Source organism: Artemia sp. Qi Xiang Cuo, chromosome 12, assembly GCF_049724085.1.
Source record: "Artemia sp. Qi Xiang Cuo chromosome 12, ASM4972408v1, whole genome shotgun sequence".
Classification (NCBI taxonomy): Eukaryota; Metazoa; Arthropoda; class Branchiopoda; order Anostraca; family Artemiidae; genus Artemia; species Artemia sp. Qi Xiang Cuo.
Window position 1 is genome coordinate 49,167,141 of NC_142805.1, and position 144,179 is coordinate 49,311,319.

General features: G+C 35.8%; 1 protein-coding gene across 5 annotated transcripts; it reads left to right on the forward strand.

Annotated features, from left to right (window-relative positions):
* The first annotated feature begins 23,648 nt into the window (after positions 1 to 23,648).
* Positions 23,649 to 110,960, forward strand: Ypel (Yippee-like). Of its 5 annotated transcripts, none has more exons than XM_089098300.1 (6): positions 23,649 to 23,732; positions 55,738 to 55,917; positions 76,265 to 76,472; positions 87,937 to 87,980; positions 95,768 to 95,876; positions 104,651 to 110,960. In XM_089098300.1, exons 3-6 carry the CDS (start codon positions 76,299 to 76,301, stop codon positions 104,738 to 104,740), a joined length of 417 nt encoding a protein of 138 aa, XP_088954426.1. In that variant the 5' UTR covers positions 23,649 to 23,732; positions 55,738 to 55,917; positions 76,265 to 76,298; the 3' UTR covers positions 104,741 to 110,960. The 5 variants fall into 5 exon arrangements, with proteins under 5 accessions (XP_088954426.1, XP_088954427.1, XP_088954429.1 ...); XM_089098301.1 differs by lacking the exon at positions 23,649 to 23,732 and adding an exon at positions 42,348 to 42,415; XM_089098303.1 differs by lacking the exon at positions 23,649 to 23,732 and adding an exon at positions 42,379 to 42,422 and having other exon boundaries at positions 76,262 to 76,472.
* The last annotated feature ends 33,219 nt before the right edge of the window (positions 110,961 to 144,179 follow it).

Genomic DNA, 144,179 nt, shown 5'->3' on the forward strand with positions numbered 1-144,179 from the left:
AAATGGGACGGTTATCTTTTGTTGAATGCAAACGGGTTTAGAAACTACCACACATCAACATCGGTAAATAAATGAAACCCAAAACAAACTGAAATTACAATAAATAACTGAGTCGAGCTCAAAACGAGCAGAAATTAAAACAAGTTAGGCTGAAAACCCTTATGTGTTCCCAAGGCCAGAACATAATTTGCACTTTACTGAAAAAATTACAAATGAATGTGCATTGTCAGTTTAATATACATATACTGATATTTAGTAATCAAAATGTTAATACTATTTTATTTATTAAATTTATAAAAGTAAAAACTTTTTTTTTCATTGAAGTGCAAATTATGTTCTGGCCTTGGGAAGGCCTAGGGGTTTTTAGCCCAACTTATATCAATTTCTGCTCTTTTTCAGTTTGACTCGGTTATTTATTGTAATTTCTATTCGTTTTGGGTTTCATTTATTTCTCGATGCTGACTTGTGGTAGTTTCACGTTTGGTAGATTATTTCATTTTATTTTTGCTCATTTTTTTCAATGGAGTTCTTTACTATTCTTTGAAAATTTTTTATAATTAATTTCCAAACAAAGCTGTTAAGTCGATTAAATAAAAGAACGTAATGAATTAGACATTCTGTTTAGCAAAACATAGTAAAATTTTTCATGTAGACCTTGTTCACAAATAATATTGTTTTTTAGCCTAAACCTAACACAAGTCCAAAGTCTTGCTCAAACAATTTAATCAAAGATAAGGATTCCAATTTCAGATTCTTGACTGTATCTTAGTTCTGAAACTAATGAACAAACAAAACAAGAAAGCCGTATCATGTAAAGCTTTACCGAAAACTAGGTTAAGTTCCAAAATCAGGTCACTAATTGATAGTAACTTTCCTTCTATCTAGATATATCAGGTCAATTAGATCTTATCTAAATTCATTCTGGTATTTATAATGAACAAAATAATAATATTAGGAACAAAGGATCAATCAGTGGAATAGAACTTTGTTATTAGCTTTTAAAGTTGCTACGTTATTTAGAGTAAGTGGGAGATGAGCACTAGATCAATTCAGAAACCTCAATTTCTGTGCGCTATGTCGTATAATGTTTTAACGTTACAAACATTCTGCATGTTTGGTTCCAGAAACATCCTTATTATTTTTAGAATCGTAAAGTTTCATTAGTCACATAAAGCGGATGCACATTGCCCTAAGTAGCCTAAGTTAAATATCATAAGTTAGGGGATTTTATGTAAAGGGCTGGGCCCACGTAGCTGATTTCGGGTACTGATTTTCAAATGAGCGCCGATTTTAAAAGAAATTGGTGTCGATTTGAGCTTGAAAATTCTCTTGTTTTTGGCGCCGATTTACAAAATCAGCGCCGATTTTCATCATGATGAACACAAAAAAATAGGAATACAAATAAATGTTCAGCCAGAGCTGTCTGTGGCGAAAGACCCCACTACTGAGCTGAGAACTAAGCTGAGACTAATGAAGCAACTATTAATAAACTCCAGGTGACTATTTGTGTCCATGATTTTTGTTTTTGAGAATCTTGCGCAAGAAATTTTTCTTACCGCTATCGTTTGTCCGCTAATGCTGAAATTGGTTCCCGAAATCAGCTACCTGTGCCAACCCCTTAGGTTAAGGGAACAGCGATTGTCTTCCGCATTAAGTTGCCGCTCAGCAGATCAGAAGCCAAAAATCTAAAAGGAATATTTTAACTTATTTTACATCACTATCATCATTTTAGGATATCATAAAAGAATAAGGTGAGGGCAATAACATAGAAAAGTGTTCTAGAAACATCCATATTCTGTAAAAAAAATAATCTATTGGAAGAGTTTTATCCTCATATTGATACGTATTTTTTCTTTAACGTTTCCAACTTGCTCAATCCAATTCCTTCGGTGCTAGATTGCCTTCCGCTAAATCCGAAACTCTAAACAGAAAACGTGGCCTAAGAGAAATCGCTTTTTTTTTTAAACTTGCTTAGTAGAAGGGAACTTTTTTTGACGCTGCTTTCTTTATTGGAATTGGTCTCTTTCTTTATTGGAATTAGTCAATTCCCATAATAAATACTGATTTCTCAAAGTGGAATAAAGATTTAACCCCCATTGCTTTTGTCCAGAAAAAATTTGCTGAACTTAATACAATTACTTATAAAAACCACTTCCAAATATTTGTTGATGGGTCAACAATGAATGAGAAGGTTGCAAGTGGTGCTTTCCTTCCGCATCTGAAAATTGCAATGGGCGAGAGATTATATAATAATGTATCTATAATGTCTGCTGAGTTAAAGGTCATAATCATGGCATTAGAACACCTTAAGGAAAACCAATGTGACAAGCTGAATTTGCGCTTCCACAGGTATGTTATTTTTATAAGATGCTTCTTTCTGATATTATTTTAGATGTAGATTTTAAGGGGAATTTTCACCAGGTTGGAATTGTCTAGAGTATCTTTCCGTTGAGGGGGGGGGGTCCAAGGGAGAAATTGTCTCGGGAAAATTTTCTCTGGGACCAACTTTATACTAGGAATGGGGTATTTGCGGGAAAACTTCCACAAAGAAGGGGATTTTCTGCATGATTTAAAAATAAACAGAAATTCTTTCATATGGAAGTGCGCTACAAAAAAAATTCATCCGAAATTGACCGCAAGAATTTTTCTTGGTGGAGGGGGGGGGGCTATTTTACATGAGAAGAACTTTCCATGGAGGGGGAGCCAGATTTCCCGCCATTATTTCGTCACAATAAGAAATCTTATAAAAAAAAACATTTTTTTTCAGCTGAAAGTAAGGAGGAACATCAAAACTTGAAACGAACAGAAATTATTACGCATATGAGGGGGGTTGGCGCCCTCCTCAATGCCTCGCTGTTTACGATGAAGTTTGCCTTTTTCCCCAGTTCTTTAAAACTACTCATAAAACACATGGACCGTTTAATTGGAATAATAAACTTCTTAAAATATTCTAGAGAAGTCAAAATGTAAAGAAAGAGGTATTGAGACAGGAGCAACCCCCCTCATGTAAGCAATTATTTCTGTTTGCTTTAAATTTTGATGTTACTTCTTACTCATTAGGTGAAAAAACTTTTTTTTAGTTTAATTATATACCAAAGATACATAATCATAAAAGAAATACATTAAATAAATTGGTTAAAGGTTGTTCTGCGTACCCAGCTGACTGACCGTATTTCAAACAATAGGGCTATAATGAAAGAAAGGTTGAGGTGCCTAGGGCACGTTGTGCGGATGAAGGATGACAGATTGTCGAAGATTGTTCTTTTCGGCTAACTGTCTAAGACTAAGCAGAAAGCAGGTCGTCCTGGTCTGGTGTGGGAGGACGTCATAAAGAAAATATTTAAAGGAAATGGGAACTTCGTGGGCGGGTGTAAAAAAGGAGACTTTGAATAGATTGGGATGGAGGAGGAGTGTGCGTAACTGTGTTGGCCTGAGGTGGCTTGATGCTGCGGTGAGTTGTTAGTAGTAGTAGCAGTAGTTTTTAGCAGAAAAAAAAAATATGCAGACTACCCCCTTCCCTCTTTTGTGAATGAAGGTTATTCATTCTTCTAAAATATTTTTGTCAAAGTTCGTGTATTCTCTTAGTCTGTTAAAATTACTACTATCGCCAATTCGTTTTTCAAAGAAGATTATCACCACAGCCCCTGCTGTCTATGTGCCCGGTTGTTTTTGCCACCAAAAATTGTTTCTGAGGGGCTCATATTTAGCAAGCTGTTTCATACGAGACCTGGTATTTATTTTGAATTATGAATCTATGTTGGGTCCTGACAAATTAAAACGTTTGTGTCACATACATGCAGACTTTGGCCTCGCTTGTGCCTATTATGCCACATACAATGTTTTTATTAAGTGAAAACAATGTCCCGAAGATTTACCATAAAATGCAGTATGTGCCCCATTGTTACAGGACTTTGTGACTTTTTATTTAACAAAACCAGTTTTTTTTAGTGCCCAAGTAATGACATTAAAACAAAGTCCATCAAAGTAATCCATATAAAGGGGGATAGAACACAGCCCTGCTTAACTCCTGATTTAATACAAAACCAGCTGCTAACTTTATTTCCTACCTTAACCGCAGCAGTGTTATTCTCGTACATAGCACTAATCACTTTAATGTATTTGTCTGGTATACCATACAAGGATAAAACCTTTACTAAAGCTCTTCCATCAACAGAACCGAACGCTTGCTCGTAATCTATAAAACTGAAGACCAAAGGTGTTTGAAAACTCAGGCACTTCTCAATTATTAACCTAAGAGTGAAAATTTGATTGACGCATCCTCTACCTTTTCTAAAACTACACTGTTCTTCTCTAGAAACTTTGTCAGCGGGATCTCTCTGTCTAAAATTTATCACATTACTAAGTAATTTGTTACCTAAAGAGACCAGACTAATACCTCAATAATTAACACACTCACTTTTAACTAATTGTAAAATTTGAACTAAATCAAAGGACGCTATGTGCATGCAAATTGTCAAAATAACGTATCTCAAGAATTCATTTGGGTATTAAGTTGGAACTTTCAGAGAATGCTTAAAGGGGAAGATTATCTTACCCAAAGCAATATGTGCACACTACTTCTAAAAGTGCTAATACTACTGTTACCATCGGCTTCGTTTGGGGGGGACAGGGGGCAACCCCCTCCAAATAATGTGGAGAAAAAAAATATTATATAGCCCATGACACCTCTGGTCCCCCAATAAAAATGTTGGAGATGCGCCTCTGACTGTTACTGCTACATTTACTACTACTACTACTACTTTTATTGCAACTACGTGTAAGGCTAAGAGCATTAAGATGAAACTTTCAAGAAGTTAATGAGCATACAGGTTATCAAAAGGACATATCAGCAATGTCAGCAATGGCAAATTCTATTAAGTTGAAACTTCCAAGAATGGATGAGAGGGATGTTGTACTGACCAAAAATCAATATTTTAATATTCCTGCTGCTAGTAGTCCTACCGCTATTCAATACTATTGCTATTAATATCAGTACTACTATTACAACTACGCCTAAGGATATGAAGGTAAATTTATTAAGGGATTTGAGGGAAGAAGGTAAGATGAATCACAACTTCCCGTCTGTATGCATGTTGCCAAAAGGATGTAACAGAGATATTTCTGGAACACTTTGGTGAGTATAGTTGAAAATAACAGGGCTTATTGCGAGGGATGTTGAACTAACCAAAAGAAAATATTTGCATCCTGTGGCTACAGCTTCTACTCATACTGCAACTACTGTTACTATTATTGCTACTTCTATTACTGCTACTGCCACTAAAGCTTAAGCTACTACAATTAATTCTACTGCCACTACTCGTACTACTGCTATTAAAACTAAGGATATCAAAGAGAAAAATTTGGGATATATAGAAACTGTATGGAATTGTTTCGAAGCACACAACGCCCACACAGGTTGCCAAGCGGACGAATCAGAAGTGCTTTAGGAACGGTTGATGGTATTAAGTTAAAACTTTCAGCGTGTGTTGAAGGGGATGTTGAAGAAAACAAAGGTGCTATGTGCATACTGCTACTAATGCTGCTACAACTATTGTTACTGTACAAGCTAAAAGTATTAAGGTGAAGCTTTCAAGGGATATTTAGGAGGATGTTGAAAGCAAAGGCTATTTTAAACTTAAGCTCAGCAGATACAAATACCTGTTAAAATTCAAAGTCAAAACGACCAGAAATTGCTATTAAAGAATAAATGAAACCCGAAACAAACAGAAATTAAATAAACAACCATAGCAAAAACATACAACAAGTAATAATATAAATGAATAAATAGGTCTTAAAGCGAGTAATGCTTTGATTGAATATGAAAATGAAGCTTAAAATGAAAAAAAAGATTTTGCTGTTGATGCATAAAGTGAAACTTAAAACGAACAGAAATTAAATAAACAATCAATGCAAACAAACATACAGTAGATATTAATGTAAATGAATAAATAAACCTTAATACGATTGAAACTTAAATTGAATATGCAAATCAAGGTTAAAAAGAACAAAAATCACTATAAACAAGAGTTTGGGTATCGCCTCCTTCTCTCACTACAAAAGTCTAAAACCTACTGTGTCATTGGCGCTTTACTGAAAACTATATGCGTCTATATGTTAAGTTTAGTGCATTAAGGGGGATATCTAGGCATGTAGAAGGTTGTAATTTAAGGGGTAATAGGCTAATAAATATGCTTTTGAGAAGTAATTTAAATCAGCTAGCTGACATGACGATACAGAAAAGAGTATTCCAGACAAAAGTAGCTTCTAGTCTACATTGGGGCTCTGAGGTTTGGGGTTTTGCTAAAACAGCTAAGCTAAAAGTAGTTCAGCTAAGATATTTTAAGAGAATTTTAGGTTTGAATGATTCATTTAGTTCAGTGGTACTGAAAGAGATTTGGGGCTTTTTTCTTTAAGGAGTGTTAGATTGGTTAGAATGGTAAAATTCTGGGAGAAGATAATTAGGCTACCTAGAGTTCGGCTTCTTAACTCAGCTTACTTGGAGAGCTAAAAAGGACGGTAGACGTGAATCATTGCCAAACAAGGTCAAGAAAATACTGGACCTTTGTGGACTTTTGGAGATGTGGAATGAAGGAAAACGCCCTATGGGTGAAACCGTATCAGTATGCATGGAAGTCCAGTGAACCCTAAATGACCAAGAGTGGCAAGCTCATAAGGACCAATCTATGTCTTTGAGGTTTTACTCCCAAGCCAAAGACGGTTGGGGGTGAGGAGGTTAATTTTAAATTTGAGTTGAATCAAAAGGATTTGAACAATTTGTTGTTGGTAGGAGGGGATAGTTTGGATTTAGGTGAGAGAAGGAATCTTTTGGGGAAAGTTTAGGCTGGCGGCCGGCCCTTATTTTTACCCAATGTGTGGATGTGTGAATGAGAACTTATTTCATTTTGTATCCAAGTGTGAAGAGCTGTCTGAGTTGCGGAATGAATGTTTTTGACGAGTATTTGGGAGTGAATGCTGGTTAATTGAGCGTATGGCTGAGAATAACACATGTGCTATTAAACAGTTGCGTAAGTTTCTTTGTTTAGGGATTAGACATAGGGAATCATGATTGAGGGGATAGTCTGTTACTGTTTTTAGTATTTGAATGTTATTATGATTAGTGTTTGTTGCTTAAAATGTTGAACCTTGGTGATTTTATTTTTTGTCACTTTGTTGTTCTTTTTTCTTTTTTGATTTTTATTATCTAAAGTTGTATTTTGTTCCTGAGCACACAAGTTTTGCAGTAAATCTTATCTTACCTTATCTTATCTATCAAGAACGGCTTACATTATTAAGTTGGACCTTTAAGGGAAAGTTGGGGCGGATTTTGAACTAGCCAGAAGGCACTATGTGCATATTATTAATGCTACCGCTATAGTTATTGTAGCAATGACGCTAAGGGTATTAAGGTGAAACTTTTAGGGGACGTTTAGGGGGAGTTTCAATTAAACAAAATAACTGTATCAGCACCACCCTATAATAGCAAGAAATATCATTAAAACTTTTAAAGGAGCTAATTCGATTCAAAATTTAAAGTTATAGTGCCCTTTTCAAGAGTAAAAACAGATCGAAGAGCAATCAGCCCTTCTCTCAAGCCCATTCATTTTCCACACACTTCTAGTTGAAATTTTGACACAGCCATTTTATTCAGCATAGTAGAACGGTCCAGCAACTGTGTATCTAGTGATATATTATGTCAACCCCCCACAATTATACAATTGGCCCAATATGCTTTAAAACTAAATGTTGTTTTATAACTAAATCAAAAGACAATTTCTTTATGGTTGCCAATAAAACACCTCAACAATACATGGACACAATCCCCCAGATTCCATGGGCAAGGGTTGTAAGTTATGCCCCAGGGCATAATAGGTTTTATCGAACGGGTGGTCCTACAAACTTTGGATTGGATGTAGCTCATTTGATTGGAAGTTGGAAGTTTTAGTGCCCTTTTTAAGAGTAAAAAATGAACGTCAGATATGACCTTTAAATAAACCATCATAGCAAAAAAACATACAACAAGTAACTATTGCTACTACGCATGCTAAGGGTAATTAAGTAAAGCTTTTAAGGAAATATTTCTGTTTGAATTTTCTACGACAACTTCTTAGATACGAAGTGCCTTGGTTTAAAAGAAACAAACAAACCAAATGATAATAATAATAACAATACTAATAATACTAATAATAAATAAATTAATAAATAACACATTATGCCCACATCGCTCTTTACTTAGGCAGAACTATTGAACTGCCTTTGATACTATCATGGGCAGCGCTGCCAAGGTGAAGAGCGTCCCGTGCATAATGTTTTTTTTTCTTCTTCAGCCGTGAACTTTGTATCAAAGAATTTTTCATTGAAACTTCGAAAAGGGCTCATTCCATAGTAAACTGAGAGTGGCTCGCCTTCTTTCTAATAGTTAAAAGTCATTGGAGGGTAACTATCCCCCCCCCCGTTCTCATAATTCCCCCAAACACATCCAATCAAAATTTGGAGATAGCCGTTTTGTTCAGCGTAGTTTATTTCCAGATAGAAAATATGTTTTTGAGAAGGACATTCCCCCACAACCCTCGGGGTAAGGGTTTTAAGTTTTACCCTGAGGGCATATAAGAACGATGTTGGCACAATGTACTGTAAGGAGGCCTTAATTTTGTGTAATTTGGTAACTCAGTTTTAGTAAAGCTTGGAATTCCCTCTTGATTCAATAGATCAGGAATAAAGCGACAATTTCAAATTAGCTTGAATTTGAAAATAGCTTCACTTTGCGTAACTAGTCATAAATCTAGTAGTGACACTTCTTTGTCCAAGAATCGAACGATCTTTGAACCCGTGATAAATATTTGAAGACCTAATTTAGACCAGTTTGGCTATAAAACAAAAAGGAATGCAAGGCCTTGAAAGACTGGAAAAGAAACTACTTTTTAACAAAAAGTGGTTGATTGGCTAAGAGAGAGGGAAGGTCGCTGAACGGATCAAGTAGCAAAAGGAATATAACTTCGGATGAGAGACAAATCAGGGTAGTTTTGCCTCAGAAACAAGGAAGTCTTTTTGGTACTAACAACGAGTAAGTGTTTTACTTTGTAATTAAGGTAGGCTACCACTGTCTGTCTGAATTTCTCTTTGAAGATAAAATTAAAATAAGAAGAAAACCTCTAAAGGATTTCTTTCACATGGAGATAACTTTAATACGTATATAGGAGACCAGAATAACAACTAGTGCTGAAGTCTAACATTTTACTATAAGTTGGTAATTTGGGTTTATAATTTGGTAGTATTTTCACTTAGCCAAGGCTTGAGCCATTTGGACAAAAACAGCATTTTTAAAGTTAGAATAAGCTAAAATAAATTTCTTCCCAGAAATTTAAAACTTGCAGAAGAAACTTTGAATAACCATGGGTTCAAAGAGAGGAAGGAACCTTAACCAAGCAGTCAACGGTAGGAGAGCCTTTTGTGCTTCCCTTTTTCAGCCTAGAGTTCCTAGGAACTTAGCTTGACTTTATAAGGACCTTATATCCAGAAAATTGGAATTATCGGACAACAATATCACTTTCCCCCTTGTGCAGTCTTCAGACGTTTATACGAAGGAGAACCCTGTTCCCTTTTTAATCATTCTTTCAGTTCGTTAAACCCGCACCGACTGTTTATACAATGGTGGCCTCAATGTTTATACAGATAGGTTAGGGAAAAAAGGGGAATAATATTGTCAATTTAAGAATTTCCAGACTTTTATGTCCAGATATATTCAATTGAGAGTTTTCCCTGCTATAGTTAAAGCTTACTAAAGGTCCAAGGAACACAAACCCCTTTTTCAAGAAATAATAAGAGGATCTCTTGGTTTGGGTTAATGTAAATTGGAATAAAATCAAGTACGGTTATTCCAAGCTTGGCTCAGCAATAGTTTGAACTAAAGGATTTTAATACCCCAGAAATCAAGCCTTGACTAGCTATTCAAGTGTAACTCTTTTAATTAGAAACATTCGATAGCCTAGAATTAACTTAATGCTTTTCTTTTCGGTAAACATTTGTGGATTGAACAAGTACACCATAGACATCAGACCTAGAAGAGGTTTAGAAGTATTAAAATAATTAAAATTAGAATATTTTCCCTTTTATCTTCTTTTATAATAAATATCAGTTGCCACTAAATTCTGAGTACCGATTTTTAGCCAAAGCCTCATTTTATAACACGCTACCAAATTTTAGCCCTGATAGTAGGGGCAAGCTTACAGTTCTATGAATTATTTTTTTTTCCTTTACAGCAGGGCACTTCATATGGAAGGGGTCGCCGTAGAAACTCCAAAAGGGGCTCATTCGATTGGAAGTTGAGAGTTCTAGTGCCCTTTTTAATAGCCGAAAGTGATTGGAGGGCAACTAGCCCCCCCCCCGTGCCCATCATTCCCTCAAACACCTCCAATCAAAATTTTGAGATAGGCATTTTGTTCAGCGTAGTTGATTTCCGAATAGAAAATATGTTTTTGAGGAGGACACTCCCCAACAACCCTCAAGGCAAGGGTTTTAAGTTATGCCCTGGGGGCATATAAGGCTTTCATAGAAGGCGTTGTCGTAGAAACTTCAAAACAGGCTCATTCGTTTGGAAATTCGAAGGGCTAGTACCCTTTTTATTAGTCGAAAGTAATTGGAGGGAAAATTGCCCCCCCCTCCACGCCCATCATTCCCCCAAACACATCCAATCAAAATTTTGAGATAGCCATTTTGTTCAGCGTAGTCTATCTCCAGATATAAAATATGTTTTTGAGGAGGACACTCCCCCACAACCTTCGGGGCAAGGGTTTTGAGTTATGCCATGAGGGCATATATGAACGATGTTGGCTCAATTTACTATCTATTATTTTTTTCCTTTAGAGCTGGGCACTTCACATGGAAGGGGTCGTCGTAGAAACTTCAAAAGGGGATCATTCGATTGGAAATTGAGAGTTCTAGTTTCCTTTTCAATAATCGAACGTGATTGGAGCGAAACTAGCCCCCCCCCCTCCCATGACCATCATTCCCCCAAACACATCCAATCAAAATTTTGAGATAGCCATTTTGTTCAACGTAGTTGATTTCCAGATAGAAAGGGTTTTAAGTTATGCCCTGGGGGCATATAAGGTTTTTATAGACGGCATTGCCGTAGAAACTTCAAAAAAGGCTCATTAGATTGGACATTCGAAGGGCTATTGCCCTTTTAGATGGTCGAAAGTGATTTGAGGGCAACCAGCCCCCCCGCCCCACGTCCACCTTTCCCCCACACACACCCAATCAATAGTTTTGGATAGCCATTTGGTGCATCGTAGTTGATTTCCACAGATAAATTATGTTTTTGAGGAGGATACTCCCCCACAACCCTCAGGGAAAGGGTTTTAAGTTATGCCCTGGGGGGATATAAGGATATAAGGTTTTGATAGAAGGTGTTCTCGTAGAAACTTCAAAAAAGGCTCATTCGATTGGGAATTAAAGGGCTAGTCCCCTTTTCAATAGTCGAAAGTGATTGGAGGGCAACTAGCCCTTCCACCCCCCCCCCCCCCCATCATTTCCCCAAACACATCCAATCAAAATTTTGAGATAGCCATTTTGTTCAACGTAGTTGATTTTCTATTAGAAAATATGTTTTTGAGTGGGAGACTCCCCCACAGCCCTCAGGGCAAGGGTTTTAAGTTATGGCCTGGGGGATATAAGGTTTTTAAAGAAGGCGTTGTCGTAGAAACTTCAAAAAAAGCTCATTCGATTGGAAATTCAAAGGGCTAGGCCCTTTTTAATAGTCGAAAGTGATTGTAGGGCAACTACCCCCTCACGCCTATCATTCCCCCAAACACATCCAACAAAAATTTTTAGATAGCCATTTTGTTCAGCGTTGTTGATTTCCAGATAGAAAATATATTTTTAAGGAGGACACTCCTCCACAACCCTTTGGGCAAGGATTATAAGTTATGCCCTGGGGGTATATAAGGTTTTTATTGAAATCTTTGTCGTAGAAACTTTAAAAAGGGCTCTTTCGATTTGAAATTCAAAGGGATAGTACCCTTTTTAATAGTCGACAGTGAATTGAGGGCAACTAACCCCTCTCTCACGCCCATCACTTTCCAAAACACATCCAATCCAAATTTTTAGATAGCCATTTTATTCAACGTAGTTGAAAGTTTTGGAAATTAGGTCTTTAAGGATGACAACCCCTCCCCCCACAGCCCTCAGGGCAAGGGTTGTAAGATATGCCCTGGGGCATATAAAGTTTTTATTGAAACCGTTGTCGTAGAAACTTCAAAAGGGCTCATTCAATTGGAAATTGAAAAGGATAGTGCATTTTTTAATAATTGAAAGTGATTGAATAGCGACTAGCGCCCCTCTCACGCCCATCATTATCCAAATCACATCCAATCAAAATTTTGAGATATCCATTTTGTTCAACATAGTTGAACGTACTGGAAATTAGGTATTTTAGGATGATAACCCCCCTCAGAGCCCTCAGTGCAAGGGTTATAAGTTACTCCCTGGGGGCATATAAGGTTTATATTGAAAGTTGTTGCATAAATCATATGCAGCACGATCGCGCTGCCTAAGTAAAGAACGGGGACACTCGAGAACGAGACAAGAAACGGGGACTAAGTAAAGAGGAGGATACTCTCACACAACCCTCGGGGCAAGGGTTTTAAATTATGCTCTGGGGGCATATAAGAACGATGTTGGCACAATGTATTATTTATTAATTGTTTCCTTTAGAGCATGGCAGTTCGTATCTAAGAAGTTGTCGTAGAAACTTAGTAAATCGCCCATTCAATTGGAAATTGGAGTGGCTTGTACCCTTTTTATTCGAAAGTGATTAGAAGGCGACTAACACCCCTCTCAGGCCCACCGTTTCCCCAAACACATCCAATCAAAATTTTGAGATAGCCATGTTGTTTAACGTAGTTGAAAGTTCTGGAAATTTGGTCTTTGAGGATGACAACCACCCTAATAGACCTTAGGGTAAGGGTTATAATTTATGCCCTGGGAGCATATAAGGTGTTTATAGAAAGCGTTGTCGTTTCCAAAAGGCCTCATTCGATTGGAAATCGAAAGGCTTAGTGCTTTTTAATAGTCGAAAGTGATTGGAAGGTTTGACATTTTTATAGTAAAGATCGAAGTGGGTATAATGTATTATTTTTGGTTATTGTTGTTGTTTAGACCAGGGCACTTCGTATCGAAGGAGCTGTCGTGGGAGCTTCGAAAGGGGCTAATTCGATTGAAAATAGAAAGGGCTGATGCACTTTTTAATAGTCAAAAATGATTTGAGGGCAACTAATCCCACTTCCATTCCCACCCTCCCACGCCAACCCACCCATTTCTGCTCTTAAAATTTAACCAAAACGAAATAGCGTAAGTGTATACAAGCTATCAAATAAAGTAAAAAGATTTTTTTGCGAATAGTATCAAGTTTTCCATTTCAGGTCAACTAGAGGAGGTATGAAACTAAATTAAACAGTACTCTTTGTGTCCAGATTTTTAAAAGGGTGTATGTTGTTAAAAATTGGTGAAAATTTTTCTCCAGCATACAAATAGCAGGCCAAACTATAAAGTCTTGAAAAAACGAAAAGATTTAAACTATTATTTTCTTTTTCCCTGCAAAGAATATATCAATATAAAACGAGCAGAAATTAATTTAAAAAACTTTTTCCACGAAATAATTTTTTCAAAGAAAAGTAAAGAACTCCATTAAACAAAAAATTAGCAAAAATAAAATCAAATAATCTACCAAGCGTGAAACTACTATAAATCAGCATCGATAAATAAATGAAACCCAAAACGAACAGAAATTAAAATAAATAACCGAGTAAAACTCAAGAGGAGCAGAAATTAAAATAAGTTTGGCACAAAACCCCTGTGCCTTCCCAAGACTAGAGCAAAATTTGCACTTTACTGAATAAAATATAAATGACTTTACTTTTTTAGATTTAAAGAATCAAATAATTTTAACATTTTCATTACTAAATATCAGTATATACATATATTAAACTGACAATGCACATTCATTTGTATTTTTTCAGTAAAGTGCAAATTTTGTTCTGGCCTTGGGAAGGCATAGGGGTTTTGCACCCAAATTATGCTAATTTCTGCTCGTTTTGAGTTTGACTCGGTTATTTTATTTTTGCTCATTTTTTGTTTAATGGAGCTCTTTACTTTTCTTTGAAAAACTTATTTTGTGGAAAAAGTTTTTTAAATTAATTACTAGTAATACCAATGCTACTACTATGACTACTATTACAACTATGCCTACGGGTATTAAAAGTAAAGCTTTTAAGGGTATTAAAAAAAGGGTATTAAAGCTTTTAAGACGGATGTTAAACGAAATCGAAACAAACTAAGAGTATGTGGATTTTCAAAAAAGTGACAAAGCAGTATATCATGGAATGGTCTTGGAGGTTAAAGAAGAATTTGTTTATTTGGGTGTTAAGTTTAGTGCATTAAGGGGGATGTCTAGGCATGTAGAAGATTGTAGTTTAAGGGGTAATAGGCTAATAAATATGCTTTTGGGCAGCGATTTAAATCAGCTAGCTGACATGAGGATCCAGAAAAGAATTTTTCGGACAAAAGTAGTTTCTAGTCTACATTGCGGTTCTGAGGCTTGGAGTTTTGCTAAAGCAGCTAAGCTAGAAGTAGTTTAGCTAAGATATTTTAAAAGAATTTTAGGTTTGAATGATTCATTTAGTTCAGTGGTACTGAAAGAGATTTGAGGCTTTTCTCTTTAAGGAGTTTTAGATTGGTTAGAATGGTAACATTCTAGGAGAAGATAATTAGGCTACCTAGAGTTCGGCTTCTTAAGTCATCTTATTTGGAGAGCTTGAAAGACGGTAGACGTGATTCATGGCCAAATCAGGTCAAGAAAATACTGGACCTTTGTGGACTTTCGGAGATGTGGAATGAAGGAAAAGGTCCTATGGGTGAAACCGTGTCAGTATGGAAGGAAGTCCAGCAAACACTGAATGACCAAGAAATCCAAGAGGGGCAAGCACATAAGGACCAATGAATGCCTTTGAGGGTTTACTCTCAAGCCAAAGACTGTTGGGGGTGAGGAGGTTAATTTTAAATTTGAGTTGAATAAAAAGGATTTGAAGAATTTTTTGTTGGTAAGAGGGGATAGTTTGGATTTAGGTGAGAGAAAGAATTTTTTTGGGAAAGTTTACGCTGGCGGCTGGCCCTTACTCTTACCCAATGTGTGGATTTGTTAATGATAGCTTATTTCATTTTGTATCCAAGTGTGAAGAGCTGTCTAAGTTGCGGAATGAATGTTTTGGATGAGTGTTAGGGAGTGAATGCTGGTTAATTGAGCGGATGGCTGAGAGAAACACATGTGCTATTAAACAGTTGCGTAAGTTTCTTTGTTTAGGGATTAGACATAGGGAATTATGATTGAGGCGATAGCCTGTTACTGTTTTTAGGATTTGAATGTTATTATGATTTGTGTGTGTTGGTTAAAATGCCAAACCTTGGTGTATTTCTTTTTTGTCGCTTTGTTGTTCTTATTTCTTTTTTAATTTTTATTATCTAAAGTTGTATTTTGTTCCTGAGCTTTGTTTGTAGACTGTATTATATGTTGCTATGGCACACAAGTTTTTGCAATAAATCTTATCTTACCTTATCTTATCAATCAAGAACGGCTTATATTATTAAGTTGGACCTTTAAGGGAAAGTTGGGGCGGATTTTGAACTAGCCAGAAGGCACTATGTGCATACTATTAATGCTACTGCTATAGTTATTGTAGCAAATGACGCTAAGGGTATTAAGGTGAAACTTTTAGGGGACGTTTAGCGGGAGTTTCAATTAAACGAAATAACTGTATCAGCACCACCCTAAATTCAAAATTAAAAGTTATAGTGCCCTTTTCAAGAGTAAAACAGATCGAAGAGCAATCAGCCCTTCTCTCAAGCCCATTCATTTTCCACAAACTTCTAGTCAAAATTTTGACACAGCCATTTTATTCAGCATAGCATAACGGTCCAGCAACTGTGTATCTAGGAATATTGTATGTCAACCCCCTACAATTATACAATTGGCCCAATATGCTTTAAAACTAAATGTTGTTTTATAACTAAAACAAAAGACCATTTCTTTATGGTTGCCAATAAAACACCTCAACAATACATGGACACAATCCCCCAGATTCCATGGGCAAGGGTTGTAAGTTATGCCCCAGGGCATAAAAGGTTTTTATGGAACGGGTGGTCCTACAAACTTTGGATCGGATGAAGCTCATTTGATTGGAAGCTGGAAGCTTTAGTGCCCTTTTTAAGAATAAAAATGAACGTCAGATATGACCTTTAAATAAACCATCATTGCAAAAAAAACATACAACAAGTAGGCCTAATAATATAAATGAATAAATAAATCTTAAAAGCGAATAATGCATAAACTGAATATGCCAATGAAGCTTAAAACGAAAAAAATATTTTGCTATTGAAGTATAAATGAAACCCAAAACGAACAGAAATTAAATAAACAATCAATATAAGCAAACATACAATAGATACAAATATAACTGAATAAATAAATCTTAAAAAGAGTGAAACTTAAATTGAATATGCAAATCAAGCTTGAAACGAACAAAAATCTCAACAAGCAAGAGTTTCGGTTCCAGCTCCTTCTCTCACTGTAAAAGTCTAAAACCTACTGCGTCATTGGCGCTTTACTGAAAACCAATTTTATGACAAATATTTTCTTTTGTTTTTTATAATAAACATTAAAAATAAACAAAAACATTAAAAATAAACATTAAATATTGAAAATAAACATTAAAATTATAGTAAAATTTTGAACTGATGAGCTTTCAGCAATTAATATCATTATACATTAAATGTTCAGTTTAATTTATTAGCTCTTTCTAAAGTTGATGAAGACGAATATAGTTTCACTGCAAACAAGAGATTGGATACTGCCCCCTTTCTTAACTGTAAATAAAAAACAAAAGCCTACTGCGTCATTGGCGCTTAACTGAAAACGAATTATGTTGCAAATATTTTCTTTTCCAGTTCTTACAGATTGGAAAGAAAAATAAAATTACAGTGAAATAAATTCTTGAACTGATGGATCTTTCAACGATTAATATCATTATACATCAAATATTCAGTTTGATGTTGTTTATACTTTCCAAGACTGTTCAAGACGCATATATTTTTCAGTAAAGTGCCAATGACGCAGTAGGTTTTAGACTTTTACAGTGAGAGAAGGACGCAATACCAAAACTTTTGTTTGTAGTGATTTTTTTTCGTTGCAAGCTTGATTTGCATATTGATTTTAAGTCTCATTTGTTTTAAAATTTATTTATTCATTTACATTAATATCTACTGTATGTTTGTTTGCATTGATTGTTTATTTAATTTCTGTTCGTTTTAAGTTTCATTTTATACATCTATAGCAAAATATTTTTTTCATTTAAAGCTTGATTTTCATATTCAATCAAAGCATTACTCGCTTTAAGACCTACTTATTCATTTATATTATTACTTGTTGTATGTTTTTTGCTATGATTGTTTATTTAATTTCTGTTCGTTTTGGGTTTCATTTATTCTTTAATAGTAATTTCTGGTCGTTTTGACTTTGAATTTTAAAAGGTATTTGTATCTCATGAGCTTAAGTTTAAAATAGCCTTTACTTTTCTTTGAAAAACTTATTTTACAAGCCCTGTTATTTTCAACTTCACTCACCAGACTGTTCCTAAGATACTGCTGTTACACCCTTTTGGCAACCTGCATACATACGGCTTGTTGTGATTCAGTTCACCTTCCCCACTCAAAATTCCTTGAAAAGTTGACCTTCATAGCCTTAGGTATAGTTGAAATAGTAGCCACAATAGTAGTACTGATATTAATAGCAATAGTGTTGAATAGTGGTAGGACTACTAGCAGCAGGAATATTAAAATATTGATTTTTGGTCAGTACACCATCCCTCTCATCCATTCTTGGAAGTTTCAACTTAATAGAATTTGCCATTGCTATGGCATTGCTGACATGTCCTTTTGATAACCTGTTGCAATAGAAGTAGTAGTAGTAGTAGTAGTAAATATAGCAGTAACAGTCAGAGGCGCATCTCCAACATTTTTATTGAGGGACCAGAGGTGTCATGGGCTATATAATAATTTTTTTCTCCACATTAATTGGAGGGGGTTGCCCCCTACCCCCCCCCCCCCAAACGACGCCCCTGGTAACAGTAGTATTAGCACTTTTAGAAGTAGTGTGCACATATTGCTTTGGTAAGATGATCTTCCCCTTTAAGCATTCTCTGAAAGTTCCAACTTAATACCCAAATGAATTCTTGAGATAGGTTATTTTGACAATTTGCATGCACATAGCGTCTTTTGATTTAGTTCAAATTTTCCCTCCGTACCGTAAATGGAGTAGTCTAGTAGTAGTAGTGGTGGTAGTTGTAGTAGTATTGGTAGCACGCAAATATTGCCTTTTTGATCATATCCCTTGTCATTTCCTGAATTTTCCAAATAATATACTCACTTATTCCTGTGTTACACCCTTTTGACAATCTTATACACATAACGTGTTTTGATTTAGTTCAAAACTCACCTCAACATTCTCTGAAAGGCTAACCTGAATGCCTTTTGTCTTCTTGGAAGTAAAGCTCAAACATGCATACCTTTCTCAATAACATATACAATGTATAAATAATGATCAAATTACCTAACTTACAGCCCTTGTCCTGAGGACTTTGGGGGTTTGACATCCCCAAAGACATAATTATTGGACCTTTCAACAAGGCCGAACAAAATAGCTCTGTTAAAATTTCAATCAGATATGTTTTGGGGATTGATAGGCTTTGGGGGGGGCTGATTACCCTCCGTTTATTTTTTTACTCTTAAAAAGGACACTAAAACCTCCAGCTTCCAATCAAATGAGCTCCATCCGATCCAATGTTTGTAGTGTAGGACCACCCGTTCCATAAAAACCTTTTATGCCCAGGGCCATAACTTACAACCGTTTCCCATGGGATCTAGGGGATTGTGTCCACCCTAATAACATTGTTATATGATTTTTGGATTATGGGTAACAAAATGGCTATATCACAGTTTCAATTAAATGCGTTTCAAGAAAAGAGAATGTCGGGAGGAGGAGGGATAGTTGCTCTCTATCATATTTGACTCTTCAAAGAGAACTAGAACTATACATTTCCAATCCAATAAGCCTCTTCTATAGTTCACACGACCGCCCTTTCCATAAAAACCTTATATGCCCCTAGGGCATAACTTACAACCCTTACCCCCAGACTCCGGGGGATTCTGTCAACCCCAAAGGCCTTATTATATGATCTTTGGACTACTTTTGACCAAATACTATCTAAAAATTTCTATTGGACTCATTTGTGAAAAATACAACTTGTGGGATGGCTGCCCTTCGATACTTTGACTCATAAAAAGAGCACTAGAACATCTGATTTCCAATCAAATAAGCCCATTCTGTAGATCTTACGACCACCGTTTCCTTAAAAACTGTATTTACCCCCAGGGCATAACTTACAACCCTTTCCATGAGGGCTGTGGGGGGTTGCCATCCTCACAGACACACTTTCCGGACCTTTCCACTGCGTTAACAAAATGGCTATCTCAAAATTTTGATTGGATGTGTTTGAGGAAATGGTGGGCGTGGGATGGAGGTTAGTTGCCTTCCAATCCCTTTTGACTATTAAAAAGGGCACTAGCCCTTTCAATTTCCATATAATGAGTCCTTTTCGACGTTTCTACGACAAACTCCTTCAATACGAAGTGCCCTGATCTAAAATAAACAAATATATATATATATATATATATATATATGTGTGTGTGTGTGTATACAGAAAATGATCCAGTCAAGATCAGAAATAATTCCAAATTTATATCAAAGTCCGAATTTTCGCTCTTTACTTTACCACATCGCTCTTTACTTAGGCAGCGCTATTGCCCTGCCTATGACGTGAACGGGACGAAAAATCATTGTGCACTCGGCACTAATATGAAAAAAACAAATAGAATAGAATAAAATATGATTTATTGGCTAAAATAGCACAAAAGCTAGCATAAGCACGTCAAAATTATCATAACAAAACAAATGTTATGGGATAAACATAAAAAAAAAAAAAAATCAATAATTAAACAGATGTTAGGGGATAAACAAAAAGCAAAAGTCATATCAATTATTAAAATGGGAAACAAAATAGGGGATAAAAGAGCTTCTGCGTCTAGCGGTCGTCATTTTGAGATTCAAGTCCAGTTGGGTATTCGGAGCTCTACAAGCTTCGAGTCTTGCATTAGGAAGGGTGGGGGGGTTTTCTTTAAAAGGAGGAAAAAAATGTCGATGATAGTCACAACTAAAGCACTTCTGACCGAAGTTCAGGGTAAGGAAATGACGTCGTGATTCCAATGTAATAAATTCAAGTCTAGCCAAACCTTCATCGTATGTAGTATAGGCCGTCCCCAGAATAATTTTTATTGCCCTTTTTTGAATACTTTCAATTTTAGAACATTGGTCTTTGGTCAACCCAGGGTGCCAGACAGGACAAGCATATTCCACACAGGGCCTTATATAAGACAAATAAATTATTTTAAGGTTTTGGATTGATATGGAGAACCGTTTGAGAAGAGAGAAAGATTTAGGGAGAAAACTACCTGATTTAATTAAATAGCAAATGCGAAAGCTCCGTTTGGGGTCGTTGCACAACTGCGCACCGAGCAGTTTAACCGTATGTCTATTCGGTAAGCAAAGGATTTTACTCATCTGGGGCATATTTAAAAATAAAAAAATAACATGAAACTGCTTCTGGGCATGCTTGAGTTGAGTTTAACATTGTCAAGATCATTCTTCAAATTGTTAATTAGTGAATCGAGTGTAACATTCAAAGTATTAGATGTTTGACAAAGGTTCAGTAATGTCAAATCATCCGCAAATTTAAAAGAGTTGTCAAAACTTGGTAAAACATTATTAAAAACTATTAAAAATGCTAAAGGACCTAACTTAGTCCCTTGAGGTGCTCCACAGGAAATTGAGGAAAAACCTGATGAATCCCCGTTAGGAAGGACTACACATTGCTCACGGTCAGACAAAAATGTAGCTAACTTACATAAAACCGAGTCTCTTACTCCTAAGGCCCTTGCATTATCTAAAAATGTCCGATGATCCAAATTGTTGTAGGCTTTGCTAATATCAGCAAAAACAGCCTCAACGTAGGAACTATTCAACTCAAGATGTTTGAAAATAGTATCAAGTATATAATATGTGGTGCTATGATTCGGCCTAAAGCCAAACTGATTTAGGTTGATTTTATCATGAATATCGTCAAAAAGGAAATGGTAAATAAAACTTTCAAAGATTTTAGGCAAAATGGGGGTTTTTGATATTGGTCTTAAGTCAGAGGGAACTTTCGGGGCCTTAGTTTTTTGTATAGGAGATATAATGGCTCGTTTAAAGCACACTGGAAAAATACCATCTACAAAACATTGGTTAAAAATAGCAGTTAGAGGTACACTCTAATACTGGGCCCATTCCACAATCAGTTTGGTAGGGCTATCACCTGGGTATACTGACTTATTTGTGTCAAGAGTTTCGAGTTTAAGTTGAGTCTGATGAATTTCAATCACAGGAATGTCACTCACTGCACTGTTGACCGGCATATGCTGCAGTGGCGGGTGAATTTTACAAATGGAAGCAAAATGATCATTTATGACATCCGCACCCACTGGGTCACCATTACTGTCCAGTATGAAAAATTTTGAAGAGACCTTTCCCATCAGATCTTGGACACTTTTGTGGAATTTCTTAGGGTCTGAATACAATAACTTATTGAGCACGTGCGCACCATGCTCCTTTCTTGGTTTACGGATTTCGCTAACAACGATGTTTCTAAGCTTTCGAATTTCTTGGAAAAATCCTTCCTTAAAGAAATCCTTCCTTCCTTAATGTGACAATTTAATTCCCATTTGACGGAGGTTTATATAGTCTTTGGAAGTAGTTAATTTCTAAGACTAAAATAAAGACTAAAGTCTTTTGAATAGTATGTAAAAAACAAAAAACGGAACTTCTTTGAAATTAACATAATATAGTCTTTTGTGCGATATGACTTGGTGTAGGAATACACGTAAAGCTGAAAAACTAAGTTATGAGTGTTTAAGAAGTGTACGAAAATTAAAAAACAAAGTTAATGAGCAATACAAGAAAAAATAAATCGTTCGAAATTAATTAAATAGAATCTTTAGACTAATAAGGCTTGGTGTAGGATTCCGCGTAAAGCTAGAAAACTAAGTTAGTACTGTTAAAAGAGTGTACGGAAATGTAAGAAACAAGGTTAATGAGCAGAATCTAAAAGATATCATCGTACTAAGCAATTTTTTTCCTACAGAAACCCCAGCGAATGTCTCTATAATTACCATACTCATTCTTATCATATTTCTTACAGAAGGGTTTAATTAGAGTTTTCTTTAAACATAGAGGCTTAAAGACGCATTGCTCTCCCTTTACAAGGCCACCAGTAATTTGTTGACCTTGATTCTGTGGAAGCTGAGCCCCTTCTAAGCATACCTGGTAATTTCCACTGTTTTCAAGTTATTTTTCTGTTAGATGTCATGCAACTATTAATTAGTCCCTATGTATTTCGCGGTGTTCGTAACTATAGGCTGCGATAGAGATGCTTTGATGAAGATCCATGTATATTGCTGAAGCTCTTTTGATGCCTGGCCCACAGATACCAAACTGAATATCTTCCGTTCTGTTTCAACATATTATGTAGAGTACGGTCCATCAGACTCATAATGGAAGTTGAGAGCGTACAAGACTTAAGATGTTTTAGTTACTTCTTTTGAAGTATTTTCTGCTATTAAGTTAGAGTATTACATTGAAATAAGCCATGTTAATGGCTCTATTTGTTAAATCTAATTGAAAGTCAAAATTTCGTATTTTTTCTGGAATGTCACCTTCAAATTTAATTAAATACATTCTAAGACTAGACTGGCTATACATGACGTGTGAAGCAAAGAAAAAAATAAATGAAAAGTAAAATCAAATAGGCGATAAAAACGAGGGTAGTGTTAGCCGGTGGAAAAATATGAAACGAAAGTAAGCAGATAATTCGACAAGGACATCCGCCAAGTCATATTCAGTGCTTAGAAAAAAATAAAACAAACAAAAATCTAACCTTTTGAAGTAAACCTCACAAGAGCAGAATTAACACTAAATCAAACAGGGCAGAAAAAATGAAAGACGATTCACCAATCGTACTGTAGAAAAATTCATTTATTGCTATAATCTATATAGATATATATGTAATAGATTTATAGATTAATGAATTTATTGCTAAGCAAAGAATTTTAGTGTTAATTCTGCTCTTGTGAGGTTCACTTCAAAAGGTTAGATTTTTTCTGAGCACTGAAGACGACTTGGTGGAGGTCCTTGTCAAAATATCTGCTTATTTTCGTTTCATTTTTTTCACTGGCTGAAACTACCCTCATTTTTCTCACCTATTTGATTTTATTTTTCATTCATTATTTTTTTTCTTCCTTGCTTCATACGTCAAATTCAATTACAAATTCCAGATGGAAAAGGAATAGGTTTTAATTGTTTACGATGGTTATTAGTATGCCTTGGCGACATCTTGATTATTTTATAAAGCTAAATATTTGAACAAAACTAATGCGGCTTCATTGAATTAATTTAGTGATCCTAAGTGGATTATTCCTTTACTGCTTGATTTTGACGATAAGATATTACATTTGATCCATGCTTAGCCTGCTATAAAGTAAGCATTTTATTCTGTTAGTGTTTTCTTTTATTTTTATAGAAATAGGCTAACATGGAGTTATAGCGGCATCAGGAGCTATAGGCTAGCGACAATATCCTGGGGTATCAGTGGGGGGGGGGGGGTGTGTGCACTGTCAGAAAAGCAACCATGTTATATGGAAAGAGTATAGGCTAATTTAAGGATCCTATCTAAAGGTAGCCTAGCTTACTACTCTTCATGTTTTAATTCATTTCCTTCAAAAGAGAACTGCTTCTAGATTGTTACAAGCTCCATTCAGGTAGAAAAGGTAAACTACAGCTTTTCAGACACTAGCCTACTTTCTTATATGTTTAGAGTAAACTGGCTAGGCCTGGTCACAGTGGCACCAACTGACTTCCTCTATATTCTAGAAATACCTTTTTTTTTGGTATATTCAATGAAAAATAGCCTAATTTTTGGTAAATTTGCAGGTGGCACAATAATTTAGCTATAATACATAATACAATAATAGCTTCTGTTGCAAATTGCATCTTGAGCATCTAAAGGTATTTCATTTTGTAACCACACAAAGAAGTTATCAACACTAGTTAACTTAGGCGTATAAGTTGTTCAGGAGTAATATAGGTAAAATTCTAGTTTAGCTACTTTTGGCTATTTTGGAAAGGGGTTAGGTTATAAAAATGAAACTCAGTGATGGATCCACAGACTAAAGTATGTCCTGGGAAGGTATTTTGAAATACCTACCTCCACTCCTTCTTCCTCTAGAAGGTCCTGAAATATGCCTACATGACAGGTCTATAGGTTACCTATTGAAATTTTGACAAAACAACACTTACCTTAATTCTCAGTTATCAGGCTCTTCTTTTGTAGCTTTAACTTTGGTGTCGCAATTCCTACTTTATAAGCAGAATTTTCAGTAATAGTAATGTTTTTTTTTTAATTTAGGAAATGCATTCATATCTTCAAAATTAGTATAGATGGGATTAATCAAAGTTGTGCAGCAGATAATAATATTGTTGTATATTATTCAAGAGAAACATCTATTTTGCAAGGTTTCAGTTTTATAACACACATATTTTTAAAGGTCATCAAAGGCCAGGACCCTCTAGAGAGAGAAGGAGTGGGGATAGTACTTTGGTGTGCATGTAACTGAACCCCCAAGCAACTGAACCCCCCTGTAACTAAACCCCTCTATAACCAAACCACTGTGCAACTGAACCTCCATATAACCCCGAGTCAAACTTCCGAAACCCCCAAACCTATGACTTCTGAAAATCCAAACCTATATGGTGTGCATCCCCTCCAGTTTGGTATATGGGTGCAAAACCTGGCTGCTAAAGGCAGAAGAAGAATGATGGCTTGTCATATTTGATCAAAAATTCCTAAGAGCCATTTGCTCCTGGAAACTTACCCAAAGGATGAGCAACAACCATTTAATGCAAATGTACAATTTGAAGCCTTCATTATTTCCTATTGTAAAGAGTAGAATGCTCTAGTGGTTTGGGCACATTATTGTGGTGCCCAAACAAGTACCTGAACCACCAGTCCATTGAATTTATACCCCCCCCCCATCCCAGTGGAAGAAACAACAATGATACCATCTAAATCATGGTATGCCACAGTCAAGAAAAACCTGGAGTCTCTAGGAGGATGCTAGAAATGCAAACATAAATGGGACAAATCCTGGCTGGAAATTGCTCATCCTTGATAAGAAGATCAAAGAGAGTGACAGAATGGGGTCCAACACATCCATCATGCTGAGCTGGGCTGAACAGCCTGTGTTTTCAACTCAAGCAAGGATAGGGGGTTTGAACCCCCTCCCAAAATATTTTTTTGACTCGTAAAAGCATAACAGAAATGGATATAAACAAATTTTGTATGCGTTTTTTGGTGTTTTTTTTGTGTACCCCCCCCCCCCCAAAAAAAAAAATATTTGAGTAAAACCCCATCCAAAAAAAAACCTTTCATATCCCATCAAAGCAATTCCATTGCTGCATTTGGTATTTCATCTTGAGCAATGCATGACTATTCTGGGACTAAAAGCTGATTCAGGAGTTCAAAGTTGAAAAGCCATGAAAGTTGTGAAAATGAGCTATTTTTAGATTAATCTTATATTCCGACAATATTGGATACACAGTTAGAGAGTCTGGAATTTGAGAATATAGAAGATGGATCAAATGATTTTAGCAAAACAGTTGGCAAAGTAGCATCAGTTTTCTTAGGAAGGAAAGTTTGAAAAACAGCCAGAGAAGTGTTAGAAAAAAAGCTTTGAGCTTGGTTGAGGGTTTTGTGTAAGACATTCTGAAGTGATTGGTCTTATGAGAACCAGAGAAAAGTAAGGGGAGATGGCATAGACTATTTATTAAGGAGATACAAAATGGAATATATGCACTAGTTTATGGATAATTCCATCCTTGCTGCAAATTTCCCCCAGGAAATTTCTTGCAGATGATTCTGCCTGAAAAGTTCATGATAAATAATTCATGGCCCCCCTCCAATGGAAAACTTCCCCAGAGACAATTTCTTGTGGTGATAATTCCCTTTTGAGAATTTCTCCTGCGGAAGTCCCCTTTCATGGAAAAATCCACAAGAAAATTCCAACCCCACTGAAAATTTCTCTCTGACAGTTCCCCCAAAAAATCTCCACATGTAAAATTAAATTGCTAAAGAGAAAGTAAGATAAATAAAATGAACTTTGGATGGGAATCCTGGGGAATTCCCCCCTTCCCCCCATGTACAATTTTTCCTTGTATGCTCACACCAAGAAACTTGCCTCCCAACAGAAAATTCTCCCAGCAGACCCCCCCCCCAAAAAAAAAATGTCTGTATACTTCCCAGTAACAAATACTATATGTGAACAATGGGGAAATTTAATAACTTACAGCCCTTTCCCTGGGGGCTGTGGAGGGAGGGTTGCATCATGCCCAAAGACATTGATATTGGACCTTTCAATTATGCTTAACAAAATGGCTATCTAAAAATTTTGATCAACAAACTTTGAAGGAAAAGGGCATTTGAGGGGGACTAGCTTCCCTCCAATCTTTTTGGTCATTTGAAAGGGCACTAGAACTTTTAATTGAGCCCTCTCCCAATCTTTCTTAACCATTAGTTCAATACAATCACCTCTGGAAAGAATAAAAAGCAAACACAGAAATAAACATGCATTCATGATCTTTCTTCTGGCAAAAAATACAACATTCAACTTTTGCAGATGGGAGCTTGAAACATGTACAGTAGGATTCTCTGATATGTTGAATCTGAAGGTGTGATTTTTAGTAAAATTCCATGGATTTTTTGGAGTACCCCCCCCCCTCCCCCTTTTCAAAACTAAGGCAAACTTTCTCAGTCTATTAGATTTTGACGGGTAACATCAAATTTAATGAATCTTACATATTTGGAATCAGCATGAAAAGCTAATTGTTTTGATGTATCTATTGTTATCAAAATTCCTTTTTTTAGAGGTTTGGTTATTTTTGGGCCGAGTTGCTTCTTACTTACAGTTTGTTACCACGAACTGTTTGAATTAACGAAAGCATAAGAACCTTGATAACATTAAATCAAAGAATCAGCTTTTTATGATGATTAGAAATATGTTTTTGTTTTGAGTTTGATGTTAAATATCCCAAGTTATTAGTTCATAAGAAAGTTTGCATAGTTATAGAAAAAGAAGGAAAATACATTAAAAAGGGGACAGTCCCGATAAAAATACGCTGTCGAATTTAGCATGCATGGCTACCAGGGTCGTTACTAGCCAAAATGTGTTTTTTTTGGGCAGGGGGAGAGGAATTTTACCGACTGGCTAGTAATTTCTGCTGACTGTTTTTTTTTATCAATAATCAGCATGGTAAAACCGCTGCAATTACCGACCAAGATTGAGATTTTGAAAAATGTCATGTCACTATTTTCATGCTTTTTATTTTACCAAATGGAAAATTGTGGCACCATCTGTAAAATCATGGCAAAAGTCAGTAAAGCTGCTGCATTTACCAACCAAGTTCAAAATTTCGGTAGGTGACGTGTCAGTATTTTCTTGATCTTTATTTACACGATTTGCTATACGAATTTATTTACAAATCATTACACGATTTCACCAACTCATATTTTTTACCAAGTGCTGAAAAACATTGGGAGGGGGCGTCCACTTCCCCTCCCCCATATGTGACGGCCCTGATGAGTACACACAAACTGATATCTGAGGCCACTATAATCATAAATGTTTGATTTTGTATTTTCCCCCAGAACGGATATGTGTTTTTTGTGTTTTATTATTATTTGTTTATTTTTTTTTTTTACAAGGAGTAATTTTATTGGTCTAGATGTTCAGTTTGGAAAAAGCTCTAACACTTTATACTTATATAGTATAGAGCCATCAAATATATCGGTTTTTAGTATTTAAAATTGAATTGAAAATAATAAAATATCAATATTACTCTGTAACATTCAACACCTTCAGCCTTTCTCAAAGAGGCTCAGTACTAGAAATCCTTATTTGAGTTTTTAAATCTTAATTTCAGTGCTTTACTTTGAACAAAATACTTTGAAAATGCTTTCTTTTTATAAATGCAGAGTCTGAAGGCGTTAAATATATCAGTGTTTCATAACCAAGTTAAAAAAATGTTTGTCTCTAAGCTTTGCTACCCATCAAAAACCAAACAGAGAGCATTTAATTATTGACCGTTTTTCTGCATTAGCAAAAGCATTGTGCTCATAAAACTTTATTGTTTTATGAAATGTAATTAAATAATGAAAAATATTGTTAAGCTAAAAGTAAGGAGCATCTTTAAAACTTCAAACGAAGCGAAATTGTTCTATATTTAAGGGGGACTGCCCCTTCCTCAACTGCTCGCTCATTAAGCTAAAATTTTTAGTGCTTTAAGAAACCTTCTTTTTCCCATTCAATTGGTCGTGTGCTTCGGTAAATGTTCTTAAAGAATTAGGTCAAAAGGTCAAACTTCAGAGTAAAGATCAAGGAGTTAAGGAAGACAGAGCCCCCCTTATATACAGGATAATTTCTGTTCAAATAGGTTTAAAAGCTGCTCCTTACTTTGAGTTGATAAAATTAGTTTTAAATTTAATTTCTGATTATTTTCCAAATCGTGCTCAGGCCTAACCAAGATATAATGTGGGGTACTTGCCCCTTAAACGCCTGGTGTATTCCGGTTAAAAAATATATCCATAATTAAAAATTCATTAGTACCGCCCTACTTTTTCATTTTTTTCTCTCCTTAAGAATTAAAATTTTAGGTTGCAATTTAAAGTTTTGACACAATTCGAATATGCTTTGAAAATTTGCGACGAATAATATTTTTGTTCAATAAGTCCTTTTTAATATTTCTGCTGCAGAATTTTGGCTCGACGAGGGGGGGGTTTATTGTTCATTAATTAAAAAAAAAACATTCCAAAAAAGAAGTTTTTCAAAGAAAAGTAAATAAAGGCCATTTTAAACTTGAGATCAGCAGATAGAAATACGTGTTAAAACTCAAAACCAACCAGAAGTTACTATGAAAGAATAGACAAAACCCAAAATGAACAGAAATTAAATAAACAATCATAGCAAAAAAACATACAACAGGTACTAATATAAATGAATAAATAAATCTTAAAACGTGTAAGGCTTAAATTGAATACGCAAATCAAGCTTAAAACGAAAAAAATATTTTGCTATTGAAGAATAAATGAAACCCAAAACGAACAGAAATTAATTAAACAATCAATGCGAACAAACATACAATAGATACTAATATGAATTATTTGAAAAAAAACTATTTTTTCTAAAGAGTTAAAGAGGCTGAGTCACAAGTTTGAACCTTAAAACGTACAGGGATTAGAAGGTGAAGTTGGGGGGCTGCCGCCCCCCAAACCCCCGCTTCCGTATATGAAAGGGGCTGTGCCCTCCTCAACGCCTCGCTCTTTACGCTAAAGTTTTTATTGTTTAAAAAAAAGAGTTTTGAGAAAGTCAAACTTTAGCGTAATGAGCGAGGCGTTGAGGGAGCACAGCCCCTTTCATATACGGAAGCGGGGGTTGGGGGGGCGGCAGCCCCCCAACAGCACCTTCTAATCCCTGTACGTTTTAAGGTTCGAACTTGTGACTCAGCCTCTTTAACTCTTTAGAAAACGTAGTTTTTTTCAAATAATTTTTGCACGTTTTTTTACATTTTATTACTTATTATTGCTTGACTAACTGTTAGCTGATCTTTTCAGGTGTTAATGAGGGGGGGCTGCTACCTCCCGTACCCTCCGCTTTTGAAGATTCTTGTATTAATACTTTTAATTCCTGAATACTCAAATCAAATGCACAGTCAGATTTTCTTTTTTCAACTTTTCTTCGAGCATGCGGGTATACGGCATGTTATCAAAGCAGTGGAGACTTACCTGTAACCTGAAGGCCGACTGTAATATTCTTCTGGAGACGCCTGTTGAGCCGAAGGATTTAATAGATTGGATTTAAAAAAGAAACTTAGTTTCTTTTTTAGACTTTAAATTCAGTATATAAAAAATTTCCTATGACAGGGAATCGAACCCGGATCTTCCGCCTGACAGTCAGGAACAGCGACCATTGTACCACAGAGACACTTGTTATATTATTTTAGTCTCTCGTATGTATTTTTGACGCAAGCAAATACCCACAAAACTTGATATTTGGTTTTTGGAAAATAGAGAAGGAAGGATCAGACTGAGCTGAAATTTTGTGGATAAGCTCCCAGGCCCCAGGAAAGCTTATCCTCTAGATTTCAGCCCGATCGGACAACGTTAAAGGGGGGCTGTGGTGGGAAAAATTAACATGGGCTCTTATAGGAAAACGAGGTTTTTCGTAAATGTAAATTCGGGGGATAATTTTGTTGGTCGGAAAATATCAAAAAGCCCTAACAGGTCGAATTCCACTTCGAATGAGTCCTCATTCACCCGGATCCGTTGCCAACTGTGGCCTGTAGGCGTGGCTGATGAAAAAAAGAAGAGAAATGAACTTTAAGTGGCTATATTTGTTTTTTTGGAAAACAGGGAAGGAGTAATTGGATTGAGCTGAAATTTCGAAGATAAGCTCCCGGGCCCTAGGAAAGCTCAACCTCTAAATTTCAGCCCAATCGGACAACGTTAAAGGGGGGCTGTGGTCGGAGGGTCGAAACTTCCGGCCCACTTTTACCCATGAAGATAAAGTCGGAAGGGGTGAAATTTTGCACGTTTCTTAGTTGGAGCTTGGGCTACAAAATGCGATCACCGCTGTCTCTCTGCGACCGCTAGGACCGGAAATCGCTTAACATTGTGGTGGGTCGCCTCTTTAAAGAGGCACAAGTGTGCCTCCTTGATGAATTAATAAATCTTAAAACGAGTGAAACTTAAATTGAATATGCAAATCAAGCTTGAAATGAACAAAAATCACTACAAACAAGAGTTTTGGTATTGCCTTCTTCTCTCACTGTAAAAGTCTAAAACTTACTGCGTCACTGGCGCTTTACTGGAAACGAATTGTATTACAAATATTTTTTTTGTACTTAATATTGAAAATAAACATTAAATAACAGTAAAATTTTGAACTGATGAGCTTTCAGCAATTAATATCATTATACATCAAACATTCAGTTTAATTTATTTGTTCTTTCTAAAATTGTTCAAGATGAATATAGTTTCACTACAAACAAGAGTTTGGATAGTGCCCTCTTCCTTAACTGTGAAAACCTAAGGCCTACTGAATCATTGGAGCTTCACTGAAAACGAGTTATATTACAAATATTTACTTTTCCAGTTCTTAAAGCATTGAAAATGAAAATAAAATAGCAGTGAAATAAAATCTTGAACTGATTGAACTTAAAATTTTGAATCAGGGAACAGGGTCTCTTTAATTCATGAGTATCTTTCAACAATTAATATCATTATATATCAAATATTCTATTTGATTTTGTTTATACTTTCCAAGACTGTTCAAGACACATATATAATACAACAACAGTAAAGCGCCAATGACGCAGTAGGTTTTAGACTTTTACAGTGAGAGAAGGAGGCAATACCCAAACTCTTGTTTGTAGTGATTTTTGTTCGTTTCAAGCTTGATTTGCATATTCAATTTAAGTTTCACTCGTTTTAAAATGTATTTATTCAGTTATATTATTATCTATTGTATGTTTGTTTATATTGATTGTTCATTTGATTTCTGTTCGTTTTATGTTTCATTTATACTTCAATAGCAAATTTTTTTTTCGTTTTAAACTTGATTTGCATGTTCAATTTAAGCATTATTCGCTTTTAAAATTTATTTATTCATTTATATTATTAGTTGTTGTATGTTTTTTTTGCAATGATTGTTTATTTAATTTCTGTTCGTTTAGGGTTTCATTTATTCTTTAATAGTAACTTCTGGTCGTTTTGAGTTTGAATTTTAACAGGTATTTGTATCTGCTGATCTTAAGATTAAAATGGCCTCTACTTTTCTTCGAAAGACTTCTTTTTCCGAATTTTTTTTTTATTAATTTTTGTTCGTTTTTTATTGCAAAAAGTTTCAAGTTTTTAAAAATTCCTTATTTAAAAATCAAATTTTTTTTTCAATATCAAATGTTCACCAAAGTATCAAAAATATTATCAAAGTAACAATATCAAAGTAGAAAAAGGGTTTGTGTCAACCTCGGAGTTTTTATTATCTGATGTTTGAACTATTTTTAACTACATGGCTATGTCAAAATTTTTATCGGATGGGTTTGGGGAAAAAAGAGCGTGGGGGGGGGGGGTAATTGCCCAACGATCTCTTTTGACAATTTAAAAGTGAACCAAAACTTTCCATTTTCAATCACATTTGCCCTCTCTGAAGTTTATATGAGCATCCCTTCTACAAGAACCATATATACCCCTAGGGCATAACTTACAACGCCTGTCCCTGGGTCCTGGGGGGTTGTGTCGACATCGAGTTTTAATATCTAATGTTTGAACTATTTTTAACAAAATAGTCACTTCAAAATTTTTATCAGATGGGTTTGGGGAGAAAGGCTTGGAGGGGGAAGGGTTAGTTGCCCTCCGATCTCTTTTGACTCTGAGAGAGTGAACTAAAACTTTCAATTTCCAATCAAATGAGCCCTCTGAAGTTTATATGAGCATCGCTTTAATAAGAACCATATACGCCCCCAGGGCATAACTTACCACGCCTATCCCCCAGGCCATGGGGGTTGTGTTGATACTGCAGTTTTGTTATTTGACTTTTGAACTATTTAAAAAAATGGCTATCTGAAAATTTTTATCGGATGAGCTTGGGGAAAAGGGTGTGTGGGGTCTAGCTGCCTTCCGATCACTTTTGACTCTTAAAAAGGGCACTAGAACTCTCGATTTCCAATCGGATGAACCCGCTCCGAAGTTTCTGTGACGACTCCTTCCATATGAAGTTCCTACCTTTGAACTATTTTTAACAAAATGGCTATCTCAAATTTTTCATCGGATGGGTCGGGGGAAAAAAGGGCGTGGGGGGGGCTAGTTGCCCTCGGATCTCTTTGACTTTTAAAAAGTGAACTCGAACTTCAATTTCCAATCAAATGAGTCCTCTCTGAAGTTTATCCGAGCATCCCTTTGATAAAAACCATATATACCCCAAGGGCATAACTTACAGCGCCTGCCCCGGGTCCTGGGGGGGGGGGCTGTGGCGACACCTGAGTTTTTTTATCTGGATTTTCAACTATTTTTAATAGAATGGCTATCTCAAAATTTTTATCGGATGCATTTGGGGAAAAGGGGCGTGGGGTGGGAGCTAGTTCCCCTCCAATCCCTTTTGACTCTCAAGAACTGAACTAGAACTTTCAATTTCCAATCAAATGAGCCGTCTCTGAAGTTTTTTCGAATTTTCCATCCATAAGAACCATATAGGCCCCTAGGGCATAACTTACAAGGCCTGCTCTCGGGCCCTGGGGGTTTATGTTGACCCCGGAGTTTTCGTTATGTGATCTTTGAACTTTAAAAACATGGTTATCTCAAATTCTTATCGTATGTATTTGGGGAAAAAAGGACGTGGGGGGACTAGTTGCCCTCCGATCTCTTTTGACTCCCTTCCATAAGAACCATGTATGCCCCCATGGCATAACTTACGACGCCTGCCCCCGGGCCCTGGGGGGTTGTGTTGACACCGGAGTTTTGTTATATGATCTTTTAACTATTTTTAATAAGTCTGCGATCTTAAAATTTTTATCGGATGCATTTTGGAAAAAAGGGCATGGGGGGTGGTTACTCTCCGATCTCTTTTGAATCTTAAAAACTGAACTAGAACTTTCAATGTCCAATCAAATGAGCCCTCTCTGAAGTTTAAACGAGCATTCCTTTCACAAGAACCATATATGACCTCAGGGCATAACTTACAACGCCTGCAACCGGGCCTTGGGAGGCTGTGTCAACACCGTAGTTTTTGTTATACGATCTTTGAATTATTTTAAAAAAATGGCTATCTCAAAATTTTTATCGGATGTATTTGGGAAAAAAGTGTTGTAGGGGGGGGTGGCTAGTTGCCCTCCGATCACTTTTGACTCTTAAAAAGGGCACTAGAACTCTCGATTTCCAATTGGATGAACCCGTTCCGAAGTTTCTGCGACGACTCCTTCCATATGAAGTGCCTATGGGGAAAAAATAACAAATAAATAAATAATAAAACATTGAAGGCGTATGACCTTTACTGTAGGCAACGCTTATAGCTTTGCCTCTGATATGAATAGAAGTTCTGCGTGACTTTTGATCTTCTATGTGGCTGAACCCATCATAGCTTCTAGAATAGGATTTTCTGATCAATAAATACATTATATACGTATATTTAAATAAATTGAAATATTTGATCTAAATAGAAAAAGAGAAATATTACCATTTAAAGTTGATGAAAACAAAATTACTAGTAGCATTTGCCACCCTTAAAGAAGTTTCCTGTCAGGCCTCATGATAGACCGCCTCGCCTTTTCCACCTCTGTGCTGGTAGGCCTAGGCATGGAAATGTAATATTTTATGCTACAGAGAGAAATATCTTAATTAATTTCTATTCCCCCCTTCCTCTTTCTACATTTACCTGAAGACTCATGGAGAGCTAGCAGTTTGGGCATTAAAATGTGCTATTTTAGGCATCAGCCCCTCCCACGCGTACACAATGACTCACCCTCTCCCCTTCACGATAGCTGATACGCAATTACACATTACCGAATGTAATTTCATAAAAAATAAAGTTAATTAACTTCGTTAAATCCAGTACTGCTATAATGTGAAATTACTTCCTCTGCAACTGGGAAGCATAAAACATAGTTTTTGTTAGCGCTTTACTGAAAAGTTGTGACATTAGTAACTTTCATTATACAATTAAAATTATCTTAAAAACATAAGCGTAAAACTACATATTTTTTAATAACCGTGAAGTAATTGAACAACATACAGAAATATTGGATTGATTTATCAAGCAGGATTTCGCTCTCACCAGCTATAGTACCAATAGTGGGTAATATACAGTCTTAAATTGTAAAAAATATGCTTTAGTATCACTTAAAATGAAGATCAAATATGACATAATATGAACTCCGGAAATCTGATTATTTGTCTCTATACAAGAGTGAATTTCAAGCTATGACGCAAAATCTAAAGCTAGTCTATAGTCCCAATACTATCAAGATGGCCTTAATTTGAACTTGTGTACAAACTAATCATGACATGTCCTTTTAAGAACCAAAACGAGATACCAAATTAAACATAAAAAAAATAAAGAAAATCCTAAAATGGATTATTGTTTTATCTTAAAAGGGATTGATCCTAAAAGGGATTGATAATATTTTGATTCTATAAAAGGTGTCCATGATTGGTTTGCTTTTACTGTACCAAAACTCTTATATTATTTTGTGTTTCTAGTAAAGCGCTAGTTTTGTATAATCCTAAAAGCATAGGGAAATATAATTAGTTGGTTTATTTGTACTAGTTTTATTTATATGTATTAAATTGGCTGTGATGTAATAATTTTTGTCCGTTATAAGTTTCAACTTCGCTCTTTACCTCCCTCGGAAAAGCTTTGTTTTTTTAAATTAATCTTTGTTGGTTTTTGATTAAAATTTAATGCAGATAAAACGCTGCCATGATCTTTTTTATTTATTCGGAATAATGTATGTTCGTTTTAAGTTTTAATGTCACTTCTTTGTTTCAGTTGAAAACTTATTTTTAATATAATTTCTAATCATCACCGATCTAGGGGAGATAAGAGAGCTCTAAAAAAATACTGCAAACAACCGTGACCGCTAAGGAAAATTTTAGCCTATAACATAAAGTTCATTATCCATACTTTACAAAACAATACATGTTTTTCAGGAACGTTTTAATTTCGAAAAGCATAATGTTGTTTTACTTAGCTGAATTTGCTTCAAAAAGCTATTATGAAGACCTTATTAATCACCTATTTACGACCAGACACTAGAAGGGTATTTTAACAAAAGAAAGCTGTTTAAGACTTCATTTAAAAGCTTACATTTATACTTAATTACTCTTTATAATTTGACTTGATAACACATTCTCACAAAGTGCGCTTTCGGTTGTTTCCCCAACTTTTTTAAATGAAACAAGTGCCTTTTCCAATGAAATGACCAAAAACAAGGTGATTTCAAAACCTAGGGAAGAGCAAAAACTAAGAGGACAAGGACGTCTTCCCCTCAATTACCGCCGTTAGAGCTAGCACACAGGCTTCATCGCAGAGTGAAGTTTAAAGGTTCAATTCAAAAATGTTTATCAATCAAGCTTAAATTTTGGTAGATGTTTAATTGAAAAGTTTTTAGTTTTAGTTAATTTGCTTTCACTATAATCTTTTACTTTTAATATGACTAGCTGATCTATGCAATTTACTAAAAGGGTTTGGAGGGGGAGTATATGCGAGGTGAACTTATAAGCCTCCAATAAACTGTTTTGAACATAATTATTGCAATGGTACAGTTTTATGCTTCCAAACTCTTCTACTTAAGAAGTGGTCCAAAAGTGCCGTTTTTAGTGCTACATGGCACTTTTGGATGGTAAAATTGATAAAAAGCACGTAGATATGAGTAATAGGTTTAAAATCTGCCCTCCCGGGATATGCTTTAAGAATGAATGCCATTAAACATCACTTTTTAAAGTTCCGCTAGCCCAATAGCCCCACACTAAAAAAAAATCGTTTGAGATTGAACAAAAACTGTTTGTAATTCTTATCAACACCAAAATAGGAATATTAACAACTGGAATGGAATATTGGACACCATTTTGAAATTTCTTGATCTTTTCTAAATTTCCGAATTGTTCAGTAACAAAAATATTAAAATCTCGTACCCGAATTGAATTTTCAGTTTGTTGACAAAACAACATGTTGGATTTTAAGATCCTTATTGGATTTCCCGTTCTTTTATTGGATTTCCATCACTAGCGTTGTTCAGTTTACTATGTCTACAGTCTAATACCTAGTTCTCAGGATTCAGTTTCCCTTTCTTCTTTCTGTAGCATCAATAAATACAAAAAAATAATCTCATTTATTTTACAAGAACAGAAAAATACAACAAAAAATTTCTCCCAGGTAATATGACACCTCTTAACGGCTGCAATTTTTCATGGTGGAAATCAGTATATCAATGGCGTAGTAGCAGGCCGACAGAAGAGACTTGAGTAAGAAATATCTTCCAATTAGGAAAACAGTGACACTCGGACCTGAAGTGAAGATGAAATCAAATCAAGGCACAAATAAAAGACTTCTCTCCTTTTTTCTACCTCCAGAGGTGAAGGGTTGCAATAATAATGCCACGAATCCTGTCTTTTCTGAAAAGTACAACAAAATTGTGTTCAGCTTCACAACTTTGCTCAATCCCAATTTATAAGGTTTTAAAGATATGCAAATACATTTCCTAAATTTTGAAGAAAAATAAAAACATTGATATGGCTTAAATTTCTACTCAAATAACAGGAATTGCTTTTTTGGAACTAAGCCTTGAGAAAAAGAAACTGATAACTGAAAATTAAGATAAAATGTTGTTTTGTCAAAATTTCAATAAGTATAGACCTCTCATGTAGGCAAATTTAAGGACCCTCTAGAGGGAGAAGGAGTGGAGGTAGGTACTTCAAAATACTTCCCCGGGACATACTTTGAATATGTACTATCTGGAACACATGCGCTATATTATATAGGAAAGATGCGGGTTTCTTTCAATAGAGAAATGTATTGTAAAGCGTGGTTTGTTATTGGGTTTACAATATTTAAACTATTGTTTTATGGAGTTTAGGGGAAAAAAAGGTACCTAGGTTTGGTTAGCTCAGATATTTAATATATGCTATGCTTTACCCCCCATTCTCCCCCCTAATGTGCAAATATATAGCCGAAATTTGTTTCTGGACTATTATATTTTTATCCTATTTTGTTTTACTTCATTAGCATAAACCAAACTTCATTTTTCGTGTGTGTTCCAAATAGTACATAAATACCCATACTTTAGCCTGCAGACTCATCCCTGAAAGTTTCATTTTCCTAACCTAACCCCTTTCCAAGATAGCCAAAAGTAGCTAAAGTAGAAGTGGTACTGTTCTATTAGCTGTAAGCCACGCAAGATAGATGCTAAAAGAAGCCAGTCAAACAGGTTCTCTTAACGAAGAATTGGATTGCAAACAGAGGTTTATAACTGCGTTTACAATATTTAAACTTTACTTTTTTGGGGTTTAGGGGGAAAGAAGGTACCTAGGTTAGGTTACATATTTAATATATGCTATGCTTTACCCCCCCCCCCCCCGCCCCCTAATGTGCAAATATATAACCGGTACCGAATTCGGTTTCTATACTATTACTTGTTTATCCTATTTTGCTTTATTTCATTAGCATAAACCAAACTTCACTTCCTGCATGGTTTACAGCTAATCGGATAGTACCGTCGAATTTTACCAAACTTTTTTTTATTTATAAAAATGTACTGTCTTAAACATTTTGGGAAACATAAGACACAAGTTATCAATATTAATAAACTAAACTGAAAACTTGCAATCACAATCAAGATGTCGTCTCTCTCTGATTTGAATGCCCCCTAAGTAAAATCGTCGCTTCGTCGTTTGAAGATCTTAACATTAAATCTACTTCTGTGTTATACGTTTGTAGGCAGGGTTGCCACCGGTGACACTTTAGTGTCGCTTTTGACACTTTTTTTTTTACAATGGCACTTTTTGGAACACCTGGCGCTATTAGGATATGTTTTAGCAAAAGTGGCACTTTTTTTGCTAAGTAGCACTATTTTACAAAACAAGAATTTTTTCAGACAAAAATCCAGAAGGAAAACTGTCAATGTAGAAATACATTGATATGCCTTTTTTGTCAGTTAAGATACTTATCTTAACTCCGCGTGCGGCAATTATTGAATGCAAGAATCTCTCTGTGTGGTGAAAAACGTAAACGTGTTTGTCTCTATCTGTGTGTGAGAAATTTTTATATTCTTATTCTTATCACTGATAAGCGAAGATCACCTAGTGATCTTCGGTACGAAATACTTGGCAATGAAGAGGACTGAGACAGACATTTAACTGCAATGTGGTGGAGAAGCCTTCAATTGTTTAGTTCAACTATTTTGTGTTGTTGCAATAGTTTGTAGGCTCATAGACGATAAGTCAGTCAAGGAGTTTGCAATTTTTTAGTGGGTCCGAATTCAATTTTTATGTTTTATTAGTTGAGGGTTGACTACAATTCATAGAAGAAAAGAGCAAGAAAAGCTAAGAGTGTATTTTTGCGCCACTATGTTAATAGCTGTAACTATGTTAACCAGTCACTGGGCCAGTGACTGCATAACATTACGCGTCTTTTCATCGATTTCCGTGACTGGAGCTCTTGAAGCCCTGTGACTGAAAAGCTCACTGGTGACATCACACAACGACTCATCAACGCAAATTCATCCACTGAGCTCACTGGTGCCCCACAAGAATATCTAGTGACCTCTTCAGTGACTGGGCCAATGACGCAAAATGCCCTCTAACATTTCCCTTCATATTTTTCATTTTTTTCTTTGAACTTCTGGCAATGGACCAATGAAAATTCATACATAGCCATCATACTAAAAACAAAATTGATACCAAAATTTCCATTATCTTAAATCCTATACAATCATTAGAAAAATCACAATATAATTTAACTTTTTTTTCTTACTTAAATTTGTTACATCATTACATAAATTGAATTTGGACGCACTTCCTCATTTTAGTTATTTCATTCCCACTAACTTTTGGTTTTAAATGTGCTGATACTCTGAAATCACGCTGATACTCTAAATACTCGTTTTTTATTGTAAAGGTGTTTTCATATTGATACTTAAAACGCTAGTTGACTGTTCCTATGCCCTAGTCCCTGGAGACTTCGTAAAGAAAAATTTACTGGGAGCGACGAAAGTTCTCGTGAAACTTATTCTATTCAGGTTGTGACAAACAGATTAGATTATATAGCTGTCTTATTGTTTTTCCACTAGTTTTTGTCAAATGAATTATTTGAAAGAGTTAGTGGCTGAACCACAATCAGTTATGTTTATCATAGGGTAATCAATAGCTACGATCTATGTTCGTGGCATTCTCTTCAGCATTTCCGGAGAAAAGAAAATTTTTAAGCACCTGAATGCACTGAAATAATCCAGATAGTCCATTTTATGGAAAAACTGGATGAAAAACTTTCAATGTAGACGAGTATTGCTGTCTGTTTTTTTCCGTTTTCTCAAAAGAAAAAAAAACTGAAGGTTTTTCCTCTTTCCTTTTTCCGTTCCTTTTTCACGCTATGAACAAAGACTGCTCAGAAAAAAAGAGAAGAAAGTACTCTGTGGGACGAGTTCCCATTTTATACAGTAAGCACCATTTGTGTTTTAGCGGATTTTTAGGAGGGGGGCTGAAAAGTTGACAAGAGTGGAAGTGCTGCGCAAAGCCAGAAATTAGCACCGACTAAGTAAAATCAAATTTTCTTTTTTATAGTTGATAGATGGCATCTAGATCCGACATTTCATGTTGGAGAATTTAAAGATGAAGGAAACCACGTCGGGTTGATCCAAAGCGGGTTGGGCAATATTTTCAATTTAAAAAGCTTGTTGATATGAGCGCGAGCGACGCGAAGCGTCGCGATCGGTAAATTTTTGGAAAATGACACTTTTTATACAAAATTGACACTATGTTGCCACCCAAAATGGCACCAAAAAAAACCGGCTGAGTGGCAACCCTGTTTATAGGTAGTTGAAGGAGATGATTTTTTTTGTTTGTCAAATTGATCTTAAATCATAACATGCGAAAACAAAATATGAGACAAATTAGGTCTTGGGAGGAGGTTTAGTTGTTCTCCAATCTTTACTGTTTCTTAAAAAGGACACTAGAAAAAAAAAGAAACGCATCTGTGTTCAGTCTTCTGGCAAAAACATAAATTCCACATTTGTGCAGATAGGAGATCATAACCCCTACAATAACATTTTCTGATACGCTGAATCTGAAGGTCTGATTTACATTAAGATTTATTGACTTTTTGGGGGTCGTTTCTCCCTTTTTTCGAAAATCAGGCTCCCTGTTTTCAAAATCCCTTTTTCTTCTGAGGCTTGGAGCCTTTGGTGGGTAGATATTAAACGTAATGAAATTTATATATTTGCAATCTGCAGAAAACCCCAATTCTTTTATCAATTGTTATCATACTTCTATTTTTAAGTTTTAGTTAGAATTGAGCCGCTCCTTGATTACTGTTTAACACTATAGCTGTTTGATAAAACTTATTGGGTTAGCGTCCTATTTTTTAATTATTCATTCGTCAAATTGGAGTTATCGAAGCACGATTCATGCTATTAAAGTGTAGTTTGAAATGTAATTGAAATGAGCACCATTTTCGAAAATTCTCTTTTTTGGGGAAGCTTTTAGTTCCTTTGCGTGTACGTAGAGGACTGAAATACCCTTACAGGCGTCTTCTTTTATTCGATATATTTGCTTACTTGGTTATTCAGCGTAAGCAGCAAATTTATGGCAAATCCAGGGAAGAATTTATTTTTGAAACACTTTTTAGTATTAACCAAACTTCACTTCTCGCGTGTTTTCTGACTAATACATAAGTACCCAATAAACTCCCAATTGGCCATGAATTATGCCAACGTCTTGATATAGTCTCTTTGAAATGCTTGTAAATTGTCCTGGTTTTCTTCCTTTCTTCGCAATTTTAATTTTAATTTTTTTAAATACTTTTCAGTCGATCTTGTTGTTAAGGGCAGGGAATAGAGTAGGGAGTATTCAAGGAACTTTTCTTGACGACATACTTTCTTCTCGTTTAGGCTTTGATGCTCGCTCTTTACCAACACAAAAAAAAATAATCTTTTCATGCTAAAGACTTGATTGTAAATTTCTCAGCCCTACTTCTTCCTCTTCTCGCTTTTTTCTGGGAAGCTCCTTTAAATGGATGGCGCCTAAAACCCGGAACTTCTAGTAGGATCGATTTCTTGGTTTACTCTTAACGATCAGAGGATTTAGCTGTCTATCTATAAAAGTCTTTGTTCTATAAATTAATTCAAGTGATCAAATTAATCCAGTTTGATCTCAATTTGTCTGTAAGGGTTTTTCAAAGATTATTATTGATTAGCGTTGAAACCTGGCGTCCACGTGACTGTTGAAACGGTTTCAGAGACACAGCGCAAGACAACTACGTTTCGAGGAACAAAACAAATCCATGCCAGCTAGTGTTTATTATAATTCAATTCAACTGAGTACTGGATGTATTTCTTCTCTGTTGTTAATAAGTACGCAGTAAGTTAGATATATAGTTTCAATGTTTTTTTTTCAATACCCCTTCCAATTTAGTGGAATGTATGTTAATGACTGAGCACACAGGGTCGAAGGGTATATTATTTGATCTGTTCGAGTCGGACTAAGCGGTATGTTTACTTTATTCGTAAGTCAATAATATGATTTGGTAAAAATTTACCCGCTATTTTACGGATATGTTTTCTACTTATTCTGATTAGTATTGTATCGTACTAGAAATGGAGATAAGTTGGTAAAGTTCTACGAAATCATATTATTGAGTTAGGAATAAATTGAATACGCCATTCGATGCCTTTTTTTATGGTGATTACGGTCAATATATACGAAATCATATTATTGAGTTAGGACTAAAGTGAATACACCATTCGATGCCTTTTTTTATGCTGATTACGGTCAATATATACGAAATCATATTATTGAGTTAGGACTAAAGTGAATACACCATTCGATGCCTTTTTTTATGCTGATTACGAATATAATAAGCATTTCTATCTGAAATGAATTTCAGCCCCCCCCCTATATATGCCAATTCAGGAAATTAAACAAGAAAAACGGGTTTTAATTTCTATAAAGCAGTTAATACAACACATTTAATTAAACACAAATAATCCGAATATTTCGGCCCCACATCCGGGAGCCTTTCTCAACGGAAAATTTTTTTTTTACATAAACATAAAAAACATACTAAACAAAACAAAAGAAAAAATATCAATAAATAGGAACAGAAAACTCACATATTAAATAAACAAACTCCATTCACTGCTGTATAAAATTGAATGCTCATATTGACACACCTTTTCACAAAATATTAATTGACATCTATAAAAAAATGGGACTATATTTATGCTTGAACTAAAACAAAAAGGTCAGCTAACCCCCGGCTCATAACCCCGAAATAGATCTCACAGGTTCATCACCCAATGTTTCATTTATAAATATAATGTTTTGAATTTTTGGACAGTGAGCCTTTTGGACAGTATTAGGGGTTGTCCATGGGCGCCCATATGGGGGGGCAGGGGGGGACTCTTGCCCCCCCTGGCTGAATGATGCTGCCTTATTTTTATATTTTTGTTCTGAGATTTTTATTATATAGCATTAAAAGTAGCAATTAGACGAAGTTTGCCCCCCCCCCTGGAATTCAGCTTATGGGCGCCCATGGGGCTGTCTATCAATTCTATAGGCGATTTAAATCACAGGTCGAAAAGTTTCTCCTTAGTCCAGATGCAGGGTGAGAGCTGATCAGGGCTACCACTCCTAGTGATTTATCAATATTTCTTGTGATTTTTTTATATTACCTAAAAACCAAAATCACTAAATCAGCTCAAACAACTAGATTATTGAGGCAAATCACTAAATCGACCAAAAATCTAAAATCTAATGATTTTTTCCATCGTATGGCAGCCCTGGAGTGGGCCCTTTGTGAAGATTATGGTTTAGTTTGTTTTTCTTTCGCTTCTGCTTTGTATTCTTTATTTTGATGATGTTGAGTATGTGATTTCACTAATTACCTGAGTCACTGTACGTACACAGGTCTCATATCTAGCTAAGTAATAGAAAAACTCCAAATCTACCCAATCTTTTGGCTATGTCCATGGGCGCCCATAAGCTGAATTCCAGGGGGGGGGCAAACTTCGTCTAATTGCTACTTTTAATGCTATATAATAGAAATCTCCGAACAAAAATATAAAAATAAGACAGCATCATTCAGCCAGGGGGGTGGGGGCAAGAGCCCCCCCCCCCTGCCCCCCATATGGGCGCCCATGGCTATGTCTATTTAATTGATTTGTTATTGTGAATTGTTGAAAATAAAGGAGTGCATCTATCTATCTGATGTTCGATTCCATAGCCTATAATTTAAGTGAAGATATTATAACACCTCTCTCCTTAGTTCCTAGGGAAACATGATTGTTGACCATAGTGGGACAACTAAGCAGGTCAAAATTTCAGCTTGGCTCGGAGTCTAGAGGTACTCCCCAAACTTCTGAATAAGGGAGGTGATGGGCTCCCCAAAACTATCTGGGCTCTAGTGGTTGAAGCTCGAGTTTCGACGAGGTTTGGGGACCAGAGGCAAGGTGAAAACACTGTTTGGGGGAGGCGACGAGCTCAATAATCTGGAAACAGGACAATCTTAAAATCTGGATCCATACTTGCGTGGGGCTCAAAGGTATGTTGGGTTCTGCTAATTTGTGTGTATTCGGCGAACTTAAGTAATTACATAGGGTGGCTTGTATGAAGTCCATGCCTTTGGGATCCACAGGGAAATGAATAGTCGTTTTAATATAAAGACGATTATATATTAAAGTGTTATACGAACTGCATTAATGTGAAGGTAAGAATGTTCTTAAAACTATACCTTGAACCAATGAAAATGAACATAGGCCTACTCCTACTCCAATCTTCCGCTAATTAAAGTATCTGGTCGAAAGGGCGGATCCAGGATTTTTTTTCGGGGGGGGGGGGTACTAATTTTTGACTCAGTTTTCGACTGATTTTACTAATTTTTACCTAGGTTTTACTAATTTTCGACTTATTTTCGACTCGGTCAGAAATTTCGGGGAGGGGGGGGGGGTTCAAACCGGGTACCCCCCCCCCCCTGGATACGGCCTTGTCTGGTCGTAATTTTTAATATAGAGCCATGCCACTAGAAAAGAGACATGCAATAGGTTTTCAACAGTGGCGTCATTTCACGGAAATGTGGAGGAGGTAAAATGTATTGCTCAAAATAGGGGGGGGCAGGGGCGAATCTACAGTATTTTCATTGGGGGGGGGGGCAAGAGGAGTCCATATCCGGATGTTCAAGGAGCATGGGCTATAAAATGATTTTTTCTCCACATGGAGGGACAACTGCCCCCCTTGCCCCTCCCAAACGACGCCCCTGGGGGGGGGGAAATTGTTGTTTTTCAAATTTTTTTCCGATGAATACCAACAAAGTCGAGTTTTGAATTAAAATCAAATTGCCATCAAGGCATTGCTAATTGGAGAAAAATCCAGGATCAGTGTTTCCACTTCATATTTTTTTAAATCCCTAAAAGGCTGGGTGAAAATCCCTAGAAATCCCCCATTTTCACTACCAAAATCCCTACAGGTTCCCCCATTTTCTGACTTCTTTCCAAATCACTAGTAAAGCCTCGTTATGGCGACTTTTAATAGCATTTGTTCAAGACGACTTATTTTGCAACTTAGGACCATTTACTTGTACCAAAATATGTTCTTTTGACGTTTAAAACAGTTTCTTAATTATCGACTAGTTAAGTTCGGTTCTGATTGATAGATTCCGGTGCCAGATTCCGGATTCTGGACCCTATGAAGATACTTCATTTATTTATTTTTCTTTGCCATTATTTTTTCTTCTTTATTACTATTTTTGCAACACCCCCATTGGATGGATTTGCATGAATGATATCCAAATGGTCGCTTTTTCAAGCATTATTTTTGCTTTGACTTGTTTTTATATTGAGTTGTGTTTATGTTAATAAAAATATTTGAAAAAAAAGATATCTGTCAACAGATCTGTCAAAATATGACGAAAATATGAACTTTAAGGATAGAAAGTTGCTTGAGATGTACTTTGAGTAATACAGAAAAGGTAAAAAATAAAACAATACTTAGGAATTGTTCACATTCGTGTGCAATAAGGCGTCGTAAGGCGTATAGGGTGTAGTAAGACGAGTAAGAGAAATAGATTTCAATTCTATTTTCTGTTACGAATGATCAATCAAAGTTCTTAATTGGTTGAGTCAGCACGTGGACATGGTGGTCAAAACAAATCAATATTTATTTTTTATGGTTATTTTTGGTAATTTGGGCTGTAAGGTCACACTGGTTATTACATAAATGTGAACAATCCATTAGTTGCCTCAGAATCCAGTTATATTGATTAAAAAATAAATAAAGAAAAATCTATTTCTAGTCAGAATCAGGTTCAACACCTTCATCCTTTTTTCCGATGGTAGCTGAAGCCTTGACTCTTTTCATGGGCAGCAGTAGCTGCTCGTCTCCACGAATGCGTGTGGCACTTTCTCGGGCCCGCCTCATACCGTATTTTGTTTTCAGAATTTCACGTAACGGTTCCGTTTTAAGCGAGTTCCGTCTGTCTGTCTTTATGATTTTTACTGCACTAAAAAACCTTTCGACGAAAACGATGGAGAAAGGAAGAGTGAACACAAATATCACTGTCAATTTTAGATTTGCGTATAGCTCGATTCCGGTGGAGTTTTTCTTCGAAAAAACCAAACGCCATTAGGTAACCGCATTCATATTTTCAATATTTTCAACATCGATGAGACTTTGCTTCCACCACTCTTGTTCGATTTTGTTTCCATCCCATGATACTTTCTCGAAGAAAGGGTTGGAGAGAACCAGGCCATAGTGAGTGAGCTGATACAGGGTCAACCATTTCTGCATATTTGTAAATGTCGTCATCGAAACGAAATCGAGTTTGGATCTGCTGCACAGCTTCTATGTAAAAAGATTGTGCAGCTCTGAGGATCTTTTCAACTACATTATGGAGCACATCAGGATCTAATTTTAGTGTCAAGAGAGAGTCCTGCCAATTTGGACCTAAATAAATACTTTCGAGGGGAAGATAAATACTTGGGTCATTCAGATTAATTTGGAATGCATTTGTTGACTTCACATAGTCCTTCTTCATGAAGCTCAAAGACATTTCCTTGATAAGAGATTCAGTCTCTAGTTTCAGGTAATAAAATAGTGGTTTGTCAGCTTGAAAAGCTAAACTGAATACACTAAGCATTCCCAATGCAAAGGCAACAAATTCAAACATACACTTCATGACTGGGTTCAGATTTGTGTATATGAGCTCATTGAGCTTTGTTGGGTCCACAACTAGTAGAAGTCGGTAGTAGGCACTAAGAGCATCCCATTGTTCCAAAATTCTGTCCACAGCAGCTTTGACTGAAAGCCATCGAGTCTGCCCAGCCTGCAGAATCTTATGCATGTCGACTTGGTAGAACTTTTGAAATTCAAGGAAAGCATGTTGCCTCTTGTGACTATGTGTGAAGTGACAGATGTCTTCCATAGATTTTGGCAATTTTGAAGCAACAAGATGAGCCATATGGCAGGAGCATTTCACAATGACTACCCATAGGAACGCTTCTTTTATCATGAAACGGTTTGATTAGCTCCCATCATAGAGTTTGTAATGTCAGAGCAAAACCCTATGAAACTTGCAGGGGGAAGCTTGTGTGTTTCTATTACGCACTTCTTCAGCTCCTCGAATATAGCCTTGGCTGAAGAGTCGGGACACTTGACTACGTCGAGTACATCAACATCAACTGAGAGGTCATCATTGCAAAATATTACTCCAACTGGTAGAAGCTTTTTAGAAGATGCATCAGTGGACTCATCAATAATAACAGAGAAGCAGCGATTCCGTAAGATTTCAATCAAATGATCTTCATAAAAACCACTTAGTGCTTTTCATATAACATTGGTAGCTTTGTGTTTCTTGAGTTGCACATTCTCCACTACTTGCTTTGAAGGCAATTTTTTTAAAAAAGCTACGAAAGGCTCGACCTTAGAAATAGCCAAGTCATGTTCAAGTAGAAAAGTGCAGATTCTGGCCCCAAAACGCTTTGTCTGGTCAATGAATCCCCCTTGCAAAAAATGATCAAGAGTATTTGAAGTGGACCCTTGTGCTTCAATGTTTGGCATATGCTTCTTTGTGTTGGAGTGCTTTATAAGCTCTGATCTTCTGCTTTTTCCTAGCTTGAGATCAGTATTGCATACTCCACAATATCCAAGATATGAGTTCTTTTTTTAACCATTCCTTCAATTGCAGGTCACTCATCCAAGAGTCAACAAACTTTTGGGAGTACTGAATCTGAGTGGTAGAACTTTGTGCAGCTTCACGTTTCTTCTGTTTTTTCTTTGTAGGAGTTGTATAATTTGAGGAGGGTAAAACACTAGAGTTGGATTCTTCACTAATGCTATCTCCCATACTAATAAAAATATCAGGCATCAGGGATACAATCTTGGAAACGAAATAAAAGATATCTTTCATGCACTGTTAACGTTGGTGTGATTAGCAGTGTGACCCTACTACACCTGAATACACTAATACAGCCATATAGCTTTAATATTTTGTTTATTTTGACCACTATATCCTAGAAGAGCAATCCCCTTTGCTCCGTAGCAAATCATACGCTTTTTGCAGTCCTATGAGTAAAAGTTGAGTAGGAACGAAAAAGTCACCATAAATAGAACACATGCTTATGTTCTTGCAACAGATCATTGGTTTGTTAATTTTGTTCATCAAGAGTGGGAGAAACCTATTGAAATGTGGTGTCCAACATAATGGTAATAATGCAGATCATGTTATGTGAATAAGTTATTTCTGATACAAAAATCATCGTTTTTTCTATTTATGGTGACTATTTTTCTATAAAGCTCCTATAAATATGCCTCCGGGGATGATTTAACTCCTGAAGCCCCTTGGGCAATGCCCGTAAATTATGTTAGTTGACATACAGTTTTCGGCATACATGTGCACTGACATACAATTTTGTTTACAAACAACGAGTATATGGTGTTAGGGAGGGACCAGGAATTGGCCAAAAACATTTGATCTCTTCTCTGATCGGTTTGAAACTTTTGGACGTAACTCCTTGGGCAAGAGGAACTTAATGTACAAACCAAATTTATCTAGTCTGATGACTTACGTATTTATCCAACGGAAAGTTCCTCCCCACGGATAATTTACTTCCAATCCAACCCTCCTCTCCCACCTTCGAGTATCGTCCCGGCTATAAGCCTAGAATTGGGGTTGTTGAGAAGGAAACATGTTAAGAAACAATTCTTACTTCATAGTATGCAGAAAAAATTGTAGTTAACAAATTTTGAAAGTGATTCCACTATTCTTTACCCTCCCCTTTCCCCTAATGTGTAAATATACAGCCCAAATTATATTCCCCATGTGTTTTCCCGTTTCTTGGTTTCGTCAGCGTTGATTCAACATATGGGTACACTGGTTGAAACAAGAGTGACGCTTGGCAAAATCCATGGGAAATATATAATTTGGACTCACGAATGACACATATGCTGAGGTATCTAAGGGTATTCGCCGAACAAAGTTTCAGGTGTCGAATGCCTCCCCCTCCTGGTAAATTTCCTGACTTTGCTCGTGCATTGCCCCCTCATCATCCCCATTTTTTATGCTGGTAAGAATATGAATGAAATATCTTATCTTAAAAGAAAACATTTCTCTGCACTAAGAAGGGAAATATCATCATTCAGGCCTTTATTCAGTCTTAGTTAAATGAAGGGAGATTAGAGGTTATTCCCTACCTTTACTCGGACTCCTCAGACCCTTTTTTATTTTTATTGGAAGGCTTATGGAAAGAAAGACAATTTGGACAATAAATGCACTAGCCTATATGGAAAATATTATACCTCCCTCACCGCCTACGCTATGACCCACCCCCCATCCTTCATAGTAGCTGATGCACAAATATGCATCACCATAATTAATTTAAAAAAACAAAGTTTTTCCGAGGGAAGTAAAGAGCGAAGTTGAAACTTCAAACGGAAAAAAATTATTACTTCACAGCCTATCTAAAATATATAAATAAAACTAATACAGATAAACAAACTAATTATGTTTCCCTATGTTTCTAGAATTATAGAAAACTAGATGTTTACTGAAGAGCTTTTTTCGTGCCATATGGCACTTGCAGATGGCGGAATTTATATAAACCAAGTATATATGAGAAATAGCCTTTGAATGAGCTCTTAAGCATCTCTCTATGATGTTCTAGTAACCCGCTAGGCCTAGTAAATATAAGCAATGGCTTTTAATTAAGCCATTAATCATCTATCTGTGATGGTGTGGTAGCCTGCTAATGTTTCAGTAGCTTACTGACAAGTAGAAGATTTAGGAAATTTACTAACGGGGGGCTGGGAGGGGGAGTGTATGGGAGAGGTTCTTGTAACCCTTCAGTTAAGGGTTCTGGAACATATCTATTACAATAGTATCTGTTTTGTACTTCAGAGCATTTCCACTTAAGAAATGGCACCAAAAGTGTTGTTTTCAGTGTGATATCACAATTACGAATGGTAGAATTGATAAAAAAAAAGCATGTAGATATGAGCAATAGCTTCAAATAAGCCATTAAACATAACTCTTATAAGTTCTGCTAGCCCAATAGCCCACTTGAGATAATAGCTTTTCCACTTGAGATATTGCATCAAAAGTGCCTTTTCTAGTGCCATTTGGAACTTGCAGATGGTGGATTTCGTGGGAAGAACTTAGATATGAGCAATATCTTTTATATGGGCTATAAAAATCTGTCTACGATGTTCTGGTAGCCTGCTAGTGCCACCCCTTGAGAAATGGCACAAAAAATGCCATTTTACTGCCTTATGGCACTTGCAGATGGCGGAATTCATATAAACCTCGGAGATATTAGCAAAAGCTTTTGAATGAGCCATTAAGCATCTCTCTATGATGTTCTGGTAACCCGCTATGCCTGGAAAAAAAGGGAGATAGATCAGTGCTACCAATGCAAAAAGTGAAAACCCTAAATCAAGTTTTCGACCATGCTGATTCCAATGGTATACTTTTCATTTTGATCTGACGCCATTTTGAGGGGCTTCAGGCTTTTCTTCGAAACCATCATAAATTTCTTTTCGCAATAAACTTTTATTTTTAAGACAAATCAAAATAACAGTTACTATTTCTGAATCAATGTCACATGGCAGTTTTTTTTTCACAAGACAGTTTTTTTTTCAAAAAGCGTTTTTTAACATTTGGTTGGTACTTTCAAAAGAGCTATCTATTCTAAATAAACGGCCTTTGTGATTCAGGGATTTGTGATTTGAACAAAATTCGAACTTTAGCGTAAAGAGTGAGGTATTGACTAGGGGGCGAACCCCCTCATATACGTTAGGATTTCTGTTCGTTTTAAGTTTTAATTTTGCTCCTTACTTTCAGTTGATAATTTTTTATTTTTTATTTAATCCGCTTAAATGGATTTTTTGATGGACTTTGTCCTAAGGAATTAAATAAAATGTAACAAGTTCATTTTTACAAATGGAAGTAAAGAGCGACATTAAAACTTAGCCATCTCAGGACCGCATTTATTTCTAGCTGACGAATATTTCTTTTTCTTGTTTAGAACTAACTAACACTAATGAATGTTATTTTAAGACATTGTTCCCAGCACCTATTTTTTGCCATTCATTATACTGAAAAATGGAATCTGCAGATCCCGTCAGTCTTTAAGTTACCGATTCCACCTTTCCTGAAAACTACCACTTTATGAAAAGTATGGGACTTTACCACAGCTTATCGTCTTAAAAAACCCTTTTCACTTTGCTTTGCATGGTACTCAAGAAAGTAGTTTTTTTCCTTGTTGAAGCAGTGAAAAACGCCACAAGATTGACAGTAACCCTTTAGACGAGATTCCATCTTTTTACTTAGGAAACTTCCCAACGAGATTTGTGGACTATTTCCATAGCCAACTGCTAGCTGCATTAACCCTCTGGCTAATCATCTTTTAATCTTTTAACAATGGATTTTCTGTTCCCTCTGGCTTCATTGCTAAGTAGGAAGCATAAGCGTTTGTAATGGCTTGTTTAGGAGGCCTCTACCACCACATATAGCACTCTCAATCGTACCAATAGAATCCACTCAAAATGTCAGCATAATTGACTCATCCCAACATTGGTTATAGACGTTGCTGACTATTTTCGACCAAAATATTGTCAATCTCCTTCCATCCCTGGTTTTTCTAGCAACTGTCGTCAGTTCAGTCGAATGTAGGTTGGAGGCCAAAAAGTCGTTTTTGTTGTCTCTTAACTTGATAGCAGCAATGTCTTGCTGAGACTATCGCCAGTCCTCTCTTTGCTTTCTTTTCGTTGTAACCTGGGGCAAAAGCTTTCTCGTATTCCTTATTCTCCCATTCGCATCAATGAATAGTTTTTATTTCAACTAGTTCGGCAATTCAATCAAAGTAAGATGACTCTCGAAGTAAACCATGTGGAGATTTGAAGCGATTCGAAATTGTATCTCACACTCCAACAGGATCTCCACTCCATACCTGAACTTGGTAGAAAACCCTGTTACTGTGGAAATTAGCCGCATCAGAAGTTGGTGGTAACTGTTCTGAGTGGACGAACATGCTAGCAGTAGCCACCCTCTTTTTAAAAACTTCCCTGTGGAGTTCATTCAGATTTCCTCCTTTTGATGAGCCATATATCATGAGCAGAGCGTCTTCTCCAGCAACCCTTACTTCCTCTTTCGAAGCTGAATTCAGCATGAAAACTGCAGCTGATGTAGGAAATCGGCATCTGCCATTAGCTTCTTCAGAGCGAGGCCTTTTCCCACAGTGTGGAACCGTGAAGTAGAGACACAGCCTAAGATTCATGAGCAAAAAGAGTCAGATGGCATGTCTCTTGGCCAAGTTTCTCATTCAATTTGTGAATATTCCATTTTTGGGGAGCTTTGTTCGACTTTGGCTAAGGTGCAAAGAATAGTTCATTGCTTGATAGGTCACCGAGATAACACAATAGAACCAAAAGATCACTATAATATCAAGTCAATGGGAAAGAAGAGCATTTGCAGTGAAACTTTTTTCTAGCTTTTTTGGTGGCGAATATATCGAATGCCTTTTTTGAGTCTATAGATGGCAAGATATCAAACTACGGGCATTAAAGTAACTTAATAAATGATTACTCGGGGTAATTTTCAATTGTGACTTTTTAGCTTGCGGCTTTATCCGAGAAATCACTTGAACAAAGCGTGGGACGAAACGTTGATATAATTTATTGCATACGAAGTCATGAAGGTGGCGTAGCTGCCTTCTGTTTATTAACTGGTCTTCTAAACGAACCAACCATAATTTATCAGTCCACTTTTTTTTTTTTTTTTTTACCAACAATCGACAAATTGGGGGACAATAAGTGCTAAAAGAAACATGTCAAATAAAAGTAAAAAAAAAGTGCATATTGATGAATATAAAGCGGGTTTTTAGTAGACACTAGAGTAGGCTAATTTGATTTTTGGGCTCAGCGCATCATATTATGTTAGAATAGTTGCCTTCTGATAGTATGGCGAAAAAGAGGTCACAACGATGAAAAGGGTAAAATCACATATTGAGGATTATGAAACTTTTTTTGGTACATTGTACATCAAATTTGCTTTTATTTTTGGGCTCAGCTCTTCATTTTACATCAGGACGGTACTTCATATACAGAAAAACGAACATTTACCGACAGTTCATTTTTTTAAGAACAAATGAAAAAACTGACAAGAACAGCAAAAAAAAAGTTTTGTGTCGACCTAGAATGTGCAACTTCGGATATGTTGTTTAGATTTTTCTTTCTCTACAACATGGTATAAAAATCATTTCTATTGCAATTTGTTTGGGGTCGACCCATATTTTTGGCTAGTGTGCCTGTACTATAACATTGTTATAGATTCTCCTTACCAATTGAATCGCTGTGGAGAAAATTGTTAGAGAATTTAAAGTGAAAAAATCAAAAATTGATAATGCAGCAAAGTAGGAGGAGTTTTTTTTTACGCTTTAAGCATTGATAGAGGATCCGTGACTGCTAGTATATGGTTACAGTTAGCAATTTGATGTTGTTTTTTTTTACAAATATTGGTACTTGTGAATTATATGGTACACACTCGAGAATTTGGATCTACAGATAAGACAATAACCGGTTTATACCTGTCAGTATTTGAAAAAAAATTAGCTGAGGTTCAGTTGAAATCTGCGTTGTAGGTATGTTTTCGCTAAATATTTAATGTATAGAAATGGTATTTTGGTTGGGTTAGGCTAGCTTAGGTATTTAATATAATGCGTTCTGTTCGGCTCCCTATCATAATTCTCTGTTGTAGTTTTCATAATTTTGTTACTAAAGTATTGAATTTTCATCATATTTTTGTATAATTTATTAGGATTAACCTAACTTCACTTCTCGAGCCATATAACACAGAATTCCCATACTTTTTTTTTACTTTTTTACATAAACTAATTGAAGAATACATTTTCGTGAATTATCGTGAATAGAAATTTTCATCATATTTCTGTTTAGGATTAACCTAATTTCACTTCTCGAGCGTGTAATCCAAATACCGTAATACACAAGTACCCAAATATTAATAGATATAGATTAGCCTAGAAGGATAGCTAAATTAACTGAGCTGAACTTTTACTAGAAATGTTTGTATCTAAATTTTTCAAAAGTTAGGAAAACGCCCTTTATTCTTCTTTTACAAAAACTCGTATAAAGATAAGTTTTTTATTACAAATGTGTAATTATTTTTTATTTTCCACCCTCCTAAAATGTTTCTGAGAATTGTTAGCTAGCAATACTGTTTTATAAATAGCTAGCAAATATTGTTAAGAACTGAACAGTGGACAGAAGCTGTTAGTGTTAACAGAGACTTAAGTTAATTTCTAATAGAAAACAACTAAGCTACGTCTCTAATTGAATTCTTGCTGATACTTCTGATTGAAAGCAGAATGTGTGACGTGCTCGTATAATATATCTTGAAAAAAAGAAGGCTCCATTGAGGACCTATCTTAATAGTAATGACAAGGGTACATTTTGGCCAGTGCACAAACCGGAAGCTTTTATTTATTTAAAACACGGTTAAACAGAATTTTTTTTATATTTATTTTGGTCCGAAACAAAAGCAGACCGAATAGTCGCCTAAGTGAAGGAGTTTTCCATTGAATGAAGTTAAATCTTGTTACTGAAGCAAAATTTGACTCCTCTCAGAAGCAAGATTATGAATCTACTTGTTTTAAACCGTGTTTTAAACACTCTCGTCAAGAGAAAAATTAAACTTGGCCGTTTAGACCATATGATTATTCGGTACTTGTTCATTATATCCTACACACGAAAGAAGTCAAGTTTGGTTAATGCTAATAAAATAAAATAAAAAAGGATGAAAATATAATAGTTTAGAAACAAATTTGGGCTATATATTTGCGCATTAGGGGGTGAGGTTGGGGGTAAAGACTAGCATTTATTAAATACGTAACCTAACCTAACCTAGGTACCTTTTCCCCTCCTAAACCCCAAAAAACAACAGTTTAAATATAGTAAACGCAAAAAGAAATCACGCTTTGCAATCCATTTACTCATTGCAAATACCCGTTTGACTGGTTTTCTGTAGTACTTTCTGGTAGAGTCTCTAGCGCTGTGTAGGATATAATGCACAAGTACCAATCATTCTGACCTAAGCTCAGTGTATGCCTACAATTGCTAGTCATTGCTAGAAATATGGCTCATACAATTGCTAGAAAAAAAATTTCTTTTTCAGGCTGCAAGCAAAGACATGGCAGGTATTTGTTAATTTTGACTTAAACATATTACAAGATAAACTGTTATGAATTCATTGGCGGTTGTATGTTTGTGACATAGTAAAGGCGTTAATCCTGGCCCCTAATTCACTACCTTGGCTTTGCTGGCCTGCACACCGTCTTAGAAGACTCTTCTCAGGGTGAGTCATCTTATTTCAGTGTGGCGTCTAATAAACTCAAGAACAAAAAGTTGTTACTATTGTAGGCTGATTTTCTTTTGAAGCTATATCGACTAAGCCCATGTTAAAATAGACAAACATATATATATATATATATATATATATATATATATATATATATATATATATATATATATATATATATATATATATATATATATATATATATAGTATATATATATATGTTTGTGTATTTTATGTTTGTGTTATATCGGGTAATGAGAAGATCCATCAAGTGCATAGCCTTATTTACCTAAGTAGCATTATTAGTTAAGATGGTGAATGCAGTGAAGATATTAAAAGTAGAATAGCCAAGGCGTAGGTTTTTTTTCCAAAGTTGAAAAATGTTTGGGAGAATAGGAAGATAAGTCTGCGAACCAAGATTGAAATATTTGAAGCTACAATGATGACAGTGATCAAGAATGGTTCTGAAATGTGGGTTCACCGAAAGACGGAGGAGGATTTAATAGATATTTTCTAGCGGAGATTACAACGCATAGTTTTCGATAACTGTTTGACTAATGGTGTTTCAAACAGTAAGCTGTTCTAAAAATGTGATTCTTTCCTGCTTTCTAGGGCTATAATGGCAGAAAGGTTGAGGTGGCTAGGAAATTTTCTGCGGATGAAGGATGACAAATTTCTAAAGATTATCCTTTTCGGCCAGCCATCTAGGGCTAAACGAAAAGCAGCTTGTCCTAAGATTGAGTGGGTGAAGGTTGAAAGGAAGGATTTAGAGAAATTGGGCTTCTTGCGAAGGTGTAAAGAGGGAGGCTTTAAATAGAAGGGGTTGGAGGAGTGTGCGTATCAGTGTTGGCCTCTAGCGGCTTTGTGCTACAGTGAGTTGTGAGTAGTAGTAATTGTAAACTAAGGATTAAGAAGATATGTATGGGTGTATATCAAAGTGATACAGTGCAACTATTATCCTCTGTGACAATAAATGCTTCAGTCGTCACAGGAATGCACACACCTCAAGTAATCTGGGCAGAAATAGTATCGATATGATGCTCCCAAGAAAGATTTAAAACAATGTAGAAAGCAAGGTAACGTAGGGTATTAACATGTTGAACAGGCTTGTCGTGAAACACTATCTTTCGAGTATATCAATAGGGTTATCAATTCTGCAGTTTGTCACTAGGAAGCCTTATTGTTCTTTTACATTAATGCACAACAAACTTGAGCTTGTAAGTATTTCCAGCCATTTCAATGCCTGGTTTACTTTATTAGTTATTTTTCATACCAATGTTCCAAATGGCTAAAGAGAAGCTCCGAAACTCTGCAGTCTTCTTTATAAATGTAGTATACATTAAGACAAGAAAGCCGATTCTTGAATCTTGCCCTTCTTCCGGAGAAAGTTGTGATGTTGTTCAGTTTTGTAGATGAACAGGTCGTCGTCCCTTTAAGGCTCCTTCTGCGCTTACTAACTTTCAGCGTTTATTTTCAACCTGACTTACTAATTTGGACGCATTCAGAATCGTGGTAGGAGGGAAAGGGGGGCTACCCACCTAGGGACTTTCTTGTGAGGCAAAATGGAATGCCTTGCTTGAAGAAACTGGTTCCAGAAATCTTATGGCTCTCGGGTATAGATGCCGGTACTTGTCTAGAATCCAGGTACACACGTAAGAAAGACCGCATCGAAATCTCAAAGATGCTATTGATAAACAGGTTTCCGCTGCATAGTGAGGTATTGCTCACTCTGTGACGAAAATTTAAACTTTTTTTTTGGGTTGACGGGATAAAAAGGTACCTAGGTTAGGTTAGGTTACGTATTAAATATATGCTATGCTTTACCCCCCCCCCTAATTTGCAAATATATAGTCCAAATTTATTCCTAAACTATTGTGTTTTCATCCTATTTTGTTTTATTTCATTAGCATTAACGAAACTTCACTTCTCGTGTGTGTATCCGGATTCTAGACAAGTACCATCCTGGTGGATTGGACTTCCTTAAAGAATATTTGCCCCCCTCCTTCCAAAAAAGGACCCCTCAATAAATTCATAAGTACGTGCCTGTCCCCTCGCTATGCTAATTATTGTTTAATTCTTTATCTATCTGTAAAAACTTTACAGGTATATAGTTCATGATAGAGGATCATACAATAATAAAAACTATGCCATGTGCTATGGTTATTGTTGTTGTCCTTCGAACGAGTCGAAAGCCGTAAATCTTGTCTATTTTTTTTCTATACCAAAAAAAGCAAAAAACGAAACGGGTATTTCGCTTTATAATGATTCCAGTCACGTTTCCTATGAAATTGACAAACAGCCAATTGAAGATTTTTCCCTATCGCCAAACGTGAAATCCTTTGTTTGATTTATTTACAGTAAGCAACATGTGCAAAAAAAAACATGGAATTGATAAGATTTTTATCTTTTTTGGTTGTAATCTTACTACGAAGCCATAAAATGACTGAACAAAAAGCTCTACCTATATGACTTCCGTAAAATACCTGAAAGCAATGTCGAGACTAGGATGTTTCCAACTTGCCATTTTCCTCTCCCAATAGATGGTCGAGTCCTTGGGAGGAGTTACTGGTGGTGTCTCCTTCGCCAACTGCCCGAAGAGAAATGTAGCCGATTGGCTTCTTCGCGGCAGAAGGGTGGCAGCGACAATGCCGACCTAGTCTTGGTTGCTGTTGACCAACAGATAGAATGTGAGCTCTTTGGGAGAGGGGGGGGGGCTGACGAATTTATCCACGTGAATCTTCGCTTGTGACTAAAAATGTTATTTGACAAAATGTCACTCGTATGTCATTTGAAGGTGTAAAGTATTTGGGATAAATTCGAGAAGCCTTTTCCGGGTCTTATGTTAACAGAGCTTTTTATATATATTTCAACGAGAGCTCGGTCCGGGGGGGGGCACTTTTGGGACTAAGGCTATTCGTGAGAAACGGTTCGTTCCCAGGCCGGTCGAACAGCCAGTCACGGGGACTTCAGATTCTAGTGAGTTGGGGCCAAGTGTATACTTTGAAAGTCAGTCCATCCTTTGCCTTCGTCTTAGTTGTTTGTCCTACTGCTACCTTATATTCTCTGTATGTGTATTCTCACGTTATTAAATAAAGACCATATACCGACATTAATGCTTTTGACTATCTTTGAGAATTTACGGAAACTGTTACATCAGCCAATATAAAAGGCATACACAAATAAAGAAGTAGAAAAGAGGTTTACAAAGATAAAAGCGTAAAAGCAAATAAAGCAATTAAGTGAAAATCTCTTCTATGAAAAAATAGTGTTCTGTTTTTGTGGCCTAAATACAATAAATGATAACAAACTTTGAATTCTGTAATTCTATTTTGTTGGTAAGTTTTCTTGTAGGCTACCGACTTTAAAATTAGGAATTTGGTCGAAGTACTTTTCTAGATTTTTTTGGTACTTTCCCATTATATGGGCCTCTAGGGTTGACCGCTGCTGAGTAGGAAATGATAAAACTCGTTTTTGACATATTAACCGCAATAGAGTAGGCAATGATAGTGTGGTTTGTATCGCGTATACGATATTAAACTGTGTTTTTTGGGGGTTTGGGGGGGGGGAGGTACCTAAGTTAGGTTAGGTTACGTATTTAATATATGCTATGCTTTACCCCCCACCCACCCCAAATGTGCAAATATATAGCCCAAATTTGTTTTTGAACTATTATTTATTCATCCTACTTTATTTTATTTCATTAGCATTAACCAAACTTGACTTTTTAGAGAGACCCATATAATGGGAAAGTACCATTTTTTTTGTTTTTGAACTGGGTTAAAGTTATGTTAATTCAGGACTTAAAAATTTTTCATTACAATGGAGATATCAGTTAGAAACAATTTGCAAGAGTGGAAATTTTCAGTATCTCTTTCTTATGTGATTTAAGCCCTAAAGTTATAGAACACAAATTTTGAACAAGTGTCAAAAAAGGATTTATTTTGCTATGTAGAAAAACGGAAAACTTAACCGTAATTTTTTTTTAGCTAAATTTTCCGCTACCTGGTATCAAACAGTTCATGGTAACGAACTGTAAGTAAGGAGCGACCCGGCTCAATAGTAACCGAAACTCTAACAAACGGAATTTTGATACCAATAGATACATCAAAAGAATCAGATTTTAATGTTGACTGCAATGCCTTATTTCCGAAAAAAGGCGGAAATACCCCTAAAAGTCATAGAACCTAATGACAATCACACCATCAGATCAGCATATCAGAGAATCCTACTGTAGAGGTTTCAAGCTCCTATCTGCATTTTTTTTTTTTTTTTTTTTTTTTTTTTTTTTTTTTTTTTTTTTTTTTTTTTTGCCAGAAGAAAGATTATGGATGCGTGTTTATTTTTACGAGAGGTGATCGCATCGACCCAGTAGTCCTAGAACATCGCGGGAGAGCTCATTCGAACAAAAATTAAATGTTTTAGTGCCTTTTAAGTGACCCAAACAATGGAGGGCAACTAGGCCCCCTCCCACGCTCATTTGTTCCCAAAGTTACCCGATCAAAATTTTGAGATAGCCAGTTTGTTCAGCATGGCTGAAAAATACAATAACTACGTCTTTGACGATGACTTAATGCCCCACAGTCCCCGGGGAAGGGCTGCAAGTTTGAACCCTGCCCAATGTTTAGATATAGTATACGTTATTGGGAAGTATACAGACGTTTTCAGGGGGATCTTTTTTGGTAGTGGGGGGGGGGGGTTGGATCGGGGGTTACGTGAGAGGATCTTTCCATGGAGGAAGTTTTCATGGGGGAAGGGACATCGCTATGAATGGGGTGTCGGATTTCCCAGCATCATGGTTGCAGCGGCAGCTGCAACCAAGTAAAGAGCGAACCACAGTCCATAGTAATCAAAAGTTGAAAAACGTGTTTTCAAAAAAAAAAAAATGCTAGTGAAAAAAAAATTGCCATTTGACACTGAATCAGGAATGGTAACTATTGTTTCAGTTAATCTTAGAAGTAAAAGTTTATTGCGAAAAGAAATTTATGATGATTTCGAAAAAGAGCCTGAAACCCCTTGAAAATAGCGTAAAATCGAAATAAAAAGGGCACCATTGGAATCAGCATGGTCAAAAACCATTTGTCGGATAATTACAGTCCTCCACCTTGAAGACCAAGGCAAATTACTTTTGCATGGGTTGGACGGATCCGTCTCCCTTTTTTTCTTTTTTTTCTATAAGGCCTAGGGGGTGGTCGGAGAGTCCTAGAGAGGTGTGTAATAGCTCATTCAAAAGGGATTTAAATTTTTAAGTGCTCTTTTTAAGTGACCAAAAAGATTGGAGGGTTAATAGCCCCCCTCTCTACAGGCCCCCTCCCCCCAACTAGTCCTATAAAACTTTTGAGATAGCCATTTTGTTTAACATAGTTCGAAGGTCCAATATATATGGTTTTGATGATGATATGGCCCTCCATAGTCCCTGGGGAAGGGCTGTATGTGGTATCGGGCGTATCGCTGTCGCGCGTATCGGTATCATGCGTATTGGTATCGCATGTATCTTATCAGGAATATCGGTATCCGCTGTTGTTTTTTTTCAGTCATTTTCTCGGCTCATTTTTCAAATCATGTCCCGGCAAGGTATCATGGTTGCAGCGGCAGCTGCAATCCAGTAACGAGCGAACCACAGCCCATAGTAGCAAAATATTATAAAAACACATTTTGAAAAAAACTGCCTAGTGAAAAAAAAACCATCTGACACTGACTCAGGAATGGTAACTATTATTTTGGTTCGTCTTAAAAGCAAAAGCTTATTGCGAAAAGAAATTTATGGTGATCTCGAAAAAAGCCTCAAACACCTCGAAAATGGCGTCAGATCAAAATGAAAAGTGTACCATTGGAATCAAAATGGCCAAACCTTGTACAGGGAAGTTACAGTCCCCTTCCCTGAACAATAAGGAAAATCACTTTTTTGCATCGGTAGCTCTGATCCGTCTCCCGTTTTTTTGTTGTTTTTTTAACAGGTATAGCGGGATACTGCAACATCATAGAGAGATTCTTAATGGCTCATTTAAAAGTTGTTTCTCATCTACGTACTTTTTATAAATTTTGCCATCTGCAAGTGCCATATGGCACTAAAATGGCACTTTTTGTGCTATTTCTCAAAGAGTTTCACTTTAAATAGGCTATATCAATCAACACGGTTTGAACTTCAAGAGTAGTTTGAAGTTTCTTGAATATCATTTTAAATTTGACTATAGGACCAGAGAAAGGGACTTGGGTTCAAAGATCCCTATCCCTGTGTTCATACCTGAGAATGGGGTTGAAATTACAAACGATTTCTTCGTACAGTTCATAGCATATATGCTTACTTTATTTTGAATTTCCTTAGCTAAAACGTCTAGCGAATTAAAATGATTAATTTTAAAAAACGAAGTTTTTCTGAGGGAAGTAAAGAGCGAAGTTGAAACTTAAAACGGACAAAAATTATTACTTCATAGCCCCTTTAATATATATTAATATAACTAGTATAAATAAACCAACTAATTATGTTTCCCTATGCTTCAAGGATTATACAAAACTAGCGCTTTAGTGAAAACACAAAATAATATAGGACTTTTGGTACAGTAAAAGCAAACCAATTAAGAACACTTTTTTATAGAATCCAAATGTTATCAATCCCTTTTAGGATCAATCCCTTTTAAGATAAAGCAACAATCCATTTTATGATTTTGTTTATTTTTTTACATTTAATTTGGTGTCACTTCTGCACAATGGCTCAGTCCAATAACTGGCTCTCGTTTTGGTTTTTAAATGGACGTGTCCTGATTAGTTTGTACACAAGTTCGAAGTAAGGCCATCTTGATAGTATTAGGACTATAGACTAGCTTTAGAATTTGTATCATAGCTTGAAATTCACTCTTGTATAGAGTGAAATAATCGGATTTCCAGAGTTCATATTATGTCTTATTTGATCTTCACTTCAAGTGATACTATAGCATATTTCTTACAATTTAAGACTGTGTATTACCTACTATTGGTATTATAGCTGGTGAGAGCAAAATGCTGCTTGATAAATCAATCCAATATTTAGGTGTGCTATTAAATTACTTCGCGGTTATTTAAAAAAAAATTAGTTTTACGCTTATGTTTTTAAGATAATTTGAATTGTGTACTGAAAGTTACTAATGTTGAAACTGGTGTAAGACCATGAAAAGCTTTATAGATTCGCTTAGCGTTGTCAGGCTACAAACTCACTTTTGACTCTTAAATGAGTAATCCTGTTTTTTATGCTTGAATTTTGTGTTTTCAGTAAAGCGCTAGTTTTGTATAATCCTAAAAGCACAGGGAAACATAATTAGTTGGTTTATTTATACTAGTTATATTAATATATATTAAATAGTGTGAAGTAATAATTTTCTCCGTTTAAGTTTCAACTTCGCTCTTTACTTCCCTCGGAAAAACTTGTTTTTTTTAAAATTAATTATTAAAAAAAACGATCAGAAATTAAATAAAAAAAAAGTTTTCAACTGAAAAACTTTTCAACTGAAAAGCTTTTCAACATAAAAACTTAAAACGAACAGAAACTTTTACGTATAGGCTATAATTGTGTTCGCCCTCTGGTCAATGCCTCGCTCTTTACGCTAAAGTTTTTTTAATACTTTCATAAGCGCTATTTTTTTCTAATTAACGGCCTTTGTGATTAAGAGGTCATTCTTAAAGAATTGGAAAAATTTAAACTCTAGTGTAAAGAGCGGGGTATTGACTAGGGGGGCGAACCCCTCTAATGTACGTAATAAAAATATACGACCATAGAAGTTTGTTACGTAAGTTAATTCGTAAGTTACGTATATTTACTATTAATAAAAACGTTTGTAAATAAAATTAAACAACTTTCGAGAAAGCCATTTAGCCAAAAAAAAAGTAAAATTAAAATGCAAATTTCGTTTTAATTATTCATGTACGGGAGCCAAAATCAAAACCTGCATTAATTTAAAAACATTCAGAAATTAAATAAAAAAAATTTTTTTTAACTGAAAGTAAGGAGCCAGCTTAAAACTTAAAACGAACAGAAATTATTCCGTATTTGAAATGGGCTTTTCCCTCCTCAACGCCTCCCTCTTTACGCTAAAGTTTGACTCTTTCTCACAACTTTTTTTTAAACAATAAAAAACTTTAGCGTAAAGAGCGAGGCGTTGAGGAGGGGCAGCCCCTTTCAAACACGGAATAATTTCTGTTCGTCTTACGTTCTAATGTCGCTCCTCACTTTCAGTTAAAAAACTTGCTTTTTTAATATATCTAGGTGCACCGGCGGCGTAGCACAATTCCGCCACGCATGGGACGGTCTGCTGAAAGCTTGGCACATATCCACTACGCTTAACCCACTTTCACTATGCTTGGCAGGCGTCACCTGGTGTATATCATTTCTAAATGTCGATGACCCCTCATTTTTAAGCAACTTTTGATTATTCTCTAAGGAAAAGTCTATGTAATACTGTATTGTGGCTCGATTAATGTTTAGATCTGAAGCTAATGAATCAAGCGGTATAAAGGCCTGCTTTATTAAGAAAGTATCATTCCAATTCATTCCTCACTTTATGTTTACTGAGGACTAATGGTGACTTTAGTGAACTAACGAGGAATAGCCAAACTTTCCTTGTTTCATTGAGGATTGGTAAGGAATGACTCCTTCCCTGTTCAACTAAATTAAGGAATGATAAGAGTTTGATACTGTATAACAAGATTCGTCAAATCAGCAATAACCTCACATTTGCTTTCCTGTTAAATGTTGAAAATGTCAAATGTGCCCTTGTGTTTTTGGTGCCACAAAATTTACCAGAAGTCCAAATACCATACCCTAAGTACAACCACACTGTCTGGAATTTTTTCCTTTGATGGAAGGGATGTTGGAAATACGGTTAAAGACATGGATTATATGCGCCTACTTTGGAAACTAGGTGAAATCGCAAAAAGTTTGGTTTTTGGTGGAACGAGCCAAAAGGTCCCCTTCTGTGTATGTTCCTGATTCAGTAACTGGCTCACTTTCTCTAAAGGGGTATGGACTGCCTTGGTTGGGAACCCCGAACAAGAAGATCAGTAATGAATTTTTCAATTCCAATTCGTACAAACATTTTTCAGACTCCTAAGCAAAATAGATATTACTTTCACTGAAACTTACAAAACACAGATTTTCTCATTTTTTTTTAAACTCGTACCTTTCTGTTTCTTCAAATTACTGCGAATGATGAATCCTGAGCTAAATTTTGTCATATGCACAAAGTTTATACATAAAAACTGCAATATGTACTCTTGTTTCTGGCCATTTCGAAGGTGGCTAGCTAATAGTCTATATCTCCACTATATGGTGGTGTTTCAAAAATCTCTGCATTTCTATACAGACAGCTTGACGACGTCTTTCGCTTCATGTCTTACTATGGCGGACATAATAATGTCAAAGTTTTGACCACCCTGAAAAGTTTTAATGATGATCAAATTTTATCTTCATGCAGTTTTCTCGCTCTTGAGCGTGTATAAACGAGTATAAACGAGGTCTTTTGCTATCCACCAGCAATACAATGACTTTGCAAAGACCATTTTGTACCTCTGGGATATATGATCCTGCCCTCACTTTTGAGGGATTTAATTTTTAAGTTTGTAAGATCGTAAGCAAGTTTGTAAGAAGAGTTGTACTAACCAGAATATCAACGTTTTTTTGTATACCAGTTTTGTATTTATTTTATATTTTTACGAATTTGATTGAGAAACTGTTCTTAGGCCATCGATGCCTTTGTTCTCGCCTTTACAATGGAAGGAGGGGGAGTAGGAAATGCTGTAAGCATTGTTCAATGGCCCTTCTAGGAAGATTAAAAATTTAGTCTAAATAAAGCCAACATCACCTGCGTGCGCGAGCTAGGCTTTGGTGCCTATGCTCCTCTTAGAGCCATTTTCACCATGATTAAATACCTTTTCAATATAGTTTACCTAGTTGTTTCGTTTATATCCCCCCCCCCATCCCACCCCAAATGCCTGCGTTCATACCTAGCAACAATTATTATCATTTTATATTGATTGACTGACTTATCTGTTTCCAACATTTCGCACGTTGTTTTTATTGGACTGATGAACCTAAACACGTTCTGGCATGAGTTTTGAATGTTGTCATGCTTCATTTTTTTATATTAGTTGTCGCGTAAATTAGATGGACTCATTCCAGAGATTGTTTACGTAATACAGTTCCCAGTTCGATTTTGTTTCTTTGATGGTACATATTGTATAAAAATCACAAAAATAGCCAAAATAACGTACTGATGTATGTTCGTCAGGTATTAACGCCCCTCCTCATCATGGTTGCAGCGGCAGCTGCAACCTAGTAAAGAGCGAACCACAGCCCATAGTAATCAAAAATTGAAAAACGTGTTTTCAAAAAAAAAACTGTCTAGTGAAAAAAAAAATTGCCATCTGACACTGAATCAAGAATGCTAACTATTGTTTCGGTTAATCTTATAATTAAAAGTTTATTGCGAAAAGAATTTATGGTGATTTCGAAAAAGAGCCTGAAACCCCTTGAAAATGGTGTCAAATTGAAACAAAAAGTGCACCATTGGAATCAGCAGGTTCCAAAACCTTTGTAGGATAATTAAGAGTCCCCCACCTTGAACACCAAGAAAATGACTTTTGCATGGGTAGCACTGATCTGTCTCCCTTTTTTTCTTTTTTCTTTTCTAGCAGGGCTAGGGGGTGGCCAGAGTATCATAGAGAGGTGTTTAATAGCTCATTCGAAAGGGAATTAAATTTGTAAGTGCCCTTTTTAAGTGACCAAAAAATAATGGAGGGCAAATAGCCACCCCCCCGCTCCCTATAGGCCCCCTCCCCCCAAATTAGTCTTATAAAAGTTTTGAGATGACCATTTTGTTTAAAATAGTTCAAAGGTCTGTATATGGTTTTGATGATGATATGGCCCTCCATAGTCTCTGGAGAAGGGCTGTATGTGGTATCGTGCGTATCAATATCGCACGTATCGGTATCGACCGTATTGGTATCGCATACATCGTATCGGGAATATCGGTATCAATATCTGCTGTTGTTGTTTTTTTCAGTCATTTTGTAGGCTCATTTTTTAAAGCATGTCCCGGTAAGGTATCATGGTTGCAGCGTCAGCTGCAACCTAGTAAAGAGCGAACCACAGCCCATAGTAACCAAAAGTTAAAAACGTGTTTTGAAAAAACTGCCTAGTGAAAAAAAAATTTACATCGGACACTCAGGAATGTTAAATATTATTTCAGTTCGTCTTAAAAGTAAAAGTTTATTGCGAAAAGAAAGAAATTTAAGGTGATTTCGAAAAAAAGCCTCAAACCCCTCGAAAATGGCGTCAGATCAAAATAAAGCGTACCATTGGAATCAACATGGTCGAAAACCTGGTACAGGAAGTTACAGTCCTCCTCCCAGAACAACAAGGAAAATAACTTGTTTGCATCGGTAGCACTGATCCACAGTTTATAGACAGTAAGCTTATCGCAGATAATTTCTGGTCTTCGGTCTTGGTGCGAACAAAAAGCTCCTCCCACTTGTTTCTGCCTTAGCGGATTAGCGTTATCTTCAATCACTGAGAAATGGTTACCAAGTGCATTATTCGCGGGTTTCCACTTGTTTCGTGTCCAAGAGAAATCTGACTTGTCTACCCGCGAAAAGATCTGATAACGCCTATGTTTCTATCTGCAAAAACGTTCTCCGGAGCAGTCGCACCCCTGTCCGGGTTTTTATAATGGGAGAGATAGAGAATGATCATACTGCTAATTCTATAAACTGTGCACTGATCTGTCTCCCGTTTTTTCTTTTTTTTTTTGTTTTTTTTTTCAACAGGTCTAGCGGACTACCAGAACATCATAGAGAGATGCTTAATAGCTCATTCAAAGCTATTTCTTATATTTACGCGCTTTATATAAATTCTGCCTTCTGCAGGTGCCATATGGCACTAAAATGGCACTTTTTGTGCTATTTCTCAAAGGGTGGCACTAGCATTTATAGCTCATATAAAAGATATTGGACATCTCTACGTCTTTCGTATAAATTCCACCATCAACAAGTTCAAATGGCACTAAAAACGGCACTTTTGGTGTCTTGTCTCAAGTGGAAAAGCTGGGGCTATTGGGCTAGCAGAACTAATAAAAGTGAAGTTTAATGACTCATTTGAAAGCTATTGCTCTTATTTACGTGTTTTTTCATCAATTTTGACATTCATAAGTGCAATATAGCACTGAAAACAAGACTTTTGGTGCCACCTCTTAAGTGGAAAAGCTCTTAAGTACAAAACAGGTATCATTGTAATAGTTATGTTCCAGAACCCTTAACTGGAGGTTCACAAGAACCCCTTCCGTACACTACCCCCCAAGCCCCTTTGGTAGGTTTCATAAATTGTCTGCTCATCAACAAGTTACTGAAACAAAAGCAGGCTACCACACCATCTTAGATAGATGTTTAATGGCTCTATTATAAGCTATTGATTGTATTTACTAGGTTTTTAAAAATTCTACCACCCATTAGATTTCACAGATTTTAATGTTAACTAGCTTCTGAGGAGAATTTGCAATGAACTCTCTGTCATGGTTGAAGCATTAGCTGTAACCTAGTAAAGAGCGAACCACAGCGCATAGTAACTATAAGTTTAAAAATGTTAAAACGGTCGTTTTTTCTTCTTTATTCCAGGTCAAGCGGGTTACTAGAACATCATAGAGAGATGCATAAGAGCTCATTCAAAAGTTATTTCTCATATGTACATGGTTTATGTAGATTCGGCCCCGTGCAAGCGCCATATGGCACGAAAACAGGGACTTTTTACGTCGTTTCTCAAGTGGTTGGGCTAGTGGGATGCCAAACCATCTAAGATAAATTTTTGATAGCTCATATAAAAAATATTCTTCATATTTACGTTCTTACTATGAATTCCACCATCTGAAAGATTCAAATAGCACTAAAAACGGCACTTTTGGTGTCATGTCTCCAGTGGAAAAGCTAGGGCGAGTGGGCTACTAGAACTTTTTAGAGTGATGTTTAATGGTTCATTTGAAAACTTTTGCTAATATCTACGTGTTTTTTTATCAATTCTACCATTAATAAGTGAGATATAGCATTGAAAACAACATTTTTGGTGCCACTTCTTAAGTGGAAAATCTTGGAAGCATAAAACGGTATTATTGTAATAATTATGGTCTAAAACCCTTACTGGAGGTTTGCAAGAGCACCTCCTGCAACTTCCTCCTCCAGCCCCCCTTAATAAGCTACACAATTAAATTCCTACAAACACTAATTTATTTACATTATTAGAGGCGTGGTTCTGTCAGTACAGTGCTAGACTTCAAATTAGATTATCATGCGATTCCAGCTTGGATTTTTTTTTTTCAATCATAGTTTGTCCCTTCTTATGATTGCTTTTCAGATAATCCACTATTTTTGTAATCGTGATGCACTCATTTTTTAAGGCATATCCTGGCAAGGCTTGATTCTATTACTCATATATACGTGCCTTTTGTCAATTTTACCATCCAAAAGTGCCATATAGCACTAAAATCGGCACTTTTGGTACCACTTCTTAAGTGGAAGAATTTGGAAGCATAAAACGGTACCATTGCAAAAATTATGGTCCAAAGCCCTTAACTGGAGGTTTATAAGAACCCCTCACATATACTCCCCCACCAGAACCTCTTATTAAGTTTTATAAATCGCCTAGTCATATTAAAAGTTAAAGATTATTGCGAAAACACATTAACTAAAACTAAAAACTTTTCGACTAAACATCTACCAAATTTAAGCTTGATTGGTAATTAAACGGTGGTAATTCATGGGAAGTGACATCCTTGCCCCCTTAGTTTTTGCTCTTGCCTAGGTCTTGAAATCACCTTTTTTTGGTCATTCCATTGGAAAAGGCACTTGTTTTATTTTAAAAAGTTGGGGAAACAACCGAAAGTGCGCTTTGTGGGAATGTGCTATCAAGTCAAATTTATAAAAAGCGATTAAGTATAAATATAAGCTTTTGGATAAGCCCTTAAACAGCTTTATTTTGTTACAGTAGCCTTCTAGTTTCTGCTAGTCAGTAGGTGATTTATAAAGCCCTGTCTTCATTATGGCTTTTTCAGGCGAAGTCGGCCGATTGAAAACTGCTTTTAGCTCATCGAAAAACAAAACGTTCCTGAAACTTGAAGTATGGATAATGAACTGTATTTTATAGACTGAAAGTTTTTTTTAGCTGTCAAGGTTGTTGCAGTATTTTTTAGAAGTGATAATTAGAAATTAAATTAAAAATAAGTGTTCAACTGAAACTAAGAAGTGACATTAAAACCTAAAACGAACATTCATTATTCCGTATAAATAAAAAAGATCATGACAGCGTTGTTTCTACATTAAATTTTAATCAAAAACGAACAACGATTAATTAAAAAAAAGCAAAGTTGCTGAGGGAAGTAAATAGCAAAGTTGAAAATTAAAATGGACAAAAATTATTACTTCACAGCCTATCTAACATATATTAATATAACTGGTACAAATAAACCAACTAATTATGTTTCCCTATGCTTTTGGGATTATACAAAACTAGCGCTTTACTGAAAAACAGTATAATATAGGAGTTATGGTACAGTAAAAGCAAACCAATTATAGAATTTATAGAATACCAATTTATAGAATAAAAATATTATCAATCCCTTTTAAGATAAAGCAACAATCTATTTTAGGATTTTCTTCTTTTTTTTACGTTTAATTTGGCATCACTTCTGCACAATGGGTCAGTTCAACAACTGGCGCCCTTTTTGGTTCTTCAAAGGACGTGTCATGATTAGTTTGTACAAAAGTTCGAGGCAAGGCCATCTTCATAGTATTAGGACTATAGACTAGCTTTAGAATTTGTAACATAGATTGAAATTCACTCTTGTATAGAGAGAAATAATCGGATTTCCAGAGTTCGTATCATGTCTTATTTGAGCTTCATTTCAAGTAATACTAAAGCCTATTTCTTACAATTTAAGACTGTATATTACCCACTATTGGTATTATAGCTGATGAGAGCAACATGCTGCTTGATAAATCAATCCAATATTTCTATATACCGTTCAATTACTTCGCGGTTATCTAAAAGATATTTAGTTTTACGCTTCCGTTTTTCAGTTAATAATAATTGCATCCTTAAATTTACTGATATCACAAATGGTGTAAGACAATGAAAAGCTTTATAGATTCGCTTAGTGTTGTCATGCTACACATTCACATTTGACTCTTGAATCAATAATCCTGTTTTTTATACTTGACTTTTGTGTTTTCAGTAAAGCGCTAGTTTTGTATAATCCTAAAAGCATAGGAAACATAATTAGTTGGTTTATTTGTACTAGCTATATTAATATATATTAAATAGGCTGTGAAGTAATAATTTTTGTCCATTTTAAGTTTCAACTTCGCTCTTTACTTCCCTCGGAAAAAATTTGTTTTTTAAATTAATTTTTGTCAACATCTGTTATTCCCTACCAAGAACAAAATATACATGTCGACTGAAATAGTTTAATAGTCAGCATGACCGGGTGTACATGTCCCCTGACAGAACACTTAGGAGCAACTCGGTTTTTGAAGAGTAACCATCTACATATCTGGTATCTACAAAGAAAAAGTTGATTTAAATAAAACAAATCTTTTGTAGAAAATGCCTTTATAAAAATTTCTATTTACTGAGAAGGAGTAAGTTAGAATTTCGATACCGAGGCCACATGAATCGTTGCAATAGCCATGGTCAGGATTGTAAAGCAAGACATGTGACTATTTTTTCGTTGGAATTTTTTTTCCTTTTCTTTTCATGTTGTCGTAGACGTCCATTCACAAGGGATTTCTGTTCATTTTAGCGGGCCGTCATATATGTGATCATAAATTGATTTTGAAAATAGAGATTCATAAAAATTCACCACCACTCAATGTTTTTTTTATCGCCGCTTAATACACATAAACCTCAATAGATACATCCGGCACTGGATTCTAGTTGCAATTGCTCTATATGCTATAATACTATTGGAGTCGTAACTCCCCCCCACACACTAAAGGTGGTACTAATACCATAACTACCAAATTTAACTGAAATTTAATAGATACACCCGATGTGACCCAGATAACAAGAAGGTTAACGTTATCTCACGCACGTCGGATCGAGTGAGAGGTACATAGTGCCTGACCTATATCTATAGCTCTTTTGTTTCTTCTTTAAGGCTATTTATATTTAGGGTTGTATGGTTTTAGCAGTAAACCATTATTGTCGTCTAGCTTTCGCTCCAGCTGCGGTTGTATCGGTGGCCTCTCAATGCTCTTTTTAACATCCATCATCTCTTCTCAGGATCAGAATTTTCATTCTTGGCCGCGGAGTCGTTCAAAGGGGACGGGGGGCAACCGGGTCAGCTGCCCTGGGCGCCGCATCTGGGGGTTGCGGTTGGGGGAATGGTCATTTTGATCATATTTGTGACTTTGATTCGTTGTTTTTTGCTTATATTTGGGTCGGGAGGGGAGCGCTGTAATAAATTCTTCACCGGGTGCCACCAACCCTAGGAACGGTCATGCTTGGCTGCATCAGCAGTGACACGGGTAGGGTCATGGGCTGATAGTGCGGACTTCACTACATAGCTTATTTTTGGTCTTATGTGGAGGAAACTTGTTCCCAGCAAACAATAGGTTTTGATCTTAAGTTCATTATGTAACTAACACGATGGAGCCCTCAGGTGTCATCAACTCCAGACTAGAAAAAAGTATAACAGTGGTAGCGATTCAGCTTGTGTGGCTTCATGCTTCATAGATCTTGCATTCCAGCTAACGATGATCAGTCTTGATTTAACATGTTTTGCAATAGTTGTAGCTTTGTCCTAAAACATATCTTGTGAATTTTCAGGCTCCATCGTATTTGAAACCGCGTCGCCTTTCGAGAACACCATAGAATGGTTGGCTTTCTTATCTCTTAACACTCGCATCAATACGGGGGCCATGCTGCTTGCTGAGTACATCGTAGCCAGATTCGTAATCCTTTTTTTTTGTCTGATCTATCAATGCTTCTTGGGAATGTAGTTAGCCCCAAGGCCCCCGGGAATCCGTAGCGTGTTGGCCACCACCCTGTTCGTCGTTAAGCTTTGTGGTGCTTATACGCTTGCAACAATGTGACGACTGGAACGGAATTTCTCTGCCGCCTAAAGGGACATAAGATTCAGCCTCATTACCTAAATTCCTAGATCCTCCTTTTTTTATACTTGTATGAGTTTTATAAAGTCTATCTTAAATGGAATTTTTTAAGCCATGTCTATGTTACATTGATTTCACAACGTCATAAATTTCCGTATTAGCCTCACCAGGCTAGGAATCGATCATTCATTGGAAAACTTTTCTTGGTTTGTTTTTCTTAATTATATTGGTTTCTTTTTTTCTGAGCCCCCTGTGGCTCTTTAGGCTAATAAATAACTCCTCAGTGCCAAGAAAGAAGAAAACAAAATAATTTAAATATAATTTAAAAACAATTAAACAATCTAAACGATTAAATAAAATATACACCTTTTTGATGAAACCACATATAAGGAACAATTATCAACAATAATTATGTTGCTAGGTGTCCCTCCCGGAAAATTCCTCGAATAACTCCCTTCCCATGTAAAATTGAGCATCCATATAGAAACAACAAAATGGATACCTCGAATTGTCGATCAGCTGTCCTAAAGGGTTACAAAAGGACCAAATGTCTGCCTTTTTAATGAAATTTAACATGCTTATTCAGTAACAAAAACAAAAAAAAAAATAATGGAATCAAACAGTTCATCACATTTTCTGAGCAAAAATGTTAACGAAACAAACCAGATACAAATAAAAAGACAAGAACAGGTAACGCGGAAAATAAAAAGAAATAAAATGAAAATTAACAGAGTTAAAAAATCTATAAGACTCCTTGAGAAGTAAAAAAGATTTTTCTCAAGGAAAAATCCTCGAGATAGTCTCAAGGAAACTTGTTCGGATTTTCTCAGCTAAAATAAGAACGAAACAAACTGGGTAAAAATAAAGGACAAAAATAAACAACGCGGAAAGTAAAATCAAATAAAAACCCAAATTGGAAGAATTGAAAAAGGTAACAGTGTGTAAAAAATCATCAACAGATAAAATAAATAACATGGAATCAATATATGTCAGAAAAAAAACAACACACATCCGTGACCTTTCTTTGGCAAAATATCTTAGTGCCAAAACACCCTAGCTCTCATTGAACCTCCAAATACATACAGAATTAGTTCTAAGGAAGGGGGGGGGGGTGGAGGTAGAATTTGATATATAACCTCTCTGGATTTCTGGGAATATTTCTGGTCAATGCCGTTATTATAAGTGTAAAGAGTAACATTAAAAACCCCAAAACGAGCTGAATATATTCCGTGTAAGAAGGGGCTGCCCCCTCTCATCTCCAATCCCCCCGTCATGGTCGTAGAAAATTAGGAGGATGCTTAATGGATCGGAAATCAAGAGTTCGAAAGTTTTAAGTCGAAAGTGATTGGAGACTAACCAGCCACTGTTCTAGAATCTGTTTGATAGCTGGTCCTTTTGCTACCCCTTACGGACAGGGACGACCAGTCTTTTATTACAATGCACCGCATTGTCAATTGAAACAATTCAATGGGCTGCAAAACCTCGTAGATTTCAAGGAAAATGGGCACATAAAGAAACAATTAAAAGCCATTAATTTCATCTTTGAAAATAGAAACAAATAACACACATAGAAAGAAACAAATATTTATTTCTGCAATACAAGTCAATGAGATTTTTGACATTGTTTTCCAGCTAAGATGTTATCATTAACATTTCATTAAAGGACGTTGTCTTGATTCTTAGAATGTTTGCGTATTATGTGTGTATAAAATACACACAGTATGTGTGTATAAACTGGTAGTGTATGGTATACGAAAGGTGTAGATGCGGCATAAATAAAAAAAAAACAATGAGACGTAGTAAAATATTTGTATATGTTAGTGTTTTTCAATTTTCATCAACTCCGGCAAAAAAATATTACTTGGAGTGAAATTGACTAGCGGGCCCCACAAAAATCTCAAATGGGCCGTATGTTGGACATCCCAGCCATTTTCTATTGGAGGGGGATTTTCCGGAGGAAAAACTCCGTGCCAGTGTTTTAACTTATTCTCTGTGGTTGGTTGCCTGTGCACCAGTAGTATAATAGAACCGTTACAATGGATTTCTGAGAATGATATAAAAAAAAACGGTTTCTTAGTTACAGTTTTTTCAGCCGACTTTAGAAAAATGCATTATGCAGTTACTAAAATGGGATTTCACCATAAAGAAAGTATAATATTATGATTTTTTCAAGCTTAAGTACTGTTTTGTTTTTATCCGTTGCTGGGAAACTTAGCTTATCATTTATGTTATTTGGGGTACTCTTATCAGCTTCTATTCCTTGTTTGACGAAGTATAGAATTTGGATCATGACGGGCATATTGGCTTCTTCCATTTCGTGGAAATATGTTGTTTACTAACATTCAGTTTGAAGAGTATAACCACATGTACATATGTTGGGAAGGATGGGGGGGGGGAACCCGGCCTCCACTTCGCAAATATTGTTCAGTAATTTTTGGGGGACCAAGCGCTTCACTGGGAGGGATTGAAAAATACCTTTTTGGTATTTTCATTTGGAAAAAAATCTGAAAAAATCCTTTTCACCCCTTCCCCCTTCCTGACACTTTCGTTATTGACGCCCTGGTGTGGGAAAGATTATAGGTTCTGCTTGAATTTTCCAGACGACAGGATGCATATTAGTGAGACTTACCGTTCACAGGGCTTCAGATATCTGGACTATTTTGCTACCCAGACTAGTTTCACTTTGACATTTTTCTACTTTAACTCCGGTTCCATCCCATTTCCCCCTGTATCCCTCCGTAGATTTTGAAAAGTACTTTTTTGGTATTTTATTCGAAAAACTTGAAAAAAACAACAAAATTGTCCCCCTCCTAGATTTAGAAAAATGTTTCCCCTTCCCCTAATTTCCGTCAATTGACGCCACTGCTTATAATAAGATAAAATTTAATGTCCTTCAAAACGAAGTAGCCTCATTTTTGTTTGACTGATTTTTATCAAATACTAGAACAATATTTAAATTGTTCACGTACATATTTCACTTGTTGAAAGCAGTCATTTCGAATTAAATTGTATTTAAGCACACTGAATTTAAATTAATTTATGATTCCTGTATTTCTGTCTTTGGTATTGTTTCCTTTTTTTATGAGAACAAGCTGATTAATGGAAACAATTATTATAGTATGATAAAACAGTCTTTATCACCCCGATCTTAGGGATGTTTATGATACATCCTGAGCAAATCCGGGGAAAAAATGCTTTGTGTTCTTAATCTTTCTTGTTTAAGAAGGAGTGTTGGTGACGGGAACGCTGCATTTGGCGCCATGTTAGGCTCCTCGACTGACGCACTTAGAGCGGAGCACTATCCGTCCGCAAATGCCCACCAAACGGGACCAAATGTTAAGACGTTTCAAGCGTATCTGCCACCTTGCCACAAAACCTACTCTTGTGTTCACTGCAGAGCTCACCTTGCTAATCACGATGAACTCATTTCCAAGGTAAGACATTAGGTTTTAAGGGCCTACTGGAGTTTTTTTTTTGTACTGCAAGTAAACTCTTAACATTTTTGCTCAGACGTCTTGGAGTTTTTTTCTCATGTAGGGTAAACTACGCTATAACAAAATTTCACACTTTCCTTAGAGACTGTTCGCTTGATTTTCAAAATAAGTGCTAAAATAATAAGAAGAAAAAAGTAACTTGTTGTCCCAACCTGTTTAATGCATTAGTAATATTTCATATTTTGTACATTTCCCCGTTTCGGAAAATAATCAGGATCGCTGATAGACGAAAAATCCACACCATATGCTATAAATGGGCGGAAGTCTCATTCACAATGAGATTTGAGCTGTACCTATGTCTTGGGGATGTTGGGGGTGTCATCCCCCATAGCCCTCAGAGAAAGGGCTCTAACTTCTGCGGTTTGCTCATTGTTTAAATATTGTATTTGAAAGAAGGCATGTTGGCCTTATGGTGTTCAAAGAGACCAAGTGCATTCAAGTGAAGCTGTCAAAGAATCTTGAGGGGAGTGTTGAACTAAACCAACACATGCTTCGGGTATACAGGTTGTCAAAACGAGGAAACTCAAGAGTGACTGAGGTTATGAAGTTAGAACTCTAAGGGAAAGATGAGGGGGATGACCAATTGACCAGGGGCATGCCGAGGGGACATTGAACTAACCAATAGGTACTATTTGCATTGTGCCACTATTGCTACTGTTACGACTGATATGACTACTACTTCTGCTGAGGTTAAGGATATTAAGGTGAAATCAAAACACACTGTGTGCATTCAGGTTGCCAAAAGGATGTATGGACAATTTCTTAAGAATAGCTCAGAATATTAAGTTGAAACTTTCAGGGTGTATTCAGAGGGACCTTAAACTAACTAAAATGCACTCTGTGCATACTGCTACTACTACTGCTGTTGCTACATCTGCTACTATTACTATTATTGCTATGACTACTAGGCTACTAGTGAGCCTAAAGGTAAAAAATTTAAACTCTCAGGGAATGTTTGGGAGGATGTTGAACTAAATAAAAACACTCTGTACAAACAGGTTATTAATAGAGCGTATCAGCAGTATACCAGGAATTATCTAGGGTATTTAGCTGAAACTTTTAGGACATGATAAGGGGGATGTTGAACTAGACAAAAGGAAAAATCTGCACACTAATACAATTACTAACACTATTAATAATGCTGCTACAACTACTACTACGACGACTACTACTGCCACTATCGAAGTTAAGGGTATTACAGTGAAACTTTCAGGGAATGTTGAAGAGGATAGTAAACTAAACTGAAACACTTGAACCAAATCAAAATACTACTTCTGGTCTTACTATTGAACAAAAACATCAATAAATAAATAAAACCCAAAACGAACAGAAATTGCAATAAATAACCGAGTCAAACTCAAAACGAGCAGAAACTAAGATGAGTGGGGCTGACGCACCCCATGCCTTCTGAAGACCAGCACATAATTTGCACTTTACTGGAAATAAAGTACATTTTAAATGTTGTCACTGTTTTAACTTCAATAAATCCAAAATTATTAACACGTTAAGTAATAAATATCAGTATATGTATATTGAACTGTCAATTAACATTTATTTGTTGTTTTGTTCAATAATCCCTGAATATGATGTTGTTGTTTTTTCGATATTATGAGAAATAGGAAAATTCTGCTCGAAATTGGGATTGTTTTCAGCAAATTCCAAATTATATTCTGGTCTTCAAAAGTCATGGGGGGTGTCAGCCCCACTCATCTTAGTTTCTGATCGTTTTGAGTTTTACTCTGTTATTTATTGCGATTTCTGCTTTTATTGGGTTTCATTTATTTATTGATGGTTATTTTTTGGCAGTTTCATGCTTAGAAAATTATTTGACTTTATTTCTGCCCATTTTGGGTTTAATGTAGCTTTACTTTTCTTTGTAAAACTTATTTTGTGACAAATTTTTTTTATAATTAATAAATAAAGAAAAGACAATGAAAAAGATCAAAACTTACTAAAAGAACAACTAAAAAATCCAACGTTGCCACAGACGGGTGGCCAGGTTTCTGGCTTAAGAAGTTACTACGACAAACTTAATAAACTAGCCTACTATCAAGGAAGAAATAAAACTTAAAACAAAAATAAATTAGAATTAACAATGACAACCAAATTTAAAACGAAAATAAGTTAGTGCAAATAAGAGTAGGTCTGCCGCTCTTCAAGGACGGTGTTGTCGCTCCTCAACTAATGGTGGTTTTTCTTGCTCCCTCCCCACCATAACTAGAATTCTAGTTGTATCATACGGAGAACAAGATATATTATTTGATACAGTTTTCGTTTTGTGTACGCTATATTATTATAAAAATAAGCAGTGCTCAAACTTTCAGGAACTACTTTTGTGAATCAGTATATTCATAACGATCAGTTTAATCTTGTAATTTGCTATTCATTTTCATCAACGGTATTTTCCTTTCAAATCCACTCCCCTTGGATATATAAAAAATAGCAAAAGAGCCAGCTTTGCCGGCATTTTGACGCCTCCCTCCGCTCACTCTGGCCTTCGGCCAATGGCATTATACAATGAAAAAGTCAAGCACAGCTTATGGCTCGTTTACACATTGCGGAAATCCATGCGGAAATCCGTCCGTTTCTGTTCGAACTATGGCTAAAATAACGCTGTGTTTTAAGGCAAATATTTCAAATTATTGCAACAGCTCGACCTATGTTCTTACCTTCTTCTGAAAGCTGTTGAGCAATAGAGATTCAAATGACACCATTTGTCTTAGTTTTCTTATAGCCTGGGTGCACAGGATCATAGAAGCTGGGGTAGCCTTAAACCAAAATTATAAGGTCGTTTAGTATTTGATAGTCCATGCTCATGATTTTATTCATCTAAAGACCCTTGCAAGATTTCATCCTGATTTGTCCGAAATGCTCCAAAAGCTGGAAATTTTCTTTAGAATGAAAACGGACGGAATTTCCGTACAGATTGCTAAATCCGCATGAATACTCGCAGTATGTAGACAAACCATTAGTCTCTTGAAATTTTTTAATCTGTATATTTCAGTTTAATTTTGTAATTTATGAAAAAAAATATCGGAGGTTTCTTTCTTTTAAATCCTTTGAAATTAACCCTTGATATTATTTAATCATCTCTGGTATATACTTTAACAAGAATCAGCCTAACATCTTAAATTAATCACAGTTCGTGGTAACGAACTGTAAGTAAGGAGCGACTCGGCTCAATAGTAACCAAAACTCTAGAAAACGGGATTTTGATACCAATAGATACATCAAAAGAATCAGATTTTAATGCTGATTTCAAATATATAAGTTTCATCAAGTTTAGTTCTACCCATCAGAAGATACGCGCCTGAGAAAATTTGGTTCATTTTCGAAAAAAGGGGGAAAGATCCCCTAAAAGTTATAGAACCTTAATGAAAATCACACCATCATATTCAGCGTATCAGAGAATCCTACTGTAGGGTTTTCAAGCTCCTATCTACAAAAATGTGGAATTTTGCATTTTTTGCCAGAAGAAAGATCAGGGATGCGTGTTTATTTGTTTTTTTTTCCCCAGGGGTGATCGTATCGACCCAGTGGTCCTAGAATATCGTGGGAGGGCTCATTTTAACGGAACTTAAAAGCTCTAGTGCCCTTTTAAGTGACCGAAAAAATGGAGTGAAACTAGGGGTTTGGGAAACTTTGGGAACATTTTTTACGCAAAGTCAGCCGATAAAAATTTATAATTGGTCCTTTTCAGCATCGTCGAAATAATCATGACAGTATCTTTTAGGATAACTTAATTCCCCGAAGTCTCAGGGAGAAGGGCTGAAAGCTACGAATTTTGAAATGGGTTAACATAATAGTATTCATTTTAGGGACGTATAAAGATGTTTTCAGAGGAGATTTTTTCTGGTAGTGGTCGGGGGTGGGTCGGGGTTCATGTGGGAGGATCTTTCCATGACAGAAGTTTTCATGGGGGAAGGGACACTGCTATAAAGGGGACGCTGGATTTTCCAGCATTATTTAAAAAAAGATCAGAAATTAAATATAAAAAACAAGCTTTTCAACTAAAAGTAAGGAGCAACATCAAAACTTAAAACGAACAGAAAGTATTACGTATATGATTTGGTTCACCCCCTAGTCAATACCTCGCTCTGTAAGCCAAAGATTTTTTAGTACTTTCATAAGAGCTATTTATTCTAAATAACGGCCTTTGTGATTAAGGGGTCATTTTTAAAGAATTGGAACAAAATTCGAAATTTAGCTTAAAGAGCGAGGTATTGACTAGGGGGCAAACCCCCTAATATACGTATTAAAAAATATATGAATATAGAATTTTGTTACGTGAGTTAATTCGTAAGTTAAGTATAGGCTATTTATTACTAATAATGACGTTCGTAAATAAAATTAAACAAGTTTCGAGAAAACCATTTAACCAAATAAAAGTAAAATTAATATGCAAATTTTGTTTTAATTATTCGTGTATGGTGAACCAAAATCAAAACCTGCATTAATTCAAAAATGTTCAAAAATTAAAAAAAAAAAACAAGTTTTTTTTAACTGAAAGTAAGGAAAGACGTTAAAACTTAAAACGAACAGAAATTATTCTTTATATGAAAGGGGCTGTCCCCTGCTCAACGCTTCGCTCTTTACGCTAAAGTTTGACTTTCTCACAACTATTTTTTAAACAATAAAAAACTTTAGCGTAAAGAGCGAGGCGTTGAGGAGGGGACAGCCCCTTTCATATACGGAATAATTTCTGTTCGTTTTAAGTTTTAACGTCGTTCCTTACTTTCAGTTAACAAAACTTGTTTTTTTTTTTATTTAATGTCTCTAAAAGCTTGATCCAGAAGAGGAAAATTTTTGATCTTTTATATTGTTTCTTCTAATGAACAAGATTATTAAGAAAAAAGAAGAAAATAGAGAGAGCGAGAGAGAGAGAGAGAGAGAGAGAGAGAGAGAGAGAGAGAGAGAGAGAGAGCGAGAGAGAGAGAGAGAGCTAACAGGCTCCGGCAACTCAAAAGGCGTTATGGGACCAGCTGTTTGCATTAAGGGATTTTTTTTTGTTCTGTAAAAAACGATCAAAATAACTTAATGCCAAAAGTTTTAATTTTCAACTATTTTTTCAAATGAGAAAAGAAGACATAGGGCGTTTTCGAAGAATGGCAATCCTCCAATGACCTTGAGAGCAAGACAGGATGCTGAAAATCCAGTAAAGCAATCAGTCTATTGCGCTTTGGTTCAATATAAATCTCAGTTTCACAAAACAAGACACATTACGGATTTTGAATTATAGTAGCTGTAATGACTTGTTTTAATTCATTTAGGCAGCCACTTGATCCCCACTGGTATTTTGCAAAAATGATGTTTTTAGAAAATACAATTCTAGGCTTCATGATCGTTAGAACTCTTTTCACTATTACTACTTGTAATCCCTAAGATGAAGTAACCTGAAAATAGTGTCTTCTTTATGTTGCCATCCGCTTACTGCTGAGAAAGCAGAAGAGAAAACCGGATTTTTGCATCAGCAAAACGTCAGACAGCAAGGCATTAACCTTCAAGAAAAATTTAAAATCAATGAAAAGTTTTTAATTGGTTCAATGTTTTGTTTATAAAAAATAAACTTTCGTGACGTCGAAACCACCGCTGTTCCGTTATTTAGAATAAGCGCTTTGTTTCCTTGGGCGGACTTGAATTTGGCCTGCCAAGTCTTGCGCGCTTTATCTCAGCTGAGATTACCACTTTTTTCTAGAATATGCTGAAACAAAAATAAAGGCAATGACTGAGGAGACTGATACATTGCGTCGTGCCCAAAACCAAAGGGTCCATTTGAAACGAATAATGTGTTTATAAGAGTCCTCTGTTGCAAAATAGCTGCTAGGCTAAACCATCTGAAGTTAACAAACAGAGAATATCCATACCCATCCCGTCCGACAGTACCAAATTTTCTGTTTTAGAATTTTTAAAGATTTTTGTTTATTGTTATGATCTATCCCAGTTTAGTTTAGGATGTCTGGCCTTTTTCTCGCCCCCTTTTCCCCTGTTTATTGAAGCAATTCCATCCTAAAGATGAGGGCTCCATCCTTCAGTCATATCAAAGCCACACAAACCGATTTCTCATGATTGACATGTTTCTTGGGATAGAACCACATTGCTCATCCTTAAAAAAAATATTGTTTACTTAGCTTCTTTGTTGTACTTAACTACAATTATCCCCATTGGTCTCGAATACCCTAAGAACCTAGGTTCTTTTGCTAATTTTATTTCATCGTCATCCTTGCATCCTCTGTCCTTAGTTGTAATACTGCTCAGGTAAAGAAACTTAAACACTACTTAAATCGTTTCATATCCTAACCTCATCAACCATACCAAAATTTTCCAAAAGAAAATAACTCTGGCAAGAAGGACGATTGGAATCCTGGTGTTGCTGGTTATTCGGTTTGGAACGGAGGTCAGTGGCGTGACTGTAACCTCAGCCAAAGTCGACTCAGCTCGAATGGGCACCTGGAGAAATTTGAGGAAGGTAAACAGCAAGGGTGTGTAAAAGCACAGGATTGCTGCCTCCCTGCCCCATTGTACCTCCTGGCTAATCGGCCATGAAACGAAGATTAGCACCGCCGGTAGGGACTGTAAAGTCCAGTGCTGTACTCTTTACCTTATTTATCTTACCAAGGACATCTTAAGTCTATTCAGACCTGAAAACCGGGATTCTCTAAGATTTTTCGGTACTATCCCATTATCCGGTGTAAAGTATTTGGAACATAAATTCGAGAAGGCTTTTCCTGGTTCTTAGAGATTTTTCCTGGTTCTGGGAATGCTTTTCCTTTTTCTTAGAGATCTGGCCATGCATATGTCGACGAGAGCAGTCCAGGGGGAAGGGGCTTTTGGGACTAAGGCTAGTCGTGGGAAAGGGTTCGTTCCCAGGCATGGTTGAACAACCAATAGCTGGAACTTCCGTTCCAGGAAAGTTATACTCTTGGTACACTTCTAAAGGTAGTCCATCTTTCGCCTTCGTCGTAGTTAGTTGTTCTTGCACTACCTTATTTTCTCTGTGTGTATTCTCACGTTATTTAATAAAGACCATGTACCGACGTTTATTGACTATCTTCGAATTTACGTAAACCGTTACGTCAGCCAATATAAAAAGGGCATATAGAACAGAACTAGACAGAGGTTTACAGAGTGGTGGCAAGCGGTTAAAACTAGTGGAGCATATATCACTAGTGGAAAACCTCCAAGTGACATTTGAGTGACCGTTATAAGTACTTGCGACATCTTACACTAAATACTGGCAACATGCTGAAGAGCTATTTCGCCCGCTACCAAAATTGCTTGTGATATTGAGCTGCAAATACTGCAAAAGACTGATTAATAAGACATCGAAATGTTACGAGCTATTGAACTTTCTTCTATTCAAAGCGCCTTCTTGAGAAAAACTTTCTTTTAAATGAACATTTTGAAATAGACTGTTACACCATACCTAATATGGATTTCCTCGCGATAGCTTCAACCTACTAATTATAATTTCTACAACCGAGAGTCTCCGGTTGATTTCTACCTTCACTCAGCCATTCTACGTTTGGTGTTTTTTTTTTGTTACCTGATTTTATACATTCGAATTGTGATCTACATTTGACAGTTTCCAACCAAAATTTAACATTTTGAATTCGATAATCGAAAATTAGTTCTCAATTGTGACTCCATTTGACGCATTGAGACCAACTGCAATTGGATTTGAGACAGACTACCTTCCGTAAGTGATTTAACACGGTTAAACAACCCAGTAAATTTTATTAGACCCTTGCTGTTAGAAGTGAAGTTATTGCCGAGGATCCAGCGTCCGTAATTTAAGAACGGTATTTAAAACCAATATTTATTTAAATTTTTAGAGTAATTGCTTTTTCAAATTTTGATCTCAATATGTCAGTTTTTATTCCTATACTTATCCTGCGGAAATTGGATATAACAAAAAGGTTGCTTTTGATTTTGTAAAACAATAGAGGATAAATGGCATATTTTCACCTCTTTTATTTGACTCAAATGATCCTGATTTCGATCAAGATGAACTTTATGATTACCTTCAAAAGATCAAGACATGGGTCCCAACAAACCCTCCAAGTCCCCTGAGCACCACCCCAATTAATCCTCCAAAAGAACAGCCTCAACAGTCCCAAGTAATAGGATCGCTAATTGACCCTCTTTCAGTAATAACGCCACTCACAAAGTCAGAAAGTGGAAAAATAATTGAGTTTGCTTCGCAGTTACAAAAATTTCACGCTGTTGTTAAATTGGTCTGATTCAAGAGCTTTACAGACCGCGTCACTTTTGGCCCATGGGTTGTTTCGGCGCTTTTTGAGGATCTGGATCTCTCGATTATAGATTAGTCAAATTTAAAACATGGATTACTTGTAGCATATGCCCCAGGCTAAACAGTATGCAAAATGATTGCAGAGTTTGTAGGCGTGGTTCAATTTAAGGATGAAAGGGTATATCTATTCTATAGAAGGATACAAAAATTAGGAAGTTGATGTAGGGTGTCCTTAGAAGCCAGGGATGATGGTGTCCTTGGAAGATTTGTTATTAATTTATTCAAGGCGGGGATCAGACCGCCCTAAAAACGGTATTTGTTAGAGCATAGTGCCGAAATTTTTTGTTTAGGTGATGCGTACAAGGTTGCAGAACAATATGATCATATAGAACAGATAGTGGGGGAAGGAGAGACGTCTTATTCTTCCGATGAATTTCTTTCTGCTATGACGAAGGTGAAATTTGAACCATATGATGAAGGTTTTCAAGGTCGTGGGCATGAAAGTGTTCGTGGTCGGGTAAGTTACGAGTGTAGGCAGCAGGAAAATAGGGATACGGGTTATAAAAATGTAGAGTGTTATTTTTGTAAGGAATATGGACATATTCAAGCCCAATGCGAAAGAGCCAATGCTCGTAGAAGTACTACTCTGGGAAACGAGTAGACCAACCAAAACTGGTGGAAATGGTTGGTAGTAAAATTATACCTCTAAAGATTTCTACTACTAAGTCAAATGTTCAATTTACACCAATAGAGCAAATAATGTTAGATTCCAGTGATATTTTAACTAGCAATAGCAAATAATCCATGTAAAAGGTCAAAGGTCTGTATAGCTATCCATGGAAAGGGAGCTGGTTTTGAGGTCCCGCGAGATATAGGATGCCTCGCAGGGCGGTTTGGCTACCCATAGAAAGGGAGCTGGTTTTAGTGTCCCGCGAGATGAGGTGGATGCCTCGCGGGATGGTTTTGATGCACTGCGAGATGGTATTGATGCCTCGCAGTGCGGTTTAGCTACTCATGGAAAGGGAGCTGGTTTTGAGGTCCCTTGGGATGATTTGATGCCTCGCGGGATGGTTTTAATGCGTAGCGCTCATAGTATGTAGAGATATCACCAGTAGTACCGCCATTTGTCGAACCACAAGTTAGTACAACAAACCCAAATAGGTCAAAACTGAGGCGTTGCGCAGCAACGAAACCCCAAGGATTTTATTGAGAATAATATTTTGATGTCATTGCAGTATGATAGGCCAATCAAACTGTATTGGTTGACATATCTAATCCATTATTTATAAGTTTATGCAATTTCATTTATTTGTCGCTGGTATTTTCAGGATTAATTAGCCTTTCTCGGTCCTTCCTTTTGCCTTAATCTGAAGTTTATACATAATCACAATTTTCCTTGTCCTCATCAAATTCAGGGGTATGGGGAACAAGTCTATTTTAAAGGATACAGAGAAAAGTGAAATGTTAAAATATCCAGTTTCCGACTACGGTTGTTAGTGTGGTTCGTTTATACTATGTAAGTTTTACTTGTGCAAGTATCGTGTAGTGTTTATATCATGTAATTATTTACTAGTTTATGCTGTAGAATGTTTGCAGGTAAGAAGTGAATAATTTGGGAAGGGAATGTTTTGAATTCAATTAAAGTTTGAGGGTTTAATGAGAAGGGGATAAGCCAAATTTGGGAAATTTAACTTATAACAGGGGGGAGAATCTGTAAAGTATGTGGAACATAAATTCGAGAAGGCATTTCCTGGTGTCTCTTTTCTTAGAGATTTGGCCTTGCATATGTCAACGAGAGCAGTCCAGGGGGGGGGCTTTTGGGACTAAGGCTAGTCGTGGGAAAGGGTTCGTTCCCAGGCATGGTCGAACAACCAATAGCTGGAACTTCCGTTCCAGGAAGATTATACTCTTGGTACGCTTCTAAAAGCAGTCCATCTTTCGCCTTCGTCGTAGTTAGTTGTTCTTGTGCTATCCTATTTTCTCTGTGTGTATTCTCACGTTATTTAATAAAGACCATATACCGACGTTTACTGACTATCTTCGAATTTACGTAAACCGTATACATCTGCCAATATAAAAAGGCATACAAATAAAGAAGTAGACAGAGGTTTATACCGGGCCTCTAAAAAGTCAAGTTTGGTTAACGCTGAAGAATAAAATAAAATAGGATGAATATATAATAGTTTAGAAACAAATTTGGGCTATATATTTGCACATTAGGGGGGTGGGGTGGGGGGTAAAGCATTGCATGTATTAAATACGTAGCCTAACGTAACCTAGGTGCCTTTTGCCCTCCCTCCCCTAAAATCCAAAAAAACACAGTTTCATATATATATAGTATGGGCTCCCAATTACAGCACTACTCATTCTTATAATATATGGGATATCAAAACGATTTAATTTCGAGTTGTGTTTTACTTTTGAAATAATTTAAAATTTGTTTGTATCATTTGCCATTGAAACATAAATCAACGGCCCGTTGCCCTCATCATCCTCGTTTCCATGAGATTGCAGATATAATCCTTGGACACCCTATAACCTAAATATGTACCCTTCTCTCTAATACTGCTAGGAATTATCTCCAAATATCCATTCCTTTGAGGTTCTTTTTTTTCTTTTTTTTTTTTGCTTTCCCTTATATCTTACCTGTATCTTCGACAATTCTACAAAATTGAAAAAAATGTATTTCAATTACAATTTTGTGTTCATTTGTGTCCTTTTTTTGACAATACAAAGCTTAACTCACTTGCTATAGTGGTCAGGAGTGTAAAGGCTAAAAATTATACAGAAAATATTAAATATCATATTTTTCTGTAGAGGGTGAACTGCTTTTTACTTCATTTAAAAAAAAATACTTGATTTACAATTACTTTATTTTTATTCTTATTTTTAAAATTCTTATTTACAAAGATAATCTTAATTTGCAATGTCAATTTCCTAAACTTACTAAAAACACCCGGATCTAAATCAATAAAAAAACCACTTAATCTCATGCACTATTTGCGTCAGATTGCTGAAATTGCGTAATTTCTCGTTAAACATAATTAAATCTAAGTAACTGTATCAAAGTTATGCAATCGTCTTTTACAGCTTTTATATAATTCGTCCATGTTTGTTTTTTGTTTATATTGTTTATATTACTTTTCTTTTTAGTCATTCCAAGGAAGTCAAGGCCGAGCTTACTTGTTTAACTCAGTGTAAGTACATGTTCTTTTCATCCGTAAGATTCGTCCTTATTATTAACACCAAAGGGTAGAATCAATTTAGGTGTGTATTTGTAAATAGGAGGAATCTTATAAATCCCCAAAATCAATCTGAATACCCAATTCCACAGTTATTCTCATCCCACACCTAATGGAGACCATAGATTTGTGATTGAAAACTTTTTACAAAGCATTAGACCCTATCCTCTTCAATAACTCTTCAGCCCTCCCCCCCCCGCTGAAATTTCAGTTGTAATTGATCATATGTATAGCTTGGTTATGTACCTCAGTTTTGTACTGTTTAACGCGCTTGATTGCATATGTATGTAGATGTAGATATATATAATTTATATACATTGGTATAAAGTTAGAAAATATACTCTTAAAGAAACTTGGGTTTAAATTTTTTTTATTGAGAAGTCCATTGGATTTATTGGAAAACTAGTCTTCTAGGTTTCAGTACAGCAAGTTCTCCTTGCAGTGGTAAATATAACTGAAACAGGCGAGAAGGGGGCAAAGGATATTACAAACTGGCTGGTCATTTTACCGACCAGGATCGTATTCTTAACGAAACTGCGGTCGAATCGTGGAAAAACGAAGTAACATTGGTGTAAATTGCGGTGCTCTCCATGTGTCATGCCTCTGTCCACTTGTATAAAGTTTGTTTTTACTCTCATTCTCACGCAATCATGCACGTACAAAGGTGGAGGGGGGGGGGGCTTGTTTCCCCTATTTGCTCCCATATCCTGAAATGAAATCATGGATACATGTCTACCCCTCATCTCATTTAATTACACTGAAAAAGTATTTGTAAGAATATGTTTATTTTTTGAAGTTGAACATCCTTGCTGTAACACAATTTGTTCCTTACCTAACCTAACTAGGTCATGGAAACCAATCTAAAAAAAAAAAAAAAAAAAGTTGGTTTACACGGTTTCCATAGTAACAAACTCCTTTGTTTCGTCTGTTGTCTATCTTCTACTCTGTTCTAGATTTAGAAAAGGAAAAGGGAATCCATTATCAAATTGCTAATTGCTATTCGTTTATTTAAAATTGAAAAAAAAATTCTGTGTTACCAAAATTCAAAGGAGCGAAATAATTCTACTTTCCTTATGATGTTCTGAAAAACCAGTTCCGTAAAATTTGTAAGATTTTTTGATGTCATATTTATCAGGAAAATCTCCTATGGAATATTTTACTTTTTCTTAATCCAATGCAGTGCCACGTTCCTTCTCCATCCCTAAGTGTCTTTAATTATAATGTTTAAATTCCCTTACTACGCAGGTATTGTATTCCCTTTTAAACGCTTGAGATTTATAAAAAAAAATCTTTAAAAAAAATGTTCACTTGTTGGTTAATTTTGCCAGAATTGCTTGCCAAAAACCTGTTTACAAATCCCTAAAACCTCGAGCACATATCGGTCCCACATAGTTGAAACACATTCCCGGCTATAATTAAGTTTGAGTAGTTTCAGTTTAAAATTTAAAGGTTGCGTCGTAAGTGATAGCAAATCATGTCTTTTTAATGAGGATGAATAAAAAAGGAGATATCTAGTAATCCCGCAGACGTCAACAATTGATACAGTTACCATGATAGCCATACATGGTGCATTAATCTCCCATCCCCTCAAGTGCCCAATACTTTTTGTTTTGTACGACCTACTTGTTGATTAAATTCTTGTTTGTTTTTTGTGTGCGTTTTGCTATTTAAATATCAAAGCAAAAAGGTTTATAGACTACGGGAAACTTATGGGACTGGAAAATCAAATTGGCTACGCAAAGAAACTTGGGAAGGCCATCTTGCGACTCTAGGTTGTGATTTAACGCTGTGTATACTTTTAAATCGACTGAGGACCTTTGTGACTGATTGTGGTGTTACTCTTGTACTTTTTATTCAACTTGACACAGTCCATGGTAATGGTAGATTCTATGATTAAAGTGAACACGGGTGTAATGTCGGTGGCACTGGTAGTTTCTACTGTCTACCGAACTGTCTTACATGTACATGGTTCAAGGCACAATCTGGGGAGTATTTTTCTCTGGTGCTAAGATACGACAGACAGTTATTTTCCTTTGAATATGGTCATGGAGCCCCATCCATGGCCGTAGTGTTGGAAGCCTTCAATAGGTTTCATTTCGGTTGTGACAGTGTTTAGGTAGGATTCCGTTTGGTCTCTCCAACGTATTCCTGGCGTGGGGGGGGTGTACTGAAGTGTCTTCTATATAGAATATTTTGCATATCTGCAACAGGCATGGTCGAACTGGAAGAGGCGGTGGTGACGGATAAAAGTTTCAAGGTTGTGTTTCTGTCGTAGTCGTTAACTTATAACGACTTATGTTGATAATCGGCAGCGGAGATTCTGTCTGAGAATGTTTCTCTTGCATACGGTATGTGGCTGAAGAAGGTTGGAACCTGCATCTGGGATGTTTTTATTGGCTAGATTTCGCAGCCATAGAAGAGGACAGAGTGGACTTGGAATTCGTATATGGCTTTTCGTCTTTATTTTGATTAATTTCTTTTCTATTCTAGAGCAGCCTCCAGAGTTGAGCAAAGACTGATTAGGCTGCTTCTATCTTGGCTTGGATTTTATTATTGCATCCTCCAATAATGTCTCCGATTAAACCAAGGTATTTAAACTTGAAGAGCATTATTTTTTGCAGTATCTCAGTAATGGGGGTGAATGAGATTCGTCGTTGCTCGTAGCTTTCGTTATATCAAATGCTGATCTCAGCCCCTCAGAAGAACTGCATTTCCTCAGAAGAACTGCATGATGGTGGAATGTTGTTGGCGCAGTTCAAGTCGGTGACGTTAAAGTCTGGGCTCTCATTAGGCCCGTTTTTTAGCATTAAGATCTTACATCTTTCTGCAAAGATTATCGTTTTTTAACTCAACTTTGTTCTAAGATCTTACAGTTCACTGATTTTAGCAAAAAGTGTGAAGACCGCCACTGTTCTTCCATATAGAACAATGATGAGAGAACTTTGATTATGTACTATTCATTGTTCTAAGGCTGCGGATCAGAGCAGAATGATGAAAGACGTTTGCACAAAAACGACCAAAGACGTAAGATCTTTTTTAAAATATTTCACTTTTAAGCTTTTTCTGACAAAAGTTGTAAGATCTTAGCAAATTGATGAGTGAAAAAACGGCCCTATTGACTCAATAACAGCCTCATGGATTAGGCGAAAAATTTTGGCCGTACTCCATCTTTAAGCATTGCCATCTAGATCCCACATCAAGCAGCTTAGGCCAAGTTGGTGATAAAGTCAATAAAAAGCCAACGCAACTTTTATCTGTTGGTAGTTGATCCTGTGTTCGGAAATCTGTCTTACAGTGAAGAAGTGATCCCATGTCTGTCCTGTATCCAACTTGATGATCCAATTACTGAGCTTCAGGCAGACTTGAAGGGGTTACGGAGAACTATAGTAAAGATATTCAAGGCTTGCTGATGTGCTTAGATAGTTTTTGCATTTAGTCCTATTCTTAAACACAGTTATGGTGAACGGCGAATCTTGATTTTCCTGGGGAGTACTTCTAACGCCCAACTCATTTTTATAAATCATTTTGAAATACTAAACGTCGTATTCTCTTTAATTACCTATGTTATTTGTGCCGTCCTAGGGTGATTAGCAAAAAAAAAAAATGTTCTTCTTTTTATTGGAACTATATAGAAATGAAGTAGCTTGGATTAGTTTCCGAGTCGATCATGGCTTAGAAAAAGTGTCAAAAAAGAAAAAGAAAAAAGATAAAAAGTTGACTTTATTTTTTCTTGTATCGCTGGGGTTTTGATTTTACTCCTCGTGATTAACACTGGTTTGCTACATAGAGGCTAATAACCCCGGTTGCAAAGCTTGAGTGTGCAGGGTACTCGCTCCAACTCATTTCGAGGATAAAATCTGCAAGCTTGCTTAAAGATATATATATATATATATATATATATATATATATATATATATATATATATATATATATATATATATATATATATATATATATATATATATATATATATATATATATATATATATATATATATGGTTTATTGAGTATATTTTAGCTCATGAAGCCATTTTGTCTGTAGAACTTATGAATGTTTTATCTGTTGACCAATGTAAATACTTTGCTTACTTGCTATGGAATGTTCTGTCCTACCCGGTCATCAATGGACCTCTGAATTTCTCCTGACGACCATTGCGACCTGTCGCTGACACAGCTGGTAATAATCTTATCCACGGCCCTGGTTAAGGGCTTGTATTTTTTTTTTCATTTTTGATACTAGCCTCTGTAGTTCTCCCTATACTAATGGGATCATGGCTACCGAAAGAGGATGACAAAAGGGTCATTGTCAATGGGATCTCCCGATAGTATCTAGGATCCTGGCATCAGTACAACTAGTTTAATTAACTGAAACAAAAAATGGTTTTGTGACAAACTTAGGAACAACCTTGGGTATTTGAGTTTGCCCGTTGTATGTATGTCATCGTTTAGGCTCTTTATTATACATATGCTCCCTGTTCCATGTATCCCTATCTAGGCACGAGATACTAAATGCTTGTAATGAGTGAATAAATGTGCTTTGGTGGTTAAGATATTTTTAAAAGTTATCGCTTTATTGTGGATATAATTAAAAATTACTAATTTTTTTTGAATTAGCAGTATTTATTTTAATCGAAAATTCATTGTTGATAATTAAAGTTTAGCCTTAAAAGTAGCTGTCATTCTCATGTTTTACTTATATATTGTCTTTTTTTATATTTTTTCGCTACGGTCTGAAATACTGTCATATAAAAACAAATATTTGTGTTCCAAGTTCCTGTGTAAAACATTTATTTTGAGAGTCTGCTGTCCCTCGGAGCATAAGCTTAACTTAGTCGTTGTCTTATTATTTACTTTATCAGGGGTCCAGTATGCACCCTAGCATATTTCTTTATTGAGTGCCCTTTCCAACTGTCATTTCCAACCCTTTCAAGCATATTCTGAAAAAAAAAATTTCTAGACAGAATCTACTTTATTCTTTCTTAAATATTAAATATATAGTATTTTCCAATGGTTGCCCTCAGCACTTTCGAAGTTATTCCATGTAGCCCCATGATGGAACATTCTATCTAGCTTTTATACCTCCATGTCAGCCTATTTTAAAACTACATATATTGCTTAGGTCTGCCCATACAACCCTCCTTTCCCCCTTCAAAATTTTGATAGTTCAAAGCCTTCTATAGTTTCAAAATTTAAACAGGGAATGTCTAAATTTTATTTTACTAGTTGAAATTGCATTTAAACACTGTCCATATAATACAAATTTAATTAAAAAGTAATTTTAACCTTGGTTGCTGCTCTACGGAAACAACACGGATTTCTTATCTGCACAGAGCAGGTGGACTTCAGCTAGTGCCAAAATGCAAAAATTGAATATTGTATTTCTACTAAGTATTAGTTCAAGGATTCAGTGGCAAAGTGCATCAAATCCAGCAAAAAAAAATTGGGTGTCGAAGTTTACGGATTGAATTCTGTACTTTTGGTCGGCTTTTGAAAATGCTGTATTTGTAGCCATTATTAAGATACTAAAGGTTTTTTTCTTGTTGATGCTCTTAGGCGGCAATTTTACTTAGGTAAACCAGAGAATTTTTTCCCTAAAATGTGCAAACACGAAAGTCATTTCCGTGGGGTTTGTTGGGACTATGATTTGAAAATTCTGTTTCTCAATTGCAATTACGGTTTTGAGCTTTCTTGTTTTAGTGGCAACAAAGAAAATGATCAAGAAATTAATAACTTTATGAAATTTTTATCAAAATTATTTGATTTATATAAAAATCCAGCCTATAATACCAAACAATTTTCAAATGCCCCCATGCATAACAGTATATTTTGCTGTAAGGCTAGTAGTTATATAGGAGATGTTCTAGCATCCATCGGTTGTACTTCTTGTGGATGATATTCTCGTGCAGTTACTGGCCCAGATCGCATGAATAAATTAATGAAAAACATTTTAATGTTTCATGATAAAACTGTTTTCCACTGAATATGTCTGAAGCTAAAATACTAATGCTAATTACAGAAAAAACTCACCGATTAATTTTAAGGTTGAGACACTGTGACCACAAAAAAAGAAGAAAAAGTTCAGAAGAATACCAACTCGTTTGAATAATATACACTATTGCTCTCATTACATAAAAGATAGGAAGAAACGGCAGATTTTTAATAGCTACGACCAGAATGGGACCAAAAGCAAGAAGAAGAGAAAGACGAATAGACTGAAAACTGTGGCATTAATGTAAGATCTGGAGTTGGCATCTATTGCCTAGAAAAATTTCTGAATTAAAAATTGCAATTTTTGAGCGCAAATTTTTGCTGGTTGTTCTTCGTTGCCTTGGATAAGCTTGCCTTTGCTAATCAAACTGCAAAGACCTTCCAACGAAATTTTATATAATCAGAGAACTAGTTCTGCAATTAGTTCTGAACCGTTTTCGCTTATCGTCAAACTTCTTCCTAATGAGAATATTATCAAGGTCCTTCTATTCGTGGAATGAGTAATGACGAATTTTTAGTGTAAATAATTGTCATGAGGGGGGGGGCAATTATAATAATAGTTAATATTATTATTAATTATGTAAGCTGCTGACATTAATGTCAGTAGTAAACAAGATTAATACTTAACTAGAATAATTGAAGAAATGCTGTAAGTACCATTGCTACTTTTCCCTTCGTTTCAAACTCGCAGCGTTCTAGATATGTTGCAGGACTTCTTTTTTTTAATCCCACCTCCTCTCCTCTCAGTGGCACTAACATTAAAAAAAAAAACTACTTTTAAACATTACAAAAATCTAAATGCCACCTACACTCTACATTTTACTAAAATTAGCAGCCAAAGAGTGGTCTTTGCATTATTGTACTTCTACTAAAATGATTTTTGATCCATATTAACAGTAAAATAAAATTCTCTCCCGCAGAGAGGACGTCCCACCTCCACAGGAAGTCCCCGCTTGCGGTGGCCATTTACAACAACAGACAAAATTTTCTCAAATTCCAATTCTGCAAAGAAGCCACTACTAAAAGTAAAAAAATATAAAAAAAATATCCCAATAAAAAATAAATAAAAAAACCAACAAAAAAAACCCCCAAAAAAACCCTCTTACATTATCATTTCAGCTTATTTTTACAATACACAAAAATAAACACACTAATATTTACGAAAAACAAATAAGCTGAAATGACCACCAAACCCCATTTTTAAACTTCATTTTTTCATATGTTGCAGGACTTGAATGGCAATCTTAAAACAAAGGTTAGTTACTCGAAACACTAGTCTTTTAATTAAAGAGTTAAATTAAAGATAATATTACAGAGAGAATCTGGAAAGATATTATTTTTCCTGTTGTACCTCTTGTATCTTCTAGTGAATTTTCCTCCCCTTCCCCCCCCCCCACCTCCCCGAAAAAATAGGGCTGTTCCTTTCTTCTAATCTTACATACTTGATAAGTTAGCGTTGGGTGCAACAACCGACAATCAGAAAAGAAGGCCTTCGATCAGGGAAGTAAAATTTGTTGTAATATAAGCTGGAAAACTGACTTAAAAAAAAAAAAAAAAAAAAAAAAAAAAAGATATCTGGGCGCTTTCCAGTATTGCTCCTTCAAGCAATATATCTAATATTGGATCATCGGCTAGAATCCTTTTCCGACTGACAGTATTTCACTGTCGAATTAAATGGAGCATGAAAACTTATTATTGGTCTACTAAATCAACATCATCGTATCCTTACCTCTTTTTTTCTTTCTATTTTTCAGGGTAAATGTTGGCTGTGGACCAGCTGAAGAACGAGTTTTATTGACTGGTTTACATGCAGTAGCTGACATCTATTGTGAATGCTGCAAAACAACGTTGGGATGGAAATACGTAAGTTTGATATTGGTTTCCACCCTAACGCTTAATATCAATTGATGTGATTAGCCAATCACGAAAATTTGGCCACTACCCCAAATTTTTAAAAAAGTTTTGAATACCTAATGAAATTTTCCTATCCTGGCACAGCTTAAATTGAGACTTCTTATTCTTCCTTTGAAGTAGCATGCCAATTTTGTTGCATTGCTTTGTTCTTCGATATCAAGTCCAGCTTTCTTAAGAAAAAGTAAGAATATTTTTTCCATTTAACTAACCGTCCGTGGGAAACTTATTATATCAGTTTACTGTACGTGAGGTCAAGACCGTATCCGGGGTAGTAGTATCGCATTTGACCCCCCCCCTCCCCGCCTAGAAATTCTCGTCCGACTCGTAAAAAAGTAACATTAATGCATGTAAACAAATTTTCATGCGTTTTGTGATTTTTTTTTTACCCCACATGACCCTCATTAAAGGAAAGTTATTTCCTACTTCCTTCACTGGGAAAGGGCTCAAGTGCATTTTTTGGGGGTGTGCGCCAATAACCAAACAGCAATAAGAAAACTAGTCAAAGCGGAACCATTCAATTGTTAAACTACTTATTTTCGCAAGGTACTGGTACATAATTATTCTTCTTCCTCGTGTTAACTACCGAGTTAGCAGAAGTGGTAGGAGATGTAAATGCTTCACCCGAAGTGGATTATAAACAGAAAGCGTCAATCTCCAAGGGTATACATTTTTAATGCTCAAGAGCAAAAAAAATAGCAGGTGTAGGTGCAAGTGATGTTAATTTAGCGGAAATATACAGGGGGGGGGGGGGTGTAAATGCATTTTTCAAAATCTAGGGGTTAATTTTTTTAAGATTTCAATGAAAATACCCGGAAAAGCCATTTTTCAATGAAATTAGAAAGTTTTTTTTTTCAAAACCTAGGTGGGTCTAACCAATGCCTCCTACCAAGCAACTGGTATATACGAGAAATTGCCTGAAGTGTATTATCAACATAAAACGGTATTTTCAAATTCTTTCAGTCTCTAAAGATTCAAGAACTGATTTGTAATCAACGATTTTTCCATCCAAGGATGGTGTTGACTGCTCTTTTCTAAACTCCTTCCACATCATCACTTAGATATTCAATATTATAAATCCATATGCCGTTTTCAGCTTATTTACGGGGAAACCCAGGCATCAAAGACATCAAACATGATGTCAACATTCTTGGACATCAAAGGATGAATGAATGCATTGTCGCCTTTCTAAACTAGCCCTTGAATATAAACACTAGCCCTTGCCCTCGAACATAAAGGAACAACCGGTGCTGAAAATTAGATTCTGTGGCTGACGAAACAAGTAAAAAACTAGGGAGGAAACAATATCTCCTTTTAGCGGATTAAATCTTACGATATTGATTTTGCTTTTGTTGATGTGTAAACTCTTCGTACTACATTCTTCTTTGAGTTCTGCTGAATCATCAGGGCTGCATTCTGTCATAGCTTGGGTTTTATCAACTGAGAACCATAGGGTTCAAGTCAGTGATTGAACATATTTCGTCGAATGGGTAGTTACTACCCATCCACTGCCCATCATAGTTTGTTTTCAGCAAGTGAACTGGCACTGCTTCTTTTTGGTTTTGGCATGTTGTTCTTTGCTTGCAATAGGATTGAAGAATGATCTGCTGATAGTTGCAATAGCATAAAATAAATTGCAGTGACGACTGACATATACAAAAAAAACACTAAAAAACACGACTAGACTAGGAAAAAAAGAAGAATTATTTGAACATAAAGCAATTTAAACATCACGTAGTATAGTAACTATTGGTTGTTCATTGTTTGTAACTTTCTTTTGAGAATTATACTCAAATTATCTGTTTTCCAATTCTATTTTATTTCACTATTATTGAAGATTTTTTTCAATATATACGGCTCGCTGAAAATATTCTTTGTCGATAAGCCACTAGTTATGGTTAACTCTAAAAATTTAAGAGTTGGTAATAGTCAGCACCATTGTGTAACTTTCCTCATTCCAAGGATTTTCAATTCTTAAATAAATTGTAATAACAGTAATTGTAATAAAATTGTAATAACAGTATGCAAACAGAGCAGAATTTAAAATCCCTCATAAATAGTGCGTTCCCAGAAAACATTGTATTTATAACAAAATTGAAAATATGTGACATAAGTGGAAAAACTTTAACTGAGGTTTTTGGTATCTCCCCAAATTTTGTTGATAAACAGAGGCTTTAAACAAGCAAAACACTTTTCCTAAAAATGAATAGGCCCAAAAACTGTGGATTAGATCTCCAAGGCGAAAGAATCCATCGACACAAACTGCAGTGAAAAGTGAAAGCTTTTTTGTCAAAAATTTGGATTACATTATTTGTTTGGTTTTAGGACATCCATTAAGCAATTATAACCCTGTATTGCGTATTCGTGACTTCAGTAACTCTTCAATATCACCCTTTGTTTGAAATGAAACACCTTGTATTAAGTGTGCTTTTACTATGTTTTGGTTAAGGACAGTCATCTGATCTTCTTTTGCAAAGTCCCAAAGGCTCATTCACAATGAACATTTTCTTTTGGCAATGTATATCTAACACCAACAATTTAGCTAAATGCTGTATCTTAGCTAACATCAGAATCATAAATACTAGTATTATTGGATTTGCCAGTCTAGCTAAGACGGAAAATGTTCACCACACGATTAGATAATCTGTACAATTTGTTTCTATTTAGCTAATCATTAACGATAAAGCTTTCTGATGATTGGTCTTGACTGAATTCCCTAAGAGCTCAGATAAATCGAACTTCGCTATTGGCTCTAGCTAGCTCAGGAATTTAACTAAATCTTATTATAAATAGGAATGCTAAAATATTTAGCTAAAATATCTAAATTAGACGATATTTAGCTGAATATCTAAAATAGCTAAATATCTAAATATCTAAAATATCTAAAGTAGACGATATTTAGCTAAAATATCGTCTCATTGTGAACAGTCCTTCAATGGTCTCAGAGCAATTAGGAGTCATCGAAGGTGTAACATGACTATACTTATGAAGTGGGTGTTGGAGACTCTGGCCCAGGACCCTTCTTTAAGTGCTTCAGTCTTAAGGATCTAAGAGCCCTTGTGCTTGTTAACTGTTCTGTTTAATTTTAACTGTAACGTTAACTGTTCCAAAGTGATCCCTGAAAAACTCACGAGTTAAAAGAAGAGCAGCATGTTTAAACTTATAATGAGGGGACTGATTTCCCAGAGTCCTGCTTTTAGTCACACACAAGGGTAGACCGATTTTTTTTGCTTGATCTTTATTAAGCAAGGTGTAGTAGCCCCCCCCCCCACCACCCGAACTGCTAAAACTACTTTGAAACCTTTATTGTAAAATGGGGTATTTCAGTAATTTGAGACCCTCGCCTTCGAGACTGCATGCGTTGATTTTCTCTGACTTGGTGCTTTTAGCACCTTAGGACACAAATGGCATTAGAAGGGTGGTTGAGTGACCTTCAGCCAGTTTTGTCTCTTAAAAAATTATTTGGCTATATCTGATAATTTGTGATCCGTTTTCCCTCCTTTAACGATTTACAGTAATTCGTTATTTATGAATGGGTCTGGGGAAAAATACCTTGGAGTAGATCGTTCTCTATCGATTCTGCAGTGTTATGGGGATTACGATATAAATACTTCATGATTTTAATTCTCTGTAAAACTTTTCATTTCATATGTCCGGTATAAATGTTTAGTGATGAAGTGGGCTATTGCGCTCCAATATATTTTTCGAGACTGGGAGGTTCTAATGCATCTTCTTGGATAATTTCGTGTTATTTTGATTATTGTTATGATTATATTTTGATTTTATTATTACCATTGTGATTACAAGGCAAACAACGTAATTATCACCTGACAAGGATCTTTAATGTCTAAGTAAATATTTTTTTTATTCTCGTTTTTCTGTGTTTTTCCATTCCGTTTTGATTATTACTTACTTTACTTGTACTTGCAGCAAGACCATGATGCGCTTCTTTGTCTCACCTGGCATTGTAAATTCAGAAGCTACTTTGAGATGTGTTTAACCATAACCTCCCCAGACACATTTTAATTGTTTAACATCCCTCTGTAAATGATCTATATTTATTCTTTATACATACACTTGCAATTATGTATCCTAACTTATAGAGTGGAATGGAAGGGTTCCCCCTCCACTTCACATGTATAGATCGTTGTACCTCTTTTTGCTCATGATTATTCAGAGACAATTTAGGATGCAGTCTTAAACGTTCAACGCTTAAGTTTGGAGATTAAGCGGCAGTATTTCATTGATCTGAAACTCTGGCAGTCTCAAAATTTGTGGTCGATATTTCGGCAAAACTACTGTGGCAACCCAAAGTGGCCAAAAATGTGACTTTTCTATGACGTTGGTCTTTTGAGTTGCATAAAAAAGCACTATTACTCGACATGTCAGTTGCCCTCTTTTGATTTTTTGCCACCGAAATCCGCTCTTATGCAATAAATTCTTAGTGAAAAATAAACTAGCAACCATTTGCAATTATCAATAAGAAATTTAACATTTCTAGAAAGAGGGATTAAACTTCTACGTTTAGGTTATCAGGTACGTTAAAGATGATTTACAATCCTCATCGACCTTTTCCCCAATTTTCTAAAACTTCGCAACTTTTCTCATTAGATGCTAAGCATTCGCAATCAGCATTTTAGATTATTCCAATAAGTATATGGGTTCCTTTAAGGTTAGTTGACTATGGATAAAGACTGTTTCTTACATACCTTGTGTCAATATAGTTCATTTCATGTCTATTTCAACACTGTTGCGTATCCTTTTATGGAACCTAACTTTTGAAAATATGTTTCCACGAAGAACAGAAATAGCCTTTGAATTATGTATTGACAGTTTTGTAACTGCGGAGTTTCCAGGAAATCATTAATTCAAGAGAGACGTCTTGGGATTAGATATGAAAACAATTTTTAGGGCTAGTATTTCCCTGAAATTAACTAGCCAGTATATAGATTTAGATATACACAGGTAATTTATGGAAATATCCAAGGACCTTTGCGGTATAAAAAAATAAGTAAGAAACGACAATATATCATTCTGACAAAGACCAGTGGGGATATATGGCTTTTATAATTTTTCCGAGAAATAAAAGAAATTTCGAAGTATTTAATTTAGACTTTTAACTCGTTAAAACTACACTGCACAGCTGCATAATGCAGCTTCATTTTACTGTATTTTATCTTCAACTAAATCCGGAAGTCTTTGAGCTTAAGGTGCTGAATCATTGCTTGTCTTAAACAGTACCCGTCTCTCCTGCCTTTTATGGAGTGTAATTTACAGGACTCTTAGAGCACAAAAGCCCATTTTCGGTAAAAGTGTCAAATGGTTATTTCCCCTCTTTTTAAGACGACGTATCCTACAAGAGCAAAAAAATCTGGTAAAATATCGTTCAAGTTTTTTATTCCCAAAAGGGAAGGGAAGAGCGGTGTTCCCTAGAAAACTCGTTGCTTCCGACGAAACATCCTAAAAGATGAGTATAAATCTAAGTTTTGACAAATGGCGGTAAATTTGACCCCCGCTGAGTTGATATCCATTCCTTTATTTTACTCAATTTTAACTGGATAGTGAAATATTCTGAAGAGTCCAAATAACCTTTCAACTTAAAATTTCAATCTGCGTATAACTCGATAGTAAATATGTAAAACATTTGTGGAATGATAGAACAATCCATTAATATTTGGATTTAAGAAAAAACACATGTCGATAGTTGGTTACACTCCTCATATTCTGACAATTCACCGTCTTCTAAGCATTCCCATTTTCTTTACAGCTCTTTCCGTAGGCTGAAAAGCTGCTTACAAGTTCACAAAATAATATTTCAGTCATTTAGCCTACTGGACAAGAGTAGTAACCGCCCTGTGCTGAGGTTAACCTAATTATTTTTAACTCCTTTACCAGCCTAAACGAAGCACTGCTCTATACGGCTCCAAATGGTCTAAAACTAAAAACTAAACAGTTTTATAAAAATGACTTGAAATACATTGTGTTTGGATCTCTCGAAAACACATTTTTTTTTTAATAAAAAAAATTGCGTGCTCTAACTTGCTAAGCATCGCGTTTGAATGTATCATTAAATAAAAAAAAACAAACAAGTTTTTTTCAGATGAAAGTAAGGAGCAACATGAAAACGAACAGAAATCATTCCGTATATGAGGGGGGGTCCCCCTTCGTTAATCTTCACCCTTCACGCTACAGACTTAAATATCTTTAAAAATAATTATCTTTCAAATTAAACGGCCCTTGTGCTTGAGCAGTCTTTCTTAAAGAATTGCGACAAAAAGCCAAACTTTAGCATAAAGATTGAGAGCTGAGGAAGGGGCAGCCCCGTCATATACGGGAAATATCTGTTAGTTTGAAGTTTCAATGCTTCTTGCTTTCAGTTGCAAAAACTTATTTTTTTATATAATCTCTGAACATTTACAAATCACGCCAGGAAATCCCCTCTGCTCCCATCGTTTAAAATTTCTCTTGGAAAATTATCTCTGGCAAATTTCCGATATGGGCAAATTGCGTAACTTGCAACCCTTTCCCAGGGGGCAATGGGGAGATCATGTCATGCCAAAAGGCATTATTATTGGACCTTAATGGTTGTTTCAAAATGCTTATCGGATGTCTTTGGGGGAAAAGGTGGTGTGAGATAGGAGCTAGTTGCATCCATGGAAAAACCAAAAAATGAACAAATAAACACTTACTTACCCTTCTTGAACTCTAATTACTTGACCTTTGTTCTGCAAAAAAAAACCACAAAATTTCGTATTTTATATATAGAAGCTTGAAACATCTACTGTAGGATTCTCTGATATGGTGAATCTGATGGTGTAATTTTCATTAAGGTCGCTTGACTTACATGGTGACATGGTGTTTCTCCCTTTTATGAAAATCAGGCAAATTTTCTCAGGCTCGTAGTTTTTGATGAGTGACACTAAGCTTTATTTTTTTTTTTTTTTTTACATATTTGGAATCAGCATAAAAAGCCAATTCTTTTGATGTATCAGTTATTCTGTTTTTTAGAGTTTTGGTTACTATGGCCCGAATCGGTCCTTGCTTACATTCCGTTACTGCCAGATATTTGACAGCTCGCTACCAAGGACTGTTTGAAAAAGCCTTTTCCTTTGTGATAATATGCTGGTTCCTTGTTGTTCTTTTTTTCATTTTCTTATGTACAATAGCAAGGTTTGTCTTCTAATAGTTTGACAGACATGTTTTCTTGGACTGACATTGCAATTTTCATTTTAAAAATGTTTCATTAGTTTTGTTTTTATTGAACTCTAGTGAAGAAAGCTTTAATGTTTTTACTGATCCAGGATCTATAACTTCGGAGTTATTAACTAGATTCGATTTGTATTAGAAAATATCTTTGGATAAAGGTGCTCCCCCTAAGATCTTACCTTTTAAAATCGAATTTGAGTGGTAACTCCAACCTGGTACACACGAGAAATGACTATAAAGTAGTGGGACTGACGCTGTCAAATTTCTATCTTGGATTTATACATATTTTTTTTTCAGTTTTTATACTCAATCGTCAAGGAATATTGCAAATTCCTTGGGGAATTTGCGATATTCTTTGGGGAATATTCCTTATTATTCCTGAGGAATATTGCATATTATTCCTGGGGAATATTACAATATTCCCTGGGGAATTTGCAGAGGGGAGGGGCGTGCCCTTCCCCTCTCCCATACATAATAATACCGTTTGACTATCAATGGGTGACTAAAAACCATTAATTGTTATTCCGTCAGAAATCAAATAAATTTCAGTGAAATACATTTCACCTTTTGTCACCTTTATATAATACCCGTCCTAAAACAACACTGTTCTTCTCTTAAAACTTAATCTTCAGCTTTATCTTCTTAAAACTTTATCTTCAACATCCCTAAGTCTAAAAAGTATCATCATACTAAATAAATTGCTTCCTATGGAAACCAGGCTAATGCCTCTATAATTGCCACACTCATTCTTATCACCTTTCTTATACAGGGGCTTAATTAAAGTTTCCCTAAAATCGCCATATACCTCCCTCTTTTCAAAAATCATATTCATAATCTTTAGTAACTTGTCTCTAACCTCACAACCACCATATTAAAAAAAAACTCATTTAAAATACTATCCTTACCTGGGACCTTATTATTTCTAATCCTTTTATTTCTAATCTAATCTAATCCTATTATTTCTAATCCTTTATTTCTAATCTCACTAATTCTTCTCCGCAAAATAAACTTTCCTTCACATCCAAAGTGTCACATACTGTTTCATTCTGTTTTGTATCTGTTTTTTTTTAACTCTATCAAGGTTTAGATTAGAACATTCTCAAAATGTTCTGCCGTCTCTTTAACTATTTCCTTGTTGCCAATTGTGGCCTCCTTCCTATCTTTAATTAAATAAAAAAAAAGTTTTTTTAATTGAGAATAAGGAGCGACATTAAAACTTAAAACGAACTAAAATTATTCCGTGTATGAAAGGGGTTATCCCCTCCTCAATGCCCCGCTCCTTACGCTAAAGTTTTTATTATTTTAAAAAGTAGAGTTGTGACAAAGAGTCAAACTTTAGCGTAAAGAGCGGGGCGTTAAGGAGGGGACTGCCCCTTTCATATACGGGATAATTTCCGCATATCTTCATTGTCTTTCATGTGTTGCCACACATGATAGTTCTTTTTCTTTGCCTCTATTTATTCTTCTTTTTTTTACAGTTTTTCTACTCTATTTTGTTACATTTTATCACTTTTTTATAGGAACATGCCTTCGAGTCGAGCCAGAAATATAAGGAGGGCAAATATATAATCGAACTGGCTCATATGATCAAGGACAATGGATGGGACTAAATATTCCCTTGTGAGTTTCCTATTTCGTGAAAAGCAACAGTATTATTACCTCAAATCTGGTGTATGCCAAAAAAGTGTTCATAAAAAAATTAATGAAACCTTAAAGAAAAGGACTGTGATAATTTTCCTGCTTTTCAGCAGTTCGGACATTGTTTTTTTTTTTTTTTTTTCATGTGCAAATGTTCGGTGGACTCGTTTATTGTCGTCGTTTTTTTCTTTTTGGGATGATAGTGTACTTAACGATTATTTTTTCGTATTGTTTTCGCTCTCTTCTATTTTGTATATTTTTGTATCTAGTCGAGTCGGATATTTGTGCGGTTTGTTTGAATCAGCGATCTTATTTTCGTATTTATACTTCGCCATTGCTCTTGTTTTAAAGAGTTTGTATTTCCCTCTTCATTAATGACTAAGACTTTTGTTAAAAAAGACCTTTGTTAGAAATTTCTTTTTTGGAAAAACTCTTTGTAGTCCTCTTATTTGGAAAGTCTATTGTCGATATTTGCCAAGTAAATTTAACATAAGCAACTTTATTCTTATATTCACCCTCCTCTTTTATTGAACCTCTTTTACCGTAATGTATCTCCTTTTCTGAAAGGTAGATTGAACCTCTTTTACCGTAATGTATCCCTTTTCAGACAGGTGGATTTTTGTTCCTCAAGCGACATTCTCCTGCATCTTAATTTACGATATAAACTACAAGACCTAAAATGTTTGTCTGAATTTCAGCCAATCAGTGGCAAAACAAACTTTTAACGCATGCTGACAATTCTCTGCTTTGCGCAGGTATTTATCTCCTGATTCAATGCCTTCGGCCGGGAATGTAATGCGTGTTTGGGGACAAATTATCCGGCGCTTCCCGTGTTTCCCCCCCCCCCCCAGCTTTTTCGAGGTACCCATTTAAAGGTGGGTCGACTCTGGGTGATCTTACAGAGTCACAACTTTGATCCCCGTTCCATACCAAATTACCAGCAACACTAGGACTCGAACCCCTGACCTCAGTATTTCAAGTCTGGAGCACACCACTCGGCTAGAACGGCTGATAAAAGTTATTCTTTTATAAATTGACTCCTAACTACACATGTAGAGAACGCGGAATTAATGACACAAGATGTGTTGACGCCATAAAGACCTGACGGCTATCAACTCGAAAAGAGAATATTCTGTGAATCAACAAAGTATTTATTTTCAAATAATGCTGAAATTATTAGTATGAAAACCTTATATTGTTGCTCAGTTGGGGCCACAGTTAAAAGGTATAATTCTCTGGGGTAATGTTGGACGGGTGTGTCTTGCACAAAGTGTGTTTTGCATTTTGTAAACAGTGATTCCTCCCTGTAAAGCCATGATCTATGGTCCGGTGCCGAGGGTGAAGAAAAAGTGATATGCTGCTCAATGGCAAGCGGTCACAAAAAATATATTCAAGCTAACTTTTGTATAACCCTTTTATTCTTTCCCTTTTTCCTTTTAATTGAGGTTTTAGACATTAACAGAAGAATTAGTTCTTCGGTGTTTTAAGGATTGGGAATGGGTTTAAGGTTTTTTTTTGCTTTTTTCTAAGAATCTTAGCAGAAATATGCACTGGTTAGAACTCGTCGTGCTAGTCGGGTATAAATCTGTTTCGATCCACAAGTGGGGCTGCATAGCACTGGTTGTACAGAAACCATCAGGTGGTGGGTGGCAAATACATAATCCCGACTTTCAATTCTTTAAACCAGTCTTACTGAGTACTGATATGTGATATTGTGACTTGTGTTAACCTGAATGAAAGCTAACTTTGAAATCTCTTAATTGTAAGTGTTTTCACTCTTTCGGTTTATCTGTATTTTATTTCTCATGAAATGATTCGTCATGTTTTTTTCTGGAATTTTTCAGAGATATCTGAGAAAAATAAGGAGATTTTCCCTGGATATTATATGTTTTTCTATTACTTTTCTAGTTGGAAGAATAACTCCTGTCAGCAAATTATTATGAATGGTAGTATTTAAATTGGACGAAAGTTGGTACAGTGCCAACTTTTTTGCGATTCATGTCCACTGAAGTTTGAACGTATCTTATTTGATTATTTGTAACTTAGTATATAAAAAATTTCGAATTAATTATCTTTCCTCCCAAAGTGTTGTGACCTCGGCAATGGTAAAACATTAATTGAACCCTGTTGACGATCGAAATAAGAAAAGATGATTATAGCCTTTACCAAGATTTTAAAAACCTAAGCGAAGATCGTAATGAAAATAGAGGGAGCGTTGCCATGAATCGTGGGTTCATGTTAATTGACTAATAAGAATAAAATTAAGAGTTGAGTTTTGAATTGAATACTCAACAATCACTTCGATAGTTGCTAGTTTTCCAATAGCCTAGTATATCCTGCACTTGTTAATTTACCATTAAATTATTTAACCATTTGTAAAAGTAACCTATGTCCTATTTTATGCAAAACTTTCTCCTATAACTATTATATTACCTGTTTTATCCATTTATGGTATGAAAATTTTTCGTCGTATGGAATGTTTGAGCGTTCCCATTCGACAGATTCTTAATTTGTGGTCAGCAGATTTAGAAGACTACCACATCTGGCAACTTGGGACCAGAGAGAGCTCTGATGCTACCAATGATTCTCGTGCATAACTAATTATTTAATAAGTTAATAATTTGATAGTAATTTAAGATTCTACAATCTTAAAGGGATCAAATTATATATAAAAAGCTTATAGGCTGTTTTCAGATTGAGGAAACTTCCAGGCACATGCTATGGGAAGGCTGCCCCTGGTTGTAAAGTTTTGCTAACTTTCTATAATTTTATATATTGTTCATGGAAGAGGCGTTTTTTCGAATTTATACCTCTCCCGAAATACTACGGAGGCTATATGTTTGGTCTTATCAGTTGGCTGAAACATGTTAATGACTGTAGGTAATAGACATATTACTAACGTTCTGAGATTTTTCTATGATGTCCAATTTCCTCGTTCATTAAAATTTGTGGTACAAAAAGGGGTTTTTCTTTTGTATGAAATGTCTTTAAATAATGATAAAATAAAATGTAGGAAAATCTATTCAAAAAGTATTATGGCCTTAACTATTATCGTATGTTGTCTAATTAATAGATTTTTGAATAGAATAGTTTACTTTGCCTGGCGTGTCAAAAGATGCATTGTGTTTTGTTTAATTATGAGGAATTTTAGGAGCCAAAATATTTGCGCCTGATGGTTTGATTAGGCTACTCACTGGGTGGTTAAGAGTTAGATTTTCCTTTTTTTTAGAATAACTATTTTCGAGTTTTACTTGTTTGTTTTTTATGATTTCAAGCGATATCTGCATAAGGTATTGTGACAAAACGAAGGAAAGGCCCATTCTCTGGATAATTTATACAAATATATTTTGTCTATGTCAAGCAAAATTTTTCTTTTCTTCTTCTTGTAGTTTTCCTTTTTTCATATCGAAGCTAAGATCCGACAAAGGAAATACATTTCTCGCAGGAATTGACACTTCCAGATCAGTTCCACCATATCTCATTTGTAACTACCATCACTCCTTCTTATACAACTAATCAATTCAGCAACCAAAGATACATTTCACATTCTGAACATAAAGATCGATCATCCTTTGAAGAATGAAAATATAAACCTCTAAATTGAATGTTTTCTCATTATCCGCCGTAAATTTCGATATTGTATCCTAATTATTTGAAAATATCATTAATGATGACAAAATAATTTGAGAGAGGAGAGGGGATGGGGTAATCAGAATTAATCTGCTTCTTCTGCCAGTTCTGTTTAATATCAATGGTGACTGCCGTGTGGGTGGGGGAACAGGCCTACGTTCCTCAAAATCGTAACTTTTCTAAAATTTCTTGACACTTCTTTGACGCTCATTATATTCTATGTATATTTTACTGTGATAAATTACATATATTGTACACATCGCTCCCCCCCCCCCTAAAAAAATCTTTTGTACATTCAAAAATGGAACTTTATTTAGAGAAGAACGAATTTTATAACATTTAGTTCCGGTAAAGTTAAAACTGAATTCTTAATATTTTGAAGTTTTTCATTATGGCAGCGAAGCCGATGGGGGAGGGGGGGGGCTATTCAGCTAGTAACGTTGTTTTTGGCTATTCTCAGTAGCTAATTCCACATAATCTCAATTTAGAAACAATATTGGATTATTTCTCTTGCGTAAAGGAAGTTTCTTTTAGAGGTTTTGTTCGTTGTAAACATTCCTTTTGTTCTTTTTCTCATCCATAATGTTGTTATAATTTCATCTATAAAATATCATCTCGAAATCTGTTTGTAAAATAGTTAGTTAACAATGCAGTCTCCATGAGCTGATAAAGAATAGAAGAAATAGTGATTGCATAAACAGAAATTACGTCAAGACTTTGCCTGGTTTTATTTAAATTTTTACTCGGCCAAAATCAATATACTTTATGTACATTTTACTTTACACATACATGTATAAGGTTGACGGTAGGGAAATTTTTCTCTCCTTTAATTATTTTTATCAATATATAAGGCCTTATATCCCCTTCCCCGGGAAAATATTTGAGGTATAAGGATTCACCTTTTTGGTTTTGACCCCTCAGCGCCCTCTTTTGGAAAGATCCTTCGAAAGATTTCTTATTGCTGTAATTCCAATGGTATGACATTTTATACCAAACTAAGAAGTATAATGTTAAATGAGGCATGTTTTTACCGCTTAGATATGGAAGTATTAACGCTAGAATCGTTTTGTTGCGTATAGGAAGATTCATTTTACGAAACTGAAATCGATGCATGTTGCAGTCATTTTGAGTTGAATAAAATTAACTATATTTGATTTACTATGCAGTAGCTGCGATCAAGAACACATCAAGGGCTTTTTTTCGGGGGAGGGGAGAACATTTTTTTTAACCTATCATAAATTTGCTTATATTCATTTTGTTACGTTTTAACGAGTCGGACAAACATTTCTGGGGGGGGGGGTCAACCCCTATGTATTGGTTTTCCTGTATCTTAAAGTAGTTTCCAAGATCCTTGGAAGTTTCCACTTTTGTCCATAATGTCTTGTATCCCCTTTTCGCACTCGTAGAAATAGTGAGCTTTTGGTCCTATTGTTTTTAATAAAACTTTATGGCGAAAAGCCTATTAATAACAGGAAAAAGAACCAAAACGCAATTAGTTTTCTCGCTGAAATTAATGTCTTGCAATACTGTCATTTGAATTACATCAGTTGGTATGCCATCACAGATTAATGAACATAAATATGCAGTTTAATAATGTTTGTTTTAATCTTTCAAAAAAAAATTGACTTTTAAAGTATCTAATTGTTCGGTTTCTTTTCCAAAAGATAGCAAGTAGGTGAAATTAATAAGAAATGATAAAAGTCAATCAAAGCTGAGCCTGTATCCTATATAGCTAAATAAAAATCGCTCCTTTGTTCCGTACTATTTATAAAAGTCACATTAATTAAGGGCAAGGCGTGCAAGTTAATTAAGAGCTTCATAGTTTCTTAAGCCTGGAGGATATCTCTAGAAGCTGCAGTCAATGAAAAAAATTTCAAAAGAAGAACTAATAACTGTCGCTATTCTATTCAACTATCCATGATAATGTTTATAAGTCTTTTTTTATTGCTTTTATCTTAAAAAAATAACAAAGTGAAGCATGATCATTCTATGGTTTGTACATGAACCACCAGAATTTTGAAGTAGGACTTCTGTTACTTTTTGTTTTAATGTACTTGTGAAATAGTAGGTTTATGTTAAATTTATTATCAGTATCGGTAAATCAATTGATTTTTCTTCTTTTGATTTAATTGGTGTGAAATTTTGACTGCTTTCCCATTTTAGCTTTGATTTATTTTGAGTAACTTGACTGTTCGAAAAGCCTAAATTTAGGTTGATGTTCAAAAGTTTTAATCTTGAACTGTAGTAAAGAAACATAGACATAAGTAAATGGCCTATTGCAAGCAACCTCAGTGTATTGAAAGGGGTATCTAATGACAGTCTGAAAGAAAGCAGAGAATAGTAAGAAAAATAAGTCAACTGATGCTTGTTTAAGGCAGGGGGCATCATACGCACGTCACTCCATTTTGAGCTTGTTGCGGTTTATGTCTAGTGTAGACCAAAAAAGGTAACATTAAAGTGGGAACTGACGCTATTGTCGAAGAAAAAACCGCCAATGCAGTCTAGAATTTGGTGTTTCTTGTCTTTTTCGAACTTCAGAATCGTGTTTTTTTGGTTTTTTTTTAGAAACGGAGACCAGACACATTAATAAACTAATATTACGAATTACCTCAATTTTGCTTTAGTACTCCAGTAAAAAAAGCCAAGCAACAACAAATGCTAGATGGTGTTTGTGATTCTTTTTTTTCATCTAGTGCTTGTTACCACTTACAAGGGGCACGTAACTATGGTGTAGACATCTATCCCCTTCCTGTTTTCCAGCTCTTTTTTTTCAAAAGACCATGAATGTATATGTGCTTTTATTTGATTACAGGGAAAAATTTGCTTCTATCTACATTCTGCATAATGAATAGATGGCGGTCGAAAACCGTTTAAAAGCTCTTGGTTAATTCCGAGAGAAAATTTTCTTCTATTGCCAGACTTTAGCATTAAAAATTAAATTAGAGGGGAGGTTAATGTTTACTATTTAAATCCAAAAGGGGGAAATTCAAATCTCTGGTTGTAAATTTACATAAAGAGTAGAAAAACGGAATATTGTGTTTTGTGCTGTGCTTTGGGACTATCGCAAAAGCCTGGTCTTGATTGACATCATTCACCTTGCCAGCAGCATTTTTGTAGGTGAATCAATTTTGGACAGCCGGCTATGATTGGACAGCCTTTGAAAATTTTGAAGTCTATGATTGGCTGTCCAGTCAAAGCCGACCTGCTACTGGCAGGGTGAATGATGTCAATCCAGAAAAGGCTCAACAGTTTGCTGCGAGTTCGTGGAATTTTTTGTTTCATATTTTTGAAAGTTTGAGATAGGGTGCCACGATTTTGATATCAAAAGCTGTAGTTTCAAGTAATTCTGTACATGAAAAAAGGACATGTGTTGCAATTCGAAAAAAAAAATGTTACTTTGTCGGCAAGCCTTTTTTGATGTTGTATCACATCGACGGAATTTCTGTGGCGTTATCAAATTAGTATAATTGTATTTTTATTTAAATTAGAACCTCAAAATTTGTATTTTGTTAGAATGAGATTTCATGCCCATTTTGATGTTTGCTTTGTAGTCGTTTGCTATGAATGTTTGTGAGTTTGAGTGCTCTTAAGTGAAGAATCGTGGTTAATGACAATCGGATATTATGTTGTTTTTTACATGTCGTTCATTTCGTACTAATTCAAGTTATAGATTTTTTTATGTATGAACATTTTACAAATAAAAATGCAATTATTTGAAATGTAGAAGAAACTGCTTTGTTGTCACTGTACTTTTTTTTCTGATAAAAATTCAAAAAAGAAAGGTCACAGTTACAAATCTTCAGCTTTTATTTTAAAAGCTGTTCTTATAAAGTAAAATATTTGTTTTTGTTTCAAAAAATTAAAATTTTGTTTTTCATTGCAAAGTTAGGGTTCATGCTACGGAACGTGAGTAAACTGAATGAAAGGTCTGTGGCCGAACTGACCAGCTACGAGAAAACTCAGAAAATAAGAAAAATAACTAGAAATGAGGTATTCAGGTAAGTTGAAAAAAACAAACAAAAAAAAACACCGCGAGTGTTTTAGCGTTTATAAACAATGAGGCGTCATTAGCAAGCGAGGCTGAAGTCAATAGACAATGGAAAACACAAAACATGGCGGATTATGAAACAAACTAAAATTTAAAAAAAGCCGAATGAATATAAGGAATTAACACACAAAAGTGAATGAAGATTAAGAAGAGTATTTTTTTTTTCAAATGGAATTGATTTGGAAAATCAAAATTTTCGATTCAAATGTACAGTTGAGTAACTCCTGTTCAATCCAGAACTAAGTTCAAGAATCAGTTTAACAAACAAAATCTATTTATTTGTTCAGGTGTGAAAATTTATAGTTGAATCATTACATTCTAGACTGGAACAGGCGTAATTTGACGCTATGTTTGGATTTTTTTTTTTTTTTATCTTAGTTCTGCTTTTACTTTCAAATTTCTTATAGTTGTTCAGTGTGTTTTTTTTTCTTTTTTTGTTTATTTTTTTATACATATAGCGCGTTATTTTGAAATTTCACTTTTTGTTTGCTTGTACTGAGGACAGTTTGTTGTTCATATAGGCATAATATTCGCAATATATTTTTGCTTTTTTTAGTTCACTGGTAAAAGACCCATATTTTGTCCCAGTCGAGTTGTCCTAGTATCCCTTGGCCAAGAGCCCTAATTTTTTCTTATTTTCTGCATTGTGGTATGCATACTGGCTCAGAATTTTTAATTTATTACTAGCAAATCTTACGTCAGTTTAAGGGTGGTACAAAAAGCGAAACATTGACTTTAATTAATGCACAGCCTTTGGCACTTTAAACAAAAATGGCAGAGGTTCTTTAACTGAAATGCTTATGCTCCGTTTTTCAAGTGAATGGTCATTGATCTAGTTTTTGTTATATAATTGAATATATAACACTTAACTTAAAATTATTGGACGTTAGCTCATACAGTGGTCTCTCATTGGCCTAGAAGGTCTAATAGACTTGGGAATGTAAATTTTAATCTGATTGGTGGAATTTTGTTTGAGCTTACCAATCACAGGCCATACCACATTTAAATTTTAAGTAGTTGGCATTACAGAATAGCAATGTGAAACACCTATGTAGCTTTGGAATGTGTTGTTATTCTAGTGACGGCCTAGAGGGACTATAACACTATAGTCTTTAGCGCCCTGTGTTTTTCCTGCAAAAGGTGTAAGGACATACGTTGTTTTACAAAATACAAAAAGGCCGGGTTTCTAGTGTAGATTTTCTATTTTCCTCATATCAGGTATGATATTAGAATACATCTAATCTCAATATTAGATTTTGGTCATAGTAAAAAGAAAAGAAAAAAGAAGAGAAACTTCAGAGAAAGGTGAATATATAGACATTGTTTAGCTCAAGAAATAAGGAAGGGCGAGATTATAAATATTACATTCTATGAAGCCAAGGAATGTTTCTAATCAATACTGTAGTCTAAACGTTTGAAATATTCAAAAGAAAATAAAATACCTTAGAAAAAAAGCAGTCAATCATTTACGGCTGTTTTTTCGTGTTGTGAAAAATTTTCCAAGTTTTGATTTAGTTTTTTTTTATCACGGATGTATATGGAGGATAATTGTTTAAAAAAATGTATTTCCTCGAAGACAGTCAAAGAAGGTCCAATGGAAAAAATATAAGATTTTGAAAATTCGTGTGCATTTAATCTGTGCCAAAATCTGACTTTTATTGATTCTCCGATGAGCTATATTAACAAGGCCACTCCCAAAGGTTCTAAGTTTGACGTGGACAATTTCAAATCTCATTGTGGATCTTAAAAAAATTCTTAATTAACGTCGGCGCTATATGGTGGTCTAAAGGCTAATGACGCTCTATAAATTGTCTTCTATTTCTCATGGGCTGTCCGAGCATACTCGCTTGGTAAGCTTCACTAAATGACACAAAAAAGAGACTGTTAGACACTATTTCTTTTGTAATCTAGTACCTTCAGATAAAACCCATCTTCATTGGTGAATAACGGTAATATAATCCTTCTGTTTGGCAATAGAATGAATAAGGTTCATAGCGCTAATCGTGTTCAAAGATAAAGCATCGTTGCATGTCTTAATATTTGAACAATACCCGGTTAGAGGTTCGGAATTGTTATTGGTTTGGAATAAGAGGAAGGCGTGGCTTCTTATAATCTACTAATAAGGAGATTAATAAAGTAGAGCAAGGCATGGTCTATTATAATCGTCTTATGCGTGAATAATCGTCTTATGCGTGAATTAAGACAAGATGAAGTCTGATACCCAGAATTTGTATAAGCTTCCAGGGGTGTAGAATCATTATAACCATTATTACACTAAGTAAGATTAAGAAAGATGACCCTCTTGTTACCCACTTATGTTACCCGATAATAAAAAAGAAAAACAGTGAAGTACAATTTAGAAGAAAAAGGAAACTATAGGAACTAAGGGACCAAGAAAAGGACAAATAGTTTTCAAATCTATCAAATTTTTTTATTATTAAGCCATAGTCACTTTCTATCTTATTACGTACAATCTTTGTCAATAGACTATATTAAAATAAAGTATTATGTATAAAAGAAGCGCTTCTAATTTCTCTGAATAAAGAAAGTAAATTTGTCTAGACGAGTTGCCAATTCTGATTAATAGAACTGAATAACGTGTGTTTTTTTGCTGCTTTTTGCATATATGTTTCGAACGTTTGCGGAATCTACGTTGTTATTTTATGAGTGTTTTTTTATCTAGTGTTGACATATATTTGTGTTTAAGTGTCGAGCATATTTAATCTATTTCTATGGTGATTATCAGGTCACAATAAAAACACACTTCGTATAAACTGTTGTTGCCCTTTTTTCGTCTGATATTACCATGTGACGCCAGATTCAGCTAATTTCTATCAATTTGGTTTGTAAAATTTCAAATTAATTACCAACTTTTTTTTTTCAAAAATCCGTCTGGCAAAAATATCGTTTCGTAATTATATAGCTTTGATCTGTAAGTTTTGAAATAAATTCCCCCATTGGCAGGTATTGGTGAAATCTGGCATCAATATATTAGGTTAATTTAGATATTTACTCACAAAAAAATAGTTTGGTAAAATACAGAAGCATATGTCGTTCGAGAAGAGAGTTTAGGTTTTTATACTTCTCTCCCAGAATTTTATTTAAGCTGTATAATTTAAAGCTAAAGTACCGTAAAGGGGACATGTCCCTCAAATTATTTTGTCAGATTCAAAAAGTGGGAATCTATTAAAATGACCACTGTAAAACTATAAATGATTACTGTTTCAACAGATTCAGACTTTCAAGAAGAGTCATCCACAACTTTTTTTTTACTCATTCTGCTTTCCCACATTTGTGGTTGCTTGCGATGATGTTTCCTCTCTCGATTTTGTCACCCCGTTAAGCCCTCGCTCCTCTAACGCCAAATTTTCAACGGAAAGGCAGGTATGTTGCAATTTGTTTAAGCTCAAATCATTATTGTCGAAAATAGGGCAAAAAAATGCCCTCTAGATTTTGAAAATGCATCAATGGTATTTCCATTGAAAAAAATACCTTCATTGAAAAGAAAAAAACAACAAAGTTCCTCCCCCTACATTTTGTGAATTGGCGCCCCTTTGAGGGTTTTCAAATATTTTAATGTCAATAAAAGAATATACAAAAATTATAAATTCTGCACCGGTGGATCACGTAGAGTCCGTTGATTTTGAATTAAAATCAAGTAGTTGCTGGCATGTATCAGGCCATAACTAAATGTAGAGATAGTCCGAGCCAAGACAGATAGTCCGAGTGAGTGAGTGAGAGGCAAATCTGGGATAATCCCTTTTTAGGATTGTATAAAAATGATGGCTTTTACTCTTACTACTAAGTAGAATAAATAATTTATTCAAAATTTTAACTTCAAAGTTTACTCAAAAATAGAACCATTAACTCATACTAGTTAAAGGTTCCATTCTGCAACTTAAATTAAAATTTTGATCGTGGGGCTAATGCTAATTTTGAGGGCGCTTTTCAAGTAAAGTAGAGGTAATAAGGGATAGATGGATTGATCGAAGCTTTTTCTCCTTTAATTTTAAAAAGAAGTGAAGAAAAATGCTCACCATAATTGTTCTGCCTGAGTGTCACACGACACAAAATCCCCCCCACATTTCTCTGCTGGGTCTCTTTTTTTAGTGCTTTCCCTTTTCCTGTAGTCTTTCTGACCTTTAACCTTATGGTAGGCATATTTAAAATTTTAATTCTCGTTGTCAATCAACTTTCAAGTTCTTTTTCATGGTCTTTGTAACGCTTTTTTTTACGAAGGTTGTCCTGAAAGTAACCTCTGTTTAGAAATAAAAATTAAACCACTTGACATACAATATACATCATAAAACTAAGACAGTTCTCTATTTTCTTACATAGTCCCCAAACAAATTCAAACACTTGTCATGTCTTTTAACAGTTTTTAATATTCCCTTTGCATAAAAATCTGCCGTCTGAGAATTTAACCAACATGTCACGGCGTTTTAAAGCTCTTCTTCATTGTCGATGCGCTGAAATGAAAACCACTCTTCAATGTACGCGAACAGATTAAAGTCACTAGGGGGGATGCTCAAAATCGTCCCATTTTAAAGCGGTCAAAAATTCATTTGTTCTTCGACCTATGTGAAGGCTAAAGTTGACGTGCAAAAACACAACCCCAAATGTCACAAGACCACGATGGTTCTTTTGGATTGCCCTTCTTAGCCTTTTCAGTAGGACTCAGGATTGATAGTCGTATCACGTTCCATAAAATCAACGAATAAAATGCCCTTGGCATCCCAAAAGACCTTAGCCATGACCTTTCTTAGCCATGTTCGGTTGCGTTATTAGTGGTGGAAATAGTAATGAAAGCAGTAATAGTGGTAGTATTAGTAGCAGTAAAACTAGTAGTAGTAGCATGAAAGTATTGGCCTTTTGGTTAGTTCATTATCCTCTACAACCAGCCCTCTAGACTTCAACTTTATACTCCAAGCCGTTCCTAAGATATTCCTGATACACCCTTTTGAGATCCTACATACACACAGTGTTTTCGATTTGGTTCAACCTCCCCCCCCCCTAAATATTCGCTGAAATTTTCACCTTTATACCTATAGCGTTAGTTGTCGCGGTAGTGACAGCAATAGGAGTAGTAGCAATACTACTGGTCGTAGTAATAGGCTATAACAGTAGTATAGCAGTAGTAGTAGTATGTTGCCTTTAGGTCAGTTGAAGATCCCTCCATCAAGTCCTGGAAGTTACAAATTAATCTACAAGCTTTTTCTATGATATTAGCAATATGCCCTTTTGATAGGCATATCGGTAAACTGAAAAAAAAGTTGCTGCTTTCATTACTACTTCTACCACTAATAATGCAACCAAACATGGCTAAGAAAGGTTATGGCTAAGGTCTTTTGGGATGAGTTTGATTGACAAAGCACTGGATCATTTTAGCGGAGCATTCAGTCACTTTCAGTCATTAAGACTGTCTTCAACAGGATGTGCTTGCAAATCTAGCTCCTCTCTTTCAGAATTAGATTCTGATTCAGGTAACCGTGCCTGTTTCAAAGCCCCCCCCCAAACAAAAGTCTTGGATACGGCCCTGGGTATTATGTATCAATTTCTACCACCTCCACCCTCTTATCGTCTCTCCCTTAGAGCTAATTCTGTATTTATCTGAAGACTCTTCCAAAACAGTTGCCGAAACTCAAGGGTCGTTAACTAGAATAAGAATTTCTTTTAGACGCTGTTGTCAGTAACAACTCATTCGGGAGCAATTGGTTGAAAAGCAGGCTAAATCTTTAAAAATGGTACTAAAACTTTCGATATGTAATTAACTAAGCCACCTCCAAAGCTAATTCGACCACCCTTTCCACATGAAGTGCCTATGGAAAGAAAAATGAACAAATATTAATATATTGAACCCTTATGGGTATTTACCATAGGTAATGCATACGATTGACCCTGATTTAAACAGGAGAGTAGAAATTTTAATTTCCCTTCTAATGAAAATCCGGAATTATCCAAGGGGAAAATAGGGGACAATTTTCCGCGGGGAAGGGGGATATTTTGTGGGGCTTTTTTTCAGGGGGGAGGGGGGCTTCGCCTGCTTCTGGGGAAAAGACGACGTGAATAAAATATTTTTCTGAGATATGAAATTTAAAATAAAAATGAGGATATTAATTCTGCTTTGGCCCTCCATATTATTGAAAATCGACGAGTAACATATGTATACCATTTTCATTTTGTATTTCAAAAATATCGCAAGTAAATTTCTCTTGCTAATGGCTTGAAAAAATCCTTTTGTGGTATTATATTTGAATGTGCACTTTCAAAATGTTTTGTACTGTGTTTTGCCCAAAGCTAGATGAAGATACGCTTCTTTGAATCAAATGTGTGGTTCAAAATGTTTTGTACTCTGTTTTGAACAAAGCTCAATGAAGATACGCTTCTTTGAATCAAATGTATGGTTTTGCACACATTTTTTTTTTTTGCACAAAGCTCGATGAAGATACGTTTCTTTGAATCAAATGTATGGTATACGAGCTTTGTGCAAATCAAATGTGTGTACTCTGTTTTGGCCAAAACTCGACGAAGATACACTTCTTTGAATCAAAGGTATGGTTCAAAATGTTTTGTACTCTGTTTTGCTCAAAGTTCGATGAAGATACGCTTCTTTGAATCAAATTTGTGGTTCAAAATATTTTGTACTATGTTTTGCCCAAAGTTCCATGAAGATACGCTTCTTTGAATCGAAGGTATGGTTCAAAAAGTTTTGTACTCTGTTTTGCACAAAGATCGATGAAGATACGTTTCTTTGAATCAAATATGACAGATAGACGAGCAAAGAGCCGATCAGACACACAGGTAGAGAGAGAGAGAGAGAGAGAGAGAGAGAGAGAGAGAGAGAGAGAGAGAGAGAGAGAGAGAGAGCGAGAGAGAGAGAGAGAGAGAAACACTTACAAACACACACACAGAGTCCTTTAGGGCTCCTTTAAGGCTCCCTGCACGTCAAGAGCTAAACATGCCTTTAGCTTTATAGCACACAAATGGTGGAAGCAGTTCGCCTTCTACATTTCTACATATAATCAGGGATATTGCTCCCTTTGTTTCATTCATTATTCTGGAGTATTTGCCATCTCTTTTCACAATGCATTCCTTTTTCTCGGGGTTGTCTGTTAAGTTAGTCTCACATCCTGGATCGTCACCTCTAAATTGTTGTAGTACTCGTTCAACATTTCAGATGAAACAAAAGCTCTTTTTTTTAGTAGTTCGCTACGGTTCTCAATCGAAGCTTTGAACGATGTCGATCTAGAAAAGAATTAGTAAAGTCTTATCCAGGTATATTCTTCTTAAAGCAGTCTAATATTTTTTCAATTGATGCAAGATAACTTTTCACTATGGGTTTCAGCTCGAAGCAATCAACCGGAAACCCAAAATCGACACATGTAAGCAAATGGGAGGTAATATCTTCTTCCTTGAGCCATGTCAATAGAGTTGGTCTTCCCACCTTTTATTGTGCTTTTTGCTGATTCGGTTAGAAACAGTACCCAAAGGAATCCCATCTTCCTGAAGCCTTTCTCATTGTTACATCTCCTTTCTTTGTGTCCTCCAGAGCTTTTCAATCACTTATTCATCATAACTGGCATACTTTCTTGCATTCACCAATTTTGTATACGGTATGTTCTGGGAATTGGTAAAAATTGTTTATTAAGACTCAATTCAAAATACACACAACAAAAAAATCCATAAGAATTTCCAATCATATGATTCGCCTCCATAGTTTTTACGACCATCGCCTCTCTACAAAGTGACCGAGAGAAAAAAAATAATGATAATAATACATTGAAGCCTTATGTCCTTTACTACAGGCAACACTAGAGCCTTACCTCTGGTAGGCTTGATCCAAAGATTAAATTGTTTGTCAATGATTTTGTTTCCATTTTGGGTGTCAGCAGATTATTTCATTTGCCCTGTCTGAAAATGATATTTAAAAAGAAACATTATATATTAAATCTATCAAATTAAATTACAAAGGAGCCAAATTAAATTGTCTTAAATTAATTTTTTATATTGTTCTGAGCGCAAATCGTATGGTTCTTTTTATTTTTAATATTTTCCCTTATGAGTAACTTTGGAATCATCTGTATTTCCTATTGATTGTAAAATAACTTCTCCCTAAAGAAGAAATAAAAGTAGGTCTGAAGGAATTAGGAAATGTTCAAAAATTTTAACAACAGTTGAAGAGATGAACTTGATTTGCACCTTTTTGGGGTCAAGGGTAGCTTTGAACATATGTTCAAAGTTACTCTGGAAAAACAAAATATTTGCGGGTAACATTGAACAGTGCTGCCATCTTGAATCTATGGAAGAAGGAAATGATTTAACCCAAAACCCTAACCATTTGGATTCTCAGCTAAAGAAAAATGTCAGATTGAAAGGCCTAGTTTAGTTTATCCAAGTAAAAAAGGGTAACTTGCTAATATCACTTTTTGACAATTTTGGACAGCTCAAATTCTCTTGTGAATTTAAAGCTAAGATTTGGTCTTAACCTGATTACAAGAATTACCAACTGATTAAGGTATCATCTATCAATAATCTATTAACAAGTACGATCAAATAATTCCACTGTTGTCCAAAAGAGAGCGCTCATTGTTCGTTACTGATTTTGTTCAAGGTTACCCCTAACGTTCAAAGTTATCCCGTTGTACGGTAATCAGCTTACGTAAATGATTTTTGCATGCAACCAAAATTAAAGTTTCCACATTCATCCAATTAATTTTTCAAATATAGAGCTTTTTTTCCTTTTAAAAATGTGCCACGGGGACACGAACTTTTTAAAAAATGTGCCAAAAAAATGTGTATACGAATCTTCATCGGATTCGATAAGAGCTGATGCAGAAATTTGCTGGAGCTATGCTATGATAACATTAGACAACCATGGCTGTATTTCTGCTCTTTAGTAAGAAAATAGGATTTTTACTGTTTTTTTTGTGTGTGTGTGATGAAAGTCAATATAGCCTAAAAACAATTGCTGAAATCTTTTCTTTTCTCACAAACCACGGTCATAGTGATTACCTTCATTGATAAATTCTTTACCTATTATAACAAAATGAATTTGCTATATAAGATTTTTGGTCCAACTCGAAACACATACTTTATCCTGAACTTAATAAGATTGATCATATATTTTAAAGACCACTTCTACACAAAATACCCCTATCCCTCCTAAGATGTTTTTTCATTTTTTAAGATTGTTTTGTTAATTATGTCTTAATTTCCATTAAATGATGCGCATCGCTTTTTCTCTTGAAAATGAAATTATGAAATGCTTGCAAAAAAAAGACAAAAATAGAACTTTAGACCAAATAATGGATATAAATAGATTGTTCTTCAGCGGAATCACTTATTTGTTTACTATTCATGTACATAAATAAAAATGACAACTACGGACATGTAGTAACAATTATGCTTAAAATTTTGTAAGTTAGTTTTGAAATGTTGATGATTACTTTAGATTTAAATATATTTATTGTAGTCATTATTTTTTGGTAAATTTATGGGAATTATGCTAGGCTGTTTGCTAGTCGGGGAGTCAAAGTTGAAAAAGTCGTCAAATAACAATTTGTAAAAACATTTTGGTACACGAGTTCTGACTTTTGGAAACGATAGTTTCGAACACGCTAATTCCATTTATTTCGGAAATAGCGACCACCGAAGTGCACTTCATACTTCATACTTTTAATATAGTCAAAGTTTCGACTCTACCATCTAGGAAAAAAAAATCAAAATCAATTAATTCATCCGTAAATACATGACACTTCATGACTCCTAGTGGCTTTGTTATGGTTATGTCGCTGCCATGCTACTGTTGATATATAAATTATAGCTAAACAAATCTACTATTTGATCCTCAAAGCTTTGTCTTTACAAGTATTTAACCTTTCATGGTAAAGATCTAGTAGAGCTGCCCATGTACTGTAGGGTGCAGGTGTACTGGCCAGTAGAACCAGGATATACAGTGAGAAGTGCTTTTCTTATATCCTGCTTCTACTGGACAGTATCTGTGCAACTTTACAGATCAATTGGATGAATAATATAGAGTAAAAAATAAGTTTTGTTCTCAATGGGCTGCTCTACTAGACCTTTACCACTTTTCATCATTTTGCCTCAATTTTATGGAATCCTTGGTATATAAATTTACAATGCGTATAAATTTTTACGGTAAACTAGCCTAAAAGTCTTGCCAGCTTTGTGGTCAAAGGACAGGAGTGTCTACGGGGGGGGGGGGGAGGTTTGCACTTTTACGAGCTAGATGGTATGGATTTTTAAGCATAGTCAAGCAAAGGTTGTACGCTCTAACAATACTTGGCAGTTTTCTCTTTTTTTTTATGTGGCAGGAGTCTCATTATTTACCATCACTCCTCAAGTCACCACCTTTGGGTGGTACAATGAAAGTTAAGGCCATGGATGGTACCAAGTTCCCAAATGAACCGCTGCCCTTTATAGGTAACTGAACCCCAAACACTGACTGTCCATGGTTTCTTCCCGGCTCCAAACCAGTTATATATCAGTTATATTCAGGATCAGTTATATATCATGAGGTAACCCTTGAAATTGTTTTTCTATGGTTACCATTGGTACTAAATTTTTTCTTGATTTTGCAAGACAGCATGGAATTGTTAGCCAGAAAAAAACTAAATGCTATATATAACCCCAAGAGAAAGAAAAAATTGTATACAAAGTGTATAATCTGATAGACTGGTGTAGGAAGACAGCTTCACTTTGTGAGTGATGTGAAACGTGTTCAGGAACTTTTGTTGACCAGATGTAAGTGCAATGTTAAGTATGTTGCTCTAAGATAGGACTGTAAGCAACCAAACGTCTTACAAAAAAGGCTTGTTTGGCACAGAAATTGTAGGCAGAAGTTTTTTTATTGTGATCTTCATGGAGGTCTTAAGGATGCCAATATGCTAGCTGCCCATGTACGACTCACTAGAATATTGGCAACAGAAGGACGGTTCACATATACTGACTGTTGCATTATTTGGGGCAAAAAGGGAAGTACGAAGCATAAAAATGAGAATCTTCTTGTAAATAAAACAATAGAAAGGCAACAGAAGTTATCACAGCATGCTGAAAGACTTTTTCGAGAAATGCCTGCTGTGTTTGCAAGGTCCAAAGACAAAAATCTGATTCAGTTGAGGGCTAAATATCGCCAAAAATGCATGCTTAACTTTTTTAAAAAGAAGGCTGAGGAAAAGACTAAGTTTTCTATCATAGAGGCCATTGTGAAAAGAGTGGTGGATGAAATTCAAACTCGCCTTAAGAAAGGAAGGATATACTCGCTTCGAGAGCTAAGGCAGAAATTAAGCACTAGACTAGCTAGTTCACGTCTTGAAATAAAGTCCCATGATGTAAGGATACTGAGTAAGCAATTGAGTGTGAAGTAATGCAAACCACTGGAAGTGAGCTGTAGTGAAAAGGCAGACCAGTACTTTTACTATCTAAAGACTAAAGTATCTGTTGAAGCCCTGAGCCGTCAGGTTTCAAAGTTTGTCAAAGAAGCAGATGATTCCGTTGCTTTTGTAGAGAGTCCTACCTTAGATACAGACTGTGAAGCAAATGAATCTCACAGAGAGAGCGAGAGTGAATCATTTGCCAGTGAATATGTGTGGGACAGTGAAGATGACACACAAATAGTGGCCCTGAATCAGTTGAAAGTGGAACACAGAGTCCTACAGGTAGCCAACCATTCGTCAGTGCTCCTGACTGGGAAACCCCGCATTGTTCGAACTCAATGGATGATATTTTCGGACACAAAACTAAAAGTGAATTTTTTCACACAATGAAAAGGTTAAAGGTTGATTTAATTGATACAGTGAGAAAGTACAAGCATAGTGACAAAAATATTGATATTACTACAAAGTGTGTGGATTCTACGAACCCTGCAATGGTGTTCAGCATCCTTGCATTCCTTTTTGATGAGTTGAGGATCCACCACATAATGCTAGCGGGAGATGTAGTGTTTCAGATGCTGTGAAAGAGGCAGATATCAGTTTGCCTCAAGACATTCTATTTGAAATGGGAAAACTAGAGACGCCGAAACATACTGGCCGAGGTATTTATGTGTACCATAAAACTCGCAACAAAAATCTTATAAATCTGCTGAATAGACTGACAATGAGAGTTAGCTACAGCACAGTTCAATGCATTGTCACCAATGAATCTATGGAAGAGAAGGAACAACAAGACAGAACTGACAACGTCTACATACCAGAAGGAATTGTCACAGGAGACTTTGTTCACTTTAAATTGGACAACCTTGATTTTGAGGTAAGTATTAAAGTATGAGGTAGAAGAGTCCTAATGGGAACAGAGAGAAGAGGGTGTATTAGGGGTGAATCTAGAGGGCAAGTTTAGGGTAGAAGAACCAGGAGAAGGCATCAAAGTGACCATGTAACTTTATCAACTGGATATTTGACAAAATTTTCTTTATGATTTTGGTTTTTTTAAGTTATAAGATGAAAAGAAGTTGAAACAAATAGAGTTCATTATTTATAAGAATTAGCATTTATCAACTAAAGCTTTATTTTGGGATTGAGAACTTACAAATGAAGATATAACTGAAAAGGCAGCTGTTCTCAGGTTTCGAAATGTAGTGAAATCAATTAAGAAAGTTAAAAAAAAAATATTTTATATAAAAATATTGTTTAGCTCAATAAAAAGTTATAACGCATAAAAATAGATCAATTTTCGACGATTCCCGCTGCTTGTACTCCTTGTAAAGGGCTTTGCTTACAGGATAAATTTAGACCCAATTCTACTACTGGTACTACAACTACAAACTCGTAACAGAAATAAGCCACCTGAGGCCCGTGAAGATTCATCCTCTACATTACCCTGTATAAAAACAATTGCTTTCCCCAACTACCTCGCAACCTCAAAGAAAAGGTCATTTCCATAAATTCACACTCGACTTATCAGGGGCGTCCTTTTTTTTTTTTTTTCGTTCCTCCTTAGTAATCTAGCATTGGGATTCGACCACTGTGCTGTCTAAGGACACACTCTTGACTGATATACATATTGAATAGGCTTTAACCATAACTTTCCTAAACTGTGCCATTAGGTACCTCATCACTAAGCCTTATTCCTAGAATTATTGTCTTAACAATTTCCATTGTATATGTCTGCCAAATCGTTTTCTTATTTTTTGGTACTCAAACTTCTTCGCTTACTTAGTTGCGCTCACCGCTGTTAACTTGAAATCCTATCCAGCAGGTTAATGCGCTAGTCGCCAAGTCTAAATTACCAAAATCCTGGATCCACCACTAATGCTGATCTATCCTCATTAATTATCTGAACTTCGTAGCAAACAAATTAATTGATTTGCTTCCGCTTTAGGAGCAACTGTAGATGGCACGTCATCCTACGTAACTACGATGATTGCTATCCAACCTTCAAGGACCTGATTGACGTTAGTACGTCATCAGCTTCAGTCGTTCCATCGCGCTCTCGATACAGAAACCGTGCATTGTCAAAATCTGATTTCGGAAGAGAACCCTTTGAAAAAAATTGACTTTGAAGAGAAAACGCTGCATAGAACCTTTTTCTTTTAAGTTCGAAATGATTCGAGGGCATGGAAGATCCCATTTCCTATCTTGGGCAGTCTGTCATGGCTTGCCAACCAAATTCCTGGCAGTGGAATTACAAGACGACTTTACACTCCCAGACTTCAAATATTTTGCAGATGATGAAAGAAGCTCCATGATACCTACTTCTCGCATTGGATATTTGCCAATAATCCCTAGCTCCCCTCGAAACCCTGAAGTTGTCGCAAAAGCAGTTGCGGTATTACAACAGACAGCTGATTCTCTTCATTGCTTTTTGATTGCAGAAATATCAGGAGATTGGAGGTGACATCTCAAAGCAGCAAGTTTAATGGTCTCATATATGGCTGCATCTAGACATTATAAATATGCAGAGTGTTTGACGCTATATGTGATAGAAATGGCCTGTGCTCCTCTGAAAATGATTGAAATATTTAAAGACGGTGTATTAAACGTAAAAAGGACACCTGGCTCAATGAAATGTGTCGCGCCAGAACATGCGCTAGAACCGGAAGCAAAGCAAAAAGCGTATTAAGAGGTATCACTCTAAAAAAAGCAGCAGTTGTCAAGTGGACACTAACGTTGCCATTTTTCTCGAGAGTATCCTCTTCCCTTCAGTCGATGGCAGGACTGGATGGGGCGACTGAACTTGACAACAATATTTTGCAAAGCAGCCTCGTAGACGAGATAGTTAGTATTTTTGAAGACCATATACATCCTTTAAGGTATGGTGAACCGTCGTTGGTGAATATGATCACTTTTGAAACTGTGGATGCAGCAATGGTGGAACGGATTGTCTCAGCAGATAAGATAGGTTTGGATACTCTAGATAATTATCTAAAAGACAATTCTAATGCGTTCTCGATAATCAAGGTTCAAACCATGGAAAGCTGCTTAAAACCGACCAAAAAGACGAAACGTAGTTTTAATAATTCTGTAGAAGAACTAGAAGCAGTTAAAAAAGTTCTGCTGAATGTTGGTAAAATTCCAGGGTCATCAACAGACATACTAAAAAAAGTACTTCAGCATGAACTCCTCCAGTATTCCCCGGCATTGTTAGAAGCGCAATCCGATGGATTCCGATTAAGAATAGGAAAAAAATACGATCTGATAAACATGATGAAGCGTTGTCTTGCCTAGATTCTAAAGCCTTCTCCTTGCCAGTTTTTTTTATGTCGATTCGAGACTTTCGCTCGTTCTGGACTTTATGCCGCTCTTAAGGACTATGACTACGTCAAGGGATGAGACATTATCGGATTTTTCAAGAAGGTTGACGAGCAAGATTTTTAGTCAGCTCCCGGAAAATCTATGCCAACTGCATGTGGTTTCTGACCGGTATGATGGTATTTATGGAATCAAGGACCCAACTGACTCACCGGTGTGCTTAAAAGACAGTAGTGGTTGCCATAGACGAAGTAATGAGCAGAGTTTGAAGGTCAGTACCCCATTAAGTAACAACATCAAACTCGGTGATTCATGGCAATCAATTCTTAGAAGTTCTTCGTCCAAAGCTAACTTAGTGGTTTTTATTTATTAGTTTTGGTCCAATCTTGAGTAAAAGTAGGAATTTGACATGATACTTGCTGGAGGTTTCCCTGATCGTCGACGTGTTGGAATATTGCCGAGAAAAGGATACCTGGATCCTTTACCTCATCTTAGTCTTGAGCTTGCAAGCACACATGAAGAAGCAGACATGCGTATACCAGTCCATGTTGCTTCCAGCTTTAGGAATGGAAGTTCTTCTGCCATTGTTGGGGCTAGTTACACCGATATTCTGGTGATACTTTTGCAACACTCCTCTACGCTGTTAGCTACGTCCAATCTTGTAAGTAAAAGTAGAAACTTTGACATAAATCTTGCTGGAGGTTTCCCTGATCGTCGACGTATTGGAATATTGCCCAGAAAAAGAATACCTGGAACCTTTGCCTCATCTTAGTCTTGAGCTTGCAAGCATACATGAAGAAGCAGACATGCGTATAGCAGTCCATGTTGCTTCCAGCCCTAGGAATGGAAGTCCTTCGGTCATTGTTCGGGCCAATGACACCGATATTCTGGTGATACTTTTGCAACACTCCTCTAAGCTGTTATATATGGAAGAGTACAACAAGAAAGAACTATTCCTCTAATTTCCTGACAGAATTTTCCCTGTGCATGAGTTGGCTATATCCCTTCCAAAGGCCTCTACTAACAGCAACGGACTTCTGCACTGCCTTAGTGACACTGAAACTGAGAGCTTTGCATATTCTGTGGGTAAGAGGACATTCTTGAAAGCAGCTCTGAAATATGATCTTGTTGGTGAAAAGGCGGAATTGACGAGAAAATTCAAGATTGACCTCGTCAATACATCGAATTATGTAGAGGAAGTGATGAAGGTGGCAAGAAAAGTAACAATGACAGCCTATGGAAATAATTCTACTGACTTTAACTCCCTGAATGACTTACGAGTGCACTTATTCCATAGAAAAAAAACCCTTTAAAACCTTCCACCCACTGAAAATAGCTTTAAATATCACATCCTGAGGGTTGTATTTCAATGGGGAATCATTTTACAGGCTACGGAGTGTGAACCAATAGTTCTAGCTCCCCTAAATTTTGGATGGGTATACAGTGACGCTTTTGGGGTTGTTCCTCTGACAAATTCATTGTCACAGTGACCAACTTCTTTAAGCCGAGTTGCAGTCCATTGCAAACGTAGAAATATGTGCATTGGAAAGTACTCCTGTGTAGGAATCCGAAAGTGTGACTTGCGAAATAATATCTTAAAAAATAGTGCTAAACCTATTTCATTTATGCATAATTAGGTTTGCCTTTTAGCTCATAAATGTTTCTTACTCGTTCCTTGATAGTAGCTGATTTAGAAAAAAATAATCGCAAGAAGCTTTTTAAGTATCATTTGTGCGGATTAAGATAAATGTAATGAAATTAAATTCGACGAATCGTATCTTAATAAAATGTAAAAGGAAAAGCTTATAAAGGGAATTTGAAGCATATTGAAGCTGAGCTGTTTTGCTTGGCCAGCAGCAAAGGAAACCTAAATTTTTTTTTTTCCTGAGGGTTTTTTTTCTGATGGTAAATTAACGATCGCCTAATCTTTTGGTAAGGTAAAAAGGAGACAACTACAATCTTGTAATAGAAAGCTGGACTTAGTCTGAGTAAAACAGAACATTAACGAACTTAATTAAGGGGAACCACCAAGCGCACCTTTGACGCTAATATTCACGAGATATTCGTCATCAGAATGGTCGATTTAGTCTTAAACCACTCTCAGATCATTTGTACCCCTCGGATCAGATTTTTAACTTTGGCTACCAGACTATAGTGACATCTTGTTTAAAACATCGAAATGAGATGGCACTATTATCTGAAGAGAAACTGTTGATTTTAAAAATCTTCTGCATATACACTTTACAACGATATATACTTCTTGAATTTTAATAGATTGTTATTCTAACAATTTTTTCCTTTTAAGTCCTATTTTTTCAATAGTAGCTGGTACATTAATTTACTAGATAAATATGTTTTAACAGAATTTTTCAAGTTATGTGGTTTAGAAAGGGATAGAGTTTTGAAAGTTATAACCTCTTCCTAAACCCCAAATGATACTGTTGGCCAAGTGATTAATAATGAATTGAATTTTGAATTTTTACACCTATCAATGTAAAATAAAAACTATAAGAAATATATATACAAATACTTTCCCATTATAAGGGCATTTACAAGGAAACCAGTCACGAAAAACCCGTTTTTGACGGGTTAACCGCTATAGAGTGAAACAATGATAGCGTGATTTTATTGCGTATATGATATTTAAACTGTTGTTTTTGGGGGGTTTAAGGGGGGGGGACCTTGGTTAGGTTAGGTTACGTATATTTTATGCTTAACCCCCCCCCCCCTAATGTGCAAATATATAGCCCAAATTTGTTTCTAAACTATTATATATTCATCCTATTTTATTTCATTAGCATTAACCAAACTTAACTTTTTAGAAATGCCCATATAATGGGAAAGTACCAAATACATTTTTCACCTTTTGGGGCTGAGATGTCTAAGGAAATTTTTCTTTCTCATGAATTGCTGCATTTTAATCAATTATTTCCTACGTCATTTTTTTGTGTTTATTATTTCTAAAAGAAAAAATTAAATGCAGAACTGTTTATAAGAGTTTTTTTTTTTAAGTCCATAACTTGGAAAACACCTGTCAACCCAGTTACTAAGTACAGTAGTTCAGTTTGATTTTTATCAACAAAAATATAGTTTAGTTTTGATTCTTTATTGAGTACATGTACATTTTGAAAAAATGGCCTCGGATCTGCTCAATATTTACCATAATTTTTCAGAGTCCAGTCTTTGACCCTTTTTTAGGGTACATTTTAAGGTCAGCGTTCGAACCAGACTTGCGTGTTTTCGCCATTTCAAATACATTGCCAAACGAAACATATGTAACTGCAATAGTACCTGCAATTAAGCTATTTTGGTCCTTTTTTGTTTTCCCTATTGTCCTGTGCTGGAGTAAGAGGGTGGTATGTAGTTATAACTCTAGATATGTTCAGATAGTCCTTTAATCCTGTGATAGCAGGGGTGATTGATGCTCGGCTTGGCAATAGGGGGCCCGGGCTCTATTTCAGCCGCCACAAGTCTGGGCGACATGATTGCTACCTATCAGTGTAAAAAAAAGCCAGGCAGCTGAAGTTACGATTTGACGTCCAATTGTAAATAGTCAATGAAGAATTTGTATTCTTTTTTTTTAGATTACCCTTTTGCCTCTTGGCATATAAATATCAGACACAAAATATTCGGATCTACACTCGTTGACAGGTTCTGATCCATATATTTTAGCGGTAGGAATTAGCTTGTGAGACTGAAGTTGTTTAGTAGCTTGAGCTGGTTTTATTTCTTCTTTGTTAAGATTAGATTATACTCAAAATATGCAGTATTTGATAGTTTTTTTCCCTTGGGTTTATATAATTCGAATCATGAGAGGAAAGGGAAAACTCATGAGGCTTGTGATTTGGAACAAAAAACACGGGGCGACAAAAAAGACACAGGGCGTTTTTTCACAGTTTAAAACACTTTGGAAGAATAGGGAGATAATTCTGCAAACCAAGATTAGAATATTGGAAGCTACAGTGGTGACAGCGGTTAAGTAAGGCTCTGAAGCGTTGGTGGTTCAAAAATCGGAAGAGGATTTGTTAGATGTTTTCCAGAGAAACTGCCAACTTATTGTTTTGGGAATCCGGCTGAAACAGAAACCTGTACGAAAAATATGGTCCACCCCTCTTTCTTGGATTATAATGAGAGGAAGGTTGAGATGGCTAGGAGAGGTTCTGTGGATGAAGGATGACAGATTGACCAAGATCGTCGCTATCAGCCAACCATCTAGGGTCAAATGAAATATATGCCATCCCCAAATGGGGTGTGAGAAGATCGTAAAGAAATTTTTTTAGAGAAATTGGGACTTCCTGAGAGGGTGCAAAAAGTCTTTAAATATATTGGAATGGAGGAGAAGCGTACTTAGCTATGTTGGCCTTTGGCAGCTTGATGCTGCAGTGACTTTTTATTAGTAGTAGTAGGAGTGAAGGCGACTCATCTTAAAATGTAACAGAAACAGCATAGTCTCGATAGTCAGTTTTTTTTCTGTAAAGTTCTTTATTGAGGGCTACTGTTTGACGTTTCATTGTGCTCGGTTGTGCTCGATTTTATTGTTCCGAGAAAAGGTGAAATAATACCAGCAGCTTTTGGAAAATCCGAAATGTGAGATTTTTAGTTTCTTAGTATGATTTTTCAGGTCTTTAACAGTGCCTAGTAGAGTTAAAGAGTACCTTTAACATTAACCATCAGACCAGGGTTTTCTGATCGTTGATAAATACCTTGTTTTCTCATAGCAGTTGCACTTTAAAATAAAAGTTGCTGAGAATTAAGTTAGACTTGTCTAATAGTTGAGCCGTTCTAGCCGAGTAATTAGCACTTCTTATCCTGTGCATTAAAATAAGAGTTTCCCTTTGACCTTTTTATATTATGTATAATAGACAAGCAAAGACAGATGAACTTGTCTGGAAGCTTCAAGTTCCAGCATATGATGGTATCGGGGGCTAACCTCTCCTAACCGAATGGTTAGCGCGCTGGAATTGAAATACTGAGAACAGGGGTTCGAATCCTGGTGTCGCTTGTTTTTTAGTTTGGAACGGGGGTTAATGTAACCTCAGCCAGAGTCGATTCAGATCTAAATGGGTACATGGAGAAATCTGGGATGAAAACACAGTAAGCGTTGGATTAATTGCCCCCAACCACGCATTGCACTTCTGGCTGAAGGCCTTGAATCAGGAGATCTTTACCTGCGCAACGCAGACCCTTGGTCAGTATGCGAAAAGTAAGTAAGTTTGTATAATAGTTAGCACCTCTTATTCACCTTTAAGTAAAAACGTTTCTCAGTAGATACTTTTTTTTCAAAATGTATTTTTAAGTTTAGACTACTACCGACCAGGTAGGCCCGCTGTAACCTCTTATTAGGTTGAAAATGTTGCTACATCCGTGATTAGGACCAAATTCATGCTTTTTGGATGGAGTGTGAGTTACCTGTTGCAATGAGTGGTCCAATAACCCAATGTAAATTTTCTAGCGCGGCAGAAGTTACATTTGAGAAACATAGCATTAGCTTCTGTTTCATGATAAATAGGATGGTTCTGTAGCTGTTGGTAATTTGGGTTTCACAAAATGAACAGTAAAAATTAACAACCACATCAAAGTTATTCTCCTTTTGTGAAGTTTTCAACATAGGCAAATGTTATCGACGAAATTATGTTTTATTCTCAACTCCGTTGCTAGCTGTTGTTTGCTACTATACATTTGACGGACAGTAAACGTTTGGTACCTGGTTACATGAAAGTAATCCTAAATTTTGAAGCTTCTGAAATATATACGCATTTTTTTGCATGCTGTTTATGAAACTATTATTTTACGGAAAGCCATTTCGTTATGAAATACAATAAAATTCATCTGACTAATGCTCAGAAAATAGTCTCTCGATGAAGAAATGGAACGAAAATAAAAGTAACACGGTATCAACAAAAAACGAATTAATCACCACTCGTCCTTTCAGGAAACTTGAAAATTTCAGGTACGGTTGGGGTAAAGAAGAATTCAAATTTTAATATTAGAGGAGGAGGAAGGGATTCAGCAAATTTTATCTCTGATCCACCAAAGTGTTTTCGTGCTAAAGCTCCTATGGTACTTATAATATAAGTGCAGTCTAGTTGCAAGGTTAATAAAAAGACACTAGTGTTGCCAGGTTATCAAAAAAGTGTATCTGGAATAGTTTCGGATTAAACAACATCATTACACCTTTATAAGTGGATGATCTCGTGTGATAATTTTCTGTCTTTCTCTGCTGACAGCTTGATATTTCATAAGCCCCTCATGTCTGACTAACTGCAGGTGGCAAATGATTGGTGGCATCAATATGATAAGGCCTTAAAGATATGACAAATGCCAAAACCTTTTGGGATTTGTCTGGCATATTAGCAGATATTTTGCTAATATTCGACCCCTCCCCCTTTCTGGAAAATATCCTAGTGACAAAGATTTTAGATCCTCCCCCCCCACTTATCTAATTGAATCGGGTACAAAATCCCCCCCCCAAATGAAAATGAGGAAACTTAATTTCTTTCTTCATTATATTATTACCGTAATCTTACTTTCTACCAAGTTTGGTTCAAATCCAAAATCTATCATAGCAGATGGCGTTATGACAAGAATTTAGGGAGCCCTTCCACCCACAGAGGTCAATCCACCAAACTTTTTTTTGCTGAACAAAAATTTATAATAGAAGTGTATTAAAGTAGCATGGTTAATCAAAAGACACTAGATATTGCCAGGTTATCAAACAGTTCGTCTGGAACGGCTTCGGATATGGAGGGAGTATTTTCAAAGACATTGCAGGTACGTCAGATTGATAAATTAGCAGTATACAGTGTCTTTTGACTTACCTCGCGTCTTTTGATTCCTTTGACCTCGCTTTGGTTTTGACCGAACCCATGTGATATTAGGCTTTTTTTAAAGGGGCTGAAGACACGGGTACATGAAGGGAGGCAACAAAAAGGCAGCAAACTCATTTCTTTTAGCTGATCTTATCTTGGCTTAATATTATAGACCTAGGCTTACTTGTAAAGGGATATTCGGTATTTATTATGTAACATTTTGATGAAGCTTGGAGTTGACGAGAAATATGTTAATCCACTGAGTTCAGGTATGCTACTTCGAAAAAAATTTTAGTGCACAAAATCAAATTGGGAGGAGAGGGGGATAACCTTTTATTGTTTTTTAAATTCAAAAATAAACTGAAGTTTGAGGAAAGAGATTCTTTTGTTTGTTTTTTTATCAGAAATTTATTATTCAGAAGTTCAAATCTCAATTAGTTTTACAAAGGGTAAAGGATATACTTGGAAAATCCAAAGATTTTTCAAGATCTTTTGAACAAAACAAGATGTATAAGAAAATTCGAGCCTATCGATCGAGTGTGTTAAGCTCATGGGTGTCAGTTATAATCTTTTTTTGAAAAAAATCACATAAAACCCTTTGAATTATTTTAAACATATTAAGATAAGGTGTAGATGACCGTTTCAAGGATTTTTTTCAGGGAGGGGGGGGGTTATTGTTTCCAGGGGAATTTAAAAAAAACTTAAAAACACTCAATGTGTTTTTATGCGTTTTTATTACGGTTTCACGTTTCGGACAAACATTTCTGGGGTGGGTTCAAGCATCTAACCCTTCTTTCCTAGATATGGCCTTGAAGGTGTATCTTATTGTGTTGAAGAATCCTAAACTAAATACATAATTGAAGGTTCTGTAATCAGTGGTATATTACTCGAAGTGGAAACGACCAAGCAAGATCACTATGTAAATTCTGGCGGCTATATCTGATTGAAAATGGGGTTTTAAGTGAAATACCCCCAAAAATGGCTGCCTTGGATTTAAATCAAAGACTTGTTTATGTCGACTCGATAAGTATTTTTTTAATGCTGATGAAACAGAGGCAAGCCAGATATTCACCCACATACAGACATTTTATTATATGCAGACATGAATATCAGCTGTTGAAGCGAAACGTAACTCCTAAATGATTTTTGAAAATTTGAGAGGTGGGTAATTATTTTTATGAATGTAACAAAATAAGTCATTTCTCATAAAAATACCAAAAAGGGTATATTTCAGAATAGGTAAGTGAGGTATTGCCCCAATAACCCCCCCTCCCAATTAAAACCCGCTGAAGAGCACTATGCTAGATTACTAAATTAAGTGCAATTTGACCAAAAAACTATGCTTAAATTTGACATTATTAGTTCTCATAAAACAAAATTATTTGATGACTACTATTGTGACTAATACCTAGAGTTTAATAATAATGTTGAATTTGTTTAGATAGTGAATTACCCGAGCGACTTCTATGAGAGCAATCGTTGATCCTCTTTTCTGAAGACACAACCAATCGGCTAAAAATATATCCTATAGTTCCAAAAATCCATAAAGGAAAAAAGACCCAGTCTCAAATATAAATTAATCAGAATTGTCAACGACATTTGCAAAATGCCAGTGCCAATGAACCTTTCAATAAATTTCTCCAAAGTCACTGGAAACGGATGCATCCAGCAGAGAGCTGATGACAGCTCTAGAAGGATTCTTCCAGGCCGTGTCACCAGGGGTCCAACTACCGGTACGACTAAACAGGATCCATCTGTCCGTTATAATAACGTAAATATATTTATTGTCATAAGAACATTTAGCTACCGTCCAAAATGATATAAGGAATATGACGCTGGTTAAGAGAAACAAAATTCAAATTACATCCAAAAACCTGACGGATTTAATTTTTATTGAGTACTTATGGTTTGGCAGGTCAATTGAATCATTGAAAACTGCCTTTTTGTTTTTACGGAAAATTTATTTCTGTTCCCACGTGACATGGCCAAATTAAATGATTATTCAGTGTTTCCAAATAGCATTTTCTGAATTCGGTTTTTTTTTATGATGGGTCACTCTGAATAAAAACCCAAGTACCAAATTTGTTCTGTATTTAGCGCTTTCAAATAACCTTTTAACCAATCCTTCGGGATATGGTTGATGTTTTAGTTTATATAAAAACCTTTTTCGCTTAAAAAAAATTGATACTTGAAATGAAATGGCTGTCTCAAAATTTTGATCGGATGTGCTATGCTGTTTCAAAGACCTAACCTAACCTAGGTACCACCCTCCCCCCTAAACACCAAAACACGACAGTTTAAATATCGTTAACGCAATGAAAACTACGCCTTGCATTGCATTACTCTATAGCGGTCTCTTGAATGGGCGGTTTTTTTGTGATTGGTTTCCAAAAGAGTACGTTTAATACATAAGTACCGCATAATGTTTTCATTTCTTAAGAATTCTTTGAATGCTTTTCTGCTTATTGAAAAGTATCTACGTTTCTTGATCTGTATATTTTTAAAGCCTATCCATGGTCATAGTAATGGGGCAAAATTAGGGCCGAATCCAGGATTTTTTTTTCGGGGAGGGGGGTATTTTTTAGGGGAGGGGGGAGGGGGTACACAAATACTCTAAGAAGTACATCAAAAATTTGTTTATATGCATTTTGTTACGTTTTAAAGGTCGGACAAATATTTTGAGGGGGGTTCAAACACACTAACCCACCCCTAGATAGGCTACGGCCTTGAGTGAGAGGGTAGCGCCCCCTTGGAAAATTCTCTGTCCTCTAGAAACATTTTCAAAATCAAGTTAAAGGCTCGGTTTTCGACAGAATACAGCAAATCATCCCAAATGCTCCCCCCCCCCATAAAAAAAATCACTAACTACACCCTTGATTTTTGAATTTTGTGGAATTCTTTGATGCAAATCATAAACAGAAGATGGAAATTTTTTGAAAATTAGATTTTACACCACTTGTGTATAGGTTCTCTTCAATAGTAAGAGCGATCTAAACAAAAACATGACATAAAAATAGTATTTATTGGCTTCTGCGTTAATGAATAAAATACATTTTTAAGAATCAAACTAAACCAGACAACCTAAACTTAAATTTAAGAATATGTTTCTATTATTTTTACTTTGAGGTGTTACATTTACCTTTAAATGTATTCTATTCATTTCCATCAAAGCTAACATGTATTCTTTTTAAATCATACGCGTATAAAGTGCATAATAATTATTAGGAAACCAAGTAAATTCTTAGCATTTGTTTCTTTGAAAATCGTGTACATTAGACATTCGAAATTGATTTCAGTTTAATTTTTGATCAATTCTAGTTCACATGAAAAGCCAAAAAAATGTTTTTCGTGCAAAAATTTGTCAAAATTAAATTTTTCTGCTTTATTTTTAATTTGAGCTAAAGACAAAAACATAGATGGTGATATATCTTTTAATGCTCTATCATGAATAGATCATTGAGTATCTTTCACATTAATATCTATCATTAATAGATCATTGAATATCTTAATGAATATCTTTCACATTTATGACTGTCGTAGAGAATTCAAGAATCTTAAATATCTTGTCTGGAAAACCGCTCTAATCCATAGAGGGCAAGACGCACGCGCTGTTAGAAAATTCCTTATTGAAATATCGGATGGGCAAAAGCATATGACAGATTTGTATAATTTCCGACGCAAAGCTTTCTGACCTCTATAATTCCACAAGATGCCACCCTAATCTAGGAGGGGATCTACTTTCACTGACAACCATGCTCCTATTAAATGAAAGATAAAAAGAGGTGAGTGGTACAATAAAAATCTCCTAAGAAGGTAAAAAATCCAACAAGGAGCCTCTATGCAAAATAAGATTAAATTTTGGAAAATTGTCTAAAAAAATTAGAAGATTGACATGTCGAGACATATAGTTTGTCTCGAACTATCACAAAAAAGCTCTATCTTACGAAAAAAACAAATAAGAATTTGTTAGGCGAAGTGGATACTAATAGGAAATTTCCGAGAAGGTTTAAGTTCTAAGGGCCAAATAAATTAAGCTTCAAAAACGGTAAAATGTTCTTTCAAATCACGTAGAAATAGTTTTTTCTGCAGTTTCTACCAAGGCACGGACACAATTTTTTTCACAAGAGGCCGAGTAAGTTGGTGGGGCAAAACTTAGAAAAATGTATAAAAACTGGGTGAACCGTGTGAAAAATATAGCCAATTGTAACAAAAACTACAATTGGAGTCGCGAGACTCAGTCTCGCGACTTCAGAAAGAAATGGGACACTGCTCCAAAAGATACCCTCCACCCTTGTGTACGTGTCTGCTTCACTCTTTGTTCCCTGGGATAAGTGTTAAATTTTTTTTCAATCATAAGAAAAAAAACAACAAAGAAAATAATAACTTTCGACATTTTCCTTTTTTACTCCTTTTAATGCTTTTTCGACAACAGAGAGTAGTTGCGGCTCTCCCTCACACCCTGAATGAATTCATTAGTTCGGTTGTGAATCCAATTATTAGCAAAAAAAATTTCTATGAGAGATAGAACGGCGCTAGATAAGCTCTAAAGAATTTTTTATTCTTTTCTTGGGTCTTCCTGCTTGCTGTATAACACTATCACTCGCAAGCATCGTTAGTAGGTTACAGCTACTAATGCTAGGATATACCTAGAATTGCAAAAATATAAAATACTGTAATGTATATCAGATTTGTTCAACAGGCAGACCAGCCCTCTCATTGGTGTAGCTGTTGCTGTGACTTTAGGGCAAATTGTAGCAAACAGAAATCACATATTAAACAAAAACACTTTTAAAGAAACTGCACAGTGAGAATTTTTTTTTCTTTTTTTTATTAATGCTTCCGGAGATGGTAAATATACCAGGGGCCAACTTCATTTTTTTTTTTTTTGGATTCATCGAAATAAGTTCTGATCATTTAGAAAAAGACCTTTGAACTACCCAAAGATGGTGTCAGGTAGGGTAAATTCATAGTCGGAAGCCTCATACCAAGATTTGCGGTTTCATAGGCAGCACAGTAGCGCTGCCTAAGTAAGGAGCGATGTGGGCACAATGTATTATTTATTTATTTTTATTTTTTTGGTCTTAGACCAGGACCCTTTGTATCGAAGGAGCTGTCGTAGAAACTTCGAAAAGGCTCATTCGAATGGGAATTGAAAGGGCTAGTGCCCTTTTTAATAGTCGAAAGTGATTGGAGGGCAACTGACCCCCTCCCACGCCCACATTTCCCCAAACACATCCAATCAAAACTTTAAAAAACCATTTTATTCGACATAGTTGAAGGGTCCGGAAATTATGTCTTTGAGGCTGACAACCCCCCCCCCTCACACAGTCCTCAGGGCAAGGGTTGTAAGTTATGCCCTGGGGGTATATAAGGTTTATATCGAAAGGGTGATCATGTAAACTTCAGACGGGGCTCATTGGATTGGTAATCAGAAGTTCTAGTGCCCTTTTTAAGATTCAGAGTGATTGGAGGCTAGATACCCCCCCCTCACACCTCGTATTTTCCCGAAATGCATTTGACAAAAATTTTGACATGGTCATTTGTTGTCGTAGAGACTTCAAAAAAGAGTCATTCGATTGGAAATTGAAATGGCTAGTGCCATTTTTAATAGTCAAAAATGAATGGAGGGCAACAAGATCCCCCCACCCCCATTAATTCCCAAGACGTATCTAATTAGAAATTTGAGATAGCCATTTTGTTCAGCGTAGTTGAAAGCTCTGGGAATTATGTGTTTGAGGATGACCCCCCCCCAGCCCTCAGTGCAAGGGTTATAAATCATACCCCGAGGGCATATAAGGTTTATGTGGAAAGTATGACCGTAAAACTCCGTAGGGGGCTCATTTGATTGGAAATCAGATGTTCTAACGCCCTTTTTATGAGTTAAAGTGATCGGGGGACACCCCCCCCCCTACGTCGTATTTTTCACAAATACATCTGATTGAAATTTTGAGATAGGCATTTGTTCAAAAATAATCCAAAGACCATATAATAAGGCCTTTTGGGTTGACAGAATCCCCAGAGTTTGGGGGTAAGGATTGTAAGTTATGCCCCAGTGCCATATAAGGTTTTTACGGAAGGGGTGGTCGTGAAAACTTTAGAAGAGGCTCATTTGATTCATAATGTATAGTTCTAGTTCCCTTTTAAGATCCAAACATAATGGAGAGCAACTAACCCCCATCCCCTGAAATCCTCTTTTCCCGAAACGCATTCAATTAAAATTGTGAGATAGCCATTTTGTCACCAAAAAGTCCAAAAATCATATAACAGTGTCTTTAGGGTGAACACAATCTTCCAGAGCCCATGGGCAAGAGTTAGTAAGTGATGCTCCGGGGCATTTAAGGTTTTTATGGAACGGGTGGTCGGGTGAAGCCCATACGATTGCAAGTTGGAAGTTTTAGTGTCCTTTTTAGAGTTAAAAATGAATGGAGGGCAATCAGCCCCCCCCCAAGCCTATCATTCTCCAAAACATATCCTATCGACATTTTAAGATATCTATTTTGTTCAGCCTTGTTGAAAGGTCCAGTAATAATATCTTTGGGGATGTCAACCTCCCAACAGCCCTCAGAACAAGGGCTGTAAGTTAGGCAAATCGTTCATTATTTACACATTTTATATGTTATTGAGAAAAGTATGCATGTTTGAACTTTACTTTCCAATAGGACAAAGGGCATTGAGATGAGCCTTTCAGAGAATGTTGAGGGGAGCGTTGAACTGAATAAAAAGAGCCTATGTGCATACGTATTGTTAAAAGGGCGCAACACAAGAAAAACTGAGTATATTAACTTGGAAAATTCAAGAAATGATAAAGGATATGATCAAAAAGGCAATATTTGTAAGCTACTAATTCTATCACAACCACCACCACTAATACTACCGCACTACTCCATTTACAATATTGAGGGGAAATTTGAACTAAATCAAAAGAGGCTTTATGCCTGCACACTGTCAAAATAGCGTATCTCAAGAATTGATTTGTGTATTAAGTTGGAACTTTCATAGAATGCTTAAAGGGGAAGGTCGTCTCATCAAAAGGCGATATATGCACACTACTGCTAATACTACCGTTACTGCTACATTCACTACTATTGCTGCTACTGCTGCTGTTACTTCTATTGTAAGTACTGATACGACCAAGAGCACTTAAATGCGACCCTCGTGAATTATGTGAAGATACAGATCTTCATGTGAACGTATCAGTAACGTCGTGGCACACACTACTTGTACCAGACCGAAACCTCCAGGGAATGACACTAGGGATGGTCATTGGCTAGGCAGTCAATACGTTAACATTATTACTGGTATTAGTATCACCGCTATTAAACAATGTTGCAAGTAATATGAAAACGAAAAGTTGGGCTACAATTATAGCAGCGGACAAGGGTATGAAAACGACATTGCGATAGAATTTTTAGGGAGGAAGGAGAACTGAATTACAACACGCCGTCTTTAATCAGGTTGTCGAAAGGGTGCAACAGCAATATCTTAGGTACAGTTTGGTGTGTGAAGTCGAAAATACCAGGGCTTGTTGTGGGGGATGTTGAAATAACCAAAAGAAAATATTTGCATCCTAATGCTACTGCTTCTACTCATACTACTACTACTATTGCTATTATTACTACTTCTATTTATTTAATTTCCGTTCGTTTTATATTGACATAGTCTTTTTCAGGGAAAAAGAAAAAAAAATGTATTAACTTTTATAACTTTAATAAATCAAATATTATTAACGTTGTAAAGGAATAAATATCAGCATATGTCTATTAAACTGACACTGCACATTCATTTGTATTTACTTCAGTAAAGTGCAAATTATGTTCTGGCCTTGGGAAGATATAAGGGTTTGAGCCCTACTCATGTTAATTTTTGCTCTTTTTAGTTTTACACGGTTATTTATTGTAATTTCTGTTCGTTTTAGGTTTCATTATAATTTCAATAAATAAAAATTACAAAGATTTTAAGGAATAAATATCAGCATATGCAAATTAGACTGACAATGCACATTCATTTGTCCCTCTTCATATATCTAGTAAAAACATTTTAAACAAGTAAAAACAGAATGAAAATATTTAAATGTATTTTGTTTTCAGTAAATTGCAAATAATATTCTGGTCTTGACGCAGCCCATCTTAATTTAATGCGACCACCCATTCCATAAAAACCGTATATGTCCTCAGGGCATAATTTAAATCCCTTACCCTAGGGCTCTGGGCGGTTGTGTCAACCCTGGAGGCAATGTTATATGTTCTTTGGACTATTAAAAAAAAAATTGCCATCGCACAATTTCAATTAGATGAGTTTGGTAAGAAGAGGGTAGTTGGGGGGGGGGGCTAGTTTACCTCCATCACTTTTGACTCTTAAAAGAACACTAGAACTTCCAATTTCAACCAAATAAGCTACCTCTAAAGTTTATACAGCCATCTCTTCCATAAGAACCTTAAATACCCCAGAGGCATAGCTTACAACCCTCGTCTTCAGGCTCTGATGTTTTTATCAAACCCAAAGCCTTGTTATGTAATCTTTGGACTATTTTGAATAAAAGCAAAGTCTCAAATTTTCTATTGGATGCATCCCGGGAAAACACGACGCGTGTTTGTGTGAGAGGGGGGGGGGGCAGCTGCGCTCTGATCACTTTGACTCTTAAAATGGGCACTAGACCTTCTCATTACCAATCCAACGAGTCCCCTTCAAAGCATATACTACCACACTTTCTATAAGAGCCTTATATGCCCTCAGGGCTCAACTTACAACCCTTGCCCTGAGTGCTGTAGGGGGGGTGTCTTCCTCACAGACATAATTTCCGGACCCTTCAACTACGATGAACAGATTTGGCATCTTCAAATTTTGATTGGAGGTGTTACCGTAAATGATGAGCATAGAGGGGGGGGTGGTTGCTCTCAAATCACTTTGACTATTAAAAATGGCAGTATAACTTCCAATTTCAAATCAAATGAGCCCCATCTGAAGTTTATACGACCTCTCATTCCATAAAAAACTATATATGCCCTCATGGCATAGTTTACAACTCTATTCCCAGGGCGCTGGGGGATGTGTCAATCCTAGAGGCATTGTTTTATGCTCTTTGGACTATTTCAACCAAAATCACTATCTCATAATTTCAATCAGATGCGTTTAGTGAAAAGAACGGTTGTCAGGGAGGGGGGGGGGTCTAAATACCCTGCATCACTTTTGACTCTTATGAAGGAACTAGAACTTTCAATTTTCAACCAAATGAGTATCTTCTAAAGTTAAACAACCATCCCTTCCATAAAAAACCTTAAATGCCCCCCCCCCCGCAGCATAACTTACAACCCTCGGCCCAAGGCTCTGGTGGTTCGTATCAACCCCAATAGCCTTGTTATATGATCCTTTGACTATTTTGAATAAAATGACTGTCTCAAAATTTCTATCTGATATATTTCGGGTAAACACGACGTGTGTGGGGGAGGGGAGAGCTACCCTCTGATTACGTTGACTCTTAAAAAGGACACTAATGTATGTTATGCCCTCAGGGCATAACATACAACCCTTTCCCTGAGAGTTGTGCGGTTGGTGGTGTCTTCCTCAAAGACATAATTTTGGGATGTCTTTGGGGAAGTGATGCGCGCGGGGGGGGGGGGGATGGTTCCTATCAAATCACTTTTGACTCTTAAAAAGGGCACTATTACTTCAAACTTCAAATCAAATTAGCCCCAGCTGAAGTTTATACGACCACCCATTCCATAAAAACCTGATATGCCCCCAGGGCGTGACTTACAACCCTATCCCCTGGGCACTGGGGGCTGTGTCAACCCTAGAGGCAATGTTATATGTTCTTTGGACTATTTTGAGTAAAATCACTATCTCACAATTTCAATCACATTTGCTTGGTGAAAGAGAGGCAGTCAGAGGGGGGGGGGATAGCTGCCTTCCATTACTTTTAAAGGTAATGGACTCTTAAAATGAAACTAGAACTTACAATTTTCAACCAAATGAGCTTCCTCTACAGTTTATACAACCATTCCCTCCATAAAAACCTTAAATGCCCAGGTGCATAGCTTACAACCCATGCCCCTAGGTTGTGGGGTTTTGTTTCAGCCCCAAAAGCCTTGTTATATGATATTTGGACTATTTTAAATAAATTGGCTACATCAAAATTTTTATTAGATGCATTTAGGTAAAATACGACGTGTTTGTGTGTGTGTTTGGGGGTGGGGGGGGGGTTATCTGCCCTCCCATC

Excerpts from the sequence above, each read along its gene's own strand:
- Ypel (XM_089098300.1), top strand. The coding sequence starts at position 76,299 with ATGTTAGGCTCCTCGACTGACGCACTTAGAGCGGAGCACTATCCGTCC. Across the intron at positions 76,473-87,936 it reads ACGATGAACTCATTTCCAAG|TCATTCCAAGGAAGTCAAGG; the intron begins GTAAGACATTAG and ends TTTTCTTTTTAG. Across the intron at positions 87,981-95,767 it reads GCTTACTTGTTTAACTCAGT|GGTAAATGTTGGCTGTGGAC; the intron begins GTAAGTACATGT and ends TCTATTTTTCAG.